A 135,291-nucleotide genomic window follows, 5' to 3' on the forward strand; every position below is an offset into this window, starting at 1 on the left:
CATACTGCAGCAGATTAAAAAACTCAGACCCACCTGGCAAAAGTGGTGATGGCACACAACACAGGTAAAAGCCTGATATTTCAGATTTTGAGTTTTATATCCTAGGAAACAGCAAGACCCCTTCCCAGAACTAATCACACATCATTTTTAGCTTTAAAAGAGGAGGTTACTCCAGGTTAATATGAAGTGATGACAATATGTCATTAATTTTCAGACCTCCTTGGATTTTTTCTTTATCTAGTTCACTTAAAAGACGACACTGGAAATACCTGGAGATTTTTCCTGAGTAATGTGTTCTACCTCTTGCAAGAACTGGGCCACAACACCACCACCATCTGCTAGACAAAACTGGCTCCCCATCTCACATAGCGCTGTGTGTTGAAAAGCAAGCAGCTGGGAAGAAGGTGGGAGAAGCACATGACGGGTTATTTGCACATTCTACTGCCACTGACCTGGAGAGTTGTCCAGAGGTCCTGCTCCATTAGAAGAGATGAGCTGCAAGGTATAGAGACAACAGGCACGCTTTCACTGCAGATAAAGCTGGCAACCTCCAAACACAGCAAGTGCTGCAGAGCAAGCAGCAGGCTTAGCCTCTGATCAAGAAAACGAGATGGTATGAGACCTAACTGCTCCACCACATGGAACAGACTCAAGTATATTTTAGTCACTTTATTTGTATCTATATACATTACATTTTGATTCTCCAAGCAGTCAAGGCAGTTATTCTCAAATAGTTTAGTACATCGATTTTATAAAATACAGCTGAACCAAGGTAGATTAGAAATACATACATTATGGTACATTAAGTGCTTTGAATCATGATTAGTGTGGCCACCTACTAGAGAGCGATTCATTTGCTTTGGTCATTCTCACAGAAGAGAGTCCACTCCACAGGTAACTCCCCTGAGCCCAGCAGAGCTACTTAACCAGCAAGAGGCCCTCATGTGCTTTTGGGGGATAAAATGCATCGCTGGGCCACTACAAGGCATTCCGCTGTCTGCACGATGACTCAAAGGAAGTCATCACTTCTGACTGGTACAAGATTTAGACATTTGTCATGAGGCCTCAAATCAAAAGAAAACAGAAGAAAAAGAGCTAGTGCAGCTCTGAAAAAATACAATCTTCATGTTTGTAACTGGAATTTGCTTACGCACATGTATATGCTAAACCTGTGTTATAAAGAAATAAACTTTAATCAAAGGGCTCATGTAATGCCTAGGCTGTTCCCCTAGGACATCCTTAGGTATGCTGCAGGGACACAGACCTAACAGCCCCACAAGGAACTCTCTCAAACATTTCTTCTGCATGAAGTCTTGCTCTCCTTTTGAGAAAGTCACCTTTGTAGCAAGTGAAATGCCAGGACAATTCTTATTCTGAAAAGGAAGTGTTTGAGGAAATCTGTTCAACTGCTGGGATTTGAACTAGAAATGTTTACAGCCTGATGTCACACAGCACCCAGAGATGTCCCAATTCCAGTTAACACTGCAGCTACTGTGTTACCCATGACTAGCAGTTTGCTGTTTACTCCAGTCTGGTCAGGACTAATCTATCAGCCACATCCTGACCCAAAGTTAGCTGCTGATGCCAGCTCAAGATCACTCCTGTAAATCTCTCCAACTGCTATAGCTTCAGCCTAACTAAGGAGGTCACAATTCACACGTCTGGGCTCTGCATTCACAGGCTGCAAAACAGCCGACCAGTGGAAGGTTCTCTCACTTTTACAGTGCCGACGGCCTTGTACTGTCATGTACAGGGCAACATTAGCTACAGTTAGATGATCATGTTGCTTTAGAGCCAGCTGCTTGGGACTCCGGAAGACAGGCAGTATAGAGCAGTCACACATCACTGGAGTAAGGGTTTACTGGTGACAGGACAGGGCTAACACATCAGAGCTCTACTTTAGCCTACTGCAGACGCCACGACACTGCCCCTATTCATATTCCATCAACCAATCCACATACTGACAAAGGAAGATAATGTAACCAGCTGCTGTTGGGTCACCTTTGCAATCAGGCAAGTCATTTTTTGCCTGTAAACTTTAGGAGGGGGAACGAGGAAGAACACGTGTAAACTTTAACTGAGACTGGAAGATTCAGGCTGCATGGCATGCTCTTCCACATCAACGGACCAAGACAGAACATAGACGCCACAGCAGTGAGAGTTGCATTGAGCTGATGGACTAGCTGGTTCCTCATTACACCAGGCCCCACACAGAGCTAGCCATCCTGGGAGAACCTTTCAACCCAGGGGTGGTCAGCTGTACCTGATGCACTGTGTTGGACTGACGGGATTCTGGGCCAGAGGAAGCAAGAAGTACTGTGTCATCTTTCCACAGCACGCATCACTGCAGCCTTCAACACTGCACCCCCAGAAACAACAATTGCATTGTACCAAGGAAGTGAGAATATTTTCATTTCTGCTACTTCCAGGTCAGCATCTTTGCTCACCCTCCAGTAGGGCTTTGCAATGGGGTGGGGAAGACTTCTTCCAACATAAATGACTGTTGCCTCCTGGTAGCTCAGACCTGAGCTGCACTGGTTGTTTTTGGAGACAATAGTTCACTTCTCACTTCTGGCATTTTCCTTTCTCAGTGCTGCCCAGCTGTCACTCCTGAACAGAGCCACCACCATCTGCTGCAGAAGAAAATACTCAACACAGGAGGAGTGAACAAAATGCACATTTCAATCCATAGTTACAGTGAAGATGGCATTACCAGGCAACTGGTCACAACGAGCAAGTGGTCATGAAGAGCTACACTGTCCCAGACTCCATGTTTGTTTGAAGTCCTTCCATCAGAGTGTGGAAGTCAAAGGACAGTATTCTTGCCTCTCAAACTCATAAAAAACCCTCTTATTTACTGGCCTATATTATAGTGAAGCTAAAAAGTAAACTCATCACCTACAAAACCAGGTAAAAATTAATAAAAATGGAAAGAAGTGCTTATTGTCATAACAGAGATTCACAGATGTCTGCACATCTTATCCATCATACAAAATACCTGTTAGTTCAGGTTTTTCTTTTTACAGAAAGAGATTACTACATTCATCTCAGTGGTGCAAAACAAAAAATAATCTAATACTGCTGAAGAGACAGTTTTTTCCACTGGGACCACACAGTGTGATGAGATCTGCATGCTCATTCTCATCAGTGTGTCATGAATGTAATAAAAACATTCTCCTGGCAAAGTTTGACCATGAGGTAAATGCATTGTTTGAAAGCCTTGGGGAACTGAAACAGATTTGAAGTGATCTGCCAGGAATGATGGTTTCATTAAGGAGAAAGTTGTCGCTCTAAGGCAGTATGCTTCATTTTCTCTAGCAACTTAGTGCCTTCTGCTACGGCAAGGCTTAATGAGCTTCATAGCTATAACTAATGGAGTCTTGTTAAATTAAAGAGTATATTTTTTAGTTACCTGCTTCCAGGGATTTGGATAACATTCAGATCAGAGTACTGTTTAGGACTGAAGGGATGTGTTTTAGGTTTTGCAGTATGCTGATGACTGAAAACCCATTTTTATGGGATTCAGCTACAATGAAATTATGACAGATAAATACAGAGTTGTACTGCAGTAATATAACTTAAAAGATGTAGTGATATAACATTGTAGCTGTGGAGCTACCTTCAAAAAAAACCCAAAAACAAACCTGTTTACAGAACCCAGGAAAAATTGAAGCTACAGAGCAGAAGCAGGACAAGTTATTCATGGATCCTAAACAGGTCAACTACAGACCACTGCAACAATAGCAGAACTCAGGAATGAACTTCATTCTTCTCTCACCCGCCCAGAGGGGGGTTTATTTCACATTTGCAGTACCACGCATCCTCTGCGGAAACACGAGTTGCTCATATTCAACACCACTTAGGCAGTGCAAGACTTACAGAGATCATGTACTTCTGTGCCATCATGAACTGGATAATACCTGTTTCAGTGCTCTCACATGGAGATAGCATCACCTTCCCTACTGACAGAGGGAATGCCTCTTATCAATGCTGTTCAGTGGTACCTTACAGCTTAGATCCTTAGTGAGGCTGGTTCGCTTATCAGCATTCAAGAGAGGATTAAAGTGCAACAAGCAGATTTCACGCTTCACAACATGATGCACGTGGTCAGTGTAGACACGGAACTGCAATCCTCTTGCTTAGTGCTGGACAGACCACAGGAAGAGAGTGGCCTATAATGTCACTGTCCTCTGGTGCTTTCCCAATATGGGCTTTAGCTTAGCAGTTCAGGCCCAATCCTGTCCAATGGTCTGGCACCATCAGGAAATATTTGTCCATAGCTTCACAAAACCTGGTCCGGTACAGTTCTGGAGAGACCACAGTTGGCATCTTACCTAATGTGCAAGAATCAAGAGCAGTCAGAAATGGGATAAAGGGTATACTACAGTATAGACAGATGTTACATGAGATTACAACACCAGAGAGCATAGTCATGAAAGCTTACTGTACATGGAAGGGTCTTGGAACATTCCCGGAAGCACTATCAGCTGCCTTTTTTCTTTTTTTAATATTTATTTCAAACATTTAGGAGAGAACACAGATCAAGGTCTGGACCCCTAACATTGAATTGAGATACCTTAAGTTGGAAGAACCAGCTAAGCTTTTTACACCAGCCCTGATCAGTTTGTTTCTTCTTCTCTTCTCATGTTTACAGGTCTTTGAGGTTTTCCAGCAGAGATGCACATTTCTCACAAAGAATTTCACTCTATTGACATGCTCTTATCTTCTCCAGACAGCTGAGTAGTGGTACATCAAGTGTTCTCCTTCCCTTCTCTTTCCAGCCCCCTACTAACATGTGGCCAACGCTAGTCAATGCTGCACAAAAGGTACTCTACTCACTTCCACAAAAGGAACTCCTCAGCTCCTCAAAATACGGGCAGTAGCCAATCATTTGTAAGGTTTCCTCCACACTAACAGCTCAGAGCATATCTGATTTTCTGGACTCAGAAAACATCTTCTGAAACCAGGCAGCAAGGTTTTTCGCTAGTATCTCTGTATGGATGACTAAGTTTGTATGTGAGTAGTTGGTAACTAAGAAACAGAAAAAAACAGTCTGGCAAGTAGGTGACCTTTACCCCATTCCCAGGAATTCTAGTACTTAAAAGCTCACTTGTGAAGGCAGATGAACATATCAGTTTTTCTGAAACTTGTTATTCCTTCCCCTGTTCTGGACAACTTAATCTAATGCTGCAAATCTGCATGGTGGGGAAGTTGTGGCTTTATTAGCACAGTTATCAGAAGCTTCCACATAACAAGAAAACATGATCAAAAGTTTTGCTTCCACTCTGGACTTACCTTGTCCTCCCAAGATGCCAGTCGATTTCACCACCATTTCAAGCTTTTTGTCCCAGGTAAAAGTGCGAATATAGTCTGTTCCAATAAAAAAAAAAAATCCACAAACAAACATGTTATATCTGCTATAAACACGAGTAACACTGTTCTGAAATGTATCTATTCCCCCTCAAAAAGAGCAAGAAAGCAGTAGGCTTCCACAGCCAGACCAGCTTCAGTGTTCCCCCTACCAGCTGCCTCACTTTCCAGTGTATTGATTATATTTGGGTAGTGTGAATATGATACTGTAAAGCCCGGCAGGATCACAATCAACTCTTCCTCCCTCTACATTAACCCTAACAGCTGTGCTTTACACAAAACTCATTCAGACCTGCCAGTCTTCAGACTTCTCCATTTACCTGAATACTCTTTGAAAACACTCCCTTAGAGTGCTTTGGGACTGATATAATCAGTTTGTGCACTAACTACTGTCACTTCATGCCCCAAGGCCCCACACAACAGGGCCTACAAATAAAGTGTTTACAGCTCCTCACAGACCTAACTTACTCCTTTCCTGTATCAAATTAGGATCTAAAATAGGTAGAGATTCTGACCTCAGATTCAAACTCAGTCTAAGCTAATGGTTTTTACTTCCACCCCGCCACAAATTTAGCTTGAGTACTTTGTAAGTTCTCGGGGTATCATTTATAGAACATTGTGATAGCCTGACACAGTAGGCATGTTCTCGATACTTGTGTTAAACAAGCTCCTTCAGATCATAAACAACTGTTCTCATCACAGCAAAGGAACTGTTAGTATAGTAAACATCATGTAAAATACACTCTTTAATCGGGTAAGACTTTGCATAGGACAGCAAAAAGCCACATATACAGAAGGAGCAGAGTGTCATCCCATTTACCCAAATATTCAAGAGTCTACAAAACTAGAAAGTAATAACAACTTGCAGTTCTTTGTAACTGGGACTTGCATTCTCAACTAGAAGTGTTATTGGAATGGCTTGTAAGCTTTATCAGAAAAAGAGTAATCCAGAGGTCCTGGAAGCATTTCTGAGCTAGGTTTCAAGAGCTTCTAATTTCCAAGAGTCACTTCCACACCCTGCAAAATGGCTTCCACTCCAAGTCTTTTGCACAACACAAGTTTGCCTGTCTAAAGATGAGGCTATACTTTCTAATCACAAGTCAGAGAATGTGGCAAGCTAATTACTGAGTTGCCATCCATATTATCCAAGTCAGACTACATGAACATGAATGGTCCCGTGACATTTAACTTCCCTCTTCCACCCCTACCAATATTGTTTCTCCTTAGATCCCCTCCATACAAGTTACAGTTTGAATGGCTACGTAAACATTATTGAACTTAAGGATTAAAAACATAAAAGCATACAAGTAACCTTCCCTACTTCAACTGGACTCAAAGTGTAGGTTAAACACCAACTTGACTACTTTTTCACTACCTCTGAGGCCTCCTGCATATATTCTTAGTAATGCAAATGCTAACACAAGCCCATACAAGAGCTGGACTTCCTGCCTCCACTTTGAACGCCCATGAGAGGTGAGGGTGGTATTCCATCAGGAAGAAGACAAGCTTTCCTGACACATATCTCTGTGGTGGTGGTACAGTAAACCAGAAAAAAAGAAGTTTCACCAACTGAAGGCAAGAAGATACAAAAGACAACCTACCAATGATCCCAACAACCAACTCATTGTTGGTATCATCACGACCCACCAGCAGGGAATAGTCGATGATAAGGTGGCTGGAGAGGAACTGGGAATCACTGTGTATGGAAGCTCTCAGCACAGCCTTGCAATGGGAACGGATGTACAAAGGATTGTCCCGGACCATTTTCAGAAGGTTCTCATCCAGCAGGACGACATCACAGCTTTCCTTGCCTGTGTCTGTTTTAACATTTCTGTTCCGGAGGGAGCCCTTCAAGTCAAAAACCTGCAAAAGGAGAACAGCGCTACTTTGTTCTACTGTTCTGCAAGGTTAAAGACTTCAACCCACCTAACTGCACTGTTTGAGAAGGCAGCACAACAGGACAACTCTTTCCTTCTCCACAGGAGGAAAACAGTTAACAGAAAACATTTTTGTACTACAAAAATTAAAGTTTCCACTCTGGACTGAGTGGACAGTAGAATATAAGCCTACACGAAAGCTCTGCCACCTCAATTCACAAATTTTAGACAAGTTACTTCATTAATATTTAGCCTAATTTAAGGAAGCAAGGGTGTCCCTATTTTTGTATTGTATGGGTAAAGTCAGTTTTCCAGCCAGCTTCTACAGACTCAAATGCTGACAAAAGTAAACCCACTGAAGAGGGAGGTGGATCTTGCATGAAGCGCCATTTAACAAGGCAAGACACGGACTATCATTAGGTTGGAAAGGATCTCTGGAGGTCTCCAGCCCCATGCCCTCCTTGAAGCAGGTCCTGTAGAGAAGGCTGTTCAAGCCTTGTCCATTCAAGATCTTACTAACTTCAGGGACAGAGTCCACAGTCTCTTTGGGTCTCTGTTCTAGTCCTTGACCACCCTTCATAATTTACAAAAACTACAAGAAGAAAACCCGCAACAACATCCTTTACATCTATCTAGAATTCCCTCAGTTCATTTCCTCCCACAAACATCCCCTGTTTGAGCTCAGGCACTGGGAGGCAAGGTGGAAAGAACTGATACTATCCAGATTTAGAAGTGACATTTGTTTGAACTTCCTTTTCATCATCAACTCTGTATTAAAAGAGAATTTTCCCCTAGTCATTTTAAGGTCTTCATTCTACTGTCTCAAAGGTCACTTTTCCTTTACTAAGAGCAAGACTGAACTCAAAATCTTGTCCCACATATGAAGTTATTCAGAGAGAACAGCAGGTTCAAAACATAATGTTTCCCCACCACTACACAGTAGTTCTCCGTCAGTGAGGGTCTTCTAAACAAATTAGTCTTTAATCCTAGTCAGTTCTTCTGAAGCCTTTTTGCAAAGCTTTTACATTTTCCTAATTAGGTTGGCAATGCTTTCTTTCAGACACTGGAGGTGGAGGGACAAATAAGACTTCTAAAAACTGCAACCTGCACTAACAGCTATCTGAACCAGCCAATACAGGCATCACATTACCAAGGATCACATAACAAGGAAACAGGCACAAACGGTCATCTTTGGGCAGTGCTAGATATAGACAGCACATGCAAAGTTAAATGTTACCTAGAGAGCTACTGGTAACCCTGCTCTTGTTCCCAGTCAGAACTGCACTGAAAGGGAACAGAATGCTCGGTTCTTACCTGAGCCATTTTCCTGCCATAGAAAAGGTTTTCCATGACAAGCAGATCCAGCTTCTTTTCAGTGTTGTTTTGAGAGTTCTTGTATCCAATTCGATACACCCCAAGGATCTTGGCCAGTGCTGTGGGCTTCTGATGAAGAGAAGACATGGGGTAAGATCTCTGTGAACAGGCAATCAGCATTCAAATACTAGAGGTGCCACTGTTCTGTCTGACTCTGTATTACAGCTTCGAAACTCTAGCAAAATTTTCACTTCTCATCTTAAAAACACAGTATTAGTGCAACTCATACCCTCTAACATTTTCTTTTACTTAACTGAAGGGGGTTAATGGAAACTGTTACTAGTCTATGAAATACAGAACACTGCCTAAAATAAAAGGCGCTTTTCTTTTTTAATACCTTCTGCTGAACTGCATTAATGATGTAAGTGAAGTAGTGTGGAGCAAAGTCGAGGAACGACTGGACTTCCAGACGAGGCATCTGCTTCAAGATAAATCTATCATCTGTTTTAACAATGAACAGAGACAACAGGGTTACATACAGTAAGCGTATGTAAGTATGAGGTATTCTTTGCAAGTTCTTTAGGACTGTGAATACTTCATATATTCTCAATTTCAAGCTTTCTGGATTTCAGCCTTCCAGTAAATCAGGGAGAAGAGACTGCCTAAGTTAGATTTACCTCAGCTATATAGGTTTCTTATACAGCCAACAGAAACAGGCTAAAAACCCTTCCATTCAACACTTGTTTTAAGTAGGGGCCTAGAATCAGCCACAGTTTAAAAAAAAAAAAAAATCCTATAAATCAACTACAGTATGTGGTATTATAACAAACACTGTGTCTTTAATAACCAGCTTTCCTTGAATTATACTCAAGTTTTTGTTTTCTGAAGCCTGCCTAAGAGAGTACAACCCTCCTGCTCAGCTGGGCTCCCTATCTGCTACTACGGAAAAACCGAACTACATTTTGTTCTTCTGCACATACTGAGAGACAAATAATCTGATACTGAAGACCCCAGAACAACCCGCTGAACTTTCCATTCTGAGCGGCCACTTCACAACCAGCAATCCTTTGGCTAGAGGTAATGAGGGATTAAACAACGCACTACCCACCACCATCCCCAAATCATACCCTCTAATTACAAAGGTGGAAGCAGCTGTGTTTACCCTCAGTCACGTAGAACGCAGCCCCAGATTTGCCACCTCGTGCCTGCCAGGGCATAGAGTGAGAGAGGGATTGGATGAAGTCCTCTTCACTGCTCCCCATTATCACTTCACGCATCTTGTGAAACTCGCCAGCATAATAAATCCGGCAGTAGAACTTGGCATTCGCATCTGAAAACTCTGCAAAAAAGGTCTTCCTCAATAACAGCATGCAATACTCACTGACTACCCGAGATGACACTTAGAGATTTTACTGATGTCTAGACAAGTATTATTGTGCTAAACATCCCTCTCTCACACCTATTGTACTTTGGAAGTTTAAACCAATTGGATGTAAATGGAAAACCTACAGGAAAGTCAACCCCCTTCAGGTTAGCTCCCAGTATATGCCATGGGAAAGTGTCCAGACAGAAGATCAAAAAAAATAAAGTTTTACAGGGTATTTTTGCAACAGAGAGATTAATTACAATAAGTAAAAATCACATTGCTCTCTTGTTATTCCTTCCTGCCCAACACAAAGAAAAAATTATTATTAACTTCAAGATTTCTATTACATTTGCATGAAGAAAGGATTTTGTCAGCTAAGACTTCAAGTTATTATTTACAGCTACTCACGGAGTTCCACATGGGGATTCACCAGCTGTTTCTTCTGTCCATCTCCTCCATCTATGTCATCTGAAGACATAAAGAGACCATTCAAAGTTGTTCACTATTACTACTGAGAAAGAATTGTAAGATACTACTTGTAAACTCACATTACAAGAAAAATATTTTCTTTTTTCAAGAATACAGAGGGAACTATACATAGGGAATTAGAGCTACAGCTATAATTGTATGACGTATAATATGTACGCTAGAAGCGCACTGCTGTTAATGGGACACATAAGTACAAGCTTCCTCTGTTTTCTCATCATTCATTTTCCATGATCTGAAACAATGAGAGTTAATCAGGAAGTGAGGAAGAGAGACTGGGCTGCTTAACTAGAGTCAACTCAATCCAAAGGCATTCAAGCCCAGGCTACTCACTATAGTCACTGAGGTTTGAAAGACCCTATTTTCCTTCTCATAAAGCAAAGTAATGTCTTCAGGAGAAACCCACATTTGATGCTCAAATAATTCATTATCAATACATGTTGAGTAATCTTGGACCATTGAAAAAGTATGAGCAGGAACGCATTCTGGGCCTTAGAAGTATGAATCAGGTTTGGGAGAAGTAACAGTCCAAGAACAGAAGATGGACTCAACTGCCTTGTACCTTGAGGCTCTGCGCCTTGGTTTTCTGCTCCTTCTTTGCCCATCTGTCCGACCTGGTAGTAAGCACTGTCAGCACCTCGTAAGGTCTCTTTCTTCTGGGAAGACAGGTCTGGGCTCTTCCCTCCCGTGCCACGGAAGAAAGACAAAACACTAGACGGTTTCCTTGCTACAGTGAAGAGGAATAAAGAAGTTGGCCTTGGCATTTCCACAGGCAGTTTAATAAAAGCATGACTCATACGAGCATTCTCATTCATCGTTCTAACGTGAGCAACGATGTCAGTCAACTGTAACTCATTCGCTATTTTTCAGGCAACCAAGGTCCATCAGGTTAGCTGATATAGTGTTCCAAGTAGCATTCTGGAATGCCGAGTCATTTGAAAACACAGACCAAGCGTGAGTGCCTTTAACAGAGTAAGAACCTCACTTCTCCATTTCAAAATATTTTAATTGCCATCTTTTTAAAGAAGGCAGTGCCAAAAGAGGTCAGAACATATCCTGGGCGTCATACCCCACTGAACAGGCTAGACTCAAGAACAGCCCAAGGTCCACTACATCATAATATATTAAATCAATGAATGATAGTCCGATCTCATAAGAATCAGAGAAAGCCATCATGGGCACAGACTTCAAAACACACACATACACACCCCCCTCATCCCACATTCCACATAAAATCAACTCTAAGACTAGTCATAATTTCAATTCAGAATGCATTTTCTTTGTTCGAACAACTTTCACAAGAGCTAGAACCCAGGTTAAGTGGACTGAAGAGGTCTGAACTGAGATTAGCATCATCGACATGATTTTGGCAAAACGGTCTTACGCTGTTCTGGTTCTGCACTGCGATTTGAAGGACCCATGTTAGCCTCAGGCAGGCGGACAGGGCTACTGCTCTTTGGTTTGCTGTCTGACATGCTGAAAGGAGAAAGAGAAAAAAAAAAAAAAAGTCACGAGCCCAACAAATACTGCCACCCGAGACACTACTGCTATACTCCTGTACATTTACTTCTCCTCCATATCTAACATTAAGTACTGCTAAGGGAAGAGGATACAGTTTAAAGTCTGTGGAACTCTCCACAGTTGTCCTCCTCCATCTCCCTGAGAAAAACCTCTCAGGGCTCCATAGCAACAGTTCCATCCATCACCACAGGAAAGATATGCAGGCCCAGTAATCCTACCATGCACACAGTCAAGGGATCAGGTGATGGAGTCAGCACAGTCCCCGACATGAAATGGAAACTCAGATACTGCAAGCATGTGTTGGTTACATGGAGTGTGTCAAATTGCACCAGAAAGCAAGAGATCCTAACAGAGGTATATTTTGAGGGTCCTTCTCCATCCTAGTTTCGACTTATTCACTACAATCACTGTGCCTTTGCTCTATGTACTGTAGTTCCTGCATGTAACCTGCTTGGCTGTAGTCCTTCTTCAGAACTGTTCTTCAGAGATGCTTTGGACAACTCATCCAGGGCATTTCTGTACTCCTTGCAACTGAAGGGGAAAAGAGAAAAAAAAAAAAAAAAAAAAAAGAAAAGAAAAGAAAAAAAAGTCAGCCGTTCTTTGGGAGACTAACACCAACCCAAAGATTTGGTTCAGGGACAACCACAGGAAACAAAAACCCACAGCAGAAAAACCTCACCTTCATTTTTTCTTACAATGCCAACTTAGTTCTCTTCGAACAGAAGCTGCTCTAGACCATACTTCAGGAAAAATCCCCCCCTTCTTTCTCCCTTTCTCACAATTTAAGAATGCGCTTCTTTAAAAGTCTGCTGCTTTGTGACACACAAGGCCTGAGATTTACTGAAGCAGCTGGTTTAGAAAGCTTAGTAGCAGCAAGAGCTGCTACAATTGAAGGCAGGCAAGGGACAGACTGCAATATAAATATCTAACTGTTGTTCCTCGGCTCAGCTGCACTTCCTCCAGGCTGCAGAGCTGAGCAAAATTTAGCTGCACTTCTTTCTCTAACAATATCACATTACAGTGAACACTACACAACTAATTCATTTTTGTGTACTAGAGTTCAGCAAGAAAAGCTCAAAGTACAGTTGCAAGTTGTACTTTCCATATCTCAGTAGTAAAAGGAGAGAACTTCAGCTCTGGCAGAAACTCTCAACACAGCTGAGTGAAGAAATTCTGTCATGCTTGTTCTCTACCATTTGGATTTAAATATTCCTTGCACAGAAAATCTGCAAAAGTACAACATGTCAGGCGAACAGCAGAATCACAGCAGTACCTGAGAGCAAAAGCTATGATGGAGCTTGGTTCTTTCTCGCAGACTGCAATAGGTACACGTTCATGTTCATACATTAGGTAGTGCTTATCCGGGTCGCTAAACGAAAACAATACAGGGAGACTGTTAGCTGATTGTAAAAGTTTGTGGAAAGTAAAGGTTAAGTTTTGGTCAAAGCCCAGATCTCATCACTGCACTCCCAGGCACAAGCTACAAGTCTCAGCATGGAACCAAAGCTCCCCAGATCAGCTTCTCCCAACAGACACATTCATAGCTATGTGGTTAAATCTCAACGGCAATACGTTAGGGCAATCCGCACTTCAAGCAAGCTGCCTATATCAGCAGACCAGCTCCAGGTTAGAGTAAGAGTTCATTTCTGTTTAGCAGCCACTGTTTCTAACGGCACCAAAATCTGCCTGAGTTTGTTTTAATTGTCCTGCAGCATAGCCTGCAGAGTGAAGCTGGGGGACAAACCTGGACTCTTTTCTGAACAAGCAGTTTAGCACAGAAAATTCCCCAAAGCCTCCTGGGTTTCTGTGAGATTTTCTTTTACTTCTCTGTAGGGTCCAGTCATTTAACTTTTACCTCATTAGCCCATGGCCTCCACTACTACCATGTGGGTAGAATTCCGAAGTTAAACTCAGGCTGCCAAACATTAGGCTCATGTCAAACAAGAAACACTACAAAGCATGCAGACCAAGTAGCTGAAAGATTTTCCGGCCTGCCCACTTTCACATGAGAGGGGGACTTCAGGGCACATGCAGTAGCCATTGAACCTGACCTACACCCAGACAATGCCAATTTGAGTCCAACCCTTGGAAGAGGTCTGGAAGCAAAAACAAGAGGCAGGCATGTAGCTTTAGTAAGTCTTTGCTAAGGACGGACATTTCTACTCCCTCCTGGCAGCAATAAAGTTAGAAGGCACCTTTCTTCCCCTTTCCCCCAGTCCCTTCCCCTCCCACAAGAGTTCTGAAGAGACATGCCTGCTAGGAGGAGGAGAAACTGATAATGTATATGCACAAGGGTAGATCATTAATAAGAAAAGCAGGTAACCTACAAACACCTAGAAGGGACACGGAAAACGTCCTGCCTTGAGGAAGTTCTATAGCTTATTCAGAGACAAAACCAAGTGATGACTTCAATCACATACTGAGCAAAGGAAGCATGCATGGCTTTGTTCGCAATTTGACCAGGCTGCTAATTTTGTACATCGTACATACTATGCAGTACTTACAAGGGAAATGGAATGGGGTTATAGCTGTTTCCAGGCAAAAAGTTAGCCAAAATAGCTTTCATAGTAGACTTCTCTTTCACTTGGCTGTCTGTAGATCCCAGTGAGTGTCCATCAAACACATCTGGAATGGAGATAAGTTAAGTCTGCATCACCATATCAAACTTCTAGCTGTAAATTCAGAGGGAAGATTGCAGACCACAAAGCTACTAGATTTGCCATTTCCTAAATGGATCTCATACACTTGCCATAGAGAAGCAAGCGAAATACAAGATCAGAACTGAACTATACCTTCCGAGCTGCTTGTTGTATCCTGTTCAGACAGTGTATTGGCACCAGTCATATGCTCCGCTACAATCTCTGGAGGGGTGGGCAGCTGAAGATGGGTGGAGCCTGTGGAGCTCTGACTTGATAAAGTAGTCAGGAAACGATCCTCTGGGAGAACAATACGTGGCTGTCAGAAGTGATGTTGCTTGCTCCCAGGCCAAGCTATCACCAGCATCTACTTTCAAGAATTTTTTACCTACAAAGCAGGTAAGGCCACCCGGAGCAAAGAAATGGGCAAACTGCACAATGAAGCACACAACCTCCAGAAGATGCATACACTTACACCCACTGCCTTCAGTTCCCGCAAACTCCCAGTATGCCTCACAGGTAGCAGGTCTCAGCACCCATAACCACTTCACAGAAGAGGCAATTTCCCAAATTCCATGTAGTTACTCAGTTATTTAGGAAGCCTCTGAAAGTTTTTAAACTCAAGTTCAAAGGAAAACCCTTCCTGACCAATTTAATATCATTAGTTATTCAGCTTCACGTTAAAAGCAGGCTTCGCTTTTTACAGTAGGAAGCTAGCAATTGGCTTATACCCATCTGACACAATGGGGATTCACTGCTTCTCTAAATTATCAAATTTGACAAAGGCTCCCATATTATGTCAGGGAAAGTGTTACAGCAAACTTCTTTTGGTAGCTTAAGAAAAATAAGTAAATAAACAAACAGACCTTTCTCTCCATTTTGCAGAGCTGGAGAAGCATTGCGCGGGGAAGCATCCATGCTACTGATCTAGGCAGAATAATAAAATACAAATGTTGATGCCAAGCGCTTTATAGCTGTATCCCTTCCTCTGTGGAACACTTGCAAAAGTAGACATACCACAACAGAGCACTCCCACCCAACACACTGTCACTGTATCCACCACAACACAAAAAAGATAAGGCAACAGGAACCCAGCTTCACAAAATGCTTGTGACTGCCATCATCTCTGTGTGCAGTTTTAAAGATTATGCTCTTCCTCTATACAAACCTACTTGCTGCTAGATCAAGGCTCAGTGCCTTTCAGCATCTAACAAATATGTATTAAGTGGCAAGGACACACAAGTATGCAGCAAATTCAGGGTCTCATTGGGTTTCTTAGCGCACCTTGCTAATGTTAGAGCTATTGGGAGTTCAGCCTCTCTGTATGATGCTTATATTGTACTGCCTTGCAGTCTGGACATTGTCTTGGGGTACCAGCTTCCCAAAGGCTAGTTGTTAAGCATTCTGGCAACTGTACACTTAGATAGAGCTAGAGGCAGCAGTTCAAAATCATCTGTATATTCCCTCAGCCAGCTCCCACAGGACACCTCACAGAACAGAGATGAACCTGCAAATCATTACCAGTCCTTCCTGTGTTTGCTCTACCTCTCCCGATAATTTTTGCCTTCTTTTTTTTCCCCACAAGGGATAAGCAACAACCTAGGGTATAACAAGGTGAGCTCCTTCCCATCTAGGCATAGACCTGACAACGAGTGCAGCTCGCCGGTCAGTATTCAGATTAACACCACACAAACACCACAGAAAATCATCAAATTCTATTCATATTTAGTTATCTTACTAACATGCAATTCAAGCTTTTACAGCTGAAAACAACATGATGCAGTACAAGAGGTTCACTACGTGAACTGAAGCCAATATTAATACTATAGTTTTGCCTCAGGAAAAAAAAAAAAAGTAGCTTCTAGCCTGTTATTTGTACCTTGCTTTCTTCACCTTGCCTCAGTCTCCCAGGGCTAGGTGGTACTGATGGACGTTTTCTCCCTTTCTCTTGTTGGAAGAGATCCTGCAATCTTAAAAAAACAAACAAACAAAAAACCCCCCAAAAAACCACCCACAGAAATAAAAACAAAGAAAAATGAATCAAAAGACAGGTTACAGGTATTAGCTGTGAAAGGCACAAGTTATGAAGTTTCTCCATACTAGAATACAGCCAAGCACGCCTTCACAAGTCTTTACTGCAAACTCAGATGGCTGCTAACATGTGCCAAAGCTATGTCTCAGATGGCCAAAATCAGAACATTTGCTTCATCTTCACCCAATTATTTGCTTTCCCATGCTCTCCTCTTCCCCTCTCTCCCACATTTATTCAAATTACACTTTGTCCTCTGAGATGCAAGTTGTGCTCTACAACAGAACACTTCTATTATCTGGCCTCAAATGATTTTCTGTTCCAATCATACAGCTCTGTCGTCTTAACCAGCAGAGGGCATTCAGCATATGCTGTCATAACACACTCTACATAGCAACTGCACTACAGGGAGAGAAAATACAGAAGAACTCCTTCCCTTCTGTAACCAACACAGTATGTGTGTTGCTCATGATTCCAACATGTGTCCTCTTACCTATTATTCCAGGCTTGTAGCATCTCACAAAGTCCTTGCTTTTTAGCTATCAGAGATTCAAAAACAGATTGCAGCTGTTGAGGTGTGTCTAATGATGATGAAAGCAGCCTTGCTTGGATTTTCTCAGTCCAGTTTTGAAACTCCCCCTCCTCCATCTGCCAAAAGAAAAACTGTCAGTGTTCTGTGACCAGAGATGACACTAGATGTGAGTGGCTTCTTCACATGCTCTGCAGCCTATCGTCTGCTGATGCAGAAATAGTCCATTACCTCCTTTTGGGCAAAGAGGTCTTCCATTTTCTCTTCTCTTGTTTTGCTGAAAGTGTCTGTTTTCAGAGAAGCAAGGCGATCATCAACAGCAAGATACACCTGTGAAACCCTGCCAACAGGGATGCAAAGAGTTCAGCTGAGACTACTTGGAACATCTTCAACATACTTTAATAAAAGTCTGAATGCATTTAAGAATACAAAAGATGATATATGACAGTCTTCTGCACAGTAGACTGTCCTGCTGAATTTACAGGGAAAGTTGGAAAAAATTCCACTAGTGTAGCAGAAACCTACAAGTTACACAAACTGACATTCCTCTTCACAACTTATTCTTAGCAGTGGAACTTGTCAGAGAGCAATACATGTCACACATACACTACTTCCAGAGGGGAACTGTTGTGTCATCTGTGCCTAGAAGAATCTGGGACCACAAGCTACACCTCCACCAGAAGGGCTCAAAAACAGTGAGTAACTATTTCAACTCCAAATGAAGCTCCATAGGTTCTGAAGTCAGGCGGTCACAGAGACATCAGCCATGCAGGAATGCTGCCACTAGGTAGAACAGCAGTCAAGCTGGGTTTAATACAGTTTCCACCATGCCTGTCTCCCACTTTTTTGTTCCTACATTTAGAAGGTGTCTAGGCCTACAGCAATTTACCTCAGGCTACAAGAAGGTGCCCAATTGTCTGCTGTTTTCATATTCACTAGTAACAAAGGCAATGTCTTTTACACACCAGAGAGTTTAACTGCCACATGACCAACATAATGAAAACAGTTCTGTTTGGACAACAGATCTGAGCAATGCCTTTGCAGTTTTTCTGGACTGAAGGCACGATTTAAACTTGTTCAGATAAATCTTCCAGAAAGGAATGTTAGGGTAAGTGTACAAAGCGTTACCTGCAGTTTTCAGATTAAGCCCTCTAGGACAACCTCCTCTGTTCCAGTATTAGTATTAGAAGGAGGAATTAGAAATATTTTAGCTGTTCTTGAGCAGGCATTTTGTAAGAAAAGGTGACATTTCAGACACCAGCTGATAGTCGACCTTTCAGTGGCTACTTGGCAACATCATTCAGAAACATGCTGTGTCACTCAAATATGGGTGCAACATTCAGGGATGAAGAAGAGAAGAATCTAAGTTTCTGGTGGCTATTTTTAAGCTGAATTGCTGCCAGATGAAAAGGTGAGAGATTAGTAGAGACAGAGCAGCTAAAGGTAATAAAGATATTTCTAATACTACCGCTCCCTTAGAATCATAGAATCATTGAGGTTGGAAAAGGCCTCTAAGATCATCAAGTCCAACCATCCACCCAACACCACCATGCCTACTAAACCATGTCCCAAAGTGCCACATCTACACGTTTTTTGAACACCTTCAGGGATGGTGACTCCACCACTTCCCTGGGCAGCCTCTTCCAATGCCTGGCCAATCTTTCAGTAAAGAAATTTTTCCTAATATCCAGTCTAAACCTCCCCTGACACAACTTGAGGATATGCACATATAAATGTGCTTAAAACCATTACCTTCCTATTAAATAATGAATATTTAGCAAGTCTATACTAGAAAAAAATGGTTTTGTGTTCTGCTAATAACAGTCCAAAATACAAATAAGCTGAGGAAGGTATTGAAGACAAAGCTTACTTTTGAGAGAAATCCTTGAGATCCTGCAAAATAGTAACCTTTGATGGAGCCTGCCGTTTGATGTAGATCTTAGGGAGTGGGACACACACTTCGAGCAGCCGGATTGGCGAGTAGCTGAGAAGGCAATACAACAGCCATTAACAAGACTCTCTCCACACAACACTAACTCTACACCATATTGTGGTTTGTGGCCCTTATATGAGAAGTGGCACTGGCAATGTGTCCAGGGCTTTAGTTACTTTTAGCAGCAATAATATCCTGCTCATTTATCTCCTAGGCAAAAAGTAAAACCACAGATTATGTTGCAAAACCAAAATTCTGAAAGTTTTCAAGATTAGACGGGGAAATGTGTTTCCCTTCTGTATCATGAACTGGAGCCATCCATTCTTAGGAACACTGCCCACCCCACCCAGGACAATGATGGCACCCATAGTGCCTCTGCAAGCCAGCACGCAATCCTGCACTTGCAGTTATAGTATTCCATGCTGTAGTCAAAGTGAAGGACAGACCTGATGAATCCTTACTACAGCTATATGCTTCACATAGTACTAGAGAGAGAGAAGGACATTTTTAGAAGTGGATCTCACCTGAAAGATGCCACCATCTGATTATAGGAGAAATACTGGTGATAGTCATGATGAATGGAATGACCACAAGGCTCTGCATTGGCCCTTCGAGTGTACTGGTGCCCATAGAATCTCAGCTCAAGGTATTTTGCGAAAGACATAGACCACGAATCATTGGAAAGGGGAACAACTGGCGTCACCTGAAAAATTGAAAGCCAAGTGTCTTAATTTCATCCTTCAATCAAGACTAAGGACAGGCTAACCTAGACAGCAATCCAATATTTCCAGTACCAGAAACATCCACAACCCTGAAACATACTAAACAGGAAAGAAAGCATTTATGCAAAGCTAAGGCCAACACAAAGTTACAATAAATCGGATAAACAACACCTGCTAGCTGATGATAACAGGTGCTAAGTTGGGACAGTGCAAATATATCCTTGACAGAAGATTATATCTGGGATGCTATTTCTCTGCATAGAGACAATTTCCAGCAATCCAGTCAGCAGTAGTCATTTCATCATCTGCTTCTTCCCCGGTGATTCTTCAGCTACAAATCCATTAGTATTGTTTGGCAGTGTATTTCAGCTCCAGCAGTGCTTGCAAGTTCAGAGCAGCCACCATTTCATACATACTTAATAGCCACAAACATATTAGTGTTTACATGAGCACACAGAAATAAAAGGTTATAGAACAGGTGTATACACAGCAGCATAGGTCTTGCCTTCAACAATTACATTGAATTCCTCCAGGTATTCTTAAATCCAACAGCCAGGTTTAAGCCAGCATAAGTAGGCGAATTGAGTCATCCGTATGGTTAATTGAGATGTTTTGCATTTCAGGCGCTGTATGAATCTTTTTTAATTAAGTTTTATCCTCATCTGAGGGCTCTTCAGTTTTACAATGTTTAGCTAGACATGAGTATACAGTTGGAAATGTTTTCTTAGCTAAGTTACAGAAGAAGTTTCAGATAATACACAATCTTACTATTTTCTGGTTTTTAAAGCAATTTATCATTCCTCTAATGAAGATTTTACTTACTGTCTAATGACTACTAAAGAAGGTCTAGGCATCACCCTGACACAATGCAGACTGCCCAGTCCATAGCAGATCAAAGAACACCAAGGGGTTTTAGCCAACTGCTCAGCCAGTAGGTCTCAGTGTCTATCCTTCCCCACACGTACATTCTTTTGATGTTCATACTGATCCACTGCAGCAAAGGGACCATACTCTTCATCTCTACTAAGAGGGCAACCCCACTTTTTCCATGTGTCATAAAACAGTTTCCAGCAATACACCAACTCCACTTAAACCTACCCTCTCAGAGCCAGGTTTGACACTTTCCAACAGGACTACCTCACACAAGATGTTTCACCCTCAACAGCCCCAATTCTACAAGCAGAATTTTTGGCTACATGAGAACATCTGTATCAGTTTAGTCACAGCTCCAGGGATGAGCACTTTCTCAAAAATGCTGCCTTTCCGTACAAGCCCAGTCACAACAGGAACACTAAATTGGAATAGCAACGATTCTTAAGTCCGAATCCTTACCTGTTTGCACAGTCTACACCAGGAGTAAGTAAGAATGGTATGCTGGTACCCAGGGACCGGGGAGTCCAGCTCCTTTAACACAATTTGCACACAGCCTTGCCCATGAACAAAGCGACGAATGTGGTGCACCATCGGTGTCTCACAGAACATGCTGGGGCATTGGTAGGAAGGCCTTAGGGAGAGAAATGGAAATGCTTATGAATGACCATATGCCAGGCTCTACTGAAGATCTGATACAACATATCTAATATGCCTTTTAATATCACAGTACTATTTATCTTCACTGTAAAAGTTTCCTAAGCCTCTAGTGAAGGCTGTTGCTGCAGAGTGAATTGTACTCATTTAGAAATAGCATATAGGGAAGTTGTCTTGCTAGCAATGGCTGTATAGGTCCCAAAAGAAGTGACTGGATACTGGCTGCTTTCACAACCTTTTTATAATGAATTACTTTCTACCAACATACTCCATATAGTCCAAAAAAATACAGATTAAGCACCTGGAAGTGCTTGGCACCAAATTAGAAGACCACTTCAGCAGTGTACTAGACCACAGGTTACTGAGCACAAAGATGTGCCGAAAAGCCTTCAAAATGGTAATGTTTCAGTTCCTGAAGGAAGAGGTGAGCAAAATAGTGCCATACAACCTCTTTAAACAGAAAATTCCATGACCTTTCTTTGGATGGGTTTCCTTTAAGTGAGGGAGACTGACACCAGAAAAAGCTGAATTGTTTAGGCATCAAAGTGAAGTAGGGAATTCTTCAGAAACAGAAGTAGCCTGAAAAAGCCCAGATCCTCCTTGCTCATATGGAAAAAAAAAGTTAATTAATGAAACTATGGAGATTGAAAAGCATTCATTTTAGCACACACTAGCTAGTCAGAAACAAGAACTGAAAAGTGGGCAGCTAAGCTGCTGCTCCTCATTGATCAGCACAAGGAGAAATAACGGGAATTATTGGAAAACAGCCATTTGAAATACATGCTCAGACTCTTAATTAAGCCCTGGGAGCCCCAATCGCTACAAGAAAGTGTTAAGTGAACACATTTGTCTTTACAAACTTGTAAGTCATTTCGTAATCTGTTCCACTTCCTCATTAAAAAAATGGGAATAAAGAAGAGCATAGTCAGGACCCTAAATTTTAGGAGGACAAATTTCCAGCTCTTCAAGCAGACAGTCAGAAGGACTCCCTGGGAAACGGTCCTCAGGGACAGGGAAACAGAACAGAGCTGGCACGTCTTTAAGGATGTATTCCACAGAGCGCAAGAGCTCTCGATCCCCAAGTGTAAGAAGTCGGGCAGAGAACGGGGGAGAGACCGGCATGGCTGAGCCAAGAGATGCTGGTCAAACTAAGGAAGAAGAGGGAACTGCACAGGCAGTGGAAGCAGGGACTGGCTTCCTGGGAAGAGTATAGGGAAGCTGCCCGGTTGTGTAGGGAGGGGGTCAGGAAGGCCAAGGCACAGCTGGAGCTGAACTTGGCAAGGGATGCGAAAAATAACCAGAAGGGCTTCTGCAGGTATGTCAGCCGGAAAAAGATGGTCAAAGAAAGCGTACCCCCGCTCATGAGCGAGACCGGCAAACTGGTAACAGCAGATGAGGAGAAAGCTGAGGTACTCAACAACTTTTTTGCCTCAGTCTTCACTGGCAACCTCTCTCCTCACCCCTCCCGAGTCAATGGATGGCATGAAGGAGTCCAGGAGGGTAAAATCCCTCCAGCTCTAAGTGAAGATCAGGTTCGGGACCTCCTGAGGAACCTAAACGTACAGAAGTCCATGGGACCTGATGAGATGCATCCCAGAGTCCGGAGGGAACTGGCTGATGTAGTTGCCAAGCCACTCTCCATGATATTTGAAAAGTCATGGCAGTCAGGGGAAGTCCCCAGTGACTGGAAAAAGGGAAACATTGTGCCCTTTTCAAAAAGGGTAGAAAGGAAGACCCTGGGAACTACCGACCTGCCAGCCTCACCTCTGTGCCTGGGAAGCTCATGGAACAGATCCTCCTACAAGATATGCTAAGGCACATGGAGGCCAAGGAGGTGATTCGAGACAGCCAGCATGGCTTCACCAAGGGCAAGTCCTGCCTCACCAACCTAGTGGCTTTCTATGATGGTGTAACAACACGAGTGGACAAGGGAAAACCAATGGACGTCATCTATCTGGATTCTTGTAAAGCCTTTGACACGGTCCCCCACAACATCCTTCTCTCTAAATTGGAGAGCCATGGATTTGATGGGTGCACTGTTTGGTGGATAAGGAATTGGCTGGATGGTCGCAGCCAAAGGGTAGTGGTCAACGGCTCAATGTCCAGATGGAGACCAGTGACGAGTGGAGTCCCTCAGGGGTCCGTACTGGGACCGGTGCTGTTCAATATATTCATCAATGACATGGACAGCGACATCGAGTGTAGCCTCAGCAAGTTTGCAGATGACACCAACCTGAGTGGTACGGTTGAGACACCAGAAGGACGGGATGCCATCCAGAGGGACCTGGACAAGCTGGAGAGGTGGGTCTGTGTGAACCTCATGAGGTTCAACACAGCCAAGTGCAAGGTCCTACACCTGGGTCGGGGTAATCCCCGCTATCAATACAGGCTGGGGGATGAAAGGATCGAGAGCAGCCCTGCTGAGAGGGACTTGGGGGTACTGATAGACGAAAGGCTGGACATGAGCCGGCAATGTGCGCTGGCAGCCCAGAGGGCCAACCGTGTCCTGGGCTGCATCAGGAGAAGCGTGGCCAGCAGGGCGAGAGAGGTGATTCTGCCCCTCTACTCTGCTCTGGTGAGACCTCACCTGGAGTCCTCCGTCCAGCTCTGGAGCCCTCAGCACAAGAAGGATGTGGAACTGTTGGAGCGGGTCCAAAGGAGGGCTACAAAAATGATCCGAGGGCTGGAGCACCCCTCCTGTGAGGACAGGCTGAGAGAGTTGGGCTTGTTCAGCCTGGAGAAGAGAAGGCTGCGGGGAGACCTGATTGCAGCCTTTCAGTACTTAAAGGGAGCCTATAGAAAAGATGGGGACAATCTTTTTAGTAGAGACAGCAGTGACAGGACGAGGGGTAATGGTTTTAAACCAAAACAGGGTAGGTTTAGGCTGGATATAAGGAAGAAATTCTTTACAATGAGGGTGGTGAAACACTGGAACGGGTTGCCCAGAGAGGTAGTGGAGGCCCCATCCCTGGAAACATTCAAGACCAGGTTGGACAGGGCTCCGAGCAACCTGATCTAGTTTGTAGTGTCCCTGCTCGCTGCAGGGGGGTTGAACTAGATGACCTCTAGGGGTCCCTTCCGACCCAAAACTTTCTATGATTCTATGAAATACTTCCTCCAGAGAAGGCTGAACATTAAGAGCATTTTGCTACTGCAGGTGGTCAGTGGAGAGAACCGAGTAATTCTGTCTTTTAAGGAGCCACAGGCTTCCCATCCAGCTTCACAGCCTGCTGAGATTCTGTATGGCATTCTGGCAGTACTGGTTATTACTGAAACATAACAACTTGCATTTCTGTCAGATGAAATAAACTACACAGTACTTTGCCAGAGCTAAAAGTGTCCTGGTCCATTTACGTTAGCCATCTTGCAGATATGACTAAGCCTTACTCTGAGACGTTCGGATAATGCTAAAGGAGTAGTGTAGGCTTTTTCCAGAACTCATTTGAAAGTTCAGATAGGAACCTCAGAAAATTGTGATCAGTTCAGTTGCTTGTCTTGGAAAATAGCCATTTGAAATACATGCTCAGACTCTTAATTTAAGCCCTGGGAGCCCCAGTCACTACAAGAAAGTGTTAAGTGATCACATTTGTCTTTACAAACTTGTACGACGTTTTCTAATCTGTTCCACTTCCTCATTAAAGCAAATAAGAGGGACAGGGCCCAAGTGGGAAAGCAGTGGATGTATTTGCTTGTGAGTATGTGAACTCTTAAATCCAGCTCCTGTTTCTCTGCAGCATGATAATAAAGCAAAGGGAGCAACAGATTTAAGTGGTAAGCTTTACTAGGACACAACGGCCTCTACAGATTTGCATGCTATTCTCCTAAGTGCAGAGGAAACAGAGTCTATGAAGAGGACAGGAGGTCAACTTCACAGAGCTATCAAAAGCTTTTGTTTTGTTTAGAATGCAATTTAAAATAAGTTCCTCTTCACCTGAAACAGTAGCGCTCCAGAAAAATCCCAAGAGTCAGGTCATTTTTCCCATAGAACTCCATGGTCACAATCCTAAAGCAGAGAAAGAAAAGCTTTAGAGGGTGGATGCTGCCACTGTTAGCTGTGCAATGGCCTTTAGGTGCACAGATCTGCACCCACTGCTGGCTTGTTTTCAGCCCTGTAGACCTTCAAAGGCTTTTTTTCCTCTTGATTACCCTTGCTAGATCCCTGCTGTCAAGTTTGCTAATAACGAGCTAAGAGTCCAACTAGAACAACTTTAAACTCACCATTTGAGAGTCAAATACAATTCAACTGCACTCTTGCAAACCATGTTCAAGAATATCTAGGCACAGAAGTCTAGACAGCTTGATGCACCAAACACTAACATTTAAACAGTTACAAAAAGAGTACATCCAGAAGATTAAAAAAGCCTTAAGAAAAGATCATTCTTCTAGAAGATTTAACAGCAACTTTTGTTTTCTCAGAACCTGAGGTGATCAAGCCACTTAAAATGTGTAAGTATTAAGTGTCACAATTCAGACATCTCTAATATCAGTAATTTACATCCTCTTGTTGTTGTCGTTTAGTGAGTTTATCACCACCTTCTTTGGTTCATTCCTAAGCTTTTACAGGAACACCAGATCTTTCCCTGGGAGAGCCAGCTCTATATTTTCACCTGAGCTGAATGATGAAACACCAAGATCTGTCCTGTTTTGTAGAGCTAGAAGTGTGTCATAAGTTGCACACAGTTAACATATTACAGCCCCCTAAGCTGGAAATACAGTCAAAGCTCTGAATAATATGAGAAAGATAGCAATACATTCAAATGCCATTCTTAGATAATACAACCTAGAAATATTCTGAGATCCTCTCCAGGCTTATTTTTGGGCTTGGACATTCATCTGTGTTTACATACACTAAGTCTTCCCCACAAGACTGCATGCAGTGCCCTCCCCACACATACATTACTCTGCAGTGAAAGGACCAGCTAAAGCATTCGGTTCTAGGCTGGGCTTTCTCATTCATGCCTTGTGGATTACAAAGGCTATGGGATACTGCTCTAGATCCACCTGACTAGGCAAGACAAAATTATTTTGGCAACAGTTTCTGTTACAGGATGGGCACAACCTGCCAACGAGTCCTCCAAGAAATACCGCTATGAGGCAAGCATGAACCTTGACTTTGGAACAAAGATAGCAACTATACAAGCTGTAGAGAAGTACTTTTCATACCAGGGGCTAACACAGGCACTTGGAGCATTGCTGGACTGAGCAGAAGAGCTACTGAAGAGAACACAGAGCCTCTGATGATTTACTGGACTCAGGCAATCCACCTGGTAGAAAGAAAACAACTCATTTACTGGTTACAGACACCTCTATCCACACACAGCTCCTAATGACAAAATTCTGTTCTAGTAGTTTTATTTACAGATGAATCTCTGTTTGCTCCTTTTCTACAGATTAACCTTGCATTATCTCCAAGCTTCAGGTAGACTTGTACCATGTATAAGTGCTAACTGCCATTTTTAGAACAGCGTAACTAACGTGCATAATGAAACCAATGCACACGCACGTGTTTCTGTTGAAAGCAAGCTCAGTGAAACAGAAAACAAAGAGAGTCCCGAGATAAACATCCATAGTCTCCACAGCACTCTACAGCTGAGGACATGTTGAGTCAAAACTCTGCCAATATATTATACCTCAATTACTCATTCAGGCTATAGAAAGACTTCCAGTTTTCTGTCCTCTGTGAAGAGATTTACCACGCTGCTGCTGGAATGGAGCTGTTTCCCCTTCCACACCCTACAGAACTATGAAGTTACCAAATACTTCTCTTTGATCACTGAATAAGTTTAAAACAACATCAAAGTCTGATCCAGAGCAAGGGCTAGTCTTACAGTTTGCAAGATTACGGCCTGTGAAGCTACACAGACTTACATTTAAGCACCAATTAAAAAGTGACTTCTGCTCATGAACTTGGGGGCTGATTGGCTCAGGGACCAAAACGTTTCACTATTCCAAGGGATCAGTTCTGTTACTCTTGTTCATAGACTTTTTTTCCAGAACAACTTCCAGTTCAAGCAAGTCCCAAGATACTTTTTCTCAGATACAACTTAGTTGCTTTCATGGCAGTTTCCCAAAACTTTAAATATTTTGATTACAAGTACATACTGCCTTGCTTTGAAATTTCGAGAAGGATTCCCCTTCCTCCATTATGAGATATTCACGTTTCTTCGGATAACCAAAACTCTTAGTCAAATACTTCAATGTAAATTACAGCCTACTGCTGTTTCCGTGACATTAAGCCCTCTGAAGACAAAAATATTACACTCCCAGAAATCACACACACAAGCAGCAAGAAAGCATAGTTACAGGAACTTGTCTTTCAGTTTGCTCCCCCTTCATGTACTCATTTTCAGAAATCAGTCACATACGGTTGAGCTGAACAGGCAATGTAATACACTGATTCGTGTCTGACTGCATTTTTCAGAAAGTAGTCTCACAGCCTCTTCCCTTCTCAGGGAAATTCTGCAGTCAGTCTCTTATACCCACGTAGTCCCTCGTTATATTGACTTAAGTGCCCAGAGCACTGCAATCTAAAATGCAGTTTTGACTCCGTCAAAAACAAAACAAAACCCCACAACTCTGGTTTAACATTTAATACAAGACACTACACCTTCTGTATTACCAGGACAAACTGATGTAACCTGTTTTTTCAGTAACATAGTTTTGAATCTTACCTTATGAGACCAGGAGGATTCACTCTGAGCCAGTCCCTTCTCATCCTCTTCAGTTCTGCATCCAGTTTTTCCAGCAGGGACACTACACACATCCTTACTTTGGGCAAAGGGATCTGCGCTTTTCTGTAGTATCCTCCCTCCTCTGGCCCGATAGTCAGCCAGCATTCTAGCTAAGCTCTGGCTATCACCTAGATGTTCTGCTATTCTAGTATTAACCAACTCGTGAGAAGGTAAGATTTGGATAGCCTTGGCTTGGATACTCCCATTCATCCCCTGTAGTCCAGAGAGATCCCGCAATAATTGTCTCTTCCTTCTGCTCTCCAACTCCTTGTATTCCTTATTGAGGAGTGGAGACCAATAAACTTGCTCTGGGAAATATTCCCGGGCAGGGCACCTCATGCCTTTTTCAGTCAAAAGAAATGGTTCACGGAACATCATTACAGGAGAAATACAGAGAATGACATCTTTCAACTCCTGCTTAAATGCTGCAGAGTAAGTCTTGAGACGATCCTCAGAAGAAGTTACCTCTTCCGTGACATATAAACCAGTATCATCCTGGAGAGGGTCTCTGAAGACTCTCATGTGACTCTTGGACTCCTGCAGATCATCTGCCTGTTGAAGAGGCTCTAGCATCTGGCTATCCAGAGTGACCAAGTGCTGGTCCATGCCGTGGAGGGGAAGCAGGGATGTTTCAGGTATTGCAGGAGGTACAGAGTTGAACACTGGAAATGGTGACTCCACTTTGTGGTGCTCTTGCTGTTTTGAGGATGCTGATTCCAGCTGACTGTTCTCTTGGTCACCTCTCTCAAATAAACTTCTTTGTTCAAGCAAGCTGGCCTCAGAGGACACTGACTCAGAGACTACAGGCAGCTTTTCAGAGGACAGTTCAACATCTCTGACTGCTGTGCTGAAATCCTCACCATTGAAGAGGTTCTGTTGTTCATTTTCATTGCCTGGCTCCTCAATAAGGGAGTGAAAGGAGGTGTTTTTAGTCAGAGTAGGGGGCATAGCAAACTCATCCATAAGGAAAGAGATTTCCAGCTGGGAATGATAAGCCACACAGACCATGAAGATTAGGATCTCCTTCACACGGGCCAGCTCGTACTCCGCAGCACCACACAACTTGATTGTGCAACCCAGGTGCTGGGGACACCCTTCAAAGAACATCAAGGTTTTTGTCTGATCTAGAAGGAAAAAAGAAAAAAACACAAAACATAGGAGTTAGGATGGCAACTACAGTTAACCTGCTTTTCGGTATCTCACACACTGAAGAGACTATAACAGAGACTAAAAGCAAGTCACATTGGAAGCACAATCCAGCTGCAGAAATTCACATCACTGTACTGAAATAACTTACTTTTGCAAGCAAAACAAGCCTTTGCTATAAAACTTCTCCTGTTTGGTGAAACAAATCATCATAAAGTCCAAGTGATGGCCACACAGAACACGTTGGCCTAAACAGCATATTCTAGGATCACTATAGACTCTGCAGCCGTGAAGCAAAAGAACTGCTATCCTCCTAGGCGCATTTTCTCATCCTTACAAGTCAAAAGCCTATAAGATTGAGTGCAATTTAAAGGCTGGAAGGAGGCATGGGGAAGTGGAAGGGGAAGAGATACAAAGACTGCATCTCTACAAAGATTTGCACCAACAGCATTCACGTGTACCAGCACCACTGGTAACCTGTCAAGCAGCATTTCTTCCTCCTTCCTTTGCAGACTTCCACTGCCTAAAGGTGATTACAAAGAAAAAGAAATCACATTTCTCAAAGGTGCATAATGATTGGACAAGGGGAAGTGTGGACAAATTGCCACAAGGTAAATTCTGATTGGATATGTTAAGGTTGGAGCAGATGATCTTCTGAGGTCCCTTCCAGCCCAGGCTGTTCTACAATTCTCTGTTTCTATGCAGAAAAATTCTTTACGATGAGGATGGTTAAGCAACTGAATAGGTGACCAGATAAGCTAGCAAATCTCTGCTATGCAATGTTTTCAACAGTTTGTTGACAGAGCCCTGATAAATCCAATTCTGCATTGAAATGAATCCTTTCTGACTAGATACTAGATAAACTCCAGAGTGGTGGGAAGAGGAAAAAAAAAAAGTTTGGAAGGAAGAAGCTAGCCTAATTAAAGTCTAGTGTGTCTCATCTTTGTAAGATCATGGTTTTGTGTCCAGAGCCAGTTCCTGGGCTAAGACTGTAGTTCCTAGATGTAACAGCAGTAAAGAAAACTGAGTAGGAAGCATAATAATACTTCATTACACAAGGCACCCAACAGTTCAGATCTAGTTAAGAGGAGCAAAGCATTCATGCTTTCACACACACAAGCTAAGACAACATTAAGCTTTACTCACCATTGGGCAACTGAAAAACTTGCATATAAAATTTATGACAGGTTCCCAAACGTGGTTTGGTCAACAGTTGATCCATTGACATCACTAAGTCTCCCTGGGTCATTCGACTTACCCGGTCTAACACTTGCTGTAAAAATTGAAAGTACAGTAAGAATCTGCAGTGCAAAGAGGACATTAACATCCTTAGCTTACTCTTCAAAAAAAAAAAAAAAAAAGAAAAGAAAAAAAAAGCCAGTGTGATCCAGGAAACCTCTCACCGAGACGCAAACTCTGGGTTAAATCCCGTCACACAAACACACACCCACAACATACAAGAACATTAGAAAAGCAGTTGGATAAATATTTCTCGTGAGAGGTAAGGTTGTGCCCTTCCTTGGAGATACCTGGATCTGTCCAAGTGAAAGAAGTTCCAGCAGGTACAGTGCAGTCAGCATAGTGCTGGCTATCAGGAGCTCAGCAAACTCCCACAGCCACTCTCTGTTTGGCTGTCTGTATCCTGCCTCAGAGAGATGCTCTCTGGGGACCACTGAGGACCCATGCAGGATGTGCTACAAATAGGAGTCAGAGTTAACTAGAACAAAGCCAGAGTAGAAGGAACTACCAAGCAAGGACACAGCAGAGTAGCTGTGAAGAGCTGAAGAAAAGTTATTCTCTAGGTTTGCCTATCTTGCCTTATTGGAAGAGTAGTACCATTAAAAAAGAGCCTAGATTTGGTTAGAGCAGAAAGTAAGACAACTCATTCCTTTCTCCAGGGAGCTTGCTACAAGGAAAAATTACACAGATCCACCACAAGGCCCAGTCTGACTCTGACAGGAAATGCTCACCGGCTTAACATTTATGACCAGAGTGATACCATGTTCTAAGAGCATGTCCTGGGCAATTCGGGACACAGTCTTCTCAACAAGGACCAAATTAGGCCTGACATCTACTATCCGCTGTACGTAGTTCTTCAAGAACTCCCTTTCCTGCAGACAGGAACAAAGTATGGCATTGAACTACTGCAAACCCATCCAAAAAAAAAAAAAAAAAAATCACAATTAAATGCTTAATATTACTTTCTCTTTCATTTATATACTGACCTTTCCTACAAAACAAGAAAACCAGCTATCCAGAAAACACCACCAGTTGCCCATTGTGCACATTTCCCCACCCCCACAGCACAACACCCAGTTTATCAGTCATTTGTTACATGCGCTGATTGCACGTGAGGATACAGTCCTATGCCAGTCTGAAGTAAGAGACTTGCAGCAGAATTCAAACATATACATACGCACGTTACATCCTTACATGGAAAAAGGCTTTATGTTCAAAAAGGTGCTAGAATTAGAGCATCCTAAACCAAAGCTGTTTGCAATATTACGTTCTCCACCTTCAAATACATGCTAATGGTGAGTGCCGGCACTTAGAGACACTTCCATTCACAAAGAGAATGCCAGTGCTCTGTGCCTCTACAAGTCTGTACACAGAGCCTCAGTCTCTAACTCCGTATTTGGGGACAGTGCTTCTCTCAAATGCTGTGCACTGCAAAACTGCTCTTCTAACCATGCCGACTTTCTGCCTTCATCTCACTATTCCCCCCCCCCCCCACACACTTTTATTACCACACACAGAAAGAGAAAGCAGGGTTGCAACTATATCAGAACTAAAGGCCTATACTGCCAGAGGAAGGATACGGCTTCCCAAGCCAGGTATTCTCAATTGTGTTATTGCAGGTCACATCAGTCAGGTTTTAAAAGTTCTGTGCAAGAGAAAGATACCACAAAAGCAGTTTTCCAGCTCCTCCAAACACATACATTCATGTTAGTGTAGCAAAGACAAAGCTTTTGCTAGGAGCTAACTTTTTCAATTGAACTAGTATTTCTGTCGTATTTTCTTTTCTATAGGACTTTAATGTAGATACACAAATAGTTATGATCATGTTCTGAAGCAGACACTGAAATAATGAGACATCAATATTTAGGAAGTATAGTACATACTTCTACCCCATTTAGACAAAGGGCAGGTCTCAGTTTATGCTTTTACTAGAAAACCAACTCACTAGGCAGAGACAAGTTTTATTGCTAAAGCTTTCGTACCTGTAATCCTGTCTATTAATCACCAAACAGAAGTAGTCTTAAATGCACGCTAAGGAAACAGTCAAATACAGAAACAAACATTATGGCTCAAGCTCAGCAGGTCACCAAATACCCTTGCTACGGATATCCTGGCAAACACCTGAAGACAGATTCTCAGACAGGATTGCAGTGTGTTAAAGAAAAGGTCTACCCACTTCAGTGTTTTCACACTTACAGCATCTCCCTGCTCACAGGGGCAGGGCACTGGTTCCAAGTGACATTCTGTACTTTGTCACTTCATTAGGTTGACTTTCTCCCATTTTGTTAAGCCTGACAATAAATAACATGGGTGGCCAGCTAACCCTCACCTACACTAACTTTTCTAATATTTCTTCGCACACCTAAACCATAGCTAGCTCTGACCTTCTGAACTGTACCTTACACACTGTATCATTAAAAACAAGATGTGTTTTCCAAAATACTGCATTTAAATGCAAGGATAAGATTTCTCTCAGTACATGTAACTTGATGACAAAAACCCTCAGCGCAAGACCGCAAGTTTGTACTGCATTTACCACAGCACTTTTCTTAGCTAGCTGCTAGAACAGAAAAATTTTCTTTCTTATGCAGTCTCACTCACTCAACTCCACCTTACACACTGAAGAAAATCAGATGTGCACTGATCATCTTTTTTTTGAATCACTAGACCTCAGGCAATTTTAACCAAGAATAAAAGCATGCTCTCACCTGAAGTACTATAGGGTCTATGCAGGTAAACTTTGTCTCTTCTCGATAGAGATACTCAATTGAGCACTTCAGCAGAAGAATTTTGGGATTTTTTAAGCACGAGTTCATCTAAGAAAGACACAAAAATAGTTAAAACAAAAATGCAAACACCTGTAAGGGAAAAAAGTACACAAGAATAAAAAAAGACAGACATCTCAGGTCTGATCCACCCCTCCCCCCCCCAAAAAAAAGTGTCTTAGCTATACCTACCCTGCAGCCCCAACTACACATTCTTCCTTCTTATGAAGATGTCATACCCAGTTGTTGGAACTTACTGGACAGTAGCTTTTTGAAGAGTGCAATGCTACAGGCTTCTACAGTCACCCCCAAGAACCCCAAAGTCTTGGTACACTTTAAAGCCTCCATCCACACCACTTCTATCTTGACCTCCTGCCTTATTTAAAGGCTCATTTTATTAACATAAGTCAGAACCATAAATGCCTTTTTCTGGCTAAAACTTCAGGTAATTATTAGACGCATTCTGGGGTGGTAGGAGTGGAAAGGATGTTCTTCTATACATACGTGAGGGAAAGCTTCACCCCCTAGAATCTCCGGGCTAAAAGAAAACAGCTTGGAAAATAAATGCTTTGAATACTCTGTGCAGACCAGTGACGAGTGGCGTTCCTCAGGGGTTGGTACTGGGATCAGTGCTGTTTAGCATCTTTGTTGGCGACAGAACAGTGGGATTGAACGCAACCTCAGCAAGTTTGCTGACAACACCAAGCGATGTGGTGTGGTCGACACGCTGGAGTGAAGGGACACCATCCAGAGGGACCTGGACAGGCTTGAGAAGTGGGCCTGTGCAAACCTCATGAAATTCAACAAGGCCAAGTGCAAGGTCCTGCATATGGGTCGGGGCAATCCCAAGCCCAGATACAGGCTGGGCGGAGAATGGATTGAGAGAGTCCATGAGGAGAAGGACTTGGGGATGCTGGTTGATGAGAAGCTCAACATGACCCAACAATGTGCGCTCGCAGCCCAGAAGGCCAACCACATCCTGGGCTGCATCAAAAGCAGTGTGGCCAGCAGGGCAAGGGAGGGGATTCTGCCCCTCTGCTTCAGTCTGGTGAGACCCCACCTGGAGTCCTGTGTCCAGCTCTGGAGCCCTCAGCACAGGAGAGACATGGAGCTGTTGGAGCAGGTCCAGAGGAGGGCCACAAAAATGATCAGAGGGCTGGAGCACCTCTCCTGTGAGGAAAGGCTGAGAGAGTTGGGGCTGTTCAGCCTGGAGAACAGCAGGCTCTGGGGAGACCTTATAGCAGCCTTCCAGTACCTGAAGGGGGCCCACAGGAAAGCTGGAGAGGGACTTTTTACCAGGGTCTGGAGTGACAGGACAAGGGGTCACTGCTTTAAACTGAAAGACAGTAGATTTAGCTTAGATTTAAGAAAGAAATTCTCCACGATGAGGGTGGTGAGGAACTGGAACAGGCTGCCCAGAGAAGCTGTGGCTGCCCTCTCCCTGGAAGTGTCCAAGGCCAGATTGGGCGGGGCTTTGAGCAACCTGGTCCAGTGGAAGGTGTCCCTGCCCATGGCAGGGGGTTGGAACTAGATGATCTATAAGGTCCCTTCCAACCCAAACCATTCTATAAAAGCCATTCTTGTTTAGGGTCTCAAACTAGAGAAAGCTCGCAAACCTCATGAGTAGTGAAAAAAGCTTCACAACACAAAAAGAAAGTCACAGCACACTTGCATCAGCATGCACTACAGCCAGCACTTGATCAATCAAGCCTGCATTACCTTTTTGTGTGCAACATTCTTAGTGCAAACAAATCCATTCACCACCATGGAGTCAAATTTCTTTCCACCAGGGATCTAATAAAGCAAAGAACATTTTTAGAACTGTCACAGTCCCATAACTTCTAATGCAGTAAACCTAACACGTAGAATACCTGTTGTAGCTGATGTGCAAGCTGCAGCTAAACCCTTAATTATCACATGAAAGATCAGATACAGTCATGCTGGACATACAACTCTCTTCCTTTAAAGTCTGGCAAACTAAGAACAACATGAAAAGAAATACTAAGTTCCAGGATCTCTATGCCCCTTCCAACAGATGCATATTTGTTAAACTGGGTAAAGATACTAAGGGAACATAACTTCTATAGGCCATGGGGAGCATATACCTTTGGACATGCCACTTCCACTAACAACAAACAAGTTGCAAGGAAAGGGAGGACGGGAAGCCAAAACCAAACAAAATTCTACCTAGTATCTGAATACATCAAACATTGACTGGTGTGCCTACAGTCACAATGAATCACAGGAGTAATAAACAACATGAAACGGGTTTCTGAATAACATGTTTCAGAGGGCATTTCTGTAATCAGCATGTGAAAACAGCAGACAGCTACAAAGAGCTTTCGCCTCTGAACATATGGTCTTTGAACTGGAGTTTCAGGAGAGGCAGCAACAACTGATGCTGCCTGGAAAGATGCCACAGAGCTACCACCAGAACCTTAAGGCTGTCCTCACATCTTACACGGCTTCCAAACAAAAGAGGCCTCCCGAGGTGAATTTTGTCAAAGAAAAATAGGGCTGAGCCTTTGATCCTCAGTCACACCACCACCTCCTTGGACGTTAGTTTCACATCAGCCTCTCAGAAGAAACTCTGCATGCCACAACTTCAGCCTTACAGTTCAACAATGTCAACACTGGGCCATCTGGCAGAACTGGATGCACCATTCCATAACAACTAAGTTTCCCTCTTGAAGAAAGTCATTGTACTTGGCATGGGAGGAGTTCAGTCCTCCATAATGGGTAGTTATAGGGCAATAGATTGCTACACAGAGTCCTGCAAGCTACTTATCCAGCGTTCAGTACATCTCCAATTCAAGCACAAAACAAGCAGAAACCAAAAAAGGAAGCAAGTCATTACAGAGGTGCTGCTCTTTGCTACCTTCTGCAGTCTACACCTTGAAAGAAGAGGTCAGCTCCAGGGCTGACCAGGAAAGCACCTTTCAGCAGATTTAGAGTTCCTCTGTGCAACCTTTTCTAGAACGTCACCCTATCCAAAGGCCATGTTGGCCAATTACACCACTGAACATGCTGGGGGCAGTGGAAAGGGGACTCCTCTTCAAACAATGGGTGCTGCCAGCAGCTGCATCCTTTTGTTTTGCTACATATACTACCTGAAACTTACTTTTTTGATGTGGACAAACTGGCGGATATCCATGTCATCATCTCTGTTCTTGACATCAGGCCGTACAGTTTGAACTACCTGGCAGACCACAGGTACAATGATATCCCTCCAGGAGAGTGACAGGGACTCATTGTACAGGAGCTGCTGAAGCAGTGCCATCATGTGGTTGTGATTAGCAGACCTGTAAAAAAGGCAAAGCAAAGATTTCTCGTGAGAAAAACACAGAGCAGTGATTAGTTGAAGTCACATTTCAAAAGTACATTTCTTAACATTTACAGTGCAGGAAGTCCTCTGAAGAAACAGCTCCCTAGAATGTTCTACAGTCAACTCTGGTCTTGTACTTCAATATAAAAAGTCACGGGAGACAAAGCAATCAAAATATACTGTAAAAATGCTTAATACAGGTTAGTTCCTTGAATTGTCCACTGTAGATCAAGTCTCACTGAAAGGTGGTGGAATAGAGGGGCTTCAGGAATTGCTACTCAAGATACGCAAATTCCTTTTTCTACTTGTTTCTTACAGCAGCCTTTCCATGGCTTGTTTCTCCCCATTCTCTTCTCTTAGCAGATCCAGATTGCTGTGGTGCCAGCCTAGGGGTGTGAAAAAGAGTTCTTTGGACTTCTCCTCCACCCTCCTGTTGAATAATGACTCTGCAAGAAACAAACAAACCCTGTTAATATAAGGTCACAGTTGAATACCTGTGTCTTTCTGAAAGGATACTTTGAAAAGGAAAGAATTTACTAAGACATAAGCCTAAGCCTCTTGAAATACTGAGTCTGAGTTAGATGTCACGGGTAATGTAATGCAGCAAACAGTATTGAGTATAACAGTGGTGAGTGTACAAAGAAGTGAACTACTAAAATTCTTGTACTGCCAGTATAGAGAGAAGACTTCTCTTCTGGAATTGAATTATTACCAAGTTTGTTAAGACAAGGAAAAATAAAATCTTATACCCCAGTTTTGGCTATAAATAAGCAGCAAATTCCAAATATTGTGTATAACACATAATCGTAATGCCTTTTAGACTTAGAACATTGGTCAAAGACATTAAAACTGCTGCTTTGAAGACATCTATGTACCAGTGGTATTGAATATGCAGCACAAGTATCAGATATCTTAGTAAAAGTCTTGTCTGGCACATCTCCCAAATGTATTTTAAAGAAATACTATGCTACCAATTCATATGTCAGACTTTTGAACCTCTATGTGGCTTGCAGCCCTGATCCCACACACCACCTCTTTGCTGCTCAGGTGCAGAGGGAGCTGCCAGCAGGCTGGTTCATCAAGCCAGTGTCACAGTATTTAATACTACAGAGTTCTCAAGGATCTTCTGCCAAGAAACTGGCACAAGCTTTTCAAAAGATCTCAGCACATCATCTCACCTCCATCCACCTAACCATCATATACACAGGTATCTCTCCACTACAATAAACAGGATGCCAATGAAGGCTGTATCCACTGAATACAACTTTTTAAATCCTAAATGTCATCATGAACTGTAGCCATTTCTGGTTTTCAAAACAGAAAACATGTTTCAACAGCATCAGACCATTCTCACTTGGAGGGGGCCTACCACTTTCAATCACTATATTGTGCAGTAACTTCTAAGAACTGTTCTCTGTTTTGCAGTACCAAGATTAGAGGTTCTTTCAGCAGTTTTCTGTGCCTTGAAAGAGTTACTAAGTTTTTTCCACACACAGGTATTATGATATTATAGAGTGAAGTTGTAAACTTTCCCATTCTCATAGTGGCTGACTATATTATAAGTCATTTATGCTAGTAGTGTATAAATTTTCACCAGTAAGCATGTAAGCCTTCAGAGTTCAAGTTTAAAACTCCTCAGAGTGCACAATACAACTGCAAATTCCTTATACAATAGTAATCTGAGCAGGACCACTGAAAAAAAGACTCTTTAAAAACAACAGTTAACTTCTTCCAGATGCTCCATACCCAAAATTAGCTGTGTAGAAGATTAACAGAAGTTACATTGGTTTTTCCCCTTTCCTTTCTCCTTCAAAAGCTCAGCTAAAAGCTATGCATAAGTTTAATGAAAGACTTTATTTTTTCTGGCTGCACAGATATTGGCATTTCCCCCTTATTTCCTCGTATGAGCTCAACAAAATCAACTGCATTAACTTGGAGGAAAAAAGCCCACAAGTATACCTAGCTACAAATCTTGGAAGGCACGTGGATCTTAAAACGTACAACTGCATCTAATGGCCTTTCATTTCAGAAGTAGTACTGGTGGCGATGGCAGCAAACCCAGAAAGATTTAAGAGATTAAACTTTAAGCTGTTGTGTAAAAGTAATGCAATTAATCATATCGCATCTCCATTTTCTTGCCCAGAAAGTTAAAATCCATGTCTGTTACATAAGTTTGTGGGTGGAGGAGCTGTGAACAGACTCGGCACTTGCACTTCTCTAAAAAAAAAAAAAAAGTTAAAGCTTTTCTTTGAGTGCTTTTGAATGAAGAAATCTGAGAAGTAAAAGAAATTCAATCTTGAAAGTGCATTCAAGAAAGTTAAGAGTATAGTTTATATATCAGTTTTGCCACAAAGAAGTTCAGATTTACTGTCAAGTAAATATTTCTGAAGAGTCAACGCTCTGCTAAAGGAGTATTGAGGAGTTTTCATCATTATATTAAAACCAGACAACAGCAAGACTTGAAGTTTCACCTTACCTTTAATAAAAGCGTCACTTATAGACAACATCTGCTGCCCTCCGTTTTCAGGATTCAAGTACTCTGAAAGAAGAGAGAAGAGGGAGATAGGCGGAGACAAAAAAAATGACAGGTTACACTGGTGTGCCCATATAATTACAATGTACACGCCCACACCAGAAGCGGCAGCATTACTCATCTAAGCGTTTAGTCACCAATTTAGCAACAGCTTGATGAGTGGTCAAGACAAGAACATCCTCTCCTTGTTCTATCAAAAAGTTCTAAGACATCAATAAAATAGTACTTATTACCATGAAGAAACAAAACAAACAAAGTAGACATGAGCAAAGACTGAACTAGGAGCTAGGAGTTTGCTTTTCCAACTGACCCACACACCACTTTTCTACATCTGAATACAAATGTGTTAAGCTGCGAGCAGACACCATGGCAATATCAAGACAGGGAACAGCCTTCTCACTCTGGTCTAAAAATGCAGCTTCAGAAGCCATTTTGCTCTCACACTCCAATGCAGGATCTCAAACTGAGGGAGAGACCAGCCGTAAGATTTATCTTACACCGTGAAGGAAACAAAAGACAGCCTGCCTTTCAAGAGCTAGAAGTCTAAAGTCTAAAACAGTTTAAAGTGTTTTGAGGAATCCACACTGACAGAGGTGGACTCCCAGCAACAAAGGAAAGCAAGAGTTATATATCTCTTTACATATGGGAAACAGGATGAAGCTTCATCTACTATACTTGTTTAGCTTGGTAGGTCTTGATCTTTCATGCAGGCTGGCTGGCTACAAAAGGCTTGTTTTCTCTAGAGGCTATTAGCTTATTGTGCCTTTAGTTGGTTCCTTGCTTCTACGAAAAGGGATTGTACAGTGGGAAAACAAGAGCAATAGCCCAATTGCTTATACAGCGTGACAATCCGAAGTTCGAAGCTAACCCTTCATCACCTTTTCTGAGAACAGTTCAGGCCTAGTGCCACAAACAGAATACAAAGCCAGGCAGCTTTCAGATACCAACAGAAAGCAACAGAGAGTTGACAGGACACAATCATAATTCTCTGAACAGCAGCACTAAAGAGACTCCTTATATGTCACCAGTTTAAAAATCTGGGCTCATCTGCAGTTGCCCAGTTTGCAAACTGATACTCAATAGAAGATCAATCTACCAAAGAAGTTGCAAGCCTCCTCTGCAACTTGATGGTTATTTGCAGATTCCTTCCATCTCTTGCTTAGATGAAGAGTTTAGCGCTACAAGCAACCTACTGCTTGATAAAAGCTGGCTCACCCTCAGCATTCATTCACCCACAGACTACCTAAAGAAAGTCATATCATGCTGTACCTACACATGAGCATGTATACTAGCACCTCCATTCCTCTCCACCTTCCAACAGCCTCAGGGCAACAGCTCTTACTGTGAGCACACTCAAACTAGGTCTGACACACATCCCTGACTAGTATGGCCAAGGCAGGAGTTAATCCCAGCTGAAACCTAACCTTAGTTATGCTCTGGACAAAGATACAGGTGACACCTCCAAACCAGGAATGCTTCTCTTCCATATAGCTTTATGTCCTATAACTTTGCTTCCAGTTGTGCGCCAGGGGAAGTTCCTGACAAGATAAGATACCATAGCTCTTCCTAGACTGGACAGATAACACACTCATAGGTGTAAGTTTGAGATGATGGGAGTGGCTAACACACACAGTGTCTTACCTCACATCATCCCTATGTGCATCATGCTCCACAGAAGGGGGAGGGGGGTGCTGTGGCATATTTTGCAGCTTTGTCTGCAAGTAGTTAGCCTGTCAAGAGACTGTCTTACAAGCTCCCCTGAACAGCTTCACCAAAACAAAACAACAAAAAAAAGAACTAAAAAACCCACCCCAGAACACACAAATTCCTAGGTCTGATATTCAAGGGCATCATTGGAAACGAATACCACAATGCACACAGAAATTCACAGGTCTCCAGTGGAAACCAGCAGGTACAGATTTTATACACCTTACAGATTGCTCTAGTTAAACATCAAAACAGACTGGCCAGCAACCGCAGCTTGTCCTCCAGATACACAAAAAAGGGTGCATGCATCCACAGCTATCCACTGAAAACTGAGGTGCACCTTTTCAAAAGAAGGTGCACCAAAAGGGCTCCTGGCAACAGCATGCTAACCCATGGCAAGCAATGGTGATAAGGAACTGTGTCATGGTTATTCGGATCCTCTTCTCTTTTCCCCTCCCAACTAGATGCAGGCATCAAAAACTAACTACCAAAAATACCTGCTACCAGGATCAAGGATATCTGGCTGCAAGGACATTTAGAAAATAAAGTTTCCTGTATTGATAACTGTAGCTTTTTAAAAACAGCAATTGAAACCCACATTTAAAATAAGTCACTTAATCTCTTCCCTCAATTTAAATGCAGAAAGCATTTGTTTCCCATTTTGATACACACTATAAAGTACCATTATATTTAGGCAGATGACACTACAAATGAGTCACTATACTCACTTATAAGATACTACAAGCCAGCTAACTTGGAGTCACTAGAATTACATGGAAACACACCAGACATTAGTCAGCCTATCACATCACAAGAAGGCCTGCCATTAGACTCAGACTATATACAAACCACTCTGCTTTAAAACACTACTGGTACATCACAGGCCGTTGCTTCAAAGCAGCTGACCTCTGTGACTAGTGGAAATTGCATATCCCTTAATCATTTGAAGAAACTCACTAATCGCTTAGATCAAAGCTGACCTGCACTTCTAGCACTGATGTTTTGTCCTGTCAGCCCTCCCCCAATCATTGTAACTTAAACAGCTGTGAGGAAACTCAGTTACTAGCCTTAAAAGGTGGGCGTGATCTTCAGTTTTAATTTTCTTGGAAATAATGAAGTCATTGTCATCCAGTCTAAGGACAAAAGACAATTCCAGTGAAATCAAGCCAAATACACGTGTCCATAATGGTCATACGGAAGTTACTGACCCCTGACAGCAGCAAACACATCATGTCACTGATTGACTACAGTACTCTGTTCTTAAGATAGCCGTGTTCCATTTTACATAGAAGCTTAACTGTCTAGTCTTGGCTGTCTAATCATCATGATACTCTAACATCCTGGATGGCATCTTTTGTTGAATACATCCAGGATAAATCAGGAACACAAGGTGAAAGACTTTGCACTCCAACTTTCACATTTCCAGTTTTAGAAGTCATCCATTTCACTACTCTAGACACTACAGTATGCACTGTAAGGTTTTGCCCCACCAAAATTTTGAAGGCCTTGAATAACAAACATCTAAGTAACTATGAAATTCCAGTCTCCCTATTGCCAAGAAGTGTTTCTTGCTATTCAGGATGTCATTCATTTTAACTTGTTGCTCCCTGGTTAGGTCTTTCCTCTAGAGACTCTTCTGCCAAGAATCCAAAGAAAGATGTACAGCAAGTCCTCTGTATTTTCAGAGGATGTAGATTTTTCACGAAGCTGCAGGATAATACCAACCTTTCCATGGTGTGTTTTAATGATTCACACCTCCACCCTATCCCAGTTACGGGCATATTACTGATACTTTATCCCCAGTGGAAATCCATTCTCATAAAAGGAATTGTTTCCAGTTCTCTCATACAAATTACACTCCTACAGAACAACCTGGTTAAGAGACCACACATTTCAGGAACAGGTGACAAACACTAGTCAGCAGAGATTCACCAAAGCTGGCAGAGTGCTGTCAACATATATAATTCAAAGGCAGAAGTCTCTCTCAGTCCCCTCACCACTTGCCTTTTCTGGTGATCTTCTCTGAACTCTCCATCATCAAAATCTTCCTCATAAGAGCTTCCGTTCTGCCTACGAGAAGCCTTGATTTGGTCAACAGTTTCTGAGAGAGGTAGGCTCTCTTACGCTTCCCCTTCATCATGTACTGCTTCTTGCGTCAGGAGATAAAGACTAAGAGATGTCTGTAACCAGGACTACCACTCTAAGTCCTTTAACACTGGCCAGAGCCAAACTGACTACCGCCTGCTTTACTGCCAGCACACACTGATAAAGATAAACCTGCTACAGCTGTAAATTCAGAGGATACTACAGCACACCTGGGCCTGTTTCAAGCTCACTTAATCCAGCATCCCCCCTTCCTAAAATGAATTCATTGATATTTTCTCCCTCTCCACACCTTTCCTTCTCTGCAGATACATTAACTTTTCATTTGATTAGGGCACAAGCTGGAAACAAGCTGAAAGGAACCAATAACAAGCTGGTGACAGTAGTGTTGACAACCCATCCCTACTGTGAGTCATCTGACAACAATGCAGATTTCGAACCTGCTCGGCTCCTCTCTTCTAGACATATTTTTAGCTAACAACAAAAGGTGACCACAACAGGCACTGATAAATGCCCCATCTAATTTGCCTTACTCTCTCTCCCATGTCTAACATGCTTTGAAAGTCAGCTGTGACCAGTTCTCCTCCATCACTCTCTTCCGTGACTATTGTACAATTTCAGAAAATGCAATCTCTATGCAAGCATAAGGTAAGTCTTGCATTGTAATCCACAACAGAAGAGATCCATTAGACTCTACAGCAGGACTAAGTCATTAGAAGGAGTCCAAATTATTTAACACTGGATCATCTTTTAAAGTTGGAAACACTGAAGGAGTGGGGTGAAACAATAATTAAGAATAAGAAACTCTTTAAAAGCAGCCAAAGATAGAAGTCTACAAAGCTGATGTAACTTTAGGTAAGGAAGCAGAGCAAAGACATCAATCGCTACCCAGCATGTAAAGCAACTAGAATATACTAAGCCCAAGGCAGTGGCAAGCTCTGGTTTCAGTCAGCCCTTGTCCAGCTTAGAGACTGCAGCTGTCAACAAGCAGGTACATTATTTTTTCCACATGGATAGAGTCCTTGCCATAGTTAGAGTTTTTCCATTTAGTATTTATTTAGGATAAAAAGCTTTCAAAAGCAGTCTTCAACACTGAGTATTTGATTTCTTCCTTACTTTGCTTAAGTGGATGCTCTCTTTTGAACAAATGGTACATATACGGATTATGTTAGGCCTTCTATCTCATCAGTAAGATTCTTCTGTCAAATGTAAGCTTATTAAGGTACAATTGTAAGTCAGCAAAGAGCTGTTCCAAGTTTTTGTTTGTTTGTTTTTTGGCATTTTTTTGTCTTGCTTGCTTTTCCAGTTTAGTCTCAAACTGTAGAGACATATACCAAACTGGTTTATGCACACACTATTTTTCCACCTCAGTTAGCCAGAAACTGTGTATGTGGATCTGCCCTGTTATGTATGGGCAGGAGACTTTGCTTCAGCTGCAAAGAGAAAGTCACAGGGGAAGTTACACACTCTGCAGAGAAGGTGTTTCAACAGGTCTACTGAGCCTTCTCAGAGGTAAGCACATCAAAACTGCAAGCAAGTGCCAGTTAAATATCGTATTTCCCCCTCTGTTAGACAGCTACAAAAGTAGTGTCCAAACAGGTCAGTATTATTAGGCCCCAGCTCTCCATCATGTGCAACTCCAGCTGGTGACTACCTCGTACCTTTTTGGTCGGCAGGGTGAGGGGGCACATGTGGGTACTTGGAGTGCTTCTTGATATGGAAGTTCACGTTGTCCAGCTCCACGTTCAGGCTGATGGAGGCGGCTGAATCACTGTCCATTGTGGACTGGAAGCTGCTGACTGAAGTGCGCTTGCTAGGGCTGGCAGAGTCTTTTAGTGTTGGGTAAGGGGGAAGATACAGGGAGGAGAAGGGTTCAAATGGGTATCATGAGGGGATCAGAGAGGAGAAAAATTGTCTTTAATACATAAAGACCAGTGTGCAATACTACAGGAATACAGTATTTTCGTAGTTCTAATCTTATCTTCATGTGTGTATGCTAACTCATCGGGCATTCTTTAGTGCATTACTATAGGGCCCGAATCAAGCATAAGTCTGCCCCAGGAACAGAAGGCAGCAATTTACATGCTTCTTCTCCATTAGAAGTATGAAGTTTTACCAGTTCCACTAAATTCAAAATACTGTATCCATGATAAGAATCAGGAAGACTAGCTAGGTTCTAGTTTGCTTAGATCCTTACAGCCCCATGCATACACACACAAACACATACACACACACATAAAGCAAGACAGGATTAAACTACCATGTCCCAAAGGACTCGGGATAACAGGGGAGAAGGTAGAGTGAGAACAAGACTCAGGTGAAACTCACTGGCTAAGTTATCTTCTCCTTCATCAGCAATCTGCTCTGTGTCACTGTCATCAAACTTGATGTCTTTGAACCAGGATGGCTCAGAGTGCCCCTCTACGGAGTTAACAGAGTCACTGTCTGGAGATGGGGTTTCCGAGAACTCCGTGCTCTAATAGACAGGGAAGAAAAAATGCTGTTAAAGTGCAGCTCTGCTGAAATACTAAGCAGCCTTAGAAAGCAGCCTGCTACAAATGCAGGTCAGAAATTTTAAAATTTGGAGGATACTCTCAGTGGGCTGAGCCAGGTTAATCATACAGCCACCCCACTTGGCATGAAATAGGAACTCTTCGGGACAGGAAACCAGTATTTCTTTACATTTCCCACGTGCTTAGTCTCTACCTCCTCCCCACCTCCACACATGTTGTGACTAAGCGGCACTGAAGGGCAAGTTTATTATACTACCCATTTTCTGTCACCACATCCAGCGAAGCAGTTCTGAATGCTTCCTATCGCCAGCCGAGGTGGGTGATGATCATATCCTCTGCCCAGAAATCAGCACATGCAGCTTTTGGTGGAGGCTAATTCTAAATTACTGGAGCAATTCGGTGACTGACCAAAGTACCTTTAGGAGTTTTGCTCACAAGTCAGGCTCTAGCTGGCGCTACCATGTCAAAACAAAGCCCAGCTAGAGTGCCAGAGAACCTGGAGAGCATCAAAGAAATTTCCATCAGCCATCCTGATGCCTTCAGTCACCTCAAGAGGAAGTTCTTACTATGGTTCTTTTGGCTATGGTGAGGGCAGCAAGTAACTGAGTCGACAACACTTTCTCCTGATTCTTGTCCAGGAGAAATGAGATCAGACAGTTCTTTCAGCTGATGAGAACAAGAACTGGCTTTAAACCTTGAATAACATAAGCCCCTTACAAATAATTACAAACAGGGATCCACAAGCACTTGCTAGTTAAGGGCAAGCTTTTAGTAGCAAACTGAGACAGTGCAGTTAACTAGCTAAGATGCCAGATGAAGCTGAGAGCAATCTCAATGGAAGACGATGTGACTGTGGCTAAGAGCTGAAATGCATGAGGAAGATAAGATACTAATAGCTGCAAGCTTTCTGACTGAGGTCCATGGGACAGCTGAGCCGTTCTTTATTGTGAGAAGCTGCAGAACATGGAAGACTCTCAACTTAACACTTTCATGTAAAGAGAGGCTTCACAGGTATCTTGTTCAAGATAAAAAAAACAATCCAATCACTCAGGCCAGTGACTGCTCTTACCCCTCAGCAAGCCTGACTGCAATGAAATATGGTAGCACAGCATCTCTGGTCACTGGTTCCCTGCCTCCCCCTCAGCTAGCCAGTCCTGTTTGAGAGGCATGACAAAAACTCCCTCCCAATCTTGCATCATGTGCCTAAGGTACTGACGTCCTTGTTACTGCTGTCACTGGAGAGCAGAAGAATATTACCAATATAATACATAAGAAGATTCAATACTGTATATCTAAAATAGCCATTCTTTGGAAATTTTTAAAGAAGTAATTTTGAAACTGAAGTAGAAGACCACCATCATGTCTCAGTCACCAGTAATTGCACACATGATAGCACAGCTGTCACAAGCACAGACTTCGCCATTCCAAAGCCTCTGTGGTAGACGTCTACCATAAGAGGCACCGGCCTAGATTAGAGACCATTTTCTCCATTTTAGGCAGCACTGCGTGTTAACAGCTCATCCTCCACAAAGGACAGCCCCAAAGCTTTCTGGACAAAGACAGCTTTCTCAGGCTTTAATCCACTAAGCAAAAAGGCCTGGACCCAAACTCTCTGTACAAGAGAGCTGATGTAGAAAACATACAAAGGCTGCTGAGAACAGGATTAGAAAAGATTCTAGTCAGCAGCCAAACCCAGCAAGAACCATAGCTTTCCTACTGCTTTTACCTGTAATGGTCTGTAGAGAGCATACTCATCTCTGAAGAGCTGATCGTGATGACTGACACATTCTAGCCAGCGTCCATCAACTAACGCTTGTCCTATTGCAATGGCTTGGACCCTAAAGGTGTAAGAATAGAGATGGTTTTTTAAGTCTAGTTCTAAACACACATGGTTTATGGTACAAGTAGGCTAAAAAAGCAGTATCCCATTGCCATGCTTATCCAGACACTAAAATATTCTGGAGAGGCAGCAGAGTGTACTGGTTCAAGTATGGAGCTAGATGAAGTGACTGCCAGTACTCTAAACTCAGCTGAGGCGTCCAACAGATGATTAAGATGTATTGTTTGTGCTCCTCCAATATTGTTAGCTCAAGTTATACATACTGAGCATCTCTGCTGAGTGAGGATTGTTGCTCTGCACTTAAGAACCATCTGTTCTATCTCCCTCTCGCACAGTTAAATACACCAGATTCTTTATACTCATTTACGAGGCTAAGAGCCTGTCAGCCCCACCAAAAATTTAGCTATCAAACACTATTAGTTATCTCTGATCCCAGGGGCAGACTTGCCCTTTGGAGTATCAGTGAACATTTTTGGACAGTCTTTGTAATGCATTCACTGTTCTCCAACTGTTTGAGTGATACTTGTCCCATAAGCTGCCTCCCACACCAGCTCCCAAACCAGAAAGCCACCTACACGCCACGTTGTTTTGGTCCACAAAGAGTCAGAACCCCATCTGCTTTGGTAGACAGTGAAGAAGAGACCTGAATATTCTCTCTCATCTCCCTGCAAAGGGGTCTATCTCTGCAGGCTAAGGCACCCTATGTCAGCATAAACTCATAACCTCCTGTCACAGAGACGGAGGACATCTGCTGTCCTAAAGCATCAGGGTTACCTTGTGGTTATGTGCCCATTTCTGATGAGCCAGTTGACCAGCTCTTTTCCCACAATGCAGTTGGGATGTGTCCGCAGCCAGTAGCGATGGTCTTGAAACTCCATCCCACTGTTGTGATGGCAGATTTTCTTCCACAGATCTTTCAGCTGGACTGAGTCCTGGACAGGGAGATGTGCAAGTTACTTATTAGTCTGACCTTAGCACTGCTTTCAAGGGCATCAACTTGGGCTCTCAGATTAGCTTCTAGATCAAGAGCCCTCCACAAACGGGCATAAAATCTAAGCCATTCTGCACAACCCATGCGAAGGCGCAAACAGAAACAGCAGACGGACATAAGATCAGCTCCTTATATCCCTCCTTTTATATAAAGTTGAGAACAAGGAAGCAATAAAGAGTTAAGGGGTTTTGTTTTTAATGTGGCAAGATTTTGTACTGCCTACAAGATACCTGCATCTTCACTATCACCCTCTTGTACCCTACTCTCAAACTCAGGTCATGTCTGTAAATAGAGGACAATGAAAACTCATCCTTTGGAAGATGGCTTTTCTACATAATCTCTGCTCAATCTTGGCTTTGTGAAGTATACTAGTCCATTATCAAGGCCAGATATAAAGCAAGTACTTGACACAGCAATGCACTGGGATACCATTTCTTATTGAGGATTCATTTTTTATTGTCCAGTATCAAGCCTTTTGTAGACACTTCTAGCTTTTGACACTAAGCAAAAATGTGTTTACCCCCCCCAACTCAATTAACCATTTTTGAATCAGTGGATATCTTCCCCTCGCCACTTGGAACACTTCAGCCTATACCTCAAACTTCTTTTCAGGCCTGTTGAGCATGTGCACCAACTCTTGCGTAAGCTATGCTCCATCCAAACTGAGCTGTCTCTCTGCACCTGGCCCCTTTTACTTTCCCATACACACCCCAGCTTGGCACAGCACAATCCATTGCTGCAGAGTGGAAACTGGGACCTGAGATTATTTTGAGAGCGCAACAGAGCACCCCAAGGGGTGGAGAAGAGACACTGCAGCTCACTTTCTCACATGGGCTTTACTCTTTCTATTTTTGTGTAACAGGGGGAAAAAAAGCTTTCATTAAATTAGAACTGGTTTTAGCTTTCCAGTTAACTGCCAGACCCACTTTATTGCACTTTCCCAAGGGTGAAAGGTGCCCTGAGATCCAAGAGATTTGCTCCACTTCTGTTAGCGGACTGGCTTTCTGCTCTTATTTCCAGCAGTGGGTGTCCTGGGTCTTATCTCAAAACCAATGTCAGCAGCTCCCCTTCTGTACCAGGTATAGAGTTAAAAGGATCAATAATTGAACACATCATAGGATCACAAGATATGATGCAACTGGCAACTCCACAGTTCAGCTGCCTTGCAATTTACCCTTAACTCACATGCTGAATTCAGTAAACTGGACAAACTGGCAGAACACAACAAATCCTTTCAACTCAAGGATTTTGACCTTTAGTTCACAGAAATATGTGCTTACCCCTGTGTACGTACATCCTCCCCTACCTTTTATTTCATGAGCAAAGTTCATTAGTCTTCTGAATGGAATATGTTAAGCTGTAAATTAACTCCTGGTACAGAGTCAGCTCCACAAGCTAAGGGCATTAAATAAACAGTGGGAATTCATAGAAAATCCTACAATGACACTGCATCTTTGGCTCTTACATGAACAAAAGCGATAATACCAATCCTCTTCTCCAAGAAAGGAAACATACAAAAAAATTAAACAATGTGAAGCTGAAGTGCCCTGGGGCTTGATCATCTTGGTCCAAGTTGCATCCATAGCATTTTAAATTTCATTCTTCCTGCATTAACATACACGCACAGGGCAGGGTGGTGTAAAGACATGCCTTAAAATTGTTACTCCCTCCTGTGGTTATCCATTTACAGAGCACCCTGGTAAGGAGTTGTGCAACTGAATAGGAACTAGAGTGTTTCTGCACCCTCAGGAACACATCTATGCATTTTGCTGAGATCAGACAAATACCTGACAACACAGAAACTAGCCTTCCTGATTTTAAATTGGCAATGGGGAGAAATCTTGAATCTTTTAACTCATAGAAAACACTCCCTTCCTTCTCTGCATCTTTTTTGCCCCCTTTGTTGGAAACATTTCCCCTCCCTCACTGAAAAGGAACACTGTTTTCAAATGAACATTGTACAGTAACTGCCACATACATCACTGCCTCTGTGGGGAGGGGATAACAGGATTACACAGAACACTGCTGCACACCAATTTTTCTTTGAACAAGTAAGTCACTACGATCTTCTACAACATGTTACATTTATTCTGCAAACAAGAGGAGGGGCCAAGTTATGTTTTGGTCCAATAAGCTGTAACAGCTTTAACTCATTCATGATGGTGTAACCATTTTGAAGCAGCCATTTAAAGTATCAGTTATGTGGCCTATGAAAGGGAAAATCTGAACTTGGAGAAATACAGAATCAGGTCATAGCGTTACAGCTGCCATTATGAGAGGTTTAACCCACAAGGAGCCACCATACACCAACTCCTCATTGCGTAACACACTTCCCAAGACTAAAACTGTAAACACCTTTATGCAAGCACCACATGAAACTACAATTTCTTTCAGGAAGACAGATGTGTCCAAAGCAGCACCAATATTCTCCATCCTCCATCCCTGCACCACCTGGAGAAATGGTCCAGGTAAAGGTGCTCAGACAAGAGCCTTCAAAGGCAGCAAGATACTCCTGCTGCATGATACAGAAAGGCAAACTTCACTGCCTTCATAGAGCAAGACAAACAGAAGTCTGAAAGGTACCAGAAGGATTTTGCGCTCATCTTCACTGGTCTCTGCCTTCATATGTGTGCGACTGGCCTGGGGGCTGACGGATGTCTCATAGGCAGGCACCATTGGTGAACCTGACCGATCCAGTGACAGGTTAGTGATGCTGGCTGATCTGTAGTGCAAGAGAGAAAAATCAAAGTGTAAGTGTTCATTGTGCAGTGCTTCCCCAGAGTGGACATTGATCTCATAGTATGCTAAAAAGGAACTTAAGCCTGTGACATGGTTCACCCTCCTCAGTACAGACTTACTGCTTAAAGCTTCCTCCTCCATCAAAACAGAAGAAAGAATCCCTAGGAAGCAAGCGTATTGCTTTGGAACATCCAAGTTAAACATAAACTTTTGTAGAGCTCTTTGTAGGAAGCAGTTAGAACTAAGTTTAGGCACAGCAATTCATGTACATCTGCATTTGAATAGACTGGGGAAGGGATGGGATGCTGAGTAATTAGAAGCTCCAGTGGTCAAGGCAAGACAGACACCAGCAAGGGCAGCCAACACCAGGATCCCTGTAAGAGGGCACTGAGATTCCCTCTCTCCTTGACCCATTTAGCACTCCTCCTCCTCGGATCTTTGAAATATATGGCTGACAGCTTGCAGAGTCTGGAAGTTTGAGCATCTGTTCCCTAGGGTGGCTAAACTGTCTGCTGAAGCTGGAGGTCACTCCAGCTGGAAATTTTCCTTGTACTGCGATATGGAGCATCCACCTGATCTTAGCCCAGCTGTTAGGAAATCTTGGCTATGCACTCCAGTATAAACACACCATTTTGCAATAATCATTGCAAAGCTACAAATGCAAATACAAGTTCCAGATACCCTCTGTTCCAATATCCCACAACTACACTAAGCCTCTGAATAACCAGCGTGCAACTTCTAATCACACAGCAGCAAAAAGCATGCAATGTAAGCTATTCATGCTAACAGCACCATAAGGAGTGAGGATGGAAAGCGCTTCTGCATACAGCAACAGGGAAGCTCAAAGTGCCAATGCTGAACTGACTCAAGAGGCTTGCAGCAATCTCAGCGCTCAGAACTGTTGCCAGCCTCTAGTGTTTGGAATGAAACCCAGATAATTTCACAGAGCTTGCTACCTGGCTAACTGACACTCTAATTATTCCCAAGAATTCTGAACGGCCCAATGGATGATGTGGCTGAGCCCAGGTATGCAATAGCAATGCCACCCTACTTCAGCTTTTCTACTGCAAGTAAGCAGGCACTGAAGGTACAATAGTCTCAAAATCACTGCTTTTTCTTCCTCTGTCTTTTGAGGAGGAATACTGGGCTGATAAAGGGTTTTAGTTAGGTGCTTTTTAGTCATTTATGCAGAATCAAAGGAAACTATATTGGCATTACATCCATATACATCTAGGGGTCATAAGCAAAAAAACTTTGTCATAGGCATTCAAGTCAGACTAAAACTCTCCCAGTCTTCTACTGTTCAGATGCTCTCAAGTTAAACAAGGTTAGAACTGACAGAGTTATGCAACTTAACAGAAAGCATTCTTATGTGGAAGATGAGACTGACATGAAATACCATCATTAAGCACTCCTCCCAATTGTTTTGCAACAGCTACTTTCACTGTATCACCTACCTATAAGCAGCAGGGATTTTTAATTTGTGTAAAAGGGCATTAAGCAAGAGTTAAAACAGTCAGATTTCATATCTGTGTCTGTCATCACCAATTACATCTGGGACTTTATTGTATTTATCTTCTAAAAACAGAGTGGGGGATTTTGCAATGAAAAACCCTACCCTTTAGAAGGGTCTGCAAAGTAGAAGTTCAAATCCCTCCGCTTACAACATTTGACTGTTGTGCTAATTTTTTCCTCACAAGTAATCAGTCTGAGAAAAAAAAACACATATCACTTACCTGCAGAGAAAACAAATAGTACTAAGTAACTTCTGCCACCTGCATCTAAATGCACTCAACCTACAACTTTATTGTTTCATCTCATCTAGAAAGAAGCATGGTCAAGCTTGCCTCAAGGAAACATCTACAGCTGCTTTGAGAAGATTTAAAGGCTAGCATCGCTTAGCCCAAAGCCAATGCCTTCGTTCCCACAGGCTCAGAATTTTGACCAAGATAGTTTATACCTTATCGTTGCTTCTCAAACATGAGTCGAGACAGGTAAGTACTACGGTGAGGTCATGAATAGACAGAGAATTAAAATTTAACTTGAATGAGCAGTTTGAGCCTGCCAGGTCCAGCTTTGAACCCTCTTACTACTGCATGTGCAAGCAAACAGCAAAGGCCTTTTAAAATAGACAACATCAATTCAAACAGGAAGCAGGAGAGCATCCTCAAGGTTTCAGACTTTTCTTGATGTCACTGCAGTTATTTAGCATTGAGCTTTTAACCCTGGACTCCTTGCTATGTTTGCCCAGAACTGATTTTTAGTACTAGTTTATTCGCCAGTATTTTACTCCCTCTGGGTGAGATCTTTGGTTCTCAGCTGTGCAGTCAGTGTCTATCTTCTCCTAATTGTCCCCACCACACAGAATATAAAAGTCTCCAAGCAGCCCATTCCCTGAAAGGCACACCCACCATCCCCCTCAGCTGAGTTCCCTAGTCTTCGCTAGTGCTGCCAGGCCCCTCCAAATTGCTAAATATTCTACATTACTGTAACACCAATGCAAACAAGTCTCTCAATGTCTCCTGACTCCAGAACTGAAAACTGGATTATCTTTGCTCTGTTCCTCATATCCTGGCCTCCTCTTTACTTCCCCAATTTAACCATAATGGAAGTGTATAACCAGAACTGCAGCAGAAGCACTGTGAAGTGGAAATTACTTGTTCTTCTAATACCAGCCTGTTTAGTGGGATTAAGCTCAAGCATTCACAACTTGTACTAAACCTCTCATTAACATTTCCAAGTTCATTCCAGCACTCTTGCATAAAGGCCTATGATGGGCTTTTAGCCTAAGGAAGCCTGGTAACTTAAACAAGATTATATACTTAACGGAAGAGCAGAGGGAACAGATGGGGTGGGGGGAACCTACAAAACAAACAAAAACTACACCTCTGTTCTTCCATGACCTCAGTCTCTGCCTCCTGTCACCAAGCCTCTGTTACTCCTTTTTCTTCAGCTTCCCCAGAAATCTATCTTAGCCACTTCCTTCCCTTTCTGTCCTCTTCACCACCACCTCTATTTTACTGACTCAGCAGCAAACCACAGGTTCCTCAAAAGTAGCACGTTTATTAATACATACATAAATGGTCTCTCCTTACCATTACATCTGGGTATCCCATTTTAGACATGAAACAGCATGCTCAGTATAAACAAGCCCCAAAATACAGGTTTTATAGTGAAAAGTGTGCTAGGAGTGCATCCAGAACAGCAAATACTCATATATGATTAGTTTACCTGTTCCTAGCTGGTGACCTCCCTGCATCCTCCTGGACAGACCCAAGGCGTGCAGACAACGTGGTAGCTGAAGAGTCTGGGTGAATCAAACTGCAAGGGAAAGGAGCATGTAACAGACATTTGAGATATTGGCCACACGCAGCAGCGTCAGAACAGCTAGAATTAAATGGAATTAAATTCAATGTTACCTCTCATTCATACTCACGATCGTCAAATCAATGAGTGAATAGGGAAATCTTTCCCCATCTGTGGGCCAATGATATCTGGAGGACAGTACTTCAGTCTTCTATCTCCAGACTGAAGTATTGGACAATACAGCCTATTTCCACTTCTCATATTAACCTGCCTTCCTGCCCTCTTCCCCTATATCCCTTTCCTACACATCCTCCTTCTTTACAGGCTGCTATTCCACGCTTTGGAGGTAGAGATATTGCCTCCATCTCCCCAACACATCATCTTTGCAATACAAGCACTGCTACCTATGGCTATTTCTAGACAGTTTTTACCAAGATAGCCTGACAACTTTCTGCAATTGTTTAACCTGATCACTATCACCTTTCCTCTCCTCTTCCTTCCACCTCAGGAAGAAGGAAAGCAGATGTTTTTACACCATCAATATAAATTCCTACTGGCAAAACTATACCAGATGTAAGCCACTACGCTCCAACTAACACAGCCGTACTAGCTGTGCTCTGGGATGTAGACATGTTACTAGCACAATAAACACTCTTCATGAGAAAATGTACACAATACAACTTTGCCTGAGTAGCTGTACATGCCCAGAGTGCATCGCTCCTTCACTTTTCAAGGACACGGCCCTTCAAGTTAGTTAAAGCAGGAGCCCATGCCTTTAGCTTCCAACTGCTTAAAGAGCAGAGCAACATCAGACAAATAAATACAGCATCACTCCCCTAAACGCTTTTCTGACTGCTTCACAGCATATGACAGCAGGAGAGCCAAGGGCCTTATCTCAGATATATTATTTTGGGAAGAGACTCAACTCCCAAGTTTTCTTCTGAAGGAAACTACCTCTCACACAGAAGCCATGCAGTAGAAAAAAACGTCTGCTTCCATTATGAAGCTGTGAGCTGCCACTTTCCACCATGGTGCCATTTAAGTTCAACGTCTTGAGTTTAAACCTCTGAAGGTCAATCAGAAACTTACCAAATGCAGTATTAAAAAAAGCACTGTAGTCCACTACAGAGTTCTACATTTTAAGAGCAATAAAACACTGAAGAAAACTTTAATCCTCCTAAAGCAACAATAAACAATCTAATCTCAATCTCTCTCCCTCTCACACACAAAAGCAGCCTAAGTTTACTCAGTGTCTCCCAACAAGACTAAGTGTTCTAATGTAGAAAGAATTATTAGCCTTTCAAGAATAGGCAGCATTTTCTTCGAGTGCTACAAGCTGCCCAAATTAAAGATATAAATACTTTCTTTACATGTTCATGTCTACAAGCTGTTGAATTGCCGTGATAAAGATACTAACAATACATCAGAAGACAGAACTAATGATGATTCTATTATTTTGTATACCTGAAGAGAAGCATACACACATATTTCCTAATGCAAAATTTGGTAGTATTTATCCCAAGCATTGCAACATTATTGCTTTAGATGACCATGACATTAAATCAGAAGTACTTTCCTTCATTTAGGTCTAAAGCTGATTGCTTAATTGCTTCCATATAGAAGCATCATAGTCTGGAAAGCAACATGCAAAGCAAGAGTCAGAGCATTTTCTGGACAGTTGTTTTTGAGGTTTTTCTTTTAATACTATCAGAATAATTAGAAGAGATCTGGTGACAGAGGCACATGTCACTAACACTACCCCTCAGTTAAAGGAAGGCTCTGTCTCAAGACCGCCTCAGTAGTTTCACACCTGCCTGTTCTTCTTTTTTTAGGGAAATGAGTACGAACACCACATGTGATTATTTCTTCCCCCCCCTGCATTAAATTAAATCAAGGTCCTCAGAAATTAACTTGTATGCCACTTGAGAAGTGCAGTGTTCTTTTATTCATCCTCCAAAAACAGAGATCCCCTCATTTGAGAGCAGTAAGAAGCAATATACTTTGAAAGGAGATCAGAGAACCTTTATAGCTGTTCTTTCAATCCCACTTCAGCTGAAACAGGTGGTCACTTGCACCTTTTCTCTCTTCTTTACACAGACAGCATCTCTTCTATTCTCTTGCCCGATCCAAAACCTGACAGGTAAAGCATCAGTGTTGTACTGACCTGCCTCCAGATACATTGGTGGTTAGAAAGGATATTTTTTGGTTTTGTCTTTTTTAAACTCTGAAGCCAAAAGCCTGCTCTGCCACTGGTATAGAATCACTCATTCAATAGGTTAAAGGAAGAACTGCAAATAATTTAAAACTCCACTAGAAAAGTTTCCATGTTTCAACTTGAAGAGAAGAATATTAGAAGCAAGCTCAGGATTAGATTCTTTTCACAGGAGATGAACTTCCAAGTTTTCTAGATGGAAGCCATCAGCTTTTGTCTAGGCTGGTGTCAGCCTGAAAACACAGTTAAGATTATGAAGCTCAGCATGACGCTATTCACTTTACCTTTGCCAGGTTAGATCCTCCTCCAGAAAGATGTTGCGGCTAGCTTTACGGCTCCCAACTGGTGTGCGTGGCTCGCCAGGATCCAGCACCGATACAGAACACGCAGAATCTGACAGAGCATTTAAGTCTTCTCCAATGGAGTTACTGTCTGTGGAGTGTGCATAGCTTAAGGCTATTTTGCGACAGTAAGTGCAGGCTCGGAGATCCCCTGTGAAAAGGGGAACCAGAAAGTGTAAGTGAACAGGAACAAATAGTACTCTGTTCCTACAGGATCAGAGGTGTGTAGTGGTGGGAAAAGCAGGATTTCCTGTTTCGAAACCTCTTTGCATGTGTAAGTCTAGTTCTCGTATTCCCTTAAAGAGAAAAACCCCAGATAATTATACGCTCAGGGAAATTCTCCAAGTCAAATGATGCATTAACACATGATTGGTAAGAGAGAGACAGGTTGTGGGAGTGGAAAGAGCATATGTGCACACTGAAATCATGGTACAACAATAGCCAGTCAGATATGACATACCAGCTGATGTCTGGAAATCATTACCTCCACCAGGAGATATCTAGAGTTTGGTAACTGGTATTTAAAAGAGTTTCCCTAACCATCAATTAGAACATGTGGCTCATTACATTTTAAAATCACCATTACTAAGACCAGCTTTTACTTGAGCACACTTTTTGTAGTGAACATTCTTGTTAAATAGTGGTCACATTTGTTCCGTCATCATGGACATAGTGTTGGTAAAAATAAGGAGGCATGGCATAATCCTCCATTGTGCACAAAGAAATTAGTAGAATTAGGTCCTGTGATTCTTTTTGTTTATTTCTAATCCCACTAGAGACCTGTGCAGCATTCATTAGCAGATGCTAGAACCTGAAATGCAGTAGTCCAAACACAGCTGAGCACACAGAGAACGTTATGCTTCTCAACAGATAAGCCCTACCTGTGTAGCCCATGAATTTTCCAGGGATTTCTTGATTGCAGCATCGACTACAAAAGATCTGCCCACAAAGTCGACAATGGTGCCTCCGCCGGAAGGTGGTGAATTTCTCACTGCAGTCATAGCATTCTTTGCACTGGCTGTCAGGCATCCAGTACTGCTTCAAGTCACTGTCCTACAAAGGAAGGCAGCAGAAAAAACCTTTTTTTTTGTAAATAAATTAAAAAAAGCCTGTTTCTTCTTGATCCAAGATGGAAGCAAAACAGATAAAAACTATCATGAGCTGTAAATAAAGGTCAAGAAGAAACAAACACATGAAGTACTGACTGCCCTTCCCTCTCATTTGCCCCTAGTACAACAGACCCTCAACCAGCACAGTTCAAGAAAAAAAACAAAAGAAAACCAAAAAAAAACCAACACCCTGCCAAAACACAGACTTTAGTTGAAGCTGTTATCCAGGGGTAAATCAAGTTATCAGGAATTATCAGTGCAGGAAGATTATTTCAACAGTGAATGCTGGAATATACTTTGAAAGTATTATAGATACTTGTAAAAAGTTTTATTATATGATCAAATTCTTCAGAACCTCAGTAAACAGTTGTAACAGCCTGTGTCCCAGATTGATGTTGTTTCGAAACTCCAGGTTAACTGCTATGTGAAGACAACTGTGAAATACACATTCAGCAGATAACAACCTATACTGATTGACTGCATGGGGTGCAGCCACAGGAATTTTTGTCTTGTTTTTAAGACTGGAAAACAAGGAGTTAAAAATTCCATTTGGTGTTGTAGTTATAAACAGAGCAAGACAAATCTCTCAATTATGATTCTGAGCACACCAGTTACAATTAGCATGGATGGAGACAACTGCTAATGGTCACATGACAGCTCTGACTGTGAACGCTCTTTGCTAGAGTTCAGTTCTGGCAATAGGCCTTTTCAGAGGGACTGAATACTCTGGGTTTTTCTTCTTAAAAGAACATGCTTCAAGCATTTTCTCAAAATAACTCGAGATGAGAGTAACCACAGAGAAGAAAGGGGATCCGTACTCTGATTTTCACATAACGAAAAAAAAAAGCACACCATGATTTGGGATTTATTTTTGGATGTTCACAAGCTGAAGTTTGACATATCTGCTAGACCAATTCTGAGACCAAAACAGCTATGATCAACAAGACCACAACTTCATGCTGTCCTCACCCAAGAAAACTCACACAGAAAGAGGTCAAAGACTGCTCAAGGCAGTCTAGCGTTCAAGAGAGCCTAGAAATTTTTCATATGAACACTAAGCTTCAAGCAGGGAAAGATGCAGTGAAAAGCTCTGCCAAGGAACTGCTGCAAAGCTGCAGGGGATGCTGATTAACAGTTTTTGCTGCGGCTCTGCACAATAATCCAAGTCTCTGGTTCTGCCACATAAAGTGGCTGTTCCAAGCAGCAGTGCCTCTGCCCCACTTGCACACAACTGGGTGTTTAGAAACCCAGCCACTGCTGGTGACACCTTCCAGCTCTCTGCCTTGCTCAAGCCAGAGCCAACACTCATGTCAAGAACTGCCTACAAGGAAGGGTTCAGAACAGAAGTCTGGCCCCCGTTAGCAGCAGAGGTTGATTAAAGCAGCACCTTCCAGGGTCTGACACATGCTTTCTACAACAGTAAAATGGTCTCCTGTAGAGGCAGGCCAAGCTCACAGAAGGAAGAAATCATTGCCTGGAGTGACTACTCAGGCAAGGCATGACTGCAGTCAAGGGCAGCAACCCATTACCATTTGTACAGAAGTCAGCATGCTGACAACCAACACACCGCTTTCAGAGAAAGATCTAGACGTATTCATTTACTGCTGCATCCTGTCTGTTTGAGTACTTCTCCAATAGCTGAATAGATGTCTGAAAATCTCCAGAGCCTTCAGAAGCTGCCACAAACTGAAATATTAGTAGGGGCCATACTCAATGCCCTGCTTACTGCAATGAAAGGCTTTTGTTATACCTTCAGAAATATCACCCTTTCTACCAAAGTTACTATTACAAGCAGAATAGCACTGGAAGCTAAGTGAGTTTACTCAGTCTACCTGTAAAAGCTATCAAGCCAAAAGCCTTTTTCCTCTTCATTCAGTTTAATTAAATGTACTTTTGCCTATTCACATCTTGCTCCCAGACACAGCTATTTACATTGTCACTTAAAAATAGTTGTGGCTTCTTCTCTCAACTAGATACTCCTCTTAAAGGCATGGTCCAACATAGCAGAGTGAGGTGAAATCAGCAGTAACCACCAGACCCTTTTCCAGCTGAATCAAAACTGATTAACATGACAAGCCTTTCAAGCAGATATTGTTGACCAATCATTGCCATGGTAAGTAGCAGATTTAATTCATCCTCAGAATTCTCATTACTATTTGTGACACTCCGTGCAGTTCACTTGCCCATGGTCAGCCTTCAAGGGAGAAAACCAACAGGTAATACTAACTGGGTAATACAAAAGTGGGAATGAGTCTAAAATGAGGGCATCTGGTCCATGTTCAAGAAGCTGAGCAACTGCAGTGTTTTGCTCCCACATTATGACAGATCCTGTCAAAAGTCAATGTCAACTTGTTTCCCCTGTACTCACACAATGATTTCTGAGTTTATTCACTCATCCTTCAAACATCTGAAAAAAACCCTGTGATGTATCTAAAAGCAAAGCTTAGAGAAGCCCAGTAAACAGTTCAGTTTATAGATAGTATGGCCTACAAATCCCTCAGAAAAAATACCTGGCTCTTCCCCTCCATGATTTCTTTGAGGCGCTTTAAAACGGTGCTGAGGCTTCTTAACTGAACTGCTGTTCGAGGATCATGCCCTCCAAGAGGCGGTTCTACTTTCCTTCGATTGTCTGGAAGGGAAGAGAGAGTAGTATTCGTTTCTTCCATGATACATCAACATTCACACCACAACAAAAACCCTGTTAGAGGGAGAAATCTTCACATACGTATGCACTTTAAAAAGTTACAGCATGTATCACTTCTTAACCTTGCACTCTTCTCCAAAAGGAGCTTCTGACACCAGATAGCTTGCTTTGACTGACATTTTAAATACCATCCTCTGCATTTACAAGAACCGATTTAAGTTCTCTGAGAATGAAAATATCTTCTAAAGTGAAGATATTTTCAACCGACTATATGAACCTTGCAACAGTCTTTTAGAAAGCGATGAAGTCTCATTTTAGAATGCCCTCTAGGATATTAATAGTTAGAAAATAATTGCAACAATATTCACATTCACTCTACAACTGGAATAAATCAATGTCTTAACCTGAACTTATTTATAAATTACCACAGCAAGTGTCAGGACTCAGTTGCTCAGTTTCTATTAAAAACAGTAACTCAGAACAAAATGCATCTAGAAGTTCACATTTTTGAGGGTTTTTTGTTTTGCTGTTTTCTAAGAAAAAAGCCAAGTTGTTGAGAACTTGTACAGTCACTCTTGATTAACTACAGCAAAGAGAGCCCTGACTAAAAAGGTAACACAATTAATTTCTTTCCTATAAAATGCTAGATTACTTTGAAGTGTTGCTGTACGAGTTACAAATAGGACCCTCCTCTGCAGAAAGATCTGCAAACACAGTGCTGTATTTGCCTGAACATTTAAACGTTTTCAAGGTCACTTTGTTACATCAACAACTTTTCTGAATAGCGTAAAGTTTCTTACCAGCTTCGCTGCCCTCCATCTGACTAGCATTTTATTCTGATTCAGACTAGCGCAGGAAAAACAGACATGGCTGCTTTCTGTTTACTGTTTTAGATACCACTGATGTCAGCAGGAATGCTGACAGCACTAGCAGAAGCGTGTTAACTGTTGCCGTCCAGTAACAACTAGGCTATTCCTTTGTGTGCAGGAGATGAAAACCCTTAGAATAATGTGATTGAAACTGTGGAATTCTATGCCTCCTCTTCAAGTTCTTAGCAGATATTTTTAGTTAATCAGACCACATATAGCTGCCTAATGACCTACGTACTACAAAGAATCCACAACAGGAGATGATTTTAAAGAGATTCTACAGTGCTTAAACCCAGTTCCGTGGCTAGACACTTGGAATTTAAAAAAAAAAAAAAAAAAAAAAAAAAATCAAATAGATATACTTAAGGACAGTTCAACATTGAGTATTTTAGGGCAATTAAAGGGACTTTGAATATTTCAAGAAAACATTGATAATACCACAGAAACCTTTGGCTCCTCTTTACTTGTATCACAAGGTCTATGCTGCATTTACTTCCTGGACTTCCCTGGTATAACTTTGGAATTCAAGAGTATCTTCTTTCCAGGAACATTGCTTCCAATTCAAAAAACTACTATCAGGCGTCCTGCCTAACTAGCTACAAATCTTGCCAGGCCAGTGATTCCCAAAGTATGAACATACACAGCACCAAGGAAATGACACATGTAACTCCACTCTGGTTCTCTTTTCAGCTAAAGTGTGCCCTTTTCTGTGTTACATAAAACAATGTCAACAGGATGTCACGTATATTAGGAAACGAATGCCATTAGCAGTAGGAGCACGTGGTTAACCTGTTTATACCAGGGAAGCTGACCAATTCTCAGATTAAAATTCAGTTGGCTCTTTTCCATTTCAATCATGTGATTTCTCCCTTTCTGGGGGAAAACACACTGTACAGCAAGACTGTAAGAAGTTATCATTCCTGCAGTACAGGACACACTGTGTCTAAACCACCATTCTTTTAAAAGAACCCACATGTATCAATCTTAGGTTAACTCTTACTCCTGATCCAAATTCCATTACTACAAACACCATAGCCATTTTCTCAGTTAATACATGCACAATTTACAGATGTATATGTTTTCATCATCCTAACTGTACTTTCTTATTTCACCATTAAAATAGCAAAACTTACGTTTCCTTCCACTAACACGGAAACTGTAAGAGATGCCCACATCACCACCCCAACTGTCACAAATCACACCCCACCAGCCACAATTAAAATTACACACAAGAAATCAGGTTTTCAAAACAAAATTAAACTTTATTCAAGTGTTATTTAATCTGTTATGACAACCAGATCAGCTCAACAAACTTCTTCTTGTCATTGTCCAACCAGCACAAAAACAACTGCAGGAAGTGAAGACAGCTTCCGCGTGGTTTTGATACATAGAGTCCTTATACTTTCTCAGTCCACAACTCTTCCACAGCTTCATCCATTTACTCTTCTTCCCTGGCCAAACACTCATACAAGACAGTCATTTTCACTTGGTATCATTTTGCACTTAACAAACAAAGGCCAGTTGCATCTTAGCCCTTCAATGTAACACACCACCAGGAGCGTGGAACATTATCTTTTCAGGACTACCAGTTTATGCAGCAATTGTGTTTTTCCTATCCATTCCCTTCCCATCTACATGTTCACTGAACAAAACCTCAGTATACCAAAGGAACCCCATCTAGATTTCAAATTTTACTTATTTATATCCTATTTATCCTTCTGACGATAAGAATTAACTCCTACAGCAAAAAAAAAAAAATCCTCATATTTCAACAGTAACCCTCACCCTTCCTATATGTATTCACGGCTGCTGATCCTTGGCAAAACCTATACATCCTCTGAAGTCCTAGATGTTTTTCTCCTCTTTTTTCCACTCTCCCCACCTGAACTGTGATCACTGGGAAGGAACCTGCAATACCATTCCGACTATGATTACCTACTCAGTACATTCATCTGAGTTCAGGCCACAGAAAGATTTGCTCAGTAAGTCACGCAATTGTTCTACATCCTCCATTACTGAATCACTGAAATATATTTTTCCAGAGTTTCCTTCATGACCCTATGCATTTTAGCATTCATTTTACTGTGAATGACAAATCAAAAACACTATGAGAGCTACTTTGTTGCAATGTAACTGCTAGTTTCAGTTTACAGGAAGAGAGCTGACCATACACTAATGCAAGAGGTAGAACAGAGAGCTTCACAGTTTCAACAAACAAATACCCTCCCCAGAGATACCAGAGTTTTGCTAATACAAATCAAAATGAATTGCTTTCTAGTTATTTGCTACCAAAGCACACCACTTAATATTCAAGCTCACTACCACTGTCCAAACATCACATCTTCCTCCAGTCACCGCCATACAAAGTACAGACATTAAAAGTACACAAGTTGTCCTTAACTTCATTTTACAACATGCATTTTTATTTTCCAAAACATTTTTCAATAGGAAAAATATTCTGGTAAAAAGTCATGTTCTTTGAGTCCCAGTAACCACCGCAGGCTTTCCTCAGGCCTTCTTCCACCTCATATGATCGTTGGCCTTTTCTCACTTCTGCTGAGCTCCTTTGCCATTCCCTATTACTGCAAGTCTGATACAACTGTCTGGCGCTAACAGCATTATCCAGCATGACAGGGAGGGTAACAAGCTAGAAATGCTTCAACTACCAACACTCCCTCTCCAATTGGTCGGCATTTCTAGTTCTCCTCAAACTGGATTTGCACGCTGTGACATTATCTCAGCACAAGACTATTTTGGTTCAGTCCAGCACCTTGAAAGTACTCGGCTGACAGCACAGACAGGCGCAGTCCAATACAACCAGCCAGGCCCATGGTCCCTGTAGAACTGACAGCAGCCACCCAGCATCTGCTCCAGCACACGAGGATGTAACATATTACCCAAGAGGAAGGCCACGGAAGTCAGTGCAGAATCTCAGCACTGGTTCTTCAGCCACCCACAAAGCACTTCTGACATAAGCCATGCATCCAGCAGCTTCTATTTTCACAGAAGCCAGTAAGGTGCTGTTATAATGTTTTCGTGTACGCAGTCCTCAAAGGAAGCACACAAGTGAAACCCTACATATTTGATGCTAGACAGTTTTCTACAAACACACCACCCCTCCATGTTGTTCTGCGCTTGCAGTTGTCAGCCATCATGGTCCCTGAGCAATGAGAATATCTGCTGTGCACACAGTGCAAGCTAATGGCCAGATGAGGGGTGGGAGTAAGCATCTTAAGGACCAACTTCATTCCATCACCGTTCAGAGGCACCAGCAGCCTTTCACTTATTTATCCTTTCAGTTTGCTTAAGCTTGGCACATTATTTAAACTCAAGTAGGCTAGAGAGACCTTTGTGAAGCACTTACGCATTTTCTGCCTATGCTTGCCAATGTTATGAATTATCTGAGTAACGGCCAATCCTAGAGACACACTTACAGGCCTGCAGATACAAGGCTGCAAGAAAACTCAACTAGATTAGAAACCTCACTGTCACTAATCTAGGTATTCCTGTAAATCCCATAATTTACTTTCAAACTTTTCACTCTTTAGACATGAGAATAATTTCTAAGATTATCTGTGCAGCCCAACACCAGCTGCAATGGCAGAAGTAAAATTCTCCTCTGCTCAATGTTCAGAAATCCTCAAAGACCTGATTATTCTTATTCAGCACCTTTTAAGACCAAAGAAGGCACAAAAATAATTTTCTAAAGCTTGCTTCAAACAAACAAACCAAAAAAAAAAAGCAGTGTCTGATTTTTCAAGAGGGAAGATACAAGTATTCTTCCCCTCTTCAAATACAGTGAGGTGACCTGAAAAACTTCTGAAACCTCCTCACCAATCCAGTACACTTTTACTTGCATTACGCAGAGCTCACGTTTGCTACAGCACCGAGGTTATTTGGGGGAAGATAACAACAGTAAGTCAGGCCACTCAGCACCCAATACCACAGAAATCTCTTCAAAAAGCCAGTAATTCCTGCTTGGTCTAACCTTACTTCTTTTCAGGCTGATTCGTCACCACATTTTTCTAAGCACTTCTTCATCCACATCCAGAGACATGAATGGAGGTCCTGAAAAGGAGCTGGAGTAATGCAGCAACCGTTCCTCCCCCACACCTTAGACTAAGCCTCATTTGCCTGGCTGCCTACTCCCAGTGGACGTCAAACAGCAAAATTATTTCTGCTTTCCGAGTACCAAATAACTCACCTCACCTAAAGGTTTCTAATCTGTAATCCCCAGATAACTCCCAAGTGATTTACAAGAGGTAACTAGGAATGAAGTAAAGTTAATTGGCAAATAAGCCAAAAGCACATTGCTGTACTTGGGGCATTTGAGAAAAAGCTTTAAAAAAAACCCACCAAACCCCAAACCTTAATTGGTCTGTTGTGACAAGTACAACTGAAGAGCATAAACAGTATTACAGGGCAAGGAGGAAGGTGATGAATGTGTTCAACGAAGACAGCATGCAAATGACTGAGAGATGAAAATGCCAGTTATCTGCACTGAACTTTTGCCTCGTTACCAAGACTAGACAGCTTTATAAAACTCCCATACACATTGACAATGTTTAAGATCTGATTTGTTTGCACTAGGTACCACACTCTTGGAAATACTGTCTTGCACAGGATTTTTACCTAGCTTAGCACTCAGCAGTTTGCTCAAGGCTATCACAAATGGCTGACAGTAACCACGCAAGTCTCAGAAGGGACCCCTGCAATGTACTTACTAGCTCTTCCAGATCTTCACAAAGCCATTACACAGTGGCACCTTTAAAAACCACATTCAGTTCCCACTCCAGCTACAAGAGATTCAGTATGGCATCTGGCAATAGTTCCAAGGTTAGGAACAAAAAAGGTTTAGACACAAGTTCCTATTCAATTTCCCTCAGAACAGCGACAAGCAAAAACCTGCATTTATAACTCCCTTGAAGACACAAACACGTGGCTGTTAAGAAACTGGAGTTTCTCAAGACAAAGCAGAAATTTTCAGGATCAAGGTTCAAGTGACTTTAAGACGTTGAATGTGTTTTGGCAGCCTCTTCTGTTCCAGACTGTTCTGCAATTGAAACAGCAGAGCACCAACAAGAGTGTCTTGCTGGAACACTAAGAAGGCTGCAGGGAACATGCATCTGAGGTTAAAGTACAACCTCACTAACAGAAGCAGTGTAGCCTGATCCAAAATTCTGCTATCAATCTAGACAGTCAATGAGCCTTTGTTCACCTCCTTTCACCTCACTCTGAAGCATGCCACACTGGCTAGTACAACATTCCCTTGTAGCACAAAGAGCTGAAATTACCCAGGGTTGTAGAAGATCTTCTTGGCAGCTCACCAGTCAGTTGTTTTTTGTAAGGAACCGGTGACCTCAGAGACTGAGCCCTGGTGGGATGCTGAGGACTGGACCAGCCACCACTCAGCATTTGTGGATCACTCTGTGCCGCCTCTGCTCTCTCTGCCGGGGATGAAAGCCTGCCATCATCTGGAGTTGACAAAACGCAAGAAACCAACTGTTCAGACATGATAAAGAAAACCAGTAGTGCAGGCAAAACTAAGGGTAAAAAACTCTCATAAATAGCTCATTTGGATCACAATTATATGTAACAAAAGACGTGACTTTTTAGTCTGAAAAGTACAATACAAAACACAGGAACAAGCCAGTATGTAGAACTTGTCAGTCAAGGCCCAGACTATTTCAGAAACATCCCTAACATGAAAACTGTCTAAAAAACAAACTGGCAAGCATTAATTATTCTTGCTATATGGAATAGCTACACTTGATTATCAGCTTCTGCCATGAAAAGAGTTTTTTCAGTTATGTTAGAAGCCAGTACTGAGGTCACAATGAAGTTACCACGGCCTTTAATAAACCACCCTTTGGCACCAGAGTATCAAGTACAGACAGGTTCCCATTGATTCCAGTAACATGCCTGTTTCATGGGCTGTTTCAAGGTTGTTTTCCCTTTCTTCCAACACAATACTTTGCTGACTCCAGCTACATTTGGCAGAGACAAACAAGTGAAGCAAATATTGACCACACCTTATGTTACTTTCAATGAATTAATAATGACAGGTGATATTCTACTACGCAAACTAGTAGCAGTCATACCAAGTAATTATTTTTCATTCTGCATTAGTAAAGTCTGAACAGATCAGTCTGCTTATACAAAAACCTATCTTTGCCCTTTTTCCCTAGCACAAACACTGCAGAAGTATGCTTAGCAGAGCTGGATAGTGAACAGACTAAACAAAAGCAGCTGACCAGTTTGCCATCTCCAGCAAAGAGATACAGTTTTTGTACAAAACCAAGGTGAATTCATTCACCAGTCTTTGCAGTATATTTCTTTGAAACAAAAAAGAAAAACTCACATAGTTCACATAGCTTGCCTACTGAGAATATTGTTTTGTGATACATGTAGCACAAAGGCCAAAATCAAGTAGTACTTTTTAATATACAAAATGTTCACAACACTTCAGATCTCTTGACAGGGAACATCTAAGCCATGGAAATTCAGGGTGGACTTCCTGTAAATATGCTGCTTTATTGCTCAGCTACCATCCAGCTGAAGGTACAAGATGCACAGGAAGGTGAGAAGTGGTGGAAGTCTGGAGTAAGATCTTGCACTGGAAGGACAGGCACACATTTTGCTCATATAGGCTGGCAGAGGGTTAATTCTGCTTTTAGCCCCAAAAACTTCATACAGGCAAAGGAAATCCAGACGCCCAGCTAATAAGCTATACAATACTATCGGCTTACTGGCTTGTCTCTGACCTTCGTGCTCAGCCACAGATTTCTAGCTGCAAGATGCTGGCTATCTTCTCTCACAGCAAAGCTCTACATCACCCAAAAGCAAGATGCAACAACCCTCAATGAAAAAACTCACTTGCCATCAATTTGGCCAGCCATCTGATACTATGCTCTTACATTCAGAGGTGTTTTTACAAGCTTATGTGGCAGCAGAGTGCATCAATAAAATAAACAGCACCCACAATCCATGCACACACATTCCCGCAAGCACTTACCTTTGCTGAAACGGAAGAGATTTACAAAAGAGCTGTAGGCTGATTTAAAAGGAGGCTCATCCTGGTCAGGAGTCAGGGGTTTGAAGTGAGTGAGATGAGATGGACTACTAGGAGAATGAGGTAGATCACTTGCAGAGTCCAGTGTCGGAGACCGTTTGTCATCTGCGGCCATTTCACGTGCCCTGGAAAGAGTTCAGCAACATGCATCACACAGGGTGGTGGAACAGAACATCTTCAGTCAGCTGAAGAGATGGTGTCTCATTAGATGCTAGAGCGGGGCCATTCACCCCACCTACCACAGACATCTGCTATTAGCACAGGTCAAAAGCACCAGAGTTAGGAGCCCACCTCCCCAGCCTAGTTATTGGGCAAGAGATCAGCATCTCTGCAGAGGGCAATTCAGAGCTCCTAATTACACACCCAGAGCAATCAAAGTAACTAAACAGCCACCACACTGTCTGACGACACACTCTGGTTTCACAGAAACTTGAAGTTTTCAAACGGAGACTCTGAATGCATATCACAAAGAAGTTTTAACTTCAGCTCAAGAGAAGAGCTGTCAATGCTGCGGCTTCTACAGCTCTTATACCAAGAAAACTGAAGACAGGCACACCTGAACAAGTGCAAGATATACTCATTGTTTGGCCAGGTTAACTTCAGAATGACAAACAGAATGAACTGCAAACAAAAGCAGGATGATAAGATTAAGTTTGATGGCACGCTGCTTCCTTCCCCTCCGCACTACAATACAGGGCCTTGTGCAAGTTACCAGGGAAGCAACCTAAACTGTGGCTTATTTATTGTCTTATCTAACACCTCCAAACTTCCTCGTTTTCAACAGTAGCTACATTAAGTAAAAACAAACCAACAAAAAACCAAAACACATTCTGTATTAGGGGAAGCCATACTTGTTAAGCATACTTGCTGTGTATCAAAGCCTTCGTACGGCCAAGCGTCATACTTTCCCACAACCCATATTCTTTAACATCAATACACGCCTGATTTCTCACTAACCCTGCCCTTCTAGCCTGCTAGGCTGAGGTGCTTACTACCTTCATCTTTGTTCACGCAAGACTTAGTGAAATGTTTGACAGAGCCAGAACACGGTGAGCTGATGGAACCTATGAGTGACAGCTGACTTCTACCCGTGCCAGGGATCAAAACCCTGCATGAGTCTACTTCCTCCTTAGCAGCTGATACACACTCCTTCATGAAACACTAGTTTCCAGTTTTCACAACAGCTCCTAAACTACAGGCATATTTTGCTGACTAGAACATTTTCTTCCAAGTTCTAAGAAACCACACTAAAAGTCTACGCAGTCCAGGGAAAATCCACATGGTTGACAAGCGACACTGGAAGTGCTAGCAAGCTGCATGCAGCTCATGTGGCAAGGTTTGACCTCTCCTGTAACAACCGCACAAATGATGGTATCCGCAAGCCAATCATATGACTTCTCAGTGGGCTTTTGCTTGTTACTCTGTATAGTAAGCACCTTTAGCTCAGAGTTTCTAGTGAAACTCCCATATGCTTAAGAAAGAAAGCAGAGAGACATCAGTCACAAAGTTTCAAGAGCAAACTTTGGTCTGGTTCTTTAAGTAAGATGAAGTCTTAGTCTGGCATGCTTCTGCATCCCTCTCCCCTGCAAGTCATGGTATTTTTTGCTGTTGTGCATTTCAGCAATGTTATTCAAACAACAGTTGACTTGAACATGCTTAAACACCAGAGTCCATGGAAAACGCCTTCAAGAGCATATCTTCAGGTAAACTGGGAATTGTTTCTTCAATACCTAAGGCAACTGACAGCTTGGCTTTTTAACTGCTGAATGTACGACAGGGCTGCGCTCCCCCACACCCTACCACATTGACAGTGCTGTTGTGAAGCCAGTCAGAAGTTTCCTATAAAACTACGTTCGTCCTTCAGCAACTGACTATAGCCTGGCATGACAAAGAAACAAAGAAGTCTCTGAGCTTGCATGCATCCTATATGCAGTTCTGGGAAAATGAACTTTAGCTTGAAGGAAAAAAAACCACACAGTAATTGCCTCTGTGACGGCAGTACTAGCCAAATTAAAACAGACTGAAAAGAGCACTATGCTTGGCATTAGCTCCAGAAACACCCGGATTTTCTGTGCTGCACAACACATTCGCTATGGAGCGCATCACCCTTTCTTAACAGCGCTTTGGTTCTCCCGCTAAAAGGAAAACACACACACAGCCCAGGAACGGGGAAATAGCCACTTCTCTGCATCTTACGGGCGATCAGCAAGCCAGGCGCACAGAGCACTCAGCAGGCACGGAACCCGACCACGCCTGCCGCAGGACCCCCACCGCACAGCCGCGGGGACGCCTCTGCAGCCCCTCCAGGCCGCCAGCTCCTCAGCAGCCACCGGCCCGGCCCGGCGCGCAGCGCGGGCGCGCACCTCCGCCCGCGCTCAGCAAGGCCCGGCGGCACCCCGCGCCCCCCGGAGCCGGCGGGGCCCGGGCCTCCCCGCCCCTCGGGCTGGCACGCCCCGCCCGTGCGAGCCGAACAGCCGTGGCGGCACACAGCCACGCGCCCCCACAGGGGCTCCGCTGCCGAACCCCGCGCCCACCGCTTCGCTTTCCCCTCCATAACGGGGACCGCCTCCCCCCCGCCCCCGCCACAGGGCTGGCGGGCCCGGGAGGCCACCCGCGGCGGGGCGGGAAGGAAGCAGCGCCAAGCTGCTCGCAGGCCGCGGCTGCGCGGCGACCCCCAGCCAGCCCGGGAGCGCCGCCAGCCGCCGCGAGGGACGGGGACCGGCCGCACGGGGAGGGCTCGCGCGCCCACGCGAGGCCCCGGCAGGATCGCGCGCTGCTGGCCGGGCCGCCCTCACCTGCTCCCGCGCCCGCCGCGGGGCCGCCGCCTCTTGTCTCCCGCCCCGGCCCCGCGCCGGCCCGCTCCCCCGCCCCGCCCCTAGCAACCCGCCGCGCTGCCGCCAGACCGGCCCAATCGCCCGCCGATGGCGGCGCGCCTCGCCGAGGCATCGCCAATCGAGGCTCCGCCCCAATCCACCACCACCCCACCCCACCCCCCCGGCAGCGGCCTCAGGGGCGGGGCGGAGGGGGCCGCGCCCTGCGCCCGCCCCGCAGCGTCATCGCCCCGCCCCGCGCCCCGGGCGTGGCGGTCCCAGGCTTGCCCCCTCCGCTACCCGGTTCCCACTCCTCGCCTCGCCCGCGGCTGGGCTGCCCCGTTGCTCGGGGGTCCTACTGCCGACACGGTCGCCCGTGTGCCCGCGTATCCCCCGGGCCGGCCGCCCGCGCTCTCCCTGGGCCCCGCTCCGGCAGCCCGGGCCTCCGCGCCCGCCAGCGCCGCCGCCTTCCGTGTGGCGACGCAGGCCACTTACTGCGGCTGTGCCGGGAGAGCGCGGAGAAGGCCCGGCCCGGCGGGCAGGCCACCGCGCTGCGGGACGGCCGTCCCGGCGGAGCGGCCGCGGCGCGTTCCGTGCTGCCGCGGCCCCCTCACCGGGAGGCATCGGTACGCAAAAACCCGGGCAGGCCCGGCGAGGCGGGGAGAGCCGCGGCACGAGCGGCCCACGCACCCGCGGGTCAGGGCCGAGCCGGGAGGAGGGGCCGGGCGGGGCCGGCAGGGGGCGACGCGGTGGCGGGGCGCGGCCCCATAAAAAGGCCCCGCGCGCGGCCGGGCCCCGCATCGCCGTGAGAGCCGCACTGGCAGCGCCCGCAGGTAACGGGGCTCGGCGCCCCGCGGGCGGGGCGGGGCTGCGGTGCGGGGGGGCCGCGCCCTGCCGAGGGGCCCTGAGGGGGTGGGTTCGTGCTTTGAGGGCCTTTCTCTGGCGGTTCGCGGCGGGAGCTCCGCGGCAGGCTGCCCGCCCGCCCCCCCCCAGCCGCCGCAGGTGCCGCCGAGGGCGGCCCGGGTGCCGAGGGGGGTCCTCGCACCCCGGGCTCGACCTCCCCAGCCCGGGGCTAGTCCTCTCCCCTCGCAGTCCGGCTTTCTCTGCATAGCCGGGGCAGTCACCGAGCGCCGGTCGCGCCTGGGGCCCCTCGCGTGTCGCGGGCAGGCCCGCTGGACCGGGGGCAGCGGCCCGGTCCCTGCCGCCAGCGCCGTGCTCCGGGGGTGCCGGTGCCTGGGTTTGCCCCCGCCCGCGGCCTGCGCCGGGAGGGGCAGTCCGCACCGGGGCCCCGCAGCAGGGGCAGGCGAGGGCGCGGGTGGTGACAGCGGTCTGCGCCGCTCGGCTGGGAGCGCGGCGGGTCTGGAGAGAGATCTGCGGGAAACCTGGGTTAAGGAGCTGTTGCGATGGTTAATCATTGACCGTAGGCCCCCAGGGCCGAGGAGTATTTGGAAATTCACCCAGTTTCTGCTAAGCTGCCTTGGCTAAATGCCTGGGTTAAGTGCGTTTAAAGAAGGGCTGCTGCAGGAGAAAGACCTTGCTGACTTGGCAGTTCTGGAGAGTGTAAAATCAAAGGGGGAGAGTGATAGAAAGAGATGAACTCTAGGGATTGCATGGTCTCTAGAGGAAACTCCTCGCATGTTGACACTGGTACGCAGAAGAGGGATGCTGCTGCAGTTCTGCCCCTGTGCGTAGAGAAACTGGGGACATCCGTGTTTGAGGAGGGGAAAAGTGCTGGAGCCACAATCAGATAAACGTGTAGGGTGCTCTCAGAGTTGAGAAGCTGCTGTTCCTATGTATGGGTGTAGATGTATCTTGGTGGAGGTGCATCTTGCATGCTTCATGTTCCCCTTGTGACAGCAGCACCATACAGGACTGAAGCCAGCTTTGCAAAACCTATTGCTATCGCTGGCATAGTCTGATTTGTCTCATTGGAGTAGGGACAAAACCACAAAACAAGTGATAGTGGGTGGGTGTCTGTACATTTTGGCTTAAATGAATCAGACTGTTTCTCAGACTGTGTAAGTGTCAAAAGCAAGACTGAAGTCTCTGGAGTAGTAATCTTTTGTCTAGGCCATGGGAGTGTGTGTGATACAGTCCTTATTTAGATAGTCACAACTGAAAATTTGGCCCTAAATAAATAAATAAATAAACTGAGTTCGGAGAGAGTGTGATCATGTGAAGTTAAAGTTTTCCATCAGGACTAGAGACGCCTCATATAAGCCAAGATACTATCTATCTTTGGAATAGGAGTGCCTTAAACTAGTTAACTTTTCAGGTTTATTTGCTCATAGTAAATAGAGACTTGGTAACTCATAACCTCATTTTACTCTTTTTTTTTTTTTTTTTTTTTTTGTAATTTTTGCTCTTTAAAAGAGCTTGATGCAGTAGCTAGAATGTAGCTCAAAGTTTATTCTCTTCCCAGACTAAAAATGTTTAATGGATTGGGTTTGGTAAATACAGTACAAGTTAGTTTAATTTAAAAAAAAAAAAAAAATTGAACCAGGGAGCAGTCTCCCCAAGTGACTGTAACCTGGGGCGCTTGCATTGCAAACTTCACGCCTCTGAATACCTTCATCTGGATGAACAGACTCTGTGTACAGCAGGACCACTCATTCTGGATAAAGCCATTCACGGACCGTGGTATCTATGAGGCTGCAACCTCAGGCACAGGGCTTGGTATCTCACTGTAGTATCCTAACAGCTGCATACAAGAACGGAGCTGTCTTGGGAGGAGGAACTTGCCAAGTCATAGCTCTTGCATAATCAGAGCTGAGAACCAAGAAACTGTGGCTGTTAGAAAGCAGGGCACTGTGTTAGGGCAGTGGCTTGTGGGGTTGGGCTTTGTCAAGGAACAAAGTACAAATAGAAGGGCAGAGTTCAGGTTTATTTTTTGAGCTTTGGTGAACAAAGATCTTGGGAAACCTCTGTTCCATACAGAAGACAAAATTGTCCAGTATTTATTTTAACAGCAGAAATAAAGCTTGCCAAGAGAAAGTACTCTTGGTGTAGCCTTTGGATTTCTGTACCTGTTTCCTTCCTTCCTTCCTAGGGAAGGAAGCTAATAAAGAAGCTGACAATGTATTAATCTTAATAGTGCCAGCAATATGAGCTGTCATTAAAATAATGTCCATTAACCCCCATTTTTCAGAAAAAGGGGGAGAAACAGGCAACTGGACTAGAACTCATGAAATCTAACAATAAACAGCGCTCATCTTTTTCTGTGGTATTAAGGGGAAGAGTTTGGTCATGCTTTCAAGTTCTTTTGTACAACCTTGATTAAAGCTTGTGTCCTTAGAACACACACCCTGAAATCTCAGATGTTCACCTTTATTATTATCCTCTCATAGATCTCCCTAGGAGCTGGGGTTTCAACAAGAATAGCAGTTAGCCTGAAACTAGGGATGAACTGATTATTTTCAAGACTGTTGGGAAAAGATCCTGTATGCTGTCTTAGTACCTCTCTTCTAGTTGTGCTGTAAAAATGCAGGATACTTGTACTGGTGATGTGGGTTGGCAGTTTTTAACTTAGGTTGGGTTTTTTTATGTCTGTTGCAGCTCAAGATGTCTAAAAAAATCAATGGAGGCTCCGTTGTGGAGATGCAAGGAGATGAAATGACACGGATCATCTGGGAACTGATTAAAGAAAAGCTGATTTTTCCTTATGTAGATCTGGATTTGCACAGGTAATAGCCCTTTATGACACACAGAGACTTTGTACTGCAATGTGCATGTCTCGTTAGGCATTGATCAACTTTCACTTAGCATGGAGAGCCTTATAGCTCTTCCTGCACTAGTGCAGAGAGGCTAACTAGCCCTGTTTCTACTGATAAAGTTCCCAGCAGACTCCCCCGGTTAACTTACCCAAGGGCCTACCTCACTAAGTACTCTGAAAAATATGGGCTCACAGTGAAGGTATTTTGTCAAAGTCTGGCAGCCACTCTGGTGTTCCTCACAGCAGTAAGCAGGGAACGCATAACTTTGAGTTAGAGGTACAGTACAGAAATAAAGCTAAGAAGGTCTGTCACAGACATGGTCTGCATTTTTATCTCCTGTGTCTTGGCTTTCCAGCACCTGGACAGTCTGCATGGCTTTCTGCAGCCTAAACAATGAGAAACATGGGGTGTTTCTGCCACTCCCTGACTTGAAGCCTAGCATCTGTGGACTGAGTAGGTTTATGACTTCTTGCCATCTATGAAGATCTGCCCAAAGGGCAAAAGGCTGGTTGTAGGGCACAGACTCTGCCCTGATGTCTGTAAGCTTGAGTCCTGCTGCTGGCAGTGTGAGCTAACTGTTGCAGTTATTCCCCCAGCATAGGCTGTGCTCTTACACTCCCTTCAGGTAAAAACAAATACTTGCAGCTGCTATGGCAAAAGGAACATGCTGTCTACAGCATCTGATCAAGCAGAACAAATAATCTCTTCTCTTTCTAGCCACTGAGCTATAATTATTAGAGAAGTTTCCAGTTGCATTGCTCCTGGCCATGTGGACAGAGGCCTTCACTGGTGTCTGCTGTTATTAAACCCTCAAGTCTGACCTCTTCCCTTGCTCCTGGAGTCATTTGTATGCCACCTACATCAGGCTTTCTGTTTGCTGGTGTAGAGAACCAAAGCAAACAGGAACCCAGCAACATAATACATGCATGCAGTCTGGAGAACATCCCTTTGCAGAGGGGTGAGAGGAGGGAAAGCGGACCCCTGGCTGAAGCAGCACAATGGCTAGATTCATGTACAGCTGGCTGGCTGTGCTTCAGTTGGCTGTCCCATGCTGGCCACCCATTGTTCTCCAAAAGCTAGTAAAACAGAGTGTGGGAAAAGTGCTTCCTCTGACTGTTGGAGGGGGAATATTGGCAGTTTTGCTGCCAGAGCAGGATTGTGGGTCCATAGTCAAAGCAGTTTTTGATTTGGAGCCTAGTGTAGCTTCGTATGCTCAGTATATGAAGGAAGCCAGAACCGTCAGCACAAGAGGTTTGAAATAAAGGCCCATATCCATCTGGGGATTGTGCTGCTCCATACCGTTAGAATCCCAGACTGAAAGCTTCCATTGCCAGGAAGCTCAGAAGGGAAGGCAGGGGAGATACTGGCTATGTCCCGTGCTGGCAGAGAGCCTCAACCATGAGCTGAAGCTGTCCTTTTTTCAACCTCCTACCAGCAGCAGAAGTATGAGTATCTGAGCCTATGTTTTCTTCCAGTCCAGCAGCATTTGTGCTGGAAGAGGGATAACTTCAGTTGTGGCAGAGTGCTGGAACTACACTCACAGGCACATACGGGGTCTAGTTTCTTCCCCGTTGGACGCGAAGTAATGTCCTGGGCAGTTTTGACCATCTTTGTGGGTTTGTTACAGCTATGACTTGGGCATTGAGCATCGTGATGCTACAGATGATAAAGTAACCGTGGAAGCTGCTGAAGCCATAAAGAAATACAATGTTGGCATAAAATGTGCAACCATCACTCCTGATGAGAAGAGAGTGGAGGAGTTCAAGTTGAAGCAGATGTGGAAGTCTCCCAACGGGACGATTAGAAACATCCTAGGTGGCACTGTCTTCAGGGAGGCTATTATCTGCAAGAACATTCCCCGGCTGGTGTCTGGGTGGGTGAAACCCATTGTCATTGGCCGTCACGCTTATGGAGATCAAGTGAGTCACTTCTGTGCTTACCCTTGTTTTTATCTGAACTGGTCCTGGCTGGTATAGAGCTACAGAGACTTAGACATCCCTGTGCTGCTGCTTTATCCCTTGCACTCCACCTGGGAGCGGATACACTTTGTTTGTACAGCACCTGGCAAAGTGTAGGAGAGCCTGGTTCATGCCTCTGTTTCTTAGTGTAGGTGTATGAACAGTGTTCAGGGGCCTGTGCTTCAATTAGATAGATATGTACCTAAACACAGGGTGTAACCCCTCTAAGTTATTTTTCTTCACCTCTGCAGAACCATCCTCCCTACACAGCAGTGTCTTTATAGAATCACAGAATGGTAGGGGTTGGAAGGGACCTCTGTGGGTCATCTAGTCCGACCCCCCTGCTGAAGCAGGGTCACCTACAGCAGGCTGCAGAGGACCTTGTCCAGGCAGGGCTTGAATATCTCCAGAGAAGGAGACTCCGCAACCTCCCTGGGCAGCCTGTTCCAGTGCTCCATCACCCTCAGAGTGAAGAAGTTCTTCCTCATGTTCAGATGGAACTTCCTATGCTTCAGTTTGTGCGCGTTGGCCCTTGTCCTGTCGCTGGGCACCACTGAAAAGAGTTTGGCCCCATCCTCCTGACACCCACCCTTGAGATATTTATAAGCATTTATTAGGTCCCCTTTAGAAAATATCCTTTACGCTGCCCATCTTCCTTCTCAGAAAGACTTTATGGTGGCAAATGTCGCTCACAGCAAAAATGGATCTGAGTGAATGATTTTTAGAAGTGGGCAAAGTTTCCTTCTGTGCATGGGTGTGGCTTTGTTTTCTTTTTTTTTAAACTGTGATCTTCTTCTTAAACTTACTTGCAGAGCACTCCTGCGGAGCTGGTATTTATACTGGGCACATCAGGCTGTGGTACCGAAGTTGGGAAACATCCTCTATCAGGCCTCTCATGGCAGAGGTAGTACAAGGCCATGGAAAGCCCTGGCATGGCACTCAGTGTAGTGGCCTTTGGGCAGCCCAGAGGACAAGGATCAACCATACTGTTCTCCATGGGTGATGATGTGCTGTAAAGCAGCCAAATACAACAAAATTTTTAAAAAGTCTTCTATAAGAGTCAAGTGCTTAAACAGATGGGTAAACCCACAAACCCGGGGCAAGTCATAAGATTAGGTGGGGTGGGAAGGTAAAATAATGAATTTCTAACAGAAAAATAATTGCAGAGCCCTGACACTAGAAAACAATGGGGCTCAACATCCTTGAGAGTACTGAATAATTGAGAAGGTCAAAATAATAATAGGAAACGATGGATTAAGGGGGAGGATTGAAACCCTGCCAAAGTACAAGATTAAAGTGAAAGGAATAATATAATAACATGTAAAGGACATATGAGCGAGACACTTCTTTAACTTCAGAACAGCTCAGGGAACCAATTTGTTCAATAGGAGGGAAAGTACGTAAAAAAGGATGACTAATTTCAAGGAAATCTAACCTTAAATAGTGCTGTTCAGGACAGTTGGGAAGATGAGACACAATTTAAAAACTTGTACATGTTTTTATGTACTTGTACATTTAAAAACTCAAGTAATGTTGGCGTTTGTTCTGAGTCTGTGTAGCTCAGAGGAGCAAAATGTGTACCCATTTACAGAATTCAAAGAACTGTAACTACAGACTGGCCTTTCAAATGTCATATGGTGGATACAAATAATGGTTTTCATTAAGGTGCTGTATGATTTTCCCCTTATTCACAAGATCAGTAGTTGTGATACAAATAGCTTTTTTTGAGGCAGGGAGGGGAGCCTGTCTACTCACAGACCCCACAACACTCTGGATGCTTTGCACTTTAAAACTTCAGTGCGTCTGCAAAAGTAAATACTCTGCCAGTCGGTGGGGCACAAGAGTCTGTAAGCTTTTTCTCTTAAAGAGGAAGATCTCTTCTGCTAACAGGCAGACTCTTCACTATTGGTCTTTCTAATATCCAGTAAAATAATCCAATGACCACATGGCTGAGTAAACAGAGCCTGTTCCATGGGGTTTTCTGGTACAACTATGCTTTTCCGCACCCTTCCCTCCCAAACGTGGGTTGTCTTTTATGGTTCTGTCCTCCCGATAGATAAAATCATCATGTCACTTTTTTTTTTTTAACAGTACAGAGCAACTGATTTTGTGGTACCTGGGCCTGGAAAAGTGGAGATGACCTACACTCCAAAAGATGGAGGCAAACCAGTCACATATCTGGTCCATAACTTTGAAAGTAGGTATTATCTTTAAGTTGTGATTAAAACTGATTTTTTTTGTTTAATTCAACCTCGAAGTACCAGTCAGATCTGTTTGATGGTAAAATATGACTTTGAGGTAGAGTGGGGGAGAAGGTCTGGGCCTTCTTGCTTTACCTGGGAAGTACTGAAAGTTACTCGGAACCTTCCTGGGATCAAAGAGGTGTATCAAACACACAATCATACTAGACTGGTCACCTGTCGTGCTCCATGTATGATGCCTCTGGTAGCGGCATGCATGTTTTTCTCTGTGATCAGAGGCAAACTTGCTATCTAAACAGGGCTTGACATAAGGGGAGATATATTTGAGAACAATTCGGGTATAATTCTTTCTGGTTTTAGTTTGTCTTACTGGGCTCTATATACCTTTGCAGTTTGCACCCTTCTTTATTAAGCAGTCTTTTTTTTCAATAGAAATAAGAACTGATGCTTACTCTGCAAGGTGGAAAGGAGATTTGACAAGGATGCTCCTGACCGTGTAGGCTCTAACTGTTTTAACAGATGCAGTCCCGAAGGTATTGGTGTCCCTCCTAGCAATATTGCTGTGCTGGCTGTAGACATTGCTAGGGTCAGGTGGTGGAGTCCTGACATTGCTGGGCTTTGTTGTGTGGGAAGAGTTGCACACACGTTGCTAGTACCCAGGGTGTTTCTCTAGGGGCAGCATTTAGGAAGGCGTCACACAAGTCACCTCTCTTGCCTATCAGCGATCAAAGGATTCGGGATTTGAAGCCTTATGGTTACCTGCGTACATGAGCATGCAATGGTTTGTTTCTAGCTACAAAAACCTAATACATCCACATAAACCGTAGAATCCTAGTTTGTATGCACTTGGCTTGGCAAACAGGTACCAAGACTGCCACATGATGCTCATTTGTGATATTTGATTTCTCTGGCATCTTTGCTCACAGGAGCCTAAATATCTACTATCTCATGTTGCACAGCCTTTCATCTGTAGTTCACCTGCTTCACTGCCAGTCCCAATCTGTTTTCATTTGATAGGTGACTGGTGAGCCTGTATTGGAGACGTCTGGCAGTTCCAGCTGCCAGTCTGATTCACTGCTCTGCGTTGCATCAGCAAGCAGAAAGCAAGGAACTGCAAAGATGGCAGATTACTGCTGTTGCTCTGGGGGAACTTCCACTCCCCACAGATAGCTGTTGTGCCAGCATATCTCCACAGCGCATAAGGGAAGCTTGTCCTATTGCTGTACTAATATCTTCAACCTTGACACTGAATCAAGAAACTTTAGTAGGCAGTAGGATTGTATGTTTGCAGCAAGGCTTTTTTCTTTAACCTATATGCAAAGAAGTATTTGAATAAAACTTAACAGCTGTCATCCAGGAACTATGAAATCATGGCTCCAGAAGACACAGTCTCTCTAGCTGATCAGACCCCGTTCTAGCCTTGACTCACTAAGGGGGGAGGGGGACAATGTGTAATTTTGCTGGTAACATCAGGAATTTCATTCCTTGCCAATATCAACTTTAAATGACCATGATGTCTTGGCAGGCAGATAAACTTCCTCTGGCTTCCCCTCTTCATTCTGCATGCATGTCCATATAGTAACAAACATCTGGAGGTAAGGACAAATGGATATTAGGAAAGGGTATTTTCAAAAATAAAAAAATCTGGGATATTTCCAGAGCAAAGATCCGTGATAAAAGCACTGTACAACAAACTAGAGAGGTGGTGGTAATGAGGTGCTTAAAATGAAGCACATGGTATCTAGTTTTCACTAGAAACACAACAAGCTGTGCTCTGAAAATTACAAAGCTTTTTCATGAAGCCCTAGACCCTACTTTCACCCACAATCAGCCTGTCCCATGATCTGAATTCTGCTTTCACGGAGGTGAACTAGGCTGTAAGTTTAAGGTGCTTCCATTCAGGCTGCTAACACGTCTGCATTACACGACTTAAGTCATGTGAGTGGTGATAGTTCCTCAGAGCCTTCTCAGGACTTCACACCCAGATGACTGATATGTTGTTGCCACAACTCGCTGGAAGTGAGCCTGAGCAGGTGAAACAAAGCTGCAGGGTAGGCCAGACGTGTATGCTGAAGAGATGCAGGAATGCATGTAGGTACTTGTTTGCCTGAGCTAGGCAAATCAGCCTCTGACTGCTGGAGTTAGTGCTGTAGTGCAGTCACAGCCTGAAGGTATAAGGCATTCAAGATGGGAGCTAAACCCATTTTTAGCTTTGAAAGAGACCCCTGCTCCAAACTGCTACCTGCTGCTTTGATAGAGAAATACTCTGTGTTACTTACATGGATAGTAGGAGTTCAAGCACACTCAATCCTGTCACAGTTTTGCTGCTTAGGCTGGATTAGGAAGAAACTTCTTAGGGGTATTAGATCACAGTATTAAGGTGTACCTGGCTGAAGAACAAAACCATATTCCTATCCATGCATCACATGACTGCTGGAGCTTTGAGCTGATAGTGCAAAGTGAATCTTCTCTGAAAGAACCAGCTTTAAGTTGAGCACTATATCAAGACACCTGGGGATAACACCAGTCTGCCTGCCAGACTATGTTATTGGGAGACTGGCAAATCCTTAACCAAAACTAGATCTAGTTGGTTCCTATCTGTTCTTCCTCCACGAACAGGCTGTGGTGGTGTAGCCATGGGAATGTACAATCTTGACCAGTCTATCAAGGATTTTGCCCACAGTTCCTTCCAAATGGCACTGTCTAAAGGCTGGCCCCTTTATATGAGCACCAAGAACACGATCCTGAAGAGATACGATGGCCGCTTTAAAGACATCTTCCAAGAGATCTATGACAGGTAACTAGGATAATTGTGTACTTCCTACCACAGTGCAAAAGTCTGCAGCAAGAACATCCTCTCCAGCTTTGTAAGCTGCTGCAGTTAATTCAGCATTTTCAGCTGCTCAGCAGTACTTTGGGGGGGCTGTGTGCCTCCTCTGTTGCAGTCTCTCTTGTCCTGCAGGCCACAATACTCAATGTTTAAAGCTCTACTAAATATGGCTGTGGTGGTCATCTCTGCTAGCAGAGAGTCACGGTGTCTCTATGGGCTCCTCTGTGATTCTGAAGCAGACTTGCAGTGGCCTAGCAAAGTGAGCAAGGAAAAAAAAAAAGAGTGAAGAGGATGCACATTTCTTTTAAGTTGTTTTTTTTTTATTTGTATCTCTGTGCACCTCACTGTGCACAATTACTTGCACAAATTGTGCAATCCTTGTTTTTATCTACATGACAAGCTGTTCTGGTTTTTGTTTTCCAGAGAATACAAGTCCCAGTTTGAAGCCAGAAAGATCTGGTATGAGCATAGGCTCATTGATGACATGGTTGCTCAGGCCCTGAAATCTGAAGGAGGCTTTGTCTGGGCGTGCAAGAACTACGATGGGGATGTGCAGTCTGACTCTGTTGCGCAAGGTGTGAGATGCTCCCTGTGCTACGCTGAAGTGGGATCGGTAGCAGTCTCTTGTGACCTTGTGTCATGTCTTGTGTAGTGGCCCAAGAGGTGGTGTTGGATCTCAGAACTTACATTTCAAACCTGTGGCCAGTCATGGAGATCAGGCAGCCAAAGAATTTCTGATTTCACCTTTACAAGAAAATCCATTGAATGTAGACTGTGTAGTTGCACTTCTTTACCAGATGGCAGTTCCTACCAATATAATACCTGATGGGCTTTGCATTCTAGTGGAAGGTATCCAGACAGCTGGGATTCTGTCACTGACAGCTGGAGTTAAGCTGACTGGTGGTGAGCATACTGGCAGGTGCTCTACAGATAAGTAAGAAAACCTTCAGGACCTAAAGCCACCTGTCACGTGTAAAGAAAGATATTGATATGTTTAACTTTATAGACTTGTAGAACTTGATCAAAATCCTATATAACCAAGCTGCCTGGTGCCAAAACAAATATGGACACAGAAAGCCACAGGGCAAGATGTGTGGCTTTGTTATATGCTCTTTCCAAATAATGTCAGTAACCTGCCTCCCACAGAACAAGGATGTGTGTTGAACTACTGAACAAAGAAGCTTTCAAAGACAGAGATATGAAAACTGCAGGGTTAGAAGCGGTGCGAATGTCCAATTTTGCCAGCGCATGGTTTCTTTCACTAGAGCAGATGGTCATGATATGAAGTAGGTTTGTTTCCCATCACCCTGTGGTGAAGGTAGCAACTGACAGCCCAACACTGCTTGTTTAGGATTCTTTGTTCTCATACTGCACCTTTTCAGTAAAAATCTGTCCAGCAAGTTGGGTGAGAGTATTAATTTTCTTGAAATAGTGCAGAATGTCTGCATATCTGTCTCGTGGTTCAGCAGCACTTTCTGTTCAGACAAGCTGTTATTTTGATGTGTCAGGACTAGCCAGTGAGTTGCAGCAACACTGCTGTTTAGGAATACTCCCATCAAGGCTGGCAGGGTGTAGGAGGCTTGTCGGATGGGGAGATTAAGGGGAGTTGAAGGGGACTGTCCAAAGGAGACCCTAAACTTTTTAAACTCTGTGTTCTGTAGGCTATGGCTCTCTGGGGCTGATGACCAGTGTGCTGATCTGCCCTGATGGCAAGACTGTTGAAGCAGAAGCTGCTCACGGCACAGTTACTCGCCACTACCGCATGCACCAGAAAGGCCAAGAAACCTCCACTAACCCCATTGGTGAGCTGCTTTTCACTGCCTGTCAGTGATCTCTACACATGACAGAACAGGTCTGGAGTAGGAAAGTCTGTATCCTTTCTGCAGCAAATTGCACCACTGAATGGTGAAACTGGTAATTCATTATACATTTTTCTTCCATGGAGACAGCTGCAGCCTGGAGCAAAAACAGGCTGGAATGGAGTGAGTGTGAGCAATAGCTAGACCTAAACTAGCCTCGCCTTTGAGACATGCTCTCACTCTTCAGCAAACTATGGGTTTATAGCCACAATGGCCTTAAGGTTTGGGTTGGTTGTTTTTTATTTTACTCCCCTTCCTGATGCTCCAAAAGACCCAGCCACCCCCCAAACCATGTTCATACTTAAAGTATAAGTGCATCTAGAGTGGGACATGAGGGAAAGAATCCTCTACAACTTCATAGGGGCTGGAGTATAATGTAATATCAGGAAGAAGACTGCACGCTTCTATCATAAGGACAACTTTCTGTGTAACCAGAGTCCTGCCACTGGTCATTCTTTTCAACTTATGCAGGAACAAAATAAGATAAAATGGCACACATAATCTGATGGCTGGAGGCAGGGAGTAATTTCTAGGGTTTGCTTTTCTTTAGAGCTGCACAAAATGCAAAGGATGCCTAGATGAATATAAGTGTCCTCTTACACATACCAGATTTTCTATCTTTTTTCCTGCCTGTTTTCAGTTTCATTAATGTTAAAAAATAATTACTGTTCCACATGAGTTTAGAACAATGTCCAGGGAGTTCTAGAAGGACAGAGTAATCTAGTGTTCTCTTTCAGCCTCCATCTTTGCATGGACAAGAGGACTAGCTCACAGAGCTAAGCTGGACAACAACACTAGCCTCAAGAACTTTGCGGTTGCCCTGGAAGAAGTCTGCATTGAGACCATCGAATCTGGCTTCATGACTAAGGACCTTGCTGCCTGTATCAAAGGCCTGCCTAAGTAAGTGTCTGAAGTCATCAGCTGTGCTTGGAGGAGGCTGCTTGACTGGGTGTTTCTGAACAGCATTTGCTGGACAGTTATTTTAGTGTGGTGAAGAATTGCTGGAGTCTGGTCACAGAAGAGGGCTCACCTGTACCCAGTGCTGTGCAGACAGAACACGAGACACTCCACCCCAAGTAGCTTAGTCTAGGTTGCTCTGTCCCTGCTCTTGTACCCAATGCATGGGGGGAAAAATAGAGAAGGAACTGCAGAGATTTCTCTTGTGATGGGCTGGTTGCATTGGCCACATCCTGCCCTGTCCATTTATTAGGGTGGAGACCTGCTGCACTGCAAAGTACCACCTGGCTATCTCTTCTCTGGAGCCTTTTGGGAAAAAACATCAACCTGATAAGTAGGAAATAACACTTGTGGTTTTAGAGGGAAGAATTAGAGTTCTTTGAATGGTCTTCCCCTGCTTTAAGTGTTTGAGTGGCTTTGCAACTAACATCTGTCTTGTTTTGTTTCCCCTCCTCAGTGTCACGCGCTCTGACTACTTGAACACTTTTGAGTTCATGGACAAGCTTGCTGAAAACTTGAAGGGAAAGCTGGCCTCTCTGCCCAAACTTTAAGGCACAGGTTCTATTCAAGCTTCAGTAACAAAGTATATCCCGCTTACACCAGACTGTAAGTGGCATTGTATCACACTCTGTTGTGTAACATTTCAAATACTAGACAAAAATGATCATGTACTCTTTTTTAAATGTTTAAAAGACCGTGTTTTTTTAAACCCCTTGAGCTGCTGGGCTAGGCCTTACTGTTGCTAAGCAGCTGAATGTGATGGTATTCAAGCTCAATGTGGGTCTGGATTCCTAACGTCATTCACAGCAGACCTGAGCTTTCTCTCCATGACTTCATGCTCTGTGTTTCTTTTCTCTCTTCCTCTCCGACTAAAAGCCAGTCTGTGTCACAGCTCTGGTCAAACCAGTGGTGACTTACTGTCCAACAGACCTCAAACTGAAACCGTCCTCATTTCTCCAGTACTGTCCCCTGAGTATAAGTGAGCTCACAGGGCTACGCCAGCTACTGCAACCCCTATCTTACTGAATTTATCTCTTAGTGCAAGCCAGAGCATCGTATCCCAATACTAAGGGATTTGGTCCCATTGCTACAGTGAGGACTGTAGCGTTTGAGAAGAAGCACTTAGTAAATGTTGGAAACAAGCCCTGTAGGCTAAGAGCCCAGCAGAGCCATGCAGCGGTGTCTAAATGCAGGCCATGCATTTAGTTAGACTCCTGCTGACGGGATGTGAAGCATAGGAACTGTCACCTCTTCCCCAGCCCCACAATTCATAAAGGTGCAGCCAGTTCTCTGGGCTATTACTTACCTTTCCTGTTGTGATACAGTTGGTCAGATTATGACTGTGAAAAACTATTCCATCCATAGTTATGTGTTTGGATTTTTTTAAAAAATGTTTTAGTTCAGACTAAAATAAAAGCCAGCTAACATTCTTTGTGTGTCTCCTTCCTTTGTGGGATTAGCAGATATGGGGAAATTCTGCCTCAGAGAGAGACTTCCATACCTTTCAGCACAGTCTAGTACATGCTGAGACAGACTGATGGAATGTGATATAAAGGCAAAATAATCTCTCCCTTCTCAGAGTAGGGTTTCAATTTGTTCTGGCCCGTGGCAAGATGTGATCTGTACTGTGGTGGTAAGCATCAGGTAGTGCACAAGAATGTAGAAGTACCACTTCCATTGAAATTTTATTTTGGGTCTAATATAAACTCAAACTGATGTATCACCACTGAACAAAGATCAGAAACTGGTTATACAGGAGACAAGCTCTCACCCTGCAGCTGACTAACTGTAAGTGTTGGTTAGGATAGAAATGCAATGTCAGACTCCATCAGCTGGAATTAACATTTGCTTTGGGATGAGCATGTGTTTGAAAGGCAGCTCTACAACTGCTGGCAGCTGTCACTGTGCCGTGCCTTCAATCTGGATGGACACAGTAGTCTGCTATTCTGTTACTAACACAAGCACCTAAGAAGTGCAGCTGGAAAAAGTACCATTGCTGGCCCACAGAAGCAATGGAAACAATCATCAGGAACATCTCGAGATCTGTGTTCCTGCCTGGCTTCTGACACTGCGAGTTCAGATGACTGTGCCACAGTCAGGCAGGTCCTACCACAACAGCACCTCTAACAAATCGCCCTGTTACTGACCAGCTTCTACCCAGCTTCCAGAGTTACAGAGTACCAGAAAAAGCTTAGTACCTTTCAGGAAACTGACCAAATAAATAAAGGGACATTTTAAAATCTTATACCTTTGGTTTGTTTGAATGACTAAAGTGTAAGCAAGGCAGTAGCATTTACCTGACTGCAGATGACACTATTTTCCCTCTGTACTAACAAATTTTCCATCTTCTGGAGGACTCTGCAGAGTACAGAAATACCTAGTCTATCCTCATGAACCAGTGGATGTTGCTGAAGGGCTGAGGAGAGAAAGGAACACTTGCTTCCTTGCTGGGAGAAGCAGCAGTAAGTGTGGTCGTGAGAACAGGGCAGCCCTCTCCCCACTCTGCCACGGAGAAAGAGGAAACATTTTTCCTGCTTCCAAGGAGGCACATTCCTTTGCCCTTTACTGCCAATATGATCCCTTCTTTTCCCCACCACTCCCTCAAACATTTAATGCAAATAACCTTAAAAGTTAAACACCAGTAACCCCTAAAAAAAGCAAGTGCTGGAGGCCAGTGGGCATTCAGTCTGCAACTGAGAAGAGCACGGGAGTCCCTGAAGCACACACACTGTCTGCTTCACAGAGCTCTTGGGCAGGGCCCTGCAGCTCCCACTGCCAGCAGCAGCCCTTTGCACCGACCCCACCAGCAGCAGACCGCAGCAAAAGCTGTCTTTGATCGAAGTATGGCCTGGCTTACCTTCAGTGCTGATGCTGCTGTAGTTAGACGTGCACACCTGTGTCCTGGGTGTTGCCAGCTTGGCACTGGTGGAAGGTGCAGTTTTCAGCTCCGTCGTTATGCAAATCCCCACCGACAGTAGATACAGTGAGAGGAGCCAGATCCGTCACCCAACATGGCTCCCTTCCGGAACAGCAGAGCGCTCTGACTGCTAGGGCTGTGCAGGGCTGCAGTAGCCAACCTTACCTGTGACTTCCAGGGGACTGCCCTGCCTGCACAGAAGCCACCTTTTACAGGAGGTAATGCTAGGCAACGTGTCAGCACACCTCTTCTGCTTGCTCCCAAAGCCCTTCCTCCCCTCTCAGCAGCCCCTGTGGGTAGCTGCAGTGCCAGAAGATGAGCCCCCCTCCAAGGCGGGCTCTCCCCTGGCTTGCGCAGGGCCAGGAGAGAACCGGCAGAGCCAGCTGGCTCTCTGTGGTGCCACAAGCACCTGCGTGTGCACAAAGATTCTGCAGACCAGCACCCCAACATTTGAAGGGGGAAGGGGGAAATAAGGGTCACAAAGTTTTACAAACTTTCCACATAGGAGACTTTATTTATACTTCAAAATTAAAATAAAAACTAAGCTATGCAAAATGTCAGAGATATTCTAGCAAAGACGCATAAGCCCCTAGGAGCTCACGGGCTGCCTGCTCAACCACTATTTTACTTCCTGCTTCACGTCTCTTCCCATTGTTATCGGCAAGCCTGCCTTGGCACTGGGACATCCTTCAGGAAGCCATTCTTTCTCCTCTTTGATCTTCTTGGTCATATCCTTGACTTTGGCAGTTTTCTTTTTGCTTTTGTAGCAAGGGGAGTAGAGGAACTCTGTGCTTGTAAATGGGTCACCCTGCCTCAGTTTCCTGCAGAACGAAAAGGGTTAGATTGAACCATCAAGGTATTTCTTGAACACGTGTATGACTTCAGTCTCTGAAGTTTCTGGTTTTACTGAAATGCTTCTACTGCAAGATGACTGAGTGGTACAGTTTATTCCTTGTCCAGTACAGGAACAGCTGTACCAGAACAGAGTACCTTTTGACCCAGCATAACCAACTCCTCACAGAACATTCAAATTGTGACACCTCAGGAAAAAAAAAAATAGAATTACCCAGCAGCATAACAAAGTCATCATTTTGGGAGTTACTTGGTTCTGTACAGTAGCCCCTGGATGTACTGAATCTACAGTTTCTTAGGGAAAAGACGCAGATACTTGTTTAGGTACTCGTATCTGCCAGAAAAAGCAAATGCAGATACAGCCTGCCCACAGGCCACCCTCCTCAAAACCTAGCATTTCCTTTACTGAAACCTGATTAAAATGGAAGTATTACTCAGTTGTATACAACTTTAGGTATCACAGAATGGCAGAAAGTGAAATCAGGACTTTCCCTTTGCTGTCTTTATTTAGCCTGTGTTGTATCATCACGCTAATCCCTCATTAGCACTGGAGTGCCGCAGATGCAGGCTGCTAAGAGATGTGCTCATTTCAGTGAGGGAAATCACATCTTTGGTAGCTTGTTAACATGCACCTGTGCTAACACAGAATTTCAGCTGAACTGCACTGTGGTGGAAGAGCAGGGCCACAGAAACACAAAGAGTAAGAGGGACTTAAAGACAACGTGGCAGAGGGTCCAGCCCTGGAGAGTCAGCGCGTGAGAGCAGAGCAGGGATGGCAGCACGGGAACAGCTGCGGGAAGGAACAGTTGAAAGCCCAACCTGTTGAGTTTGGGCTCTGCATAGCAGGCTGGGTGCAGCCTCCGCCGGGATGAGCACCCTGACACTTCTTCCGAGCTGGGGGAGGGCAGAGTCCTGGCATTGGTCAAGTCCTGTAGCGGCCTGATCTCTGCAAAGGGAGACATTCACACACGAGTTGATCAAAGCATTTCCAAAACGTTTCCAGATATCCCAAGAAACACAGCTGCCAAATAGAGAAAGGCTGCATTACCAGGGTTCTCTGAACACTGCACAATCCTGAATCCAGTCATGTTCCCTCTAAACTCGAGACCATTTTTGCCCCAAAATCCCAGACCTGCTCCTTAAAAGTCAGCTCACGAATCAAATTAGGTTCCTCTCTGAAAACAAAAAAGGTCACTAATACTGCTAGCATCACTGGGCCCCAGTGTAGTAGAAAAATGATAAAAAAAGTGACAGTTGATGGTTCTAATGCCCAGGAGCTTACAGCCTGGAGGAGAAAGCAAGCTTATGGCACCCAACCAACTTATGAGATGTCCAGCAAGACGCAGGACCTTGCCAGTCTACTGCAGCTTTCAAAGTGAAGTCGGCCAAGGGGGGCAGGGCAGGAGAACAAACTTCCTCCCTCTCCGCAAAGTACAGCCCACTCTAGCTGTAGCAGGCCTGTTTGTCAGCAGCTACAGGAAGGAAGAACCCCACAAATCAACTCTCTTTGCAGAGTATCCAATAACAAGCAGCTCCCAAAAATGCTCAGTTAACTATTGCATTACTAGCCAAGGGATACGCCCTCCAAATCCTTTTAACAAAATAAACCAAAAAACCCACAACCAAGAGAATTTAGGTACCTCCTGATGAATTTCCATTGAAGATACCACCTAAAGGTATAAAGTCTGAACCCTTGCAGCACTAACCATTCTGGGCCAAAACCATGCCATCTTTATCATATTCTGTGCCCCAGTAACGCTGGCTCTAGTAGGCAGTGTCAGCATCAAATTATACTTTTCAACTGCTTGAGTAATCGATTTTCTAAATTGACAGGCGTGCCCTGGAGTTAACAAGAGCGGTGAAACAGGACTCGCAGCACAGGCTCTTAGTCTTTTCCCCAATATCCACACAGGAACAACTGACTAGAAATTCTCATAGGAATGCTGATAAACGAGAACAAAATGCAGCCACAGAAATGGCTGGCCAGGACAACTGGGAGCATAAATGGTGTACTGGACACTGATCTTTAACTCGGAGTAGGGGAAGAAAAACATAAGCATGGATTTTTGGCACTTGTCTCCAAACACAAGTCCCCTCCCCAGCCCACCACTTACCAGGTTCCTGTGAAGGTGTCCTCCAACAACTTGACTCAACCTGGTTTCTGCCCCCAGGTATTTCCTCTGCAGTCTCTTCTTTAAATACCAGGGAGCTTTCCGGCCAAACGGAGGATTTCTTTGGCATTCTGTTGCCCTCAGTACTTAAACTCTTGGAAACTGGTACATCTGTAAGCCTGGAGCTGACAGGTGAAGCTGCAGAACAGGTCACAGAGGAAGATTCCAGACTGCGTGAAATGTCCGTCAGATTATTTGTAAGCAGTATCTCAGCTCTCTGCTCCCCCAGGAAGGCATCTGGCTGAGACAGCAGATCTGTAATGCAGGAAAGCTTCCCCATCAGGACAGTTCGCTTTGATGCAAGTTCAGCTGAACTTCCAATGAGTGCCTCAGCACCATCACTTTGTCTGGCCAAGGAATCAGTCTCTAAAGGACTAGAGGTCTTCCTCTTCCTCTGACACTTCAGTCTGGGACAAGCCTGTTTATCCAAAGCATTCATGTTGTTGTCAAGTTTAGCTTGCCCCTTTTCTTGAAGGCCCCCTGTCTGGTTTTTATTGCTCTGAGCAGCTACCACCCTCTGAACTCTGGGGATTTTGCTAGCCTTGCTCCCAGGAACAGACCTGGGAGGTACAATGTCACCTCCTTCAAAATCTATCTGGACACAACCAAAGTTTCCTGCAAGATCCAAAGGACGGACAACATACGTTTTCCTGCTACGTTTAAGATTAGCTGGCAAATCCTTTGTGCTCTCCTTCGCTACTCCTTGAACATCTACACATGACCCCAAAATATCAACTTCATTTCTCTGACCACTACAACTGCTTTTCCTGGCAGTCTTCTTCCTGCTTGTCTGGCTTCTTTTAGGCTGTTCTTCAGCTTTGGCCTTTGGTATATTCACACTGTTTGGCAGATTCTCCTCAGAGTCATCTATTTGCCTAATTACTCTAGTTCTTCTGTTGGTTTTCCATCTGATGCTCTTTGTGCTCACACTTGACTCCTCTTGCAAAGCACAGGCACTTAAGGTCTCTTTCCTCAGGAAAAGTGGATTTTGTAGACTGGAATCATCCGAGGGAACTTCTTGACTTGAGAGGTTACGACCTGGGCTTTTTGACAAGCTCTCCATACCGTCGATCTCAAAGACAACTTCCTTCTTTACCTGTTGCACCAAGTCCCCACTTCCAAGACTATGCAGCTGTGCTGGATTCACCACATCTTGGATTTCATCAAGAGAGCAGGAACGTTGCTTCACACCGCAGCCTCTGTTCTGCCTGTCGAAAGCCCCCACGCAAGCCTTCTGCCTCATCTCAGAAACTTCAGACTCCCTAGAACACGTTGTGACTGTCAGCTGAACAAGCTTCTTTGCTTTTTGAGCACTCTCTTCACCCTGAGGCAAATCAGGACCACATTTTGCATTGGTTTTAGTTGCATTTGGTTTCTTTTTTCCTGTGCTTGCTTTTTTAATAGTTGTTTTGTCACCAGTTTTACAATTACCTTTGCCTTTAACCTTTTCAGGAGCAAACTCCGGGACTTGGCTACGGCTGGGGTCCGTTTCAACACCACACCCAGCTTCTTCAGCCTGTGGCTGATCACACAGAATCTCTTCATCCAAAGATTTTCTGTCAGGAATAACAGTGGTTTGAGTAGGTGAAACCAGGGAGCTGGGAGATTTCAGCTGTGGCTGTGTGTTGCTCTTGCTGGAGCTCCTGCTGTCCTTTGTGATACTCCACCAACCTGCCTGGGTGGAACCGACAGATGGGAAGATATCCACACCAGAAGATGGAGTGCTTGCTGCAAACAGGGTGGAACGATTTCTCCTCTGCGTAACATGCCCTTGTGAGAGACGATCTAAGAAATCCTTTGCCATCTCATCACCCTCATATGAAAGAGGATGACTTTCCCAGGCAAGTGCTGGCAAATTGTCGGCATATTGTTGGGTGGCATACAAGGACTCTGTTGGAAAGATGAAATTCATTCCCAGCAATGCAGCAGGCAAACACCAGCTTTCCCCACACCACTAAAAGCCATACCCCACATACTGCCACAAACCCAGAGCACAGAAAAAGCATGATTTGGTCTCTACAGGGACTTGCCAAACTTAATGTGTAACAGAATTGCTCAGCTGGCTCCGCTCAGAAGAAAAAGGCAGCCCAAAGCAAGATCGCCTCACCAGCCCTGACATTTAGGACTGCTCACGATCTGTATGAGAGCTATTACTTATATGGCAAATCCACAAGGAACAGAAGATGTGCATCTAGTCAGATTCTGCACCTTCAGACATTTCTGAAAATTTTATGGAAGCTCAGTGGCCTATTACTCAGAAAGCCCAGTGAGTGATCTTGAGCTACCACAAGCATGCCAGATATCCCCAACAAGACATCCCATCCTGGCACATAGGTAATTCTAGCGATATCAGCATCACCGAAGCATGCAGCTCCTAACAGTAATTAGCAGCTGCTGGAGTGATGGTTAGGAGCTAAGTGGAGCTATGGCACTGCACTCATTCATTTCTGAACACAGACACACAAAGTCATTGCAGAAGGACAGCAGAAGATGCAAATTTACCTCCAAAGATGCGAGAGTCAAGAAAAGCCTCTCGTGATTCCATTGCTTCAGTTGTCTTCTTCCTATTCTCTTCTTGGTGGGCTTGAGGCTTCTCGGCATGCTGTGGTGGCAAAGTGTCTTTGGAGGCAACAGGCACAATTTCCAGGGGCTCATTAGAAGCAGGTCTCTGAAGATCTAGTGAGGATGTCTGTACTGCTGCAGAGCTGCCACCTTGCTGTCCTGCACTGCACAGCTTGGAAATGGGCACCCTCATCGGCATCCCTATGGCCCTGGTGAAAAGGAGTAACAGCAATGGAGCACGTTCCATGCCTGTGGCAGGCCCCAGAATCCAGCAGAACAGCTACACCTTTTGTCTCCATCAAGAGTTGCTGAAATACGTTTCTGAAGGCTTCCAGTGCTGAAGAAGACACACTGTCCAGCCAGGACAGTTTTCCCATTTTTGTGCAAGCACAACTCATACAGAAAGCACACTGCTGCAGACACAGAAGCAGGAGAAAAACACAGAGGCAACAAGGAAGTAAGGCTTTTCAGGGCACAGGCTGGGACCACAGGTCCACCTCGCTGCGGAACACCAACGCAGCTGCTTGGAGGTATGTGTGTGGGCAGCTCCAAGGGCTCCTCTGTGTTCAAAGGGGAGACAAACTTCAAATATATTGTAAGAGATCCTGCTCTGACCTTGTTTCCAAAACACAAGTTTACACCATACAAGCAGATGACTATTAAGCATTTATACACAACAAACATCAGAGCAGCCAGCTATGGTACTCACTCACATGAGGAAATCTCGCAGGGGTCACCAGCTACAAAGGAAAAACTACCTAAAAGCAATGTGCTTTCAAACAACGGAGAGAGAAGGACTAGTTTATGCATAAACTTGGCATTAGGACAAACAAGACAAGGAATGGCAACAGAAAGACACAGAGTAAAAGGAAACATCAAGCAGTGGCGGTTTAGAGAAGACACTTCACCTAAAACAGACAACTGGGCACACATGTAAAACACAAGAGAAAGTTTAGCATACAGAAATTCAGGGCAAGCTTGGCGGTATCTGACATTTTAAGGCCCACCTCACAAGCTGACCACCTGCAGTATCATCATCCCAGCTTCTTTCAGTCATGCTGCTCTTCTGGCTATTGGACAAGGATGCAGAACTTGTATGGAACTGGAAAGAAGAGAAATAGAAGGGTGGTTTAAAGCTCTTGCAATCCCCTGTGCACTCCCTTGCACAGAAACAGCAGAAGCTCAGTTTCACCCTGGAAGCTATGTCAAATGCTGCTGCTGACCCTCTCCCACAAATCTGCACAAATTATTGAATAGATTGCAGCAGAGTCAGATCCTGTCTCTGCAGGCTTAAGGATTAAGTTAAACTAGTTCAGATAATCTGAGACTAGGAAGCAGGAAAATTTTCCCACCCACGAGACAGGACATGTGGAAAGTGTCCCATTCCTTACCCCAAGTTGCCATGGCAACACTTAAGAAATTGAAGAGAAGTCACAACTTGTCATAGCAGAAGAGCCTACTGGCCAACGCAGCCAACGACCCAGAGGAAGGCAGCCCAAAACTGTAGCCTTTCCTACAGCAGAAGTTGCCCTGGAAATCACTAATACCAAGCTAAAAATGAGGATGCAGCCAGCACAATTCAAGCAAGCAAAGAAAAACAGTTGAAGCATCAAACACCGAAGTGAGCAGGCAACACAACACAAAAGACAAACACAGCCCCCTTGCCAGAGCAGTGTGCTCACATTTCCCATGGTTTACCTCAGACAGCCGGGCCATCTTAACCGCTGCCATAAGGTTCTCAAGTTCTTTCCAGGTGTTATTCTGTGTTGAGGTAATAAAGAGAGAGAAACCATAAAGACACTAAATCATAGAACCATTAAGGTTGGAAAAGACCTAAGATCATCAAGTCCAACCATCCACCCAACACCACCATGCCTACTAAACCATGTCCTGAAGTGCCACATCTACATGTTTTTTGAACACCTCCAGGGATGGGGACTCCACCACCTCCTTGGGCAGCCTGTTCCAATGCCTGACCGCTCTCCCAGTAAAGAAATTTTTCCTAATATCCAATCTAAACCTCCCCTGAGGCAACTTGAGGCCCTTGCCTCTCGTCCTATCACTAGTTACTTGGGAGAAGACACCAACACCCACCTCAGTACAACCTCCTTTCAGGTAGTTGTAGATAGAGATAAGGTCCCCCCTCAGCCTCCTCTTCTCCAGACTAAACAGTCCCAGCTCCCTCTGCCGCTCCTCCTAAGACTTGTTCTCCAGACCCTTCACCTGCTTGATTGCCCTTCTCTGGACACGCTCCAGCACCTCAATGTCCTTCTTGTAGTGAGGGGCTCAAAACTGAACACAGTGCTCGAGGTGCGGCCTCACCAGTGCCGAGTACAGTGGCACAATCACTTGCCTACTCCTGCTGGCCACACTATTCCTGATCCAAGCCAGGATGCCGTTGGCCTTCTTAGCCACCTGGGCACACTGCTGGCTCACGTTCAGCTGGCTGTCGACCAGCACTCCAAGATCCTTTTCCGCTGGGCAGCTTCCCAGCCACTCTTCCCCGAGCCTGTAGCGTTGCACAGAGTTGTTGTGACCCAAGTGCAGGACCTGGCACACCCAAACATCTATTCTGACTACAATGCTGGTAGCCAGAGCAAGGCATGTTCTGGGGAGAACACAACTTGGAAGAAAGAGTAAGCAAATGAACAGTGACATTTTTCATACACAGAGAGCATGGACAATCAGTGACAGCTCACTCCTCCCAAGGCTGAGTTGCTAGTGCTGCATAACTTGCCCACCGCCCCTCCCCACGCCAGCCACACTGTTAGTGCCATACCAGGAAGGAAAGCTTGTGCCGCAGCACAGCGTTCTGGAAGTGGCATTGCTCTACTTCTTTCTGTAACACGATCTTCTCCTGGGTGAGCCGCTGTGCATTCGCTTTCTCCGCATTGAGAGCCAGCGCCAGTGCTTTATTATTGTGCTTTAGGGAGACTTTAATAGTGGAAGAGTTGTCTGTAAGTGACAGAGAAGCATCGCTCATGATCAGCATCCAAGGTCTCAGCCATGCCTCCTCCCCATCATACTTCTTCCTCTTCCCAGAACAGCCTCCCTCAGGCTCAGATCTCTACAACTCAATAGACCCCCACAAAATCAGCAGTACAACTCCTTCCAGCAACAGGAGCCTCCAGAGAACAGCAGGAAAATTTTTCTACAATAACCTGCAACACTGCAGACAGACACCCTCTCCACACTCAGCGGGCCACGCTCAGCCAGCAAGCTGCTGCTTCAGTTCTTAGTGAATGATGGCATGGTTCAGGTGCTGAGTTTAGAAAGATATGCTTCTGACTTTGAAGAAGTTACCTACAGCTCCGAATCCTCATCTCCATCCAGAAAGACGGAGAAAAGCCTACTGTCCTCTGTAGTATCCCTTGAGCAGATTTAGATTCATGTTTCCCAATTTCAAAACAAATAACTAGAAGTAACAGGAATATCTAACTTTTTCAAGGTAGTCCAAATTATCTCCTGCACTATTGTTGCATTGTTTCCTCCACAGAAACAAACCACAGTTGGCCTATGTTCTGCACAGGACTGCGTGCACACTGAAATACTTTCCACGCCTCTTATTTTTGCTGTTTGGACCCCTAGGACTTGGCTACCTCGACAGAGCTGTCGAATGCCACCTGAGACGCTGCCGAGCAGCCCCGGACGCCCCCGGCTACGGCTCCAACGGTTCTGCGTTGAACGGATCACAGCCACCTCCGAGCCCTTCGGGCACCTCGGGTGGCACCTGACGCTCCCTGGCAGGGCGCGGAGCCCACCAGGCACCCCCGACAGCTGGGGGTAGGAGCGTGCCGCCCGCCACCTCGGCCCCAGGCCCTGCGCAAGGCCAACCACACTCACTGATGATCTTCGTTTTGATCTTTGACGCGAGCGAGGCGTTCAGCTTCGCAGTCCTCAGGGCACCGTTCCTTTTCTCCCGCATCCGCTCTCTCACACCGCTCAGGCTGAAGCGGGGCGTGTCGGGGGCCTCCCGGGACGCCATCGCTGCGGAGAGACCGACGCCGAGCACCCGGCGCCTCCCCTCAGCGCCCACGCCGGCCGGAGCCTGCGGCCTGCCCCCGCCGCGCCGGCCCCGAGCGGCTCCCGGGCGCGGCAGGGACCGGGGCGGCGGCCGGGCCCCCCGCCTCACCTGTGTGCGAGCCGCCACCCCGCGGTGGGGCGAGCCCCGCGGGACGGCCGCCGGCCGCGCCTGGCCGCCGCCGGCCGCGCCTGGCCGCAGCCGGAGAAGGAGCGAAGGAAGGAGCAGAAGCCCTGCCCGCCGGGAGACTTTTGAACGCGGCGGGCATCCCGCCCCTGGCCCCGGCCCGCTGCACGGCGCGGCCCCAGCGGCTGTCTGCCTCAGCCCCGCGCGCGCTCCCGGGCCGGTTGCAGCGGAGCGGGGACGCGACTTCCCCCGCGAGCCAGCGCGCGGCGGGCCCCGCCCGCTGGGCCCGGCCCGCGCCGGCACCTCGCGCCGCCGCTGAGGGGGAGCCCTCCGCCCTGGCGGGGAGGGCGGTTACCGCGCTGCGCCGTCCGGTGGCGGCCGTTGCGTAGCCCCGCCCGCGCTGCTTTGAGGCCGGACAAGAGTTAATCTTACCGAAACAACGCGCCGCAACGGGCCTTTGCCTGATAAGCAGGCGGTGGCTGCCGAGAGCAGAGCTGTAATTGCTGTGTGACCAGCCCGGCCGGTAAACCGTGAGGAGACGCTTAAGGGTTGCCAAAAGAAACGGGTGCCTAGGGGAAAGGTAACCCCGGCGGGGGGAAGATGGCGACCACCGACTCGCGCGCCTCCCACCCCAATTATACCCCCGACGCAAACGATGAAGAACAACTAAGCATGCATAATAATTTACACGCTGGGCAAAGAGACCTTAACCAATCATTTAATAGACAACAATGTATATGTATTAGGAAGTTGAATATGTTAATGCTTTGTGTGTAAATAACTTAATTTGGAAGCTGGGTGTGCTGTTTTGAGGCAGACACCCATATCTGTGCAAATATGCAGTAAAATACCTCTGCTCTGTGTGTGTATTGGCGTTTCGCACACCGGGTAAATGAGCCCTGACCTTTGGGCCAGCAAGGGGACCCTGAAATGCCACCTTCGCAGCCGCCGCGGCCCCGCCGCCATTCTGGTCAGCAGCACCTAACTTGGAGGACGCGTTCCTGAGACACTGTTGCTGCCGCCGCGTCCCAGGCACCCAGAGCTGAAACACTCCTCAAATGCCTCAGAAAAGCCTGAGGGCTGTTCTGAAGGACAGATCTCACCCAAAAGTTAGGGTTTGTTCATCTGCAGAATTCAGCACTTGACTTACAGGTTTCACCTGCAAAAAGGTAACATTTTACAGTCTATTAAAAGGAGGGATTTTTTTTAATGAAATTTACATTTCAGTCCAAGTTAATGCATTACTTTCCAGACACCTTCGAATTTGTTCTCAAGAAGGACATTGCATGTGCAGATGTGAAGATGTTAAATATTTTAAGGAAATGACATGTAAGGAAAAAGCAGTGAAGTAGTTTGAAGAACAGCAATTTACAGTGGAGGTGCAGAGGGAATTTGCAGTACAAACAAGGCTAGTAAAAATGTTTCTACCTGCTGCCACAAGCATGTGAACAGTAGCCCTTTGCAAGAGTTCTAAATCCTACTCTTATTACTATTTTATATGGTATTTATTAATACATTGGCTGATGAACATTAAATAGTCTGAACTATTAAATAAATTCATTCCTTCCAACAATTAAGTGTATTGACAAAACACCTGCTGTACCAGCCCTGAAGATCAGACCTGCAGTGGATAACAATGCTGCAGACACACAGAGCTGCCTGTTGCTTTATTTCTTGCTCTGGGGAACCTGTGACTGGCATTAAATATGCCATGGTGTGGGGCAAAGACTTAAGTATCTTCTTTCATGTGTCTTCTGTGCTCGACAAATATCACAGTTCAAGGAGCCTAAACGTGCTCTTACTAAGTTTACTAAGTTACTTTACTAAGTTCATTAAGCACACTGGTCAGCAAATTAAATTAACAGTGGACAGCTTAAAACCAGAGACCCTTTCCCACACAGCCCTATTTAAACAGTGGAAATCTTTGCTAGTTGATATTGCTGATGGCAATTACTCAGGTTTCAGAAAGTGATCGGACAAGTTTGTGGAAGTGAAAAGCGCTCAAAGGCTATTAACTGCCAAGACAACACTTTTTGCTCAAGAAGGGCCTGAGCTGCAAATCAGTGGAGAATGGGGAAATACGCTGAGGAAGTTTGATGCCTACTGGTGCATCTCTTCCATCTCCTCCCCAGGCATCCACTAGTGCCTGCTATTTTCTTTTTCCCCAGGAAAGGCACAAACGCAGCGGCACCCCCACTCCGTGCCTCCAGAAGCATTCCTTGCTTTGGGGAAAATAGCAGGGGTCAGTTCACTCCAGGGCTAGGGACCAGCCTCCTTTGAGGAAAGTCACTCTTCGCCGTGGTATCACCCTTGCCATGTGATAGGAGAGGGGTTGGGCTAGAAGGACTTGGGGTCAGTTCGCTTTGTGAAGGTCACTTTTCACACTCGCTTGGCCATAACAGCAGATAAGCCCCAGAGGAAAGGCAGGCAGTAGATCTGCGTTTCTCAAAGCAGAGCAAACAAGCAGCAGCTCTACTAGAGACATGGGATTGCTGTGATGCCTGCCAGGTGGATGCCCTCAGAGATCAAATCCAACTTGATTACAGCTCCACAGCTGGAATGAAAGGTGGGGAAGCGCTAAGCCTGGTGCTCCTTTTGCCATGGAATTAATGAGAATGGCCATAAGTGTCTAATGCTGCTAGGAGGGGCCATTCCAAAACTCCAGCCTTCCCTCAGTGGCTGCCCACCTGGCTTTCCGCTGCTATGGCAAAGACACGGTAGCTGGTAGAACCATGCCCGCCACCTTATGTCTTGCACCTGCCTAGGCACATGCCTAAAGCTTGGGCTTTGGAAAGAGAGCAGTGAAATGAAATAAGGAAGAGAAATCACAAATCAAATAAGGAAGAGAAATCACAAATCAAATAAGGAAGAGAAAGCACAGCACAAATTCTGTAAACATCGAGTAGGTTTTGTCCTGGAAAACATCTATGTCTTATGATAATAAATTTGCTCTTGTGTTTTCTTAGGCCATCACAAAGAGAGGCAACATTATGATCATCTCATAAACCCACTCCTATTGGTTGCTAGGTAATCAGTTAATAACATGAGAAGTACATTCCCAAGGAGAGGAATGGCTCATTCCATTCGGAACTGCAGCCTGCAAACCTTCCTAATCTACAAAATCCCATAGCCTCTCACTGACTTGTTAGTCATCATGATGCACTGGCTAGCAGCAGCAACCCTGTGCAAGATGTCTCCTGCATCTATTGGAAGGACAACAGCAGGATTTAGTAAGTCATGTTGGGATTTCTTGGCTGTTAGAATTTCTCCTAATACCGTAAGTAAAAACATTACATTGATGGAAGAACAAGTAGCAGGATCCTTGCTATACGCCATAAACACTGCGAACGGAACCCCAGATGGGGTCTTGAGAGGTATCAGGTGTAGTTTTTCACCGTTCTATACAGTGGAATGCTGGAACAGTGGAAGCTGATAGCTTCTTTTACAAGCAATTAAATCCATCTGAAAACCCAGCGAACAGTCTCTGCCTCCCTTGTTAGCACATCTTCTGTGTTTCCAACTAGCCACTCAGCAGTGAAACTCAATGCCTAGAAATGTAAAAGGATCATTTAGCTTGAAACTGAACCCAGCCTGAAGGTGCAGGGTTAACCTCTTATCTGTGTTGTCTGGGTTTTTTCTTTTAATTTCGCTCAGCTCAACAGCGCTGTTTCTAAGCAACAGGAGAAAGCTGCAGTCCTGTGTGAAGCCATAGCCTAATTTCCCTGGCACACAAACCGAGTGGCAGAGGCAAGAAAGGAACAGCAACACCAAGAGAAGATTCCTCCTCATAGACACCTGAAGTGAAAGAGGCTCCAAACCCAGATCCTGAGGCCTATTCCAAGAGTTGACACAGGTGATTTCTTGTGTACATGTATGAGAGAGAGAATAGGGGAACGATATACAGTAACACAGAGAGGTTACCAGATATGTTGTTACTTTGTGTATTACGGAGCAGAGGAGTGAAGCATGCACTTTGATGTTACAAGAAATTGGTGGGCTAGGCGCTGGCTTCTCTCTTTGCTGTGTCCTGTCAGGCCAGCTGTTACCTCATCTCTTCCAGCCTGTCCTCTTCCCAGTCCATCCCCTCTTTGTACCACAGATCTGATTAATACACTCGCAGTGGGGAGAGCAAGCCATGTGCTAGAAACTCAGAAGCGGATGAAGTCAATAGATTGCATTATATGAGAGAACATACATCACTGTGATGGGGATGCAAGCAACCTGCAAGCTGACACTCAAGGTTGATGCTTGTTCTGCACATTTCCCATTACCAAGCTCCTTACCCTCACTTTCAATGCTGTGTGTGTTGTCTTCTCTTTCTTGACTAGATTTTTCTCAGCTTCTATTGTAATCCTGTAACCAAGGGGATGAAATCTGTTAACCATAAACATAAACCGTGCTGCTAGTTATGTCCTTTGTATAGCCCCTGCCCATCTGGACGTTAGGTCCAGCAACAGAGAGTTTGGTCTCTAGGTAACTATCAATGTTAAACAATAAGGGTAAAGGGGGATTTTTAATAGGAATAGCATTACTATGGTTGCAGGTGTGTTTGTGGTTTTTATCTATTGTCTAAATTAACTGAAACAAAAAGTCCCATGTTTCCCACCTGAAATGTTAGCGGTCACCTAGAGCCAGTCAAGGCGACCTAGCTACAGCGACATAGTTACAGCGACCTAACTACGGGACAAGAGCCAGAAGAGGACTGCGCATGTGCAGAAGCTGGGGTCAACCAGTGGACACTGTGATGAAGAGGATGAGCCTTCATCTTGGGACCCCCGATGACCACCACTAGGAGGCACTGCGCAAGTGCGGGTGGGAGGAGTGTATGAAAATGAACTAATTTTACTATGAAAGGGATAAGTTATGTAACCTAATAAATATGTATATCTTGATCTATATAAACTATACGGAAAAGGTATGGGATATGCACGTTCAATGGAATTATCCCCCGTGCATCCAGCGCTGCAATAAAGAATGCCTGCCTTTTAACACTACATTGGTGTTACGAGGTTTTATTCCCGGATTTTCAGTGACAATCCTACCTGGGAATTGGTTTTGGCCAGATTTTGTACGGGGGTCTCCCAGTGTCCCATGCTCTTTATCCATGATTCAGATTTGTTCACTGACAGAGATACTTGTTAGGATGCACTTTTCTCTCTCCTAGATCCCGTTGAGCCTGTGTTACAGTGACAGCTAGAGTATGGAAAGAAAATGCCTGAAGAAAGAAATTGAAAAACGCCTGTAAGTTGTAAGTGCCCACAACTGTAAAACTTTAGTCTTCTCTTGCTGAAAGTATGAACAGACTTTCTTTGAGATGCTCTTCATTTTCTTACATGCAGTCTGCAATGTAAGACCTGACTGCGTATGTGACAGTAGAGATGTCACAGCCCAGAACTTGCTCTGGGTCAGCAGGAGTGACCAGGGAGGTGCAGAGTTCCTCCCTTGCCATGCAGCCAGTGCGGCTGCTGGCTGTAAGGGATCTCCTAGTTCATGCAGCAGCGTCTCATGCTCTGATGCAGGAGTGCTCAACAGACACCTCCTAGGGGATGTAAGCAGTGTCCCCTCAGTTACATACAAGTCCTGTGCCCATGTTCCCTAGGACTGCTTGCAGGGGTCAATAGTACTTGATCTGAGGAAAGATTACAGGATCAGGCCTCCCCTGAATGAGAAGAACAAGCACCAGTGAAGCATCTCTTTCAGTCTCTTGGCTGCACAGTGAAATCCTTCTGTGAGTCCCTAGACCTTAAATACTTGATTCATATTTGTGCTTCTTCCTATATTTTGACGCCTTTGGGGAAGACAGCAGTGTGGTTTGAGGGAAGCTAAAATTAGCAGTGATGCAGAAAACCAACAGCTTTCCTACTTAAGAGGTGTCTGTGAGAAATCCTGCAGCAGATTCCTAGCCCTGAATCACAGCAAATTTACCCCCAGTCTTGCACTAGCTTTAGAGTCATCTATTACATTTTTTATGCACTGGATTGCTTAGAAGCAGTTGTAATTTGGAGTTATTTTCTTGCTTTAAGAGGAGATTATGTTAGCATCAGACTATGAGAAAAAGAATTTGATCCAAGAGGACAAAGGCAGCCCGCCTTTCCAGACAACATGGTAATCAGCAGACTTCTTACTTATCCTCTTTGACTGCAGGGCTACTAAGAACTCTGAAGGATGGCTGATTGGTACAGCTAAATAACCTGTTTCTACAATGATCAATAAAACTCCATTACTGAACTGACTATCTAAAGAGATTGGCTGTGAATAGCATCCAGCTGTAATATATCCAAGATAATTCAATCTTTTTTCTGATTTTTCAGCAAGATAAAGCTCATCCACAGAGGACATTTGATAAAGTTCAAGTCAACTAAACAAAGGGAATGCTTCATGAAGTAAAGCTCTCTGTGCATGACAAAACATCTTTCAGCTAAGCTGAGAAAGTCTTCCTGGGTGTGTTTAAAACCTCTCAGACCTCAGTAAGTGTCTTACAACTGGTGAGGTACCCAGTGTAGTTGAGACAATACTAGGCTCCAGCTCATTTCCCTGGTCTTTCTGTCATCCCTCAGTCAAGCAATTACAGTAAAACAAAACACATAAGGTTCCTCTGTCTTTCCAGGTCCATTACAACTTAGCCCGCGGTGTTGCTTTGCTGTGGCTAAGTGACTTGGATGCTCAGACTGCACTGACAAAAGAGAAAATGTGAATACTGCAAAGCTAAGGCCCTGCTGTTGCAATGGGTTACATCAGTGTGAAAAAGGAGTAAAAGCAGCAGTGAATCGAGCCCAGGACTACTTTTTGCATTTATAAAACCAGGCTAATAATCTTCTTGTTCAAAACACCATACAGGAATTTTGCAGCTCACAACCGATACCCGTATCCCAACCGAATTGAGAGAGAAGCTATGATATTATCTTCGTATGCTGGAATATTAATGGTAAGAGGGCAAGAGAGACAGCAATATCTTTTTCTCTATGGCACCTGTCAGGAAACACTCCCTGTAGCCTGGATGTCTTTGTTCATTGAAAGCAAAGTACACAGACAGTGCAAATATTACAAATCTGTCTCATTTTTAGCAGGTAGCCATTAAGTTTTGCTCAGCCTTTGAAAACAAAATAGGGAGTTTCAGTAGGTGGTCCAATGCATGTGTATAGGCTACTTGTCTTGTCTCACCCAAGTGCAAACTGGTGAGCAAGTTTTAGGACCAGATCTCAATAGATTTATACTAGCAGCATGAAACAATACTAGGACTTCACGTTAAAGCTATTTCAGAGATCAGACAAAGGGGATATTAGCTGGGTTTCATAGATTCACTTTGAAGAATACTACTTCTGAGAGCTGAACCTTTGTCCTTACCTATCTTTACAGAACAGCATTCCTATTGAAGAGATCTTTGAGATTTACAGTATGAGGCCCTCAGCAACACACTGGCAGAGCTCTGCAAATGTGAGTGATTTGTTATTATTCAGCATCTCTAATAGGGATCTGAGTGAAGATCTCTCATGCCTGTAGTGGCCTGGTCCAGTGAGTCGTGCATTGGGCCGGCATTCTGGGAATGCGATCCGCATGTGGGTTATTTCTCTTCTCACTCAGACTAAACACTGTTGAACTGTTTCCTTCTCACATCTGCCATTACAGCTCATAGCCTTGTGGGTGGCTTTTCAGCATCGTAACAAGGTGTAAAGCCTCCATGTGCAGTTGTAGTTATCCATGGGGTACTTCACTCCTGCTGCTACACTTGAGGGTGTGTGTCAAAGCTGCAGAGTACATCACATTTCTTAATTGCTTGCAAATTGTATTGTCTGTGGGTCTATTATTATAGCTACTGCTTATTCCAGCTCTCCCATACTAATAAAGGAAAGGGCTTCATTCTACAGAAAGCAATCACTACTGTTAGACCAGCAGTCATTGAGGATATCTGGATGATAGCTGGCAACATCCTACAATAGACTCTCCTGTATCTCCTAGTTACAGCAGACTATAAGCATTCAGGCAGCATTCAAGACCAAGGCTAGGTATGACAGTGTGAATCTTATCTGAAGTTAACGCTCTTCTTTGGGATTGTCATCTGGCTGCCAAAGATGCACTTTGTCTGTGCCCAGCCTTCTTCCCCAGTGCACTCAGGCTTCAAACCAGAAATCATCAGTGGACAACACCTAACCTTTGCTAGCGCCTGGCCTCTGGTGCTGCCTTGCACTGCTTGGCCTCACTGAGGAGCCAAAGTTGCTTTTCTGGGCAGTATACTCTGAAGCAGTTGTATAAACCCGTAAAACTCTGCCTGCACAGCCCAACTCTTTGCTACAGTCTTTCTGCCTTCCTCTTTTTTATGGACTCTGCAGATCCTTCATGATCTCTTTGACTCATTCTCATTCGCTTGTAAGCTGATAAATCTTCCAGCTAAGAAGGTGTGCTGTAGGTCTGAGATAAGGCATTCATCAGAGGAACCAAAGATGTGAAATTTGGCTGGAGACCGTTAACCCTGCAAGACACAGACTTCCTTCCATACCTCCACATGTTTTTGGTAAGATATTGTATGCTGCTTAGCAGAGTGTGCTGACACTCCAGGTCTTAACCTAGGGTTGTGTTTAGGCAGGGTTGTGGAATCAGTGCCATATTTACAGAAGCCAGCTCTCGGAAGGGCACGCTGACTCCTGCACAGGCATTGCATGACACTGTTCAAAGAGATTCAGCATCTACATCCTAGGAATACTTCCTGGATACCAGTACAGGATCAGAGATGGCACCTGTCATAGAGGCTAAAATTCTCTCTTTATTGCAGTGTGAAAAAGAGGAGAATAAGAAAACAGTGCTAAGCTGGTTTTTACCTGCAGTGCATTGCAGTCCTATGGAAGGTGGGCACAGATTAAACAGAACAAACCAGCAACTCTGTGACTGCAAGATCATCTGTGTTACCTGTACACCTGCAGAGAAAGATGCTCTGGGGTCTGGAATTACCCTTGTGCCAAATCACACGATAGTAACAGAAAACTTGCACACGGTTTTACAATTCCATTATTGCAGAGATAAGAGATAATATTACCTGACTTGCAGATTAGATTAGACTGTCTGACTTCATTTAATCTCTGTCCTAGTCAATCTGTGGCACAGTCTGGGTCATTATTTGCAGTTAAAAAGCTTCCAGAGAGAAGGAGGCTATGTTTTCTTGGGCACAGTACTCTGACAACATGGCCTGCTGTCAGCCCATACAGCAGAGTTGTTTGGGTCTCATCAGCTGTCAAGACAGGCAGCAGAGTGTGTGCCTCCTGCTTCCCTTCATATGAGATTTCTAAAGTGTATTTACACAAGAAAAATAATCCTATACTGTTAAAAACCTTCCAGACAAATCACATCCCTGCTCTTTGGGAATGAAACCTCCATGTGGAATGATCCATCAGGTCTTAGGGAGCTTGTAAGACCTGAGCAGTTTTACACATCAGGACAACTTCTGCATCTGCAGTGCAAATCCCTTTCTATTTATACTGAGCACAAATTGCAGGATCTACTGCTTTCATGCAAGTTCACACATGGGTGTTTTGTTAGCCGTAAATGGCAGAGTTCAGGTAGCAAGGGCTGCAGTAGTGTCCTATATGGGAGGAGACCATGAACTGCCCTGTGCCAGTCAACTCAGAAACCCATGTAAGCAGCCAGGCATGAGCCAAAACTTCAGCCAGAGGAGCACATGGCACCTTTACTCAAACATATTTAAGAGCAAGCCGCAGCTACTAGGGAAGGAGACATGAGGACACATATAAGGAGACATGCAGGGTGACATATTGAGAGTCATGCTCTTGGAAGGAGGCATCCTCTCTATGCCATGGCCTGCAGGGACAAAAGCACAGAGGAAAAGTAAGAAGTACAGAGAAATGCCAGACAGAAACCATTCGCACACAAGCCCAACCTCCTTTGCCACCAATCACCTCGCAGAAGGAATTGGGACAGACTGAATGTAACCATGAAGAAACAAGGGAAGTTGAGACTAGGCAGGAGAGGAAAGGTGCTTACTATGTTTAACCTCTAGAGTTTGACCTCTTGATGCTTCCCTCCTCACACCACCACTGGGATCAGAAACCTCTAGCAGCATAAGGGCTACTTCTAAAATCTCTGCTCCTTCTTCTTAGTCTAAAAAGTCACCTGTTGCATGCTAGAATACATGAATGATGTGCTCCTGGGTTTAGAGGTTTATGAAGGCTTTTTAGTGGCCTGCTTCTTTCTGGCTTAAATGCCTGGCTGATCCCAGACTTCATGGTTCCTTTCTGGTCTGCACACTGGCGTGGGACTTTGCCAACCCAAGCAAACGAAGTGCTAGTGCAGGGAAAGCACAGACACATAAAAGCTCTTTGTCTTCAGTCGCTGACCTTCAGGGAGATGGTTTTGTTCTTCAAAGGGCAGAAGCAGCATGTTTGCCTCTGTTGTGCTGTCTCTGTTGGACCTCTGCTGAAAATTATCCCCAGGCTACCAGAAAAAGAAACTGTGTATTTGGTCCATGCAAAACTCGATACAGCAGACAAATGCAATGGGCAACCAGATGGATACAAAAAAGAAAAACCTTCAGTAGACAAAAAGGAGATACTAACTCCAGCTTTACTGATCAGATCTCATCTTGGGCCTGCAGAGATTTCAGCAGTTAAAACTCCTCAATCCCATCCTGCCTTGACACTAACACCTACACTTACCCGCAGTCTTAAAGTGGTATCCCGTTCTCAAACATACTTAAGAGGCTTTCAACATTGCTAGCATCGTACACCTTGCAGCATCTACCCCATACTTTTTGACATCTTCTGCCCTTTAGGTCTGAGATAGTCCACCAAAGAATAGGTACCAGGTCAGTGGTACCAGAGGCTCCTAGCTTTGGCCATAGCAATGGTAAGCTATTGGCCACTTCTCCCACCATCCTACTGCCTAGACTGGTGTGCTATGAGCAGTAGAGTGGAAGGAATCTCCCACTGCATAAAGGTGTAATGCATTTAGGTTCTATAATGCCCATGCTTTTTAAAAAATACGTTACATTTTAAATTCGTGTAATTTCCCTCTTTTGCCCCCTTAGTCATAGCAAACTATCTCCAGTCTTCTCTCTTTGAATGGAATAAAAAGCTGAACTATTCACCTCTTCCTCCACCTTACAGTGCGCCAGGGAGAGGCAAGAAAAGGGCAGTCCAACTACTCACAGTAACTCAGCTCCTGGGCCTTTGGCATAGTGCTTTACAGAGAAGCAATCCCACCAGTGCGCTCTAATTACCACTAATGAGGAGAGGGGAAGAAGGCTATGCAGGTCCAAGGAGATATAGCCTGCTTCACAGGGGCCTTGCCTGTGTTCAGAGCAAGTTTCTCCAGCAGCATATGTTTAGTCATATAAGTGTAATCACTCTTTAAAGAATAGCAAAGGTATTATAAACTTTAATTCATGACTCAAGTCACAAGAAAGTATTCTGTATGGCACATCTATTTAATGAAAGAGCATTGGTGCTGGAATATACAGATTTTATTTTCAGTAACACTGACTTTATTGATGTTTCCCAAGCAACCATTAAAAGTTGCTGTGGAATTCTAATCAGACTATAATAGATGATTCACATGTAACTCTGTGTTTCTGGTGCACTTCTTTTTTTTTTTTCAGCTGATATGGTTAGCTGTAATATTAATGACAGACTGCCACCCGGTGTCCAGAAAGGGCTAGAGCTCACTCCAGCTCAGTTACATGCATCAGAACAGCCTTGGCTGTAACCTCTCTTAGTTAAGTTTTCCCAAGTCAAGAGCTAGACATGCCACTAGATGCATGTAGCGGCATTTCACAACATGTTACTTCGGAGGAAGCATCTTCCCCTCTGCTCCTGGCGTAAGCGGGTGGATCAGCTCTCCCCTCTTTTGCTGTGAACATCACACTGTATTTTTACTGTCATGCATCTTATGGGCAGGAATCTTTTTCCCTAGGAATTTCCAACACAGGATATTTTTAGAAGAAATCTCCATTTTGAGCACACACCACACTCTGCAGAGGAGTGATGTTTTCTTGGAAGTTTTCCAGCCACTCATGCTGTTTCCCATAGTGTTTTGGTTTGGGTGTTTTTTGAGGGGGAAGGGGGTGTTAGTGTTTTTTTTAGCTTTGATTTATATTCTGATATTATGCAAGCAAAGACAAAGAAAGAACAGAAACAGTCTTTCTGTTCATCTCATGTTGCTCTGCACTTGCCTAGATCCTATCCCTAGGGGACTCAGGGGTACTTCCTTGATGGTCATGAGGTAGCAAAGTTACAAAATTTTCTGAAGAGGAAGATAAGCCATGGTTATCAGGATCTCCAGTTTCTGTTTCAGCCAAAAATACTGCTTGATTTTAATCATGGGCTTAAGATCATTCCCACTCTATGAGAAAGGAACGGAAATGCTTTGCTGAATTTGGAAACTAAGGGTAATTTATTTTGCAAAGCCCTAATTAGTTTAAGAGGTTAAGAGGATCTACTGTTTTCCTTAGCAGTAACTCTTGGAGCACAGGTTATGCCTCCTTAAGAGTCCTGGACTCAAAGAGCTGGAACCCAGTCCATCTCAAAATTCAGTTTCTGTGGATCTCAGGTTTGATTATCTTCCCTCCCCTGACCCATTTCCCATCAAAGTAAAATGGTGGCAGTTCCTGTTATTCCCCATCACTTCTGAAGCCTTGGCTTAGATCTCCTTGAAAATCAAGCACTAGCTTTACCAAGATATATAGATACTTAGGGAGCCCAAGTCACATCCTAGTGGGATTTAGGATCCTGAAGATTTCCAATTTGTGAGAATGGACCTCCTAGCCTGAGATGGACGTAATGGTTGCTATCCCGACTGCCTGCCACTTCTTGGAGTTTCCTGCCCCGTTGTCCAGACATTTCAGGCGCTGCCATGTGAACAGCTGAGCAGCCGCAGGCTGCCCACCTGGATGTTATGGCAGACCACAGTCCCCGGGCTGCATCTGTACTTACAGGGCTATAAAGTACAGTAGTTCAGCTACTGTGTGGACAACTGAAATGTCTGGGCAGCGGGATGGGCTCTTCAAGAAGCTGGGTGGTCCAAGCAGCCGGGACAAAAAACTGCCACCAAACCTTCAAACCTGTGCTCATTTATCCCTCAGGACCTCTGAAGCAGTTATCTTACTTTCCACTGACCACAAAAGAGTATGCTCATTTGGATTGGCAGACATACTAACCTATGAATTGTACTTGTGCTTCCAGGACCACTGGATTCAACCTTTCAAGCTCTCCCTGCATCCATTTGCCATGCTGAACTGCCCCTGAAGCTGCAGATTATGCCTGGAAGCAAAGTGAGCACATTTCACCCCAAATCCCGCAGGGCCAGGGCAGAACGACAAGGGGCAACAGCACTTGGCCAAGCAGAGCCACCAAGTTGCAGCATGCTGAGCTCTAACAGCTGTATGTAGAAAGGATCTTCTCTTGCAGGGTGGGAAGTACAGGCATTTTCATATTGTAGCCTAGAACTTGTGTCTAGCTCAGGCACCTGAAGTTCATGACAATGGCAAAAGGAGCATTTTCTTCAAGTTGAGGCAAACAATAAAATTACACATTTCTAGCAGAATCAGCCTTCATGTCTGACAATCACTTGTTTATTCTTAAACTGGGACTTATACTAGGACTTTTGCAAAGGTCAGTTACGCTACTGGCCAGTGAAAGAGCCGCACACCCCCACCCCCTTCCTTGCTTCTTCTCCAAGCGCAGCAAAACTGAGAGTAACTTCAGGAGTATTAGAGAATTTGAAGCTGGGACCCCTTACCTCCAACCACGCATTGCATCTGATCCCATGCAGTAGGCCTGTAAACCAGGCTGGTGGCACTCTGTAAGCCCAAGATGATACAAGGCTCTTTCTCCCTCCTAAGGCATCAAGTACCAGACAGCAGCAGCATATCAAAAGACCAACCCTTACTCAGCAAGAAGAGCTAAAAAGGACAGCAAGCAACTGGACTCACTGACCAGAGGAAAGCAACAGGCTGACAAAGTAGGTCTGAAGAATTCACACAAGCCAGTAAAACTGTTTTTGCAACACTACCACTGAATGTCACAGCTAGGATGGCACCTCTGGCCAGCCAGAGCCCACAAAACCTTTCTCGGCTGCCCTTCTCTTTAGCATGAGATGTTTCATACTATTTATAACATAGTATCAATCCTTAATTGGACTTTCACGGCAACTGTATCATACCTTGGCTGGAGGTGTCACTACTGAGCTGGAAAGTCAGCTGCAGTAATACTCAACCTACACATGGAAGGCACTCTCCTGGCTAACATCCCTGCAAAACACATTCATTACTATCACTTTTAGGTTAAAAAACACACTTGAAGACTATTTAAAGAAAAAATGAAAAAAAATGACTCCATAAAGAATCCAGTAATGTCAGATTAGCCTAGCACATACATGAATTAGGCTCTGCCTTTCTATTTGTCCATGATTTGCTAAAGCCTATTGTTTGCTGCAGCTCCACTGAGCAGGAGAGCTACGAAAACATTCCAGCAGCAGGGCTGGATTTGACCAAGTAAAGGGGGTCCCCCACAGCCCTGAGTTCAGTGTGCATCACAGCAGGAGGGAAGCTGATCGGCCACAAAGTCCCCATCTCTCCTGATGGATTCAGCCCTCCATGCTGTGCTTGCACTTATTAACATTTGCATCCTGCAGGGAGCTACAGAAGCAAAACAAGGAATCTCTCCAGAGAAGCCTGGAACAGATTCAAAAGCAAGGAATGCAAAGGAAGCAAAGACATAACAAAGACCCAGACCATGTAGCTCACTTAACTGTAGGTGAGATAACTGATGTCTTCTACCTTAGCAGTGGTAATACGTTTGTGACTTGTGGTAGGGTTGTTTTTTTTTTAAATCTTAGCAGTCATTCCTTCCTTCCCACGCCTCATAGGTTGTATCCAAAAAACTGACATTCCCTCCTCTTCCCTTAGCCATCTCTCTCCAGCTTCCCTGCCAGTGTGTTGGGAGCTTACATTTTCCCAGTGCACCCCTACTGCTTCTCAACTCTCCATGCTACTCTTACAGAGCCAAAGAGAGGATGCAGCACTTCAGATGCAGAGAGTACACACTTCCCCTTGTCAACAGTGCTGTGCAGCTCCCACACATGATCCAGAGCTGGGCAAGAATGAGCTTCCCTGCATGTGAAATGAGCATTGTGCCTCTCAGGATGATCCCGTTTTCTTCAGCTCTCCCCTTTAACCACCCTGCTTTCTTATTTCCTTATAGGACTCAGCGAAAGAAAAAGCCTCTCCCTGCAGAGCCAGCGCAGCACTGAAGCCTAACTGTCTTCCATTCCCCTTTTGTAGGTCTCTGATGGTTTGCCTCTGTTATGTCCATGCTGTGCTGCCCATGAACGCTCCCCATTTCCTAGATGGGCTGTCACAACCCTCCTCCTTGCACTAAATCTACCTTGGGATAAGAGTTGGGTGCACGTGGTTCTCCTTCCACATCCCTCTCTTCCTCTGGCTGGAAGCCCAAGCACACAGCATGGTGTGTTTCTATAGGACACTTTCTACTTAATTCCATATAATTTTCAGGGCTCAATGGGGTAGTAACTGTGTTCACTGCTGAGCGGTGTGTTTAATACTAACTGCAGGGTAAGAGACTCCATTAGAGCTCTTTACATATAAAAATGATAGAAATGAATATTCCTGGCTACTTCCAGCCAGGGGATAGACATCCATCCAAAGCATGGTCACATATTTTACAGCTGCAGTAACCCATGCCTTGGAGATGGTCCTGTATTCTAATGCAAAATATCTGCTAAAGGAAAAAGCAATGAACACGTGTGATACAAAACAATTTTTCTTTTTCTGCCTGCTGATTCTTAGTCACTGAGCCTATTTATGGAGATGCCAAAAGACAGCACTACCCAAGAAAGCCTGGGAATGGTTAAACTTCATCAGAGATTCAAAGGTGTTCTGGAAGTCCTCATGGACTCAAAGCTTGCTTTCAGCTCACCAGGTTCAGGGTTGTTTTTTTTTTTTTCTTTTTAGCATCACATCACAAATTTCAGTCTAAAATAAAAAGCGGTTGCTGTAAACACCTGTCCTTTAAATTCTGAGCTGTCCTTGGGGAAAGATGTAGCCACAGCTTGGTACATTCAGGAATTACAGATTAACCAGTGAGTCTTTGTGCTAACTTTGATGGGGCTTCTCCGCCATACTGTGCATCCCCCCATTTTCCTTTCAAGCCATGTGAGACAAAATTCAAGGCCTAAAGAAGTCAGATGAGAAGGCTAGAGGGGACTTAAGATCAACAGCAACATCATCTTCCCTTGACAGGAACTCTTAAGCCACAAATTTCTGCAGCATCAGCCGTTTTGGGCTGGTTAGTTCACTCCGCAGGAAGCAGGATTTCTGGAATGCAGCATCCAATCCCATGTAGCAGTTCCCACCTCTTCTCCACAGCTTGTGTTCACTGCTGGGACAGGTCTGCCCTGTCATATTCAGCACAGGCTCATTCCTGGAGCTCAGAGCATCCATCAGCTTCTAAACAGAGGCTTCTGTTCTTGCAAACAACTTCGGTAGAGCAGTAGGCAGCAGCCAGTGGCGTGACCTGAGCAAATTTCATTCCAATTCAAACAACATCAGCCTGACCCCTTGAAAGCCAAAGCAGAGAGAAACTGTACTTTGAAATGAGGTCATTACAAGAGGGGAGGAGGGGATATTGCTGTTGAGCAGGGGAACAGGAGAATAATGGCAAGGGGGTGGTTAAGACTAAACAGCTAGAGAGAGATTAACATCTCATGACTGACTTTTGTTCACTGACCTGCAATAAAATAAACAATAAGACTTTAACAAATAGGTGATTAGCTATGTTATTCTGTACTGCCCTGGTCTTCACTTTTCATTGGCTAATACTTCCTGGCTTTTATAGATAAGGCTGGTGGCATTAAGAGGCATAAGCAACAGAAATCTTGCTGTGCTAATAAACATAAAAACAATGTTTCTCTTTCAGAGTGCAAGTACCTGCCCATTCGCTACTCCCTCCCCTGTTGGCTGGCTGGTGTCTGACTGTCTGCACACAAAAATCAAGCCCAGCAGATCAGGTGGTTTGCTGTTCACATATTTAGACAGCCACAATCAGGGAGCTGAAAGGTGCTTGTAGATGTCTGCACAGTGGGACTGGTGAATGATAGTTTTCTTCCACGCTGACTGGAATTTCCTCCTTTCCTGAGCTATATTGTCTCCTGAATAAAAAAAAGGCTTTGCTGTGACCAGATCAATAAACCAGGACAACTTCAAACTCTTTTCTCAGCTATGCAAGAAGCAATGGACATAGTTCAGAGCTCAGATGAGATGCAGAGTCACAAGTCTGTTCTGCAGGACCTGGAAGAGACCTCCAATCATACGTCCACACTTAGCACCAGTTGCCACATGCATACGTACTCCCACTGCACTGCAATACTATCCACAGTGGGAAAGGTAAGACACCATTCTGGGTCTGTTCTCTCTAAATACCTGAAATCACGGTACCGAGGCCTTGTGCAGCAAGTGGGGAACTGAACTTTCCCTTTGGCAGTGCAAGAGCTGCCCATTGTACCCCAGAGACTGACTCCAACAGCAGAACTCATGGTGACAACTTGGTGCTGCAATTCACAGCCCAGTTTATGACACTGAAACCAGATGGTTTCAGCTAACACTCTTGGCTGTGAACAACACAGCAGCTGAGGCACAGACATACTGCTTGCAGGACCACAGGTGCTAACTTCTTAAATTGCCCCACACAAGCTTGTGAGTCAGAGTCTTTAGACAGTAGCCAGAGTTGCTAGAGCACTGCTCATGCAAGCAAGCCCAAATTTCCCCTTCACTTCTGCGACAGTAATCCTGACTTCAGACATGTCACTATTGATTCTCTAGCTGTTCCTGAAAATTCTTACTTCTTTTGGTGAAGAGCTTTTTCCTAGTCAATTGTCAGGTGAAACATCTAGCATCCATCCTGGAATGGCAAAATACCCATTTTGTTTGAGAGATCGGCTTATATGTTGGACAAAAATACAACCAATCTGTTCTGAAAAGAATTGATTTTTCATGATGGAGTCTAATGTACTGAGCACATAGGACTATGCGCTCAGTAAGGCCCTCAGGAATCCCAGGCCCCGGAGGTAAGAAAGGAACCCCACAGAGAGGATGACTTTCCCTTGGTCGAGGAGGACTGTGTGAGGGATCGCTTAAGCGATCTGGATGTCCACAAATCCATGGGCCCCGATGGAATGCACCCACGAGTGCTGAGGGAGCTGGTGAATGTCATTGCTGAGCCACTCTCCATCATCTTTGAGAGGTCCTGGAGGACAGGAGAGGTGCCCGAGGACTGGAGAAAGGCCAGTGTCACTCCAGTCTTCAAAAAGGGCAAGAAGGAGGACCCAGGGAACTACAGGCCGGTCAGCCTCACCTCCATCCCGGGAAAGGTGATGGAGCAGCTTATCCTGGAGGTCATCAACAAGCAAGTGGAGGAAAATAAGGTTATCAGGAGTAGTCAGCATGGATTCACCAAGGGGAAATCATGCCTGACCAATCTGATAGCTTTCTACGATGGCATGACCGGCTGGGTAGACGAAGGGAGAGCCGTGGATGTTGTCTACCTCGACTTCAGCAAGGCTTTCGACACAGTCTCCCATAATATCCTCCTAGGGAAGCTCAGGAAGTGTGGGCTGGATGAGTGGCCAGTGAGGTGGATTGGGAACTGGCTGAATGGCAGAACTCAGAGGGCTGTCATCAGCGGCGCTGAGTCTAGTTGGAGGCCGGTAACTAGTGGTGTCCCCCAGGGGTCAGTACTGGGCCCAGCCTTGTGCAACTTCTTCATCAACGACCTGGATGAAGAGTTAGAATGTACCCTCAGCAAGTTTGCTGATGACACCAAACTGGGAGGTGTGGTGGATACACCAGCAGGCTGTGCTGCCATTCAGCGTGACCTGGACAGGATGGAGAGTTGGGCAGAGAGGAACCTGATGAGGTTCAACAAAGGCAAATGCAGGGTCCTGCACCTGGGCAGGAACAACCCCATGCATCAGTACAGGCTTGGGGCGGACCTGCTGGAGAGCAGCTCTGTGGAGAGGGACCTGGCTGTCCTGGTGGACGACAGGTTAACCATGAGCCAGCAGTGTGCCCTGGCTGCCAAGAAGGCTAATGGGATTCTGGGGTGCATCAAGAGGAGTGTGGCCAGCAGGTCGAGGGAGGTTCTTCTCCCCCTCTACACTGCCCTAGTGAGGCCCCATCTGGAGTACTCTGTCCAGTTCTGGGCTCCCCACTTCAAGAAAGATGGAGAGCTACTGGAGAGAGTCCAGTGGAGGGCTACAAGGATGGTGAGGGGACTGGAACATCTCTCATATGAGGAGGGGCTGAGGGAGCTGGGCTTGTTCAGCCTGAAGAAGAGAAGGCTCAGAGGGGACCTTATAAATGCTTATAAAATCTCAAGGGTGGGTGTCAGGAGGATGGGGCCAAGCTCTTTTCAGTGGTGCTCAGCGACAGGACAAGGGGCAGTGGGCACAAACTGAAGCACAGGAAGTTCCCTCTGAACATGAGGAAGAACTTCCTCCCTCTGAGGGTGATGGAGCACTGGAACAGGCTGCCCAGGGAGGTTGCGGAGTCTCCTTCTCTGGAGATATTCAAGACCCACCTGACAAGGTCCTGTGCAGCCTGCTCTAGGTGACCCTGCTTTGGCAGTTGGGTTGGACTAGATGACCCACAGAGGTCCCTTCCAACCCCTACCATTCTGTGATTCTGTGATTCTCTGACTATATATCTTCAAGACGCAGCCAGCAGCAAAAGCAAATACCAGAGTCAAAGCAATGAGACATTCAGTTCTACTCAATCTCTCTAAAACAATGTAAAGGATGCTGTCTCCACGAGGGGAGTCATGGTGGAAAGATCAAGCATCTCTGCTGCATTTTCTATATCTAGGAATGCTTAGAGGTACTCAGAACAGGAACTAGCCCAGTGTGGCTCCAAAAAGGACTTTGTCTGCAGCAAAACAGAGTCAGAGAGAACACCAACTGCAAAATACCACACAGACTGTCACCAGGTCAGGTGCTGTTACGGACGTGATCTGCCAGGTACTCGCACACAGGTATTCCCACGGACAGTGCTAAACACATAGTCCATTTATGTGAAGCAAGTATGTGGTGTGGTTGCCAGAGACATCCAGGGCCAGACTTCATGGCCCTTCATGCATCAACATCCATTGTTCAATGAACTCGTGTGCAGTCCATGCAGCAATAACTATTTCTCTACATCACTCATCATCCCAAAGATCTACCCACCAGTTTGCCATATGGTTGGACTTGATCTTAAAGGTCTTTTCCAACCTAAATGCTTCTATGATTCTGTACACATGGGATTACACTTTGAAATAGTCAGATGTGACATTAAAGCACTGTGACAACTTTGCACTAACTTTCTGTATTATTTCTTGCATGCTGACACTGCCTGTGGCAAGTTCCACTGAGTCCAGGTCAGCAACTCAGCCAGCCAGCAGACAAAAATCAAGCCCTGAACAGTGTAATTACAGTAATAGCAACAATGTATCAAACAAGTACAATAGTCAAGCAAACATCATGACAAGGAAATCCAACAGGATGAAGGCAGGTAGTCTGACGTAACCCGGAAAGCTTGTAAGAATAAGGCTGAATATACTGAAGAGGACAGGAGGGTATCTAACCTCTTTGGAAACGGTGAGTGCACATTAGCCCCTGTCATTTAATAAGGATACAGTTAAAAACAATATCAGTGAAGTGGTTTGTAACGGAAGGATGTGAACCTGGAAGTTTCATATTCCCCCTATCCGTTTCTCCAGAAGTCACTCTTGTCTTTCGCTTTCCTTTCTTTCTACAGCACTGAAAGCCCTTTTCTTTGGCCTGAAACCTTCTAAGCAAAGCTGTGCACTGCTAAGTCTCTCAGGCTGTGCCCTTCTCTCCCTGCTTACAGCCACAAACATTTGTTCCACAGGAGGTGGAGACTATGTAGTTGCAAATAGAGCCCTTTTAAATAAATCAGATCAACGAAGTTGTTTATCTGCGTGTCAAGTTAACTGATGAATCATCTTGACAAGGCCTTTACATGCTTGAATGAGTTTCCCCAAATACATGAGATTATAAATCTTGATTTGGAGTGCAGTAGTTTCTTTTCATCTGGAGCCTCACCTACTGGTGATATAAGACATTTGTATAACCAGCTTTGCATATTCCATGAAGCAGTTTGTTTCTAAGAGTCTAAGACTTAGGTGCAAGAAAATGATAATCAGAATTGAACAAGTCAAGGTTTGTTCCAGCCCTGCACCAAACAAGAAAAAAACGACACAGGAAAAGTTCTGAAACGGAGGAATACAGTTTTCTGTAACCTACTAGCTGTGCTTTAGTGTTAAAGCACTCCGCTCTAGCATTAAACACCAATCCTTCATGGTTCCAGACAGAGAGCAACTTGAGTTTAATGCAGTGTGCTCCCTTTGAATTTTTAAAGCAGGCTCTCAGAGGGAAAAAATGGAACCAATTGACCCAAACAGTTTTACAATGTTAGCCAGACACACTGATAACCATCTAATAAGAACCACTTGATTTCAATCTTTTTAGTCTTCAGGGATGTAGCAGTTAACCACACACCAGGAAGGGACTGAAACTTTTAATCACTATTTCCTCCTAACAAGTCTGTGTTAAAACCTGTGCACAATAGAAGGGATTAGTAGGCAAAAGTTAACACCACCATGTGATACGGAGAATTTTCCTGTTTCCAGGATAAAGTAGGTGACAAAGTATTGAAATATTGAAGCAAAGTTCATCTGCTCTCACAAAAGGAAAGATTACCATGGGATAAAATTAGGCAAAAGGTAATCGACACAGACTGGAGAAGGAGAGAAACAGACCCACACCAGAAAATGCTCAGGCCCGCAGAGTTCGATAGCTTTCAGGCAAAAGAGGTTCTGTAAACAACCATGCTTATACATACATCCTCCATTGGGTCAGGTGCACTGCATGAAACAGTTGGTACCTGCTGAAAGTGTAGTCCACTCCACAGTTACACAATACTTCACTTGCACAAAGCATCAGCAGATGACGTCCAGAACCCAGAAAAATAAGTCCCACATGGTAAATGCATCAAATGTCATAATAAATGTCGTAACTACAATAAAAAGGCAAAACATGAGATCTCCCAACAGTTTAGAATGGGCTCTTTTGTGTTACTTTTTGCAGATGCAGCATTAGGTCTATGGTATATAAAAGCAACCACGGTGTTTGCTCACAGTTCTCAGCTTTCGCCTCAGCAAACTGCCAAAACTGCAAAGGTAAGTGGAAGCCCCAGTATACCAGTATTCTGCTCTGACACAGGCACTGGGATGGACTAAGAGTCTTTGCAATGGTTTACATTGCAGATAATTTTTTTATGAAGACAAGAGCTTCTGGGGTCACTGCTACGAATGTAGCAGTGATCACCTTAACCCGTGGTCCTATGTGAACAATGCAATTCCATCCAGGCAGAAAAAGGCAGCTGGATGATTTACGAGAATCCCAATTACTCAGATCACTGGTACTTTTTAAAAAGGGGAGACTATCCTGACTTCCAAAAGTGGTTCAGTCTCTGTGACTCCATCAGGTCTTGCCATGTAATCCTGCAAGTGAGTTCTGCTTGGCAGTGTACCACAGTTTAAGAAACTGGGTGTAGTTCATCCTTTAAGCATATAGTGACAGCTGATACAAAGTTCTGCTGTGGCCTGTGTATACAACTTGCTCATGAGCATACTATGTTATGATTCAATGACACAAGAACATATTAAATCAGATTTGCAATGGGTATGGCTTTCCTAACATACAGGCTGTGTTGGTTAAAACCAGGCAAAGAATTAATACTGCTAAAGTACTCCACTGGTTAGTAAGATATACTATATAGTATAAGCCATAAAAGCAGGAACACTCGCATGCCAGTGCTCCACATAGCTCAGCAGTTTGCCACATGGCAATTGCCTGAACACCAGTGTATAATGGCAACATATGGAGTAATACGGTAAATGTCTTTTAATAGCATAATTCGAAAAAAAGGCCACGTTATTCCCGCCTGGTCACGAGTAAGCACCACAGATCATCTCAAAGTCACATGAATACATTTTCATCTGTTGTCACAATAAGCAGTCCTTACAAATCCCATTTCTTCAAATCATAAAGCATCCTCCATTTACTTCCTACCACACATGTGATCATATCCACTTGCTGGCAGCTGGAGCATCCTGAGCTCCTCCATGTGGGTAAGCATTAAGCCTCCTCTATTGGCTTCAAAAGAGTGAATCTCTTCGCAATCCAATCTCCAGAATAGAACGCAATGTCTCAGAAATCCAGAGTAGCTGGGAAAGTTGCCTTTTTTCTGTATGTCTGTCTTGTTTAGTAACGTCAGCATCAGCTAAATCTCTGTCTTTCCTGTATTTTTGCTGTGTTTGCCACTGCACAATTCAGTTTCCCACAAGATTCAGCTCCACGAAAAAGAGGAGCTCCAAGGCCAAATGTTGGAGCACACTGATGTTTGCCCATCAGTCCAGGCTACATCCATCTCCCTGACATCTGCTCCCTCAATGTTTCAGGTGGTTCTTGGATCTTGTATGAAATGCCCAGCTTCAGAGGCCGACAGTACTTACTGAAACCCAGAGAACACAGAAGATTCCTTGACTGGGGTGCAGCAAATACCAAAATTGTCTCTTTGCAGAGACTGGATGACTTACACTGAGTTATTGCTCCCACACTAAATAAACAGTGAATGCATTCCAAAATCCTTGTTCAAACAAATCTTCCTTCAGTACTGCAAGCAAATTAAAGACGTGCAGTCCAGAGAGAAATCTGACTTCTCTCACTTTTTAGAGGGAGAGCGGGAATACTTTAAAAAAAATTCACAATTATCCAGCTGTTCCATAGTAACATGATAATTTAAGTAACTGTTACAGGTCCAACTGCATATTCCTAACACTGGTAAGTGTAAAGCTCCTCAGTCATGACTTCAGTGGATATAGCTATTAATGGAAAGGCCTGATTCTTTCATCTAAGTTTTCCTCAGTTTTACAAGTTTTGATCTAGGAATAGATTCCAGCTTTATACTTAACAAGGTTAACAATATGCAGCTAGATGTTTAACAGTTACTTAAATTATGAGGTACTGTGGAATAGAAGAGTAAATCCCACTAACAGTTACATCCAGTGAAGTACTGATTGAGGAGGAAAAGGACAGAAAGATGCAGAGGATCTTAGAATAAAGTGAATGCTGTTTTTGGCATCAAATTCTTCACACAAACAAGCTGCTCCATGCTACCACCAGTCTAGCAGTCTTCTCCCAGCTGATTCGTCCAGAAGGAACATTTCCAGATCCTTAAATCACACCACCTTTATACAGCACGTTTTAGCTAACTTGTACTTCATGAACTAGATATTTAGTTGGTGTCAATCACCCTGCCTCTAACTTCAGAGCTGCACTGATGTGCTGCAGCAGGAGATTGAGACAAATCCCTCAATTGCAAGGTTATTCTGCATGCAAAAGGAATTAAATAAGTATACCAGCATGGATTAGAAACAGGACAATATCTTATTGTGCTGGAAAAAGTCTATTGCAGCATTAATTATCATTCAAGCAATTATGCATATGCCTACAAATTGTCATTCAAGTAACTATGCATATACCTACTCATCACCACTGAATCCTGTGCAATAAGGAATGAGAGTCGTAATAAAATACAACAAAACACAGTTAAAGCATCTCACACCTTAACATACCTCTGCTCATTTAGGTAGTGTAGTCTAGATTTTTTTTTTCAGGCACAGTTAGGCAAATATACTACTACCCTTCAGCAAGGTGCTGGAGACTTTTGGAAAGAGAAAGCAGTACAGAGAGCACAGAACTACTAGGACACTCTGCAACCTTATCTAGTGTATGCTTAATTTTAAGCCATTTCATCTGGGCTTTAAATGGTAGGCTTTGATTGTGTTTTGCCTAGTAAACATTCTGATAACGGAGTCCTTGAATAAAACCAAGCAACTTCTACAGCAGTGAGGTAGAGTGCTTAAAACTCACATCTCCACTCGCTAATGTCAGAGACCTCATTTAGTGATTATTTCACCCTCACATGACTCATCAGTAATAGCCTGTTAGTGATCCTCACCAGCCTTTCCCTGACAACACTAGAGAGGAATAGAACTATTCTTTGCCCTTGTCATCCTTCCTTTTGTACATGGGACAATATCTCTGCCCTCCTGCCTGTCCTTTACTGCACAAAGCAGGCTGCTCAGCTGCAGAAAATGGCTGGTGTAAATAAGAACACCATGCTTCAGCCAGAGAGAAATGGAGCATGAAGAACTCGGCTCCTGAGGCAGAGGCGTGAAAAAGCATGTTTCGTCTTGTTCACAAATGCCTAATACTGTGCATTTATAGGAAGGGCACAGTGTAAGTAATAGGGGTGTTAGCATACTTAGTTGAGCGTGCTAACCCATGTTTGCAAAATAACACAGCAGTTCAAGCATAGTATCTACTTACCTGCTTAGAACAGGGAACAAAAATATTTCATTTGCCTTCACCAAGCATAAAATAAAGAAAAAACAGACCAGCTCCTCAGACAGCAATTAACATATGCCTACACACTCCAACAAAGTATCTAATTCAATTAGTGCAATTGAGAAATATGGCTATGTAGTGATGTGTATGTTACGTGCTGGCATTCCTTTGGTCAAAGGCAAGAATGAATAGAAATGCACTATTCGGTGATCAGAGCTACAGTTAGGACATCTGGATTCTTGACTGTGCTGTGCCCTAGAGATTGGGGGTGGCTAATCCTCTCCAAATTTCTCCATCTGAGACAGGAATGGTGGCAATTCCTAGTTTTCAAGGAGCACTGAGAGGTTTTATTTGCTTTTGTTCGCAAATGCTCAGAGAATCTCAACCAGACATTAAGATCAAGGGTGCTGGAGGAGAGGAGCACTGAGAATTCACAGAGAGCATCCAGGTTTTTGCTAGCAAGTCTTCTAGGTTCCTGTAGCTTGTTTTATGGTTGGTAGCAGGCACTACAGTTGCTGGCATGCAGGGTATGTTTCTCTACACAAACACTCACTGCTATTTTCAGATTATCCCTACACATGAGTTTTTGTGGGGTACAAAAGCAGTCAATCTCCATGTAAGAGCAGCTGTCATAACAGCATACTAGTTGAGGGCAGTTGGAACAGATGTGAATAACCAGACTCCTCAGATCATGGATACCATTTGGCTAAGAAGATATTTTGGCTCCAGAGTTTAAGACCAACCCACAGTCCTTCCTGCAGTGCACAGCCATCTGTGGCATAGGGTCCTGGGAGGGGAACATCTACAGGATTCAAGAAGCTGGATGAGTACTTGGAAGACAAATCCACAGAGCATTATTAACCAGAAAAAAGTAACCTCCTGCTGAGGAAACCTCTTGAGCTAAAATTACTTGAGGTCTTGAAGTCTGAACGAAGTATCATATGTATTTGCTTCATAGCTGTCCTTCCCTCGGTACCCACTCATCATTGCAGTTGCTGCCAAGTAACTTGACTAGCTGGACCGCCAGTCTGACCCATGACGGCTGCTCTACATTTGTAGCTACAATAAGGAATTCACATATCACTGCCCCTACTATGATCTCTCAAGTTCCTAACTTCATCACCAAGCCCAGTGCCCACGGTATTAAACTATGAAGGACCACACAGGACCCAACAGACAAGCTGGCTCCACAAAGCAAGCATGACCACAGAACAAAAAAAGTGTAACACTTCTGAGCCTGTCAAAGGTCTTCGAGAAATGCAAGCACAGGCCTGCACATACAAGTTGCTCCTGTAAGTGAATTCAATTTGCTTAGTATTAACCATCAGGAAGAAGTTATTTTTGATCCAAAGAAAGCATGGAGGTATTCAGAAGCAACTGCTAGACTTAAATTCACACTCTTTCCTCGGTCTGCCTTCAGTGTTAAAGGCTACAATTTCCTGGCTGAGGAACCACCTCCAAGAGAGAGGCTGACGGAGTGATATCATTTACAACACCCATTAGAAGCACAACTAGAGCTGTGTGAAAACAGGCCAGCTAAATATTTGCCCCTGAAGTTTTGTAGCTCCATGAAATCACCATACAAGGCTCACAGTGAAAGACACATGAAAGACGCAAGAAAGCATAAACGTGTACAGCTTTGGTTGAACAAGAAGCCAGTGAGCCAAAAAAATTCACTGTTGCTCCACGCAGTATGAGCAGAAAGTACGAAAATGTGGCTTTGCACGTGATAGGATTTTGTGAATGGTAATTCAAAGGTGAGTGTGGAAGGAAAGAAAAGGAAGGTAAGCAGGAGAGAAGGAATGGCCCCTGAGGGAAAGAAAAAATAGTTACAGAGAAATATTTAAAACTCCAGAAGAATAAATCAAACCTGTGCTGTTTATCTTTTTCCTTTGAAAAACAGTCTTGGATTTATTTTTTTTTTTATTTCAAATAGATAACACTTCCTTGATATTTTAACCTTTGTTTGTGCTTAGGCCTTGTAATTACTAGACTGAATGGAAAATACTTAAAATGCCTGATGTAGCACTGGTAGCACAAAACTTTTACTCAGGTTACCTCCCATTACTCAAATGAGACATAAGCTGAGGAAAAAAGCTCCTGCTAGAACCCAAAATTGATCAGCAGCAGAATAACTGTACCTAAATAGCCCCAGAGTACATCAGCTTCAGCCAATAAATTCAAAGCAGCAAACGGCTCTGACTTTGAGGCAGCCTGTTGCCCAGACTTCTGAAGAAACTGCAGTGTATCGATGGACTGAGAATTGCACTACACCTATCAAACAAGGGCACAGAGTGAACACAGTCCTGAGCATCTTTGCAATTAATCAGATGAGACTGAAAACTTACCACAATGTTCTTCCTAAACATCATAGCTTTTTTGAAATTCAACTGCAATTAAAGTTTCTTCAGCTGAAGAAATTACTGTGCTGTTGCATTTTGCCTCAGTGACTCACATCTGAGCTCCAAAAATCTGTACATCTCTCAAGTGAAACGTTTCTCTGTGCAGCTTTAAAAAGGCTGTGCTCTGCCTTGAACAAGTGCTATCCATCCTGCAGCTTCTAGTTTCTTTATTATATTAATACAGAATTTCAGCAGTGAAGCCTTAATGGATTTAAACATCCATTACCACACATTTTGATTACATCATTTTTCTCTCTCATACACACACTCTTGCTGTTATAGGAAACAGGCAGAAATTCCTGGTCTGAAGGCTCTTGAAAATCATCACAGTTTTATTGACATACTGTGAAAACTGTTTTACAGTATCATCACTGGGAATCCATATGCCTTAAAAAACCTTTTGTCTCACATAATTGGGGAATAGAGAGAAATTAAAAATAAAGTGACATGAAACAATTCTGCTGCAGTATTTCCAGCACATTTGCTTGCACATATTCCCTCAGGAAAATAACAGAAATATTTCTTGATCTACCCTTTACTCTGATCCTCTGCTTCCCGATAGTAACAATAAAGTTGGTACCCCACAAACTACTGCTATTGCCTTTTGTTTAGAGAATGGCAATGGAGAGAGGGAGGGAAAAAAATATTCGTTCTCTTTACTGAGCAAAAAATTCTCTTTTATCCCATTTCTGTGGATGCAGCACTGTGCATTCTATATAAAGGACTGCTGACTCCTCCTGCATGCTGAGGGCTCACAGCTAAGCCCTGGCAAAAATGGCAAAGGCAAGAACAGCTGAGTGAACGGAGCACTGACAAACAACCCTGCACATGCATAGCTCCTTGTGGGCAAGCATGTTTGCAAACATAATTTGTTGGTCTACCAACACATTAGCAGTGGGGAAACCTCAAGTGGTTGTTTTATTATCTAGCTCTTTGAGAAGATTCCTAAAGAAAGCCTATAGTGTACTTGGAAGCTTTCAAATGCTGAAACATTTACACACAAAAATCTTTTGTTTTTATTTTTCTGTCTGGCTAGTTTCCCTTTAAGTTTGTCAGCTGCTGAAAGAGACCTAAAGTTTATGTATTCTTGGACTTCTGCAGATGTGCAGGAAAATAAGGTTGAAGTACTCTATTCCAAACAAATGCAATAAATATCACCAAACAACGCCACTGAATTTAAGTATCTCTAACTTGATTTTACTGCTGCTAAGATACAGCTGCCCAGCATCACCTAGAGTGCTCAATTATTAACTCAGGTTAGACACAACAGTCTTGTTTTGTTCCTGTATCATTAGGAGAGGTGAAAGCTTCAGCACAGTTCAGATGTAGGAGAATTATTCCTTCCTTTGTCTGTATTCTACATTGCAGAAGATTTCTAGGAGCCCAGGACTGGGTGCATGAGAAAGGCACAAAGCTGAATGACTGTGTGATACACAGAAGTCATCCACGGAGCTTTTAGTCAAAGAGCAAACTGGGTCTCACTTTCTCCAAATGCTCCCAAAAACTTGTCGTGAAGGTGCTGACAGGCTATTTCCAGCATTAAATCATGACAAAAGTTGCCCCCTACTTCCCAGAGTCCCAAAGAGACATCCATCTGTCATTTGTAGTACTGGAGAAATGAAGACACCAGTAAGTGTCTGTGCATCCTACAGGAAACAGACTGAAGGGCTCTGCTAGTCTTTGGGTCTGGTAGAAATGTCCCTATGGACCCAGTCTTTAGATTGTTTTGTACAATCTAAGCAAAACAAAGCCAGCCTTCAAATACTTTCCAGTGTGACTGGGCTTACTTTTGATTTATTGCAGCTCACTTTCTTTGAGGACAGAGACTTTGAGGGCTGCTCCTGTGAGGCCACCACAGACCAGCCAGACTGTGTGCCCACCTCAAACACTGCAACTCTGTCAAGGTGGAAACTGGCTGCTGGATGTTCTGTGAACATCCCAACTACATAGGGCATCAGTACTTCCTGAGGAAGGGAGAATATCCTGACTACCAGCGCTGGATGGGCTTCAGTGACTGCATTACATTTTACTGTATCATCACAGCAGTAAGTTTTCCATATTGTCTTGATGTATGTCACTGCCTATATTAGAATCAGAGCACTACACCCCATTGTGACAGCTCTGGCACAAGTGACAGCTTCCCCAGAGACCTCTATGTAGAAGGAGGGTACTATAAAGGACAAGTACTAAGTACGCTAACAGGGTTTAGGCTCCCGAAGGGGTAGATAAGTCAATTGGGATTCTCAGCCAAATGAATGGTTGGTTAGTGCTTGAGGGGGAGGGGGAGTTTATGATATTAATTTTTATTTTAATATTTATTAAAATAACTAAATATTATTAATTTGTTAGTATGTTTGTCTATTATTTTATATATATAAAAGCACTTAACTTCACCAATCTTCTAAAACCACTCTGGCTACACATGATCTACACAAGAAAGTTTACTACAGAGCTGAGAACCAAACCACACCTCCCATGCCCCAGTCGAAGACCTTCTTTCAAGGTGGGCCAAGTTGGCGACTACACTACTACAGAGGCAACCTGACACATCTCCTTGTAGAGACACCACCATGTATTTGAGCTGCAAATGAAGGCATATTTGCCTCATGATAGACTTTTTTTCCTATATACTTCAGCCCAGAATAGATCTGTGTTTTTCACTCTTAGACTCATTCCCTGGATGAGTTTTACTAAGATGGGAGAAGTTGTCAAGATGTGAAAGATTTCAGTACTCACACATAAGGCTAAGGATTTAAGATTTGGCCTAGGAATAGCCTTGATGCTGGAATGTGTCCCTCCAACGTTCATGAAAAATTAAGTTCACCCATGTCCTAAGCTTTATGTACCAACTCACAGTTTCCCTGTCCAGTAGAAGCTTCATAGACCATCACAGCAAGTTCCCAGATACAGTCCATCTGTATAGGATAATGCAGCTATTTTTTTCACTGACATGCAGTTCTGGGCTTCACTTAGCTAAGACAAGTTCTGGGTCCAAGTGCTGAAAGCTAGTGCAAACACTATTGTGTCCTCTCACGCTGTAGAGGGAAATAAGTCACAGATGAGAAGGGTGGGAACAAGATGGACTGATGGGAAGTATTTGAGAAGGAGCAGAGAAACTGAGAAACAGTATGGGGGTGGAAAAAATCCTAAAATTAGGACACGTTTCTGCATGCTTTTCGGATTCAGAACAAGGGTGTCCAGAAATTTTGACTCCTCAAATGCAGATACTACAGTGTTGTAGAGTTTGCTTGTGTTTTATTTCAAACTGACTAAGGTGTTGGTCTTTGCACAGCAGCAGTACTCTTGTGTCTATACAACTGCACTTCAGCACCTGCAAAAACTGTATTGAGCATTGATGTAAGAGCAGAAAGTATTTTTCTATATCTTTACTGTGCTAGATACAAGAGTCAGAGACAGTCTTGAAGCAGTTTATCATTTTAGTAGATAAAAAGCAAAAAAACTCTGCCCATCTAAGGCTGTGCAACAAGAACGGGATCAGAAAAAGCTCCCCTCTGTCCCAGAGCCAGAGCCTTGTCCAGTTATTACACCAACATCTAGGAACACTGAGGGCATGTGACTGCTGTGGCAATCCAGGCATACCACTGAGCTTGTTTCTTACCTGCATGTACAGCTGAAGTGTGATGATCTTGGCTGGACCCCACTTCTGCTTCTGGCCCTACTGCAACTCTTTCAAAGTGTTTTGGTTTCGGCTGCCACCGGCAACAAAAGCGCCACGCGGCCGCCCCTCCCCCCGCCGGCGTGCGGAGGAGAATGGAAAGAAAGAGGCAGAAACTGGTGGGTCGGGATAAGGGCAGTTTAACAGAACAGCAAACAGAGGGAAACAGGAACAACAACGATACAAATAAGGAGAAAACACAACAACGAACTGCACGACCCAGACAGCCGCTCTCCCGAACAGCACCGGTGCCGCGTCCCCCCAAGCCGCCAGCGCGTTCCCACCGCGCCACCCCCCCCACCGGAACCCAGCGTGACGGCACATGGTATGGAATACCCAGCTCTGTTTGGCCAGGTGGGGTCAGCCCCCAACCCCTGGCTGTGCCCCTTCCTGGAGTCCGGTGAAAATTAACCCTGTCCTGGCCAAACCCAGGACATTATCCACCCCTTATTCCATACCATCTACGTCATGCCCAGGTCCCCCGTTGTCCAGTTGATCACCACCACTTCTCCTGTCTCCAGATATCATTCCCTTAGTCTATGGATCATCACTCTAAAGTGTCCACTGAGTTCATTTAATCCATGACTTCAGGCTCCATCTGTCGTTATGGTCTTCCGTGGCAGGAGGGGTGATGTGTGGTGATGGGCGGTCACTTGCTGCATCCGGAGCTCACGGCTGATGTATCTGGTGCGGTCCGTGCCCACAGTCTGCAGGAGATGTTGATCTTGATCAAGTTGCTGGATGCCAGTTGTTGAAAACCAGGTCCAGTTCCATCATCACTGTGCTCTGCTAGGTTTTCATCAAAAAAAGTCCATCCTTCTTTAATCTGGACGATTCTTACTATGCTACTACTGGTACAAAATATAACAATTATAACAGTGATAACAGACAGTGACAGGGTTATTTAACAACTAACTTTATACAATTTATTTATGGACTATTCTCGCCCAAAATTAAATCCCCATGAGGTACACATCGGACTTCCCCATCCTTCCGCATTACCCACCAGGTACACCCAGGTCCTTGAGCAAAAGCAATCCCATGGACGGGCTTGCCTTTGCCCGAGGCAGGACTAACCCAAACCGTCTTCCCTAACATGTTCCGCATGTGCACTACAGGAACTTTATCCCCTTCCACGGGGCGCTGAGGTTTTGACTGGGCAGGACCAGCCCGGTTGGTGGACCCTCTGGTGTTAACCAACCAGGCGGCCTTTGCTAAATGGGTATCCCAATTTTTGAAAGTCCCACCCCCCATTGCCCTCAAAGTGGTTTTTAGCAGCCCATTGTAACGTTCAATCTTTCCCGAGGCTGGTGCATGGTAGGGGATGTGATACACCCACTCAATACTGTGTTCTTTGGCCCAGGTGTCTATGAGGCTGTTGCAAAAGTGAGTCCCGTTGTCCGACTCGATTCTTTCGGGAGTGCCATGTCGCCACAGGACTTGTTTTTCCAGGCCCAGGATGGTATTCCGGGTGCTGGCATGGGGCACAGGGTAGGTTTCCAGCCATCCGGTGGTGGCCTCCACAATTGTGAGCACATAGCACTTGCCTTGGCGGGTTTGTGGCAGTGTGATGTAGTCAATCTGCCAAGCCTCCCCATATTTATATTTTAGCCATCGTCCTCCATACCACTGAGGCTTTACCCGCTTGGCTTGCTTGACTGCAGCGCATGTGTCACATTCATGGATAACCTGTGCCATGGTATCCATGGTCAAGTCCACCCCTCGGTCACGAGCCCATCTGTATGTCGCGTCTCTTCCTTGGTGGCCCAAGGTGTCATGGGCCCACCGAGCTATAAAGAATTCACCCTTATGTTGCCAGTCCAGATCCACCTGAGCCACTTCAATCTTAGCAGCCTGATCTACCTGGTGGTTGTTTTGATGTTCTTCAGTGGCCTGACTCTTAGGGACGTGGGCATCCACGTGACGGACTTTTACAGCCAACTGCTCTAGCCAGGCAGCAATATCTTGCCACAATGGGGCAGCCCAGATAGGTTTGCCTCTGCGCTGCCAGTTGTTCTTCTTCCATTGCTGCAGCCACCCCCACAAGGCATTGGCCACCATCCAAGAGTCGGTGCAAAGATAGAGCACTGGCCACTTCTCTCGACTGGCAATGTCTAAAGCCAGCTGGATGGCTTTCACCTCTGCAAACTGGCTGGACTCACCTTCTCCCTCGGCAGTTTCTGTGACTTGTCGTGTAGGGCTCCATACAGCAGCCTTCCACCTCCGCTGCTTCCCCACAATGCCACAGGACCCATCCGTGAACAGGGCATACTGTTTCTTATCTTCTGGCAGCTGGTTATACAGTGGGGCCTCTTCAGCACGTGTCACCTCCTCCTCTGGCGATGCTCCAAAATCTTTGCCTTCTGGCCAGTCCATGATTACCTCCAGAATTCCTGGGCGACTGGGGTTTCCCATTCGGGCGCGCTGGGTGATCAGCGCGACCCACTTACTCCATGTAGCATCGGTGGCATGATGAGTAGAGGGGACCCTCTCTTTGAACATCCAGCCCAGGACCGGCAATCTTGGTGCTAGGAGGAGCTGTGCTTCAGTGCCGACCACTTCTGAAGCAGCTCGAACGCCTTCATATGCTACCAGAATCTGTTTTTCAGTGGGAGTATAGCGGGCCTCGGATCCTTTGTATCCCGGGCTCCAAAACCCCAGGGGTCGACCTCGAGTCTCCCCTGGTGCTTTCTGCCAGAGACTCCAGGTTGGGTCATTCTCCCCGGCTGCGGTGTAGAGCACGTTTTTAACATCTTGCCCTGACCGGACTGGACCAAGGGCTACAGCATGAACTATCTCCCGTTTAATTTGTTCAAATGCCTGTCGTTGCTCAGGGCCCCATTCAAAATCATTCTTCTTCCGGGTCACGAGGTACAGAGGACTTACAATCTGGCTGTAATTTGGGATGTGCATCCTCCAAAAACCCACAACACCCAGGAAGGCCTGTGCTTCCTTTTTGCTGGTTGGTGGAGACATAGCTGCTATTTTGTTGATGACATCCATTGGGATTTGACGGCGCCCATCCTGCCATTTTATCCCCAAAAGTGGATCTCTTGTGCAGGTCCCTTGACTGTACTTCGCTTAATGGCGAAACCGGCTTTCAGAAGGATCTGAGCTATTTTCTCCCCTTTCTCAAAAACTTCCTCCACGGTGTCACCCCATACAATGATGTCATCGATGTACTGCAGATGTTCTGGAGCTTCACCCTTTTCCAGTGCAATCTGGATTAGTCCATGGCAAATGGTGGGACTGTGTTTCCACCCCTGGGGCAGTCGATTCCAGGTGTACTGGATGCCCCTCCAGGTGAAAACAAACTGTGGCCTGCACTCTGCTGCCAAAGGGATGGAGAAGAATGCATTAGCGATGTCAATTGTAGCGTACCACTTGGCTGCCTTTGACTCCAGCTGATATTGAAGTTCTAGCATGTCTGGCATGGCAGCACTCAGCGGTGGTGTGACTTCATTCAGGCCACGGTAGTCTATTGTCAGTCTCCACTCTCCAGTAGATTTTCTCACTGGCCATATGGGACTATTAAAGGGTGAGCGAGTTTTGCTGATCACTCCTTGACTCTCCAGTTGACGGATCAGCTGATGAATGGGGAGAAGGGAGTCTCAGTTGGTACGATACTGTCGCCGGTGCACTGTTGTGGTCGCGATTGGCACCTGTTGTTCTTCAACCCTCAGCAACCCCACAACGGAAGGATCCTCTGAGAGACCAGGCAAAATGGACAGCTGTTTAATTTCTTCCGTCTCCACAGCAGCTATGCCAAAAGCCCACCGATACCCCTTTGGGTCCTTGAAATAGCCTCTCCTAAGATAGTCTATCCCAAGGATGCACGGAGCCTCGGGGCCAGTTACAATGGGGTGCTTCTGCCAGTCCTGCCCAGTGAGGCTCACTTCAGCCTCCAATACACTCAGCTCAAGGGACCCCCCTGTCACTCCAGAAATGCAAATGGACTCTGACCCTTTGAACTCTGATGGCATTAAAGTACACTGTGCACCAGTGTCCACTAGAGCTTTATACTCTTGTGGATCTGACGTGCCAGGCCACCGAATCCACACCGTCCAATAAACCCGGTTGTCCCTTTCCTCCACCTGGCTGGAGGCAGGGCCCCTCTAATCCTCGTCAGAGAATTTGCTGCTCACTTGCTGTAAGAATGACTTGGAGATCCCCTCCAGAGGATCGGAATCAAGGTCAAACTGTCTACCTGGTCTGGAGAGCTGGTTTCTGGAAACTGGAGCGGCACTTTTCCTAACAGAATCCCCTTTGGTGATTGTTTTACCTCCCAACTCACGCACTTGTGCCTCTAGACTTGAGGTGGGTTTTCCATCCCTCTTCCTCATGTCCTCTCCATGGTCACGCAGGTAGAACCACAGGGTGCCCCGTGGTGTGTAGCCTCTGTATTCCCTCTCCTGAGCAGAGAAACGCTTGCCCCTAATAGCTGAGACACTGGCCCGTACAGGTGGGGAGTAGGACATATTCCTGTCTAGTCGCTTGACCAGTTTCTCCACGGCTGAGACAAGGGAGGAAGAGAGACTTTCCTCATATTGCCGGAGTCTGACAGCCACCTCATCCACTGTTGGTGCCTCTTTACCTTTCCAGTCTACTATTGCCAGTGAGTTGGCATATGAGGATGGTGCGCTCCGCACAAACTTCCTCCACATGGATTGTGAGCACTGGAGTTCATCTGGGTCTGTAGGTAACTGCTCATCGTCTGTGTCACAGTAAACCAGCTCCCGCACAGCTAATTCCCTCAAGTACTGAATACCCCTTTCCATATTGGTCCACTTGCCAGGACAGCATACAAAATCGTCACTGAAGGGGTACCTCTCCCTCACGCCTGACAGAAGTCTCCTCCAGAGGCTGAGGATTTGTTCCTTTTTCCCAATAGCCTTGTCAATGCCCCCGTCCCTGGCCAGGGATCCCAGCTGCTTGGCTTCCTTGCCCTCTAATTCCAAGCTGCTGGCCCCGTTATCCCAGCACCGCAGCAGCCAGGTGACAATGTGCTCGCCTGGGTGGCGGCTGAAATCTTCCCGCATGTCTCGCAGCTCGCCCAGGGACAGGGACCGGGTGATGATCTCTGTCTCTGTCTCCCGCGATGACCCTGGCTCATCGTCATCCCTCCCGGAGCGATCTGCTCTCTTTGCGTCTTTCTTTAGTTTTAGGAGGGCGACTGCTACCTGCACAGGTTGGTCACTGGGCTCAGCCGCGATGCCTGCAGCCCGAGCTGGGGCTGGAGCAGCTGCTGTGCCTGCCGGGGGAGCCGGGACCACGCCAGTGGCTGCAGCAGCCGTGGTGCCGGTCGGGGGGGCTGTGACTGCCTGCTGGGCTGGAGGGGCTGCAGGGCTGGCTGGGGGGGCAGCGCCAGTCGCAGTGCCTGCTGCTTCGTTTCCCCCCCTTTCCCCTTTAGGGCACTGAATCAGGTTGAACAGGGCTCGGTAGGCGTGGGCCAGACCCCAGCACGTTGCGGTGAGCTGTGTCTCTCTGGAGTTCCCAGCGTGGCAGCACACTTTTTGCAGATATTTTACCAGATTGTCTGGATTCTGTATTTGTTCAGGGGTGAGTTTAAAAATCACCGGTGGTGCCCACTGCTCTAGACATCTGCCCATGCTGTCCCACACACCCAGCCACTTACAGCTATCCGGCCCCGGGGCAGGTCTCTGCACGATGTTCTTAACGACTTGTTTAGCCCTAAACAAAACCTGCAACCCATTCAGGAGGCGTAACAAAAGGAGAGTGGTGCCCTGAGCATCCCACGGGTACTCGAAATTATCAAAAGCCGTTAGGACCAGCCTGAAGGAGAGAGGTGGGGCGAAAGAGTGGGGGAAGGTATCCCCTTCGGTTTTCCCCACAGATTGGGTTTGATTATTCACAAATTCTAAGACATAGGACCCGAGGTACGGAAATGACCGCAGTGCCGCATGCAAATACAAGCCTAATTTCATGCACATTGACGTTATCATGTCATAAGTCGATATCGTACAGTACAGTAAAATCATAATCCTGATCCTTTTCCCTGTGACGATAAATAGCACCACAGGAAACAAGTACAGCAAGTACGGATTCAAAAACCACAACCATCTGATGAAAGACAGAAACATTTTTACCAGCGACTGTTTAACACAGAAAAAATGCGTATAACAAAATTTAACAAAATGTAAGAAAGCAGTTTTAACACACACTGCTCAGCCCTGCCGTTATCCCTGCCCCACGCTTGGGCGCCAAATTAATGTTTTGGTTTCGGCTGCCGCCG

General features: G+C 44.6%; 5 protein-coding genes across 11 annotated transcripts; 3 read left to right on the plus strand and 2 right to left on the minus strand.

Annotated features, from left to right (window-relative positions):
• Positions 1-654: 654 nt before the first annotated feature.
• Positions 655-71,871, minus strand: PIKFYVE (phosphoinositide kinase, FYVE-type zinc finger containing). Of its 5 annotated transcripts, none has more exons than XM_075429888.1 (42): positions 71,801-71,871; positions 68,439-68,620; positions 66,718-66,897; positions 60,421-60,539; positions 57,683-57,854; positions 56,745-56,952; positions 54,174-54,263; positions 50,787-50,925; positions 47,987-48,144; positions 47,099-47,210; positions 45,188-45,335; positions 44,521-44,688; positions 38,993-39,055; positions 36,833-36,962; positions 36,313-36,493; positions 34,911-34,985; positions 33,135-33,242; positions 31,158-31,298; positions 30,334-30,460; positions 27,982-29,165; positions 26,474-26,574; positions 25,242-25,313; positions 21,116-21,287; positions 19,586-19,764; positions 18,999-19,112; positions 17,360-17,468; positions 17,093-17,247; positions 16,450-16,540; positions 15,437-15,497; positions 14,727-14,870; positions 14,439-14,559; positions 13,208-13,303; positions 12,382-12,465; positions 11,798-11,889; positions 10,976-11,140; positions 10,336-10,395; positions 9,724-9,900; positions 8,959-9,062; positions 8,562-8,690; positions 6,972-7,233; positions 5,296-5,370; positions 655-4,334 (listed from the first exon to the last, which is right to left on the minus strand). In XM_075429888.1, the coding sequence occupies exons 2-42, from the start codon at positions 68,608-68,610 to the stop codon at positions 4,219-4,221; spliced, it is 6,354 nt and encodes a 2,117-aa protein (XP_075286003.1). In that variant the 5' UTR covers positions 68,611-68,620; positions 71,801-71,871; the 3' UTR covers positions 655-4,218. The 5 variants fall into 5 exon arrangements, with proteins under 5 accessions (XP_075286003.1, XP_075286002.1, XP_075286001.1 ...); XM_075429887.1 differs by lacking the exon at positions 71,801-71,871 and adding an exon at positions 71,291-71,355; XM_075429886.1 differs by lacking the exon at positions 71,801-71,871 and adding an exon at positions 69,052-70,851.
• On the plus strand, positions 71,830-86,253 carry IDH1 (isocitrate dehydrogenase (NADP(+)) 1). Of its 2 annotated transcripts, none has more exons than XM_075429892.1 (9): positions 71,830-71,931; positions 74,861-74,988; positions 76,646-76,937; positions 79,068-79,173; positions 81,797-81,974; positions 82,431-82,582; positions 83,669-83,809; positions 84,604-84,766; positions 85,281-86,253. In XM_075429892.1, the coding sequence occupies exons 2-9, from the start codon at positions 74,867-74,869 to the stop codon at positions 85,372-85,374; spliced, it is 1,248 nt and encodes a 415-aa protein (XP_075286007.1). In that variant the 5' UTR covers positions 71,830-71,931; positions 74,861-74,866; the 3' UTR covers positions 85,375-86,253. The 2 variants fall into 2 exon arrangements, with proteins under 2 accessions (XP_075286007.1, XP_075286006.1); XM_075429891.1 differs by lacking the exon at positions 71,830-71,931 and adding an exon at positions 72,010-72,138.
• Positions 86,254-88,274: 2,021 nt separating this feature from the next.
• SGO2 (shugoshin 2) lies at positions 88,275-97,972 on the minus strand. Of its 2 annotated transcripts, none has more exons than XM_075430929.1 (9): positions 97,905-97,972; positions 97,169-97,312; positions 96,105-96,280; positions 95,024-95,086; positions 94,333-94,427; positions 93,266-93,534; positions 90,707-92,653; positions 89,412-89,538; positions 88,275-88,561 (listed from the first exon to the last, which is right to left on the minus strand). In XM_075430929.1, the coding sequence occupies exons 2-9, from the start codon at positions 97,308-97,310 to the stop codon at positions 88,360-88,362; spliced, it is 3,021 nt and encodes a 1,006-aa protein (XP_075287044.1). In that variant the 5' UTR covers positions 97,311-97,312; positions 97,905-97,972; the 3' UTR covers positions 88,275-88,359. The 2 variants fall into 2 exon arrangements, with proteins under 2 accessions (XP_075287044.1, XP_075287043.1); XM_075430928.1 differs by lacking the exon at positions 97,905-97,972 and adding an exon at positions 97,458-97,501.
• Positions 97,973-100,650: 2,678 nt separating this feature from the next.
• C9H2orf80 (chromosome 9 C2orf80 homolog) lies at positions 100,651-113,893 on the plus strand. Its single transcript, XM_075430452.1, is given in 11 exon segments — positions 100,651-100,702; positions 101,154-102,284; positions 102,637-102,720; positions 103,784-103,939; positions 104,310-104,397; positions 104,829-104,906; positions 110,657-110,707; positions 110,709-110,745; positions 111,316-111,434; positions 112,107-112,228; positions 112,676-113,893. Coding segments are annotated over 7 exon segments (528 nt in total). The 5' UTR covers positions 100,651-100,702; positions 101,154-102,284; positions 102,637-102,720; positions 103,784-103,871; the 3' UTR covers positions 112,194-112,228; positions 112,676-113,893.
• A 5,929-nt stretch (positions 113,894-119,822) lies between these two features.
• LOC104339670 (gamma-crystallin D-like) lies at positions 119,823-121,152 on the plus strand (the record flags this gene model as incomplete). Its single annotated transcript, XM_009945854.2, is given in 4 exon segments — positions 119,823-119,895; positions 119,898-120,074; positions 120,885-120,962; positions 120,965-121,152. Coding segments are annotated over 4 exon segments (516 nt in total), but the record flags the coding sequence as incomplete, so codon positions are not given.
• Positions 121,153-135,291: the final 14,139 nt, after the last annotated feature.

The sequence above is a fragment of the Opisthocomus hoazin genome, chromosome 9, assembly GCF_030867145.1.
Source record: "Opisthocomus hoazin isolate bOpiHoa1 chromosome 9, bOpiHoa1.hap1, whole genome shotgun sequence".
Classification (NCBI taxonomy): Eukaryota; Metazoa; Chordata; class Aves; order Opisthocomiformes; family Opisthocomidae; genus Opisthocomus; species Opisthocomus hoazin.

What these genes read in the sequence shown, in the direction of transcription:
- PIKFYVE (XM_075429888.1), bottom strand. Translation starts at nt 68,610, where the DNA reads ATGGCCGCAGATGACAAACGGTCTCCGACACTGGACTCTGCAAGTGAT. An exon ending in TCTCTTCCGTTTCAGCAAAG is followed by an intron (nt 66,898 to 68,438) that starts GTAAGTGCTTGC and finishes TGTCAACTCCAG; the next exon opens with ATGATGGCAGGCTTTCATCC. An exon ending in AATGGGCACATAACCACAAG is followed by an intron (nt 47,211 to 47,986) that starts GTAACCCTGATG and finishes TTACACCTTTAG; the next exon opens with GGTCCAAGCCATTGCAATAG.
- IDH1 (XM_075429892.1), top strand. Translation starts at nt 74,867, where the DNA reads ATGTCTAAAAAAATCAATGGAGGCTCCGTTGTGGAGATGCAAGGAGAT. An exon ending in GTCACGCTTATGGAGATCAA is followed by an intron (nt 76,938 to 79,067) that starts GTGAGTCACTTC and finishes TTTTTTTAACAG; the next exon opens with TACAGAGCAACTGATTTTGT. An exon ending in TCTGGTCCATAACTTTGAAA is followed by an intron (nt 79,174 to 81,796) that starts GTAGGTATTATC and finishes CTCCACGAACAG; the next exon opens with GCTGTGGTGGTGTAGCCATG.
- SGO2 (XM_075430929.1), bottom strand. Translation starts at nt 97,310, where the DNA reads ATGGCGTCCCGGGAGGCCCCCGACACGCCCCGCTTCAGCCTGAGCGGT. An exon ending in GGCACAAGCTTTCCTTCCTG is followed by an intron (nt 95,087 to 96,104) that starts GTATGGCACTAA and finishes ACCTCAACACAG; the next exon opens with AATAACACCTGGAAAGAACT. An exon ending in GACACCTTCACAGGAACCTG is followed by an intron (nt 89,539 to 90,706) that starts GTAAGTGGTGGG and finishes CTCCCTTTGCAG; the next exon opens with AGATCAGGCCGCTACAGGAC.